At 44.5% G+C, this 144,179-nt stretch overlaps 2 protein-coding genes across 3 annotated transcripts; both read right to left on the reverse strand.

Moving 5' to 3' along the window:
• Positions 1-34,752: 34,752 nt before the first annotated feature.
• On the reverse strand, positions 34,753-47,723 carry LOC311109399 (leukocyte elastase inhibitor-like). 2 transcript variants are annotated; one of them, XR_014610593.1, is made up of 8 exons: positions 47,570-47,723; positions 46,951-47,161; positions 38,307-38,447; positions 37,861-37,978; positions 37,451-37,593; positions 36,442-36,609; positions 35,252-36,223; positions 34,753-35,151 (listed from the first exon to the last, which is right to left on the reverse strand). XR_014610593.1 is itself a non-coding variant. In XM_084152261.1 (7 exons), the coding sequence occupies exons 2-7, from the start codon at positions 47,116-47,118 to the stop codon at positions 35,819-35,821; spliced, it is 1,143 nt and encodes a 380-aa protein (XP_084008387.1). In that variant the 5' UTR covers positions 47,119-47,161; positions 47,570-47,723; the 3' UTR covers positions 34,753-35,818. The 2 variants fall into 2 exon arrangements, 1 of the variants encoding a protein (XP_084008387.1); XM_084152261.1 differs by having other exon boundaries at positions 34,753-36,223.
• Positions 47,724-50,022: 2,299 nt separating this feature from the next.
• LOC311109400 (zinc finger CCHC domain-containing protein 2-like) lies at positions 50,023-109,718 on the reverse strand. Its single transcript, XM_084152262.1, has 14 exons — positions 108,790-109,718; positions 101,086-101,221; positions 99,413-99,483; positions 79,108-79,179; positions 78,711-78,811; positions 68,186-68,304; positions 60,330-60,395; positions 57,095-57,155; positions 54,916-55,150; positions 54,013-54,071; positions 53,249-53,325; positions 52,394-52,519; positions 50,837-52,264; positions 50,023-50,288 (listed from the first exon to the last, which is right to left on the reverse strand). The coding sequence occupies exons 1-14, from the start codon at positions 109,546-109,548 to the stop codon at positions 50,227-50,229; spliced, it is 3,372 nt and encodes a 1,123-aa protein (XP_084008388.1). The 5' UTR covers positions 109,549-109,718; the 3' UTR covers positions 50,023-50,226.
• Positions 109,719-144,179: the final 34,461 nt, after the last annotated feature.

A 144,179-nucleotide genomic window follows, 5' to 3' on the forward strand; every position in this document is an offset into this window, starting at 1 on the left:
CTATATCATCTCTGGCATTCTCCCTGTATCATCTCTGGCATTCTCCCTGTATCATCTCTGGCATTCTCCCTGTATCATCTCTGGCATTCTCCCTATATCATCTCTGGCATTCTCCCTGTATCATCTCTGGTATTCTCCCTGTATCATCTCCGGCATTCTCCCTGTATCATCTCCGGCATTCTCCCTGTATCATCTCTGGCATTCTCCCTGTATCATCTCTGGCATTCTCCCTGTATCATCTCTGGCATTCTCCCTGTATCATCTCCGGCATTCTCCCTGTATCATCTCTGGCATTCTCCCTAGATCATCTCTGACATTCTCCCTGTATCATCTCTGGCATTCTCCCTGTATCATCTCTGGCATTCTCCCTATATCATCTCTGGTATTCTCCCTGTATCATCTCTGGCATTCTCCCTGTATCATCTCTGGCATTCTCCCTGTATCATCTCTGGCATTCTCCCTGTATCATCTCTGGCATTCTCCCTGTATCATCTCTGGCATTCTCCCTGTATCATCTCTGGCATTCTCCCTGTATCATCTCTGGCATTCTCCCTGTATCATTTCTGGCATTCTCCCTGTATTATCTCTGGCATTCTCCCTGTATCATCTCTGGCATTCTCCCTGTATCATCTCTGGCATTCTCCCTGTATCATCTCTGGCATTCTCCCTGTATCATCTCTGGCATTCTCCCTATATAATCTCTGACATTCTCCCTATATAATCTCTGACATTCTCCCTGTATCATCTCTGGCATTCTCCCTGTATCATCTCCGGCATTCTCCCTGTATCATCTCTGGCATTCTCCCTGTATCATCTCTGGCATTCTCCCTGTATCATCTCCGGCATTCTCCCTGTATCATCTCTGGCATTCTCCCTAGATCATCTCTGACATTCTCCCTGTATCATCTCTGGCATTCTCCCTGTATCATCTCTGGCATTCTCCCTGTATCATCTCTGGCATTCTCCCTGTATCATCTCTGGCATTCTCCCTGTATCATCTCCGGCATTCTCCCTGTATCATCTCCGGCATTCTCCCTGTATCATCTCCGGCATTCTCCCTGTATCATCTCTGGCATTCTCCCTGTATCATCTCTGGCATTCTCCCTATATTATCTCTGGCATTCTCCCTGTATCATCTCTGGCATTCTCCCTATATCATCTCTGGCATTCTCCCTGTATCATCTCTGGCATTCTCCCTGTATCATTTCTGGCATTCTCCCTGTATCATCTCTGGCATTCTCACTGTATCATCTCTGGCATTCTCCCTGTATCATCTCTGGCATTCTCCCTGTATCATCTCTGGTATTCTCCCTGTATCATCTCTGGCATTCTCCCTGTATCATCTCTGGCATTCTCCCTGTAACATCTCTGGCATTCTCCCTGTATCATCTCCGGCATTCTCCCTATATAGTATTTTTTTTTCTAGTGTTTTTGCAACACTGACCCAAATTTCAACAGGTAAATGCATGAATTTGATGAAAGAACATTGAGATATTTTTTCAGGTAATTTACACCTTCTCACCTGCCTCAGCAGACACTGCCAGTACTCAATTACAGTCACTACTGTGGGTCTCTCTACTCTGGAACACTCTCTACTCTGGAACACTGTCTACTCTGGAACACTCTCTACTCTGTAACACTCTCTACTCTGGAACACTCTCTACTCTGGAACACTCTCTACTCTGGAACACTCTCTGATCTGTAACACTCTCTACTCTGGAACACTCTCTACTCTGGAACACTCTCTACTCTGGAACACTCTCTACTCTGGAACACTCTCTACCATGGAACACTCTCTACTCTGGAACACTCTCTACTCTGGAACACTCTCTACCATGGAACACTCTCTACTCTGGAACACTCTCTACTCTGGAACACTCTCTACTCTGGAACACTCTCTACTCTGGAACACTCTCTACCATGGAACACTCTCTACTCTGGAACACTCTCTACTCTGGAACACTCTCTACTCTGGAACACTCTCTACTCTGGAACACTCTCTACTCTGGAACACTCTCTACCATGGAACACTCTCTATTCTGGAACACTCTCTACTCTGGAACACTCTCTACTCTGGAACACCCTCTACTCTGGAACACTCTCTACCCTGGAACACTCTCTACTCTGGAACACTCTCTACCATGGAACACTCTCTACTCTGGAACACTCTCTACTCTGGAACACTCTCTACTCTGGAACACCCTCTACTCTGGGACACTCTCTACTCTGGAACACTCTCTACTCTGGAACACTCTTTACTCTGGAACACTCTCTACTCTGGAACACTCTCTACTCTGGAACACCCTCTACTCTGGGACACTCTCTACTCTGGAACACTCTCTACTCTGGAACACTCTCTACTCTGGAACACTCTCTACTCTGGAACACTCTCTACCCTGGAACACTCTCTACTCTGGAACACTCTCTACCATGGAACACTCTCTACTCTGGAACACTCTCTACTCTGGAACACTCTCTACTCTGGAACACCCTCTACTCTGGGACACTGTCTACTCTGGAACACTCTCTACCATGGAACACTCTCTACTCTGGAACACTCTCTACTCTGGAACACTCTCTACTCTGGAACACTCTCTACTCAGGAACACTCTCTACTCAGGAACACTCTCTACTCTGGAACACTCTCTACTCTGGAACACTCTCTACTCTGGAACACTCTCTACTCTGAAACACTGTCTACTCTGGAACACTCTCTACTCTGGAACACTCTCTACCATGGAACACTCTCTACTCTGGAACACTCTCTACTCAGGAACACTCTCTACTCTGGAACACTCTTTACTCTGGAACGCTCTCTACTCTGGAACACTCTCTACTCTGGAACACTCTCTACTCTGGAAAACTGTCTACTCTGGAACACTCTCTACTCTGGAACACTCTCTACTCTGGAACACTCTCTACTCTGGAAAACGGTCTACTCTGGAACACTCTCTACTCTGGAACACTCTCTACTCTGGAACACTCTCTACTCTGGAACACTCTCTACTCTGGAACACTCTCTACTCAGGAACACTCTCTACTCTGGAACACTCTCTACTCTGGAACACTCTCTACTCTGGAACACTCTCTACTCTGGAACACTCTCTGATCTGTAACACTCTCTACTCTGGAACACTCTCTACTCTGGAACACTCTCTACTCTGGAACACTCTCTACTCTGGAACACCCTCTACTCTGGAACACTGTCTACTCAGGAACACTGTCTATTCTGGAACACTCTCTACTCTGGAACACTCTCTACTCTGGAACACTCTCTACTCTGGAACACTCTCTACTCTGGAACACTCTCTACTCTGGAACACTCTCTACTCTGGAACACTCTCTACTCTGGAACACTCTTTGATCTGTAACACTGTCTACTCTGGAACACTCTCTACTTTGGAACACTCTCTACTCTGGAACACTCTCTACTCTGGAACACTCTCTACTCTGGAACACTCTCTGATGTGTAACACTCTCTACTCTGGAACACTCTCTACTCTGGAACACTGTCTACTCTGGAACACTGTCTACTCTGGAACACTGTCTACTCAGGAACACTCTCTACTCTGGAACACTCTCTACTCAGGAACACTCTCTACTCTGGAACACTCTCTACTCTGGAACACTCTCTACTCTGGAACACTCTCTACTCTGGAACACTCTCTGATCTGTAACACTCTCTACTCTGTAACACTCTCTACTCTGGGACACTCTCTACTCTGGAACACTGTCTACTCTGGAACACGCTCTACTCTGGAACACTCTCTACTCTGTAACACTCTCTACTCTGGAACACTCTCTACTCTGGAACACTCTCTACTCTGGAACACTCTCTACTCTGGAACACTCTCTACTCAGGAACACTCTCTACTCTGGAACACTCTCTACTCTGGAACACTCTCTACCCTGGAACACTCTCTACTCTGGAACACTCTCTACTCTGGAACACTCTCTACTCAGGAACACTCTCTACTCTGGAACACTCTCTACTCTGGAACACTCTCTACTCAGGAACACTCTCTACCATGGAACACTCTCTACTCTGGAACACTCTCTACTCTGGAACACTCTCTACTCAGGAACACTCTCTACTCTGGAACACTCTCTACTCTGGAACACTCTCTACTCTGGAACACTCTCTACTCTGGAACACTCTCTACTCAGGAACACTCTCTACCATGGAACACTCTCTACTCTGGAACACTCTACTCTGTAACACTCTCTACTCTGGAACACTCTCTACTCTGGAACACTCTCTACTCTGGAACACTCTCTACTCTGGAACACTCTCTACTCAGGAACACTCTCTACTCTGGAACACTCTCTACTCTGTAACACTCTCTACTCTGGAACACTGTCTACTCTGGAACACTGTCTACTCTGGAACACGCTCTACTCTGGAACACTCTCTACTCTGTAACACTCTCTACTCTGGAACACTCTCTACTCTGGAACACTCTCTACTCTGGAACATTCTCTACTCAGGAACACTCTCTACTCTGGAACACTCTCTACTCTGGAACACTCTCTACTCTGGAACACTCTCTACTCAGGAACACTCTCTACCATGGAACACTCTCTACTCTGGAACACTCTCTACTCTGGAACACTCTCTTCTCTGGAACACTCTCTACTCTGGAACACTCTCTACTCTGGAACACTTTCTACTCTGGAACACTCTCTGATCTGTAACACTCTCTACTCTGGAACACTCTCTACTCTGGAACACTCTCTACTCTGGAACACTCTCTACTCTGTAACACTCTCTACTCTGGAACACTCTCTACCATGGAACACTCTCTACTCTGGAACACTCTCTACTCTGGAACACTCTCTACCATGGAACACTCTCTACTCTGGAACACTCTCTACTCTGGAACACTCTCTACTCTGGAACACTCTCTACTCTGGAACACTCTCTACTCTGGAACACTCTCTACCATGGAACACTCTCTACTCTGGAACACTCTCTACTCTGGAACACTCTCTACCATGGAACACTCTCTACTCTGGAACACTCTCTTCTCTGGAACACTCTCTACTCTGGAACACTGTCTACTCTGGAACACTCTCTACTCTGGAACACTCTCTACTCAGGAACACTCTCTACTCTGGAACACTCTATACTCTGGAACACCCTCTACTCTGGAACACTCTCTACCCTGGAACACTCTCTTCTCTGGAACACTCTCTACCATGGAACACTCTCTACTCTGGAACACTCTCTACTCTGGAACACTCTCTACTCTGGAACACCCTCTACTCTGGGACACTCTCTACTCTGGAACACTCTCTACTCTGGAACACTCTCTACTCTGAAACACTGTCTACTCTGGAACACTCTCTACTCTGGAACACTCTCTACCATGGAACACTCTCTACTCTGGAACACTCTCTACTCAGGAACACTCTCTACTCTGGAACACTCTCTACTCTGGAACACTCTCTACTCTGGAACACTCTCTACTCTGGAACACTCTCTACTCAGGAACACTCTCTACCATGGAACACTCTCTACTCTGGAACACTCTACTCTGTAACACTCTCTACTCTGGAACACTCTCTACTCTGGAACACTCTCTACTCTGGAACACTCTCTACTCTGGAACACTCTCTACTCAGGAACACTCTCTACTCTGGAACACTCTCTACTCTGTAACACTCTCTACTCTGGAACACTGTCTACTCTGGAACACTGTCTACTCTGGAACACGCTCTACTCTGGAACACTCTCTACTCTGTAACACTCTCTACTCTGGAACACTCTCTACTCTGGAACACTCTCTACTCTGGAACATTCTCTACTCAGGAACACTCTCTACTCTGGAACACTCTCTACTCTGGAACACTCTCTACTCTGGAACACTCTCTACTCAGGAACACTCTCTACCATGGAACACTCTCTACTCTGGAACACTCTCTACTCTGGAACACTCTCTTCTCTGGAACACTCTCTACTCTGGAACACTCTCTACTCTGGAACACTTTCTACTCTGGAACACTCTCTGATCTGTAACACTCTCTACTCTGGAACACTCTCTACTCTGGAACACTCTCTACTCTGGAACACTCTCTACTCTGTAACACTCTCTACTCTGGAACACTCTCTACCATGGAACACTCTCTACTCTGGAACACTCTCTACTCTGGAACACTCTCTACCATGGAACACTCTCTACTCTGGAACACTCTCTACTCTGGAACACTCTCTACTCTGGAACACTCTCTACTCTGGAACACTCTCTACTCTGGAACACTCTCTACCATGGAACACTCTCTACTCTGGAACACTCTCTACTCTGGAACACTCTCTACCATGGAACACTCTCTACTCTGGAACACTCTCTTCTCTGGAACACTCTCTACTCTGGAACACTGTCTACTCTGGAACACTCTCTACTCTGGAACACTCTCTACTCAGGAACACTCTCTACTCTGGAACACTCTATACTCTGGAACACCCTCTACTCTGGAACACTCTCTACCCTGGAACACTCTCTTCTCTGGAACACTCTCTACCATGGAACACTCTCTACTCTGGAACACTCTCTACTCTGGAACACTCTCTACTCTGGAACACCCTCTACTCTGGGACACTCTCTACTCTGGAACACTCTCTACTCTGGAACACTCTCTACTCTGAAACACTGTCTACTCTGGAACACTCTCTACTCTGGAACACTCTCTACCATGGAACACTCTCTACTCTGGAACACTCTCTACTCAGGAACACTCTCTACTCTGGAACACTCTCTACTCTGGAACACTCTCTACTCTGGAACACTCTCTACTCAGGAACACATACATCTACAGTGTATTGCCAAAAACAACTCAATAACTTCAAACATAGACTCTGACCTGTCCAATGAGCCAAATTGATTAAAGAATCCCACAGTACCCAAAACCCCTCTCTCTCTCTCACACACACACACACACACACACACACACACACACACACACACACACACACACACACACACACACACACACACACACACACACACACACACACACACACACACACACACACACACACACACCACACACACACATATTCAAATCATATTCTTCTGTTGCTGTCTCTGTGTCTTGTCTGGTGTCTTTCTCCATCATATCCTATTCTTCTTCTGTTGATGTCTCTATGTCTTGTCTGGTGTCTCTCTCCATCATATCATATTATTCTGTTGCTGTCTCTATGTCTTGTCTGGAGTCTCTCTCCATCATATCCTATTATTTTGTTGCTGTCTCTGTGTCTTGTCTGGTGTCTTTCTCCATCATATCCTATTCTTCTTCTGTTGATGTCTCTATGTCTTGTCTGGTGTCTCTCTCCATCATATCATATTATTCTGTTGCTGTCTCTATGTCTTGTCTGGAGTCTCTCTCCATCATATCCTATTATTTTGTTGCTGTCTCTGTGTCTTGTCTGGTGTGTCTCTTTAGTTTTGCAATCCAAAATGGTCAAGGGGATACTGGGGTAGCTGAACTTGTTTTGGGCCTGTGTCTGGGTCACCGATATCGTCCTCTTCCCTACCAGTTGCCCCTGGCTGCTGCTGTTCTAAGTGCTCTACTAGCCTGCTGTTGTCATCTGTCTTCCTCCTTGGCTCATCTGAAAAGTAGCATGGTAGAGGTGCAACATGTCATTAGTTCGTTTTAAAGGGTGACTGCACTTCCTGATTTGGCCTCGTTTTAGATTTGGTTCATTTAGAAATGCTGGTGGCCATGACTGAATTCGAATGTGAGTTGGTTTCGGGGTGTGGTTTGATTGTGGGTGTCTCGTGTGTGTGTTCACAGGTGGGAAGAGTTTGTCAAATTATTTTGCCAATTAGCTTCAGCCGGCTGGTGTGCGACCTGACTTTGACTTTGGATAGACTACCTTAGGGACCGTCAATAAATTACACAATGTCAATGAGACAATATTTTTATGTTGCATACCTTTTAGTTTTCTCAGTAAATTCTTTCAATATTTGTATATGAATTTCTACAACTTATAGTAGGTTTGAGGTTTTTAAGTCATTGAAATTTGCAGCTATTGGAATGTTAACATACAGTGCCTTGCAAAAGTATTCATCCCCCTTGGCGTTTTTTCCTATTTTGTTGCATTACAACCTGTAATTTAAATGGATTTTTATTTGGATTTCATGTAATGGACATACACAAAATAGTGACATACACATACTTCCAAATTGGTGAAGTGAAATGAAAAAAATAACGTGCATATGTATTCACCCCCTTTGCTATGAAGCCCCTAAATAAGATCTGGTGCAAACAATTACCTTCAGAAGTCGCATAAATAGTTAAATAAAGTCCACCTGTGTGCAATCTAAGTGTCACATGATCTGTCACATGATCTCAGTATATATACACTTGTTCTGAAAGGCCCCAGAGTCTGCAACACCACTAACCAAGGGGCACCACCAAGCAAGCGGCACCATGAAGACCAAGGAGCTCTCCAAACAGGTCAGGGACAAAGTTGTGGAGAAGTACAGATAAGGGTTGGGTTATAAAAAAAATATCTGAGACTTTGAACATCACACGGAGCACCATTAGATCCATTATTGAAAAATGGAAAGAATATGGCACTACAACAAACCTGCCAAGAGAGGGCCACCCTCCAAAACTCACGGACCAGAGAGGCAACAAAGAGACCAAAGATAACCCTGAAGGAGCTGCAAAGCTCCACAGCGGAGTTTGGAGTATCTGTCCATAGGACCACTTTAACCCGTACACTCCTCAGAGCTGGGCTTTACGGAAGAGTGGCCAGAAAAAAGCAATTGCTTAAAGAAAAAAATAAGCAAACACGTTTGGTGTTCGCCAAAAGGCATATGAGAGACTCCCCAAACATATGGAAGAAAGTACTCTGGTCAGATGAGACTAAAATGTAGCTTTTTGGCCATCAAGGAAAACACTATGTCTGGCGCAAACCCAACACCTCTCATCACCCCGAGAACACCATCCCCACAGTGAAGCATGGTGGTGGCAGCAGCATGCTGTGGGGATGTTTTTCATCGGCAGGGACTGGGAAACTGGTCAGAATTGAAGGAATGATGGATGGCGCTAAATACAGCGAAATTCTTGAGTGAAACCTGTTTCAGTCCTCCAGAGATTTGAGACTGGGACGGAGGTTCACCTTCCAGCAGGACAATGACCCTAAGCATACTGTTAAAGCAACACTTGTGTGGTTTAAGGGGAAACATTTAAATGTCTTGGAATGGCCTAGTCAAAGCCCAGACCTCAATCCAATTGAGAATCTGTGGTATGACTTAAAGATTGCTGTACACCAGCGGAACCCATCCAACTTGAACGAGCTGGAGCAGTTTTGCCTTGAAGAATGGGCAAAAATCCCAGTGGCTAGATGTGCCAAGCTTATAGAGACAAACCCCAAGAGACTTGCAGCTGTAATTAATAATATAATATAATATACTGCAAAAGGTGGCTCTACAAAGTATGGACATTGGGGGGTGAATAGTTATGCACGCTCAAGTTTTGTGTTTTTTTTTGTCTTATTTCTTGTTTGTTTCACAAAAAATATTTTGCATCTTCAAAGTGGTAGGCATGTTGTGTCAATCAAATGATACAACCCCCCACCCAAAAAATCCATTTAAATTCCAGGTTGTAAGGCAACAAAATAGGCAAAAATGCCAAGGGGAGTGAATACTTTCGCAAGCCACTGTACATATTACCTCAATTACCTGCTCTTCCCCTCTCCTTCTGGCTGCTCTTCCCCTCTATATATGGCTGCTCTTCACCTCTCTTTCTGGCTGCTCTTCCCCTCTCTTTCTGGCTGCTCTTCCCCTCTCTTTCTGGCTGCTCTTCTCCTCTTTTTCTGGCTGCTCTTCCCCTCTCTTTCTGGCTGCTCTTCCCCTCTCTTTCTGGCTGCTCTTCCCCTCCCTCTCTGGCTGCTCTTCCCCTCTCTTTCTGGCTGCTCTTCCCCTCTCTAGCTGGCTGCTCTTCCCCTCCCTCTCTGGCTGCTCTTCCCCTCTCTTTCTGGCTGCTCTTCCTCTCTCTATCTGGCTGCTCTTCCCCTCTCTATCTGGCTGCTCTTCCCCTCTCTTTCTGGCTGCTCTTCCTCTCTCTTTCTGGCTGCTCTTCCCCTCCCTCTCTGGCTGCTCTTCCCCTCTCTTTCTGGCTGCTCTTCCCCACTCTTTCTGGCTGCTCTTCCCCTCTATATCTGACTGCTCTTCCCCACTCTTTCTGGCTGCTCTTCCCCTCTCTTTCTGGCTGCTCTTTCACTCTCTTTCTGGCTGCTCTTCCCCTCTCTTTCTGGCTGCTCTTCCCCTCTCTTTCTGGCTGCTCTTCCCCTCTTTTTCTGGCTGCTCTTCCCCTCTCTTTCTGGCTGCTCTTCCCCTCTCTTTCTTGCTACTCTTCCCCTCCCTCTCTGGCTGCTCTTCCCCTCTCTTTCTGGCTGCTCTTCCCCTCTCTAGCTGGCTGCTCTTCCCCTCCCTCTCTGGCTGCTCTTCCCCTCTCTTTCTGGCTGCTCTTCCTCTCTCTATCTGGCTGCTCTTCCCCTCTCTATCTGGCTGCTCTTCCTCTCTCTATCTGGCTGCTCTTCCTCTCTTTCTGGCTGCTCTTCCCTTTCCCTTCCAAGTTTGTTTATTTATATATTTTTTGTTATATTTATATATTTATTTACGATATACACAGTGCAATGAAATGCTTACATGCAGGTTAATCTCTCGACAATGCAACAACAATATAACAAGTAAGTAGCTAAGTGAATAAAAAAAATAGGAATAAAGATAAAAGCTCAAATGAAATAATTTCACCAATTTAATAATGGACAGTTTTTTTTGTTTTGTTTTTACAAATAGTGACTTAGCCTGCATGGAAATAACAGACATGAGCATGTGTTTAGCTGTAGTATGGAATAGTTCATAAGACCTCTATGATTCATTTCATTTAGTCAGTTCTACCACTTAAACATTGCTAATTTAAACAGGGTTAAATATGTTTTACTAAAGTTCAGCTTCAGTCCTCAGAGGGGCACTGTGTCACTGTCAATAGATATGTGCTTCAGTCAGAAAAACGTTCTCTCATCTCTTCGGTCTCAGCTAGTTAGCTAGCCAGTAGCCAGCCAGTAGCTATCGAAGTGGCTAGCCAGCCAAGCTAGCTACAGAAATGAAACCCATCAAATTGAGAAAAAAACAACAATCCTAATATCATTACATTTACGTCATTTAGCAGACGCTCTTATCCAGAGCGACTTACAGTTAGTGAGTGCATACATGCTCTACCAACTGAGCTACATGGGGCCAACATCCTTAGCTTGCCCATTCACAAAATATATTGCTGCAATATGTAATTTTTGGGGCGACTCGACCAAATTCACATAGAAATGTGAGTTATAGATCTGTCATTCTCATTGAAAGCAAGTCTAAGAAGCGTTAGATCTGTTCTATGCGTGCTATTTCTATGCTTCCCGTTCTGAAGTTTTGTTTTTGCGTCTTTTACTTTCGGTTTTGTACACCAGCTTCAAACAGCTGAAAATACAATATTTTTTGGTTATGGAAAATAATTTCACTCCGGTTTAGATAGTACAATGATTTTCTACACTATACTTGGTTGTTTTGTCACATAAACTGAAATTAGGTGAACTATTAGAATTTTAGCAACCAGGAAAAGGCGGACAGGAAATACAGTCAGGGAAAAAAGTATTTGATCCCCTGCTGATTTTGTACGTTTGCCCACTGACAAAGAAATGATCAGTCTATAATTTTAATGGTAGGTTTATTTGAACAGTGAGAGACAGAATAACAAAAAAAATCCAGAAAAATGCATGTCAAAAATGTTATAAATTGATTTGCATTTTAATGAGGGAAATAAGTATTTCACCCCCTCTCAATCAGAAAGATTTCTGGCTCCCAGGTGTCTTTTATACAGGTAACGAGCTGAGATTAGGAGCACTCTCTTAAAGGGAGTGCTCCTAATCTCATTTTGTTACCTGTATAAAAGACACCTGTCCACAGAAGCAATCAATCAAGCAGATTCCAAACTCTCCACCATGGCCAAGACCAAAGAGCTCTCCAAGGATGTCAGGGACAAGATTGTAGTCCTACACAAGGCTGGAATGGGCTACAAGACCATGTGAGAAGGTGACAACAGTTGGTACGATTATTCGCAAATGGAAGAAACACAAAAGAACTGTCAATCTCCGTCGGCCTGGGGCTCCATGCAAGATCTCACCTCGTGGAGTTGCAATGATCATGAGAACGGTGAGGAATCAGCCCAGAACTACACGGGAGGATCTTGTCAATGATCTCAAGGCAGCTGGGACCATAGTCACCAAGAAAACAATTGGTAACACACTACGCGACCGCAGAAGGACTGAAATCCTGCAGCGACCGCAAGGTCCACCTGCTCAAGAAAGCACATATACAGGGCCGTCTGAAGTTTTCCAATGAACATCTGAATGATTCAGAGGAGAACTGGGTGAAAGTGTTGTGGTCAGATGAGACCAAAATCGAGCTCTTTGGCATCAACTCAACTCGCCGTGTTTGGAGGAGGAGGAATGCTGCCTATGACCCCAAGAATACCATCCCCACCGTCAAACATGGAGGTGGAAACATTATGCTTTGGGGCTGTTTTTCTGCTAAGGGGACAGGACAACTTCACCGCATCAAAGGGACGATGGACGGGGCCATGTACCGTCAAATCTTGGGTGAGAACTTCCTTCCCTCAGCCAGGCAAATGAAAATGGGTCGTGGATGGGTATTCCAGCATGACAATGACCCAAAACACACGGCCAAGGCAACAAAGGAGTGGCTCAAGAAGAAGCACATTAAGGTCCTGGAGTGGCCTAGCCAGTCTCCAGACCTTAATCCCATAGAAAATCTGTGGAGGGAGCTGAAGGTTTGAGTTGCCAAACGTCAGCCTCGAAACCTTAATGACTTGGAGAAGATCTGCAAAGAGGAGTGGAACAAAATCCCTCCTGAGATGTGTGCAAACCTGGTGGCCAACTACAAGAAACGTCTGACCTCTGTGATTGCCAACAAGGGTTTTGCCACCAAGTACTAAGTCATGTTTTGCAGAGGGGTCAAATACTTATTTCCCTCATTAAAATGCAACTCAATTTATAACATTTTTGACATGCGTTTTTCTGGATTTTTCTTTTGTTATTCTGTCTCTCACTGTTCAAATAAACATACCATTAAAATTATAGACTGATCATGTCTTTGTCAGTGGGCAAACGTACAAAATCAGCAGGGGATCAAATACTTTTTTTCCCCTCACTGTAACTTTGACTGACACCCAATAGCTTAAGGGTGCTAAGCGCTACCTCTATCTTATTAGCATTAGCCAACCCTTATGCGGAAGGAGACTTGCTAGTTAGCTACCACCAACCCTGCACAAACCTGTGGCTAACTGCTGCTGCTGCACTTTGACCTTCGGGATGTTCTGGCCTCTCCACGTCATTCCCTGCCTCAACCTGCTCGCTTTTTTTTGGAAGAAGCTCCGAATATCCATACTTGCTCTGTGCTATGCTGCAGACTCTGACTGAGTGACAGGCGTTTTGCTGTAGGGGTCAAGGGACGTGAGCGGTCCACTGCGTTGTGAAATCTCGACCAATCACAGCAGGCACCGTGTCACTCCAGGGGGCTTCTTGCAGTGCCTGCTACTGCCTAACCAGTATATTGTATCGTTTATTTTAGTCATTAATATTTGTCAGTGAACATTATTATTTTTTATACTGCAAAACGCAAGTGATGTGTGGTTATGGAAACTCATATATCTAAAAAATAAAATAAAATCAAAGCCCAGGCCGCTTTCATTCTCCCTGTATCATCTCTGACATTCTTTGCAACGAAAGGGAGAGATAATCTAGTGTTTTTGCAACACTGACCCAAAACAGTTTCCTCCAAATACTGTTTGTTTTTAGATGATCAAACACATCCCTCTAATCCCACTCACTCTCTTTCTTCCCTCTTCCTGTTGCAGAGAGAGAGAGGAGCAGTTGAGGAGGCACGCTGGCACTGCGGGGGGGATGGTCGATGGCGGGGACCCGCTGCTCCTCAACTGCACCAAACCTGGGGGTCCCCAGCAGCGCCGCCACGCCCCCTGGACGCCCCTCTCCAAAGACAGCCTCAAGTACAAGACAGAGGGTGGCTACTGTGGCCAGGACGAGCCCCTCAACTACTGCAAGACGTCCGTGGGCGGCGTCGCCCACCACAAAGGCCCAGGCCTGGATTCCCTGTGGTCCATGCGGCCTGCCTCGGGGCCCACCCGGGGGGGGCAGAGTGGCGGCTACAACTCTAATCGACTCGGGAAGGGTGGGCACTATGGCAAGCCCTACCGCATGTCCCCCAGCATGTGCCACGGAGGAGGGCGAGGTGGTGAGGTCTACGTGCCCAAGATGTACGAGAGCCTCCAGAGCCCCGACGGCTTGGACCTGTACTGCGTGGGAGAGGCGGTGAAGAGCGAGAACGGCTACGGCGAGTGCTACTACGGCCGCCTGCTGCCCGAGGAGATGCCCATCAAGGTGGAGCAGGACTCGGACTCGGAGAACGGCTGCGACGCTTATGGCCGTCCGTGGCCCTGCCGGGAGCCCTTGGACCATCGCTACCACAATGGCAACGGCTACGCCGACAGCAACGGCCTCCATATGAAGTCGGAGGCGGACTACTACGAGCAGTACTCGCCGTGCCAGCGGGGTAAGGAGGGCATCAGCCCCATCAGCCCGCCCAACAACAACAGCCACTTCCAAAACTATAATAACGTGGGGTGCGGTGGCAGCAGGCCCTTGAAGTGTGTGATCAACAAGGACCAGTCCCAGTTCAGTCCCCAGAGGCTGTCCCACTCAGACCCCCTCTGTAGCAGCCAGAGCATCAACTGCATTGACGTGTACGCAAGCTGCCCCGTGGAGCACAGCAACAAGGGCTACATGCAGCAGGACAAGTTGGGCTTTGAGTTCAAAGGTCATGGACTGCTCCACACCATCAAGCAGGAGCCCATCGACTCACCCCCGTGGTCGGACGGCAGCGGCCAAGACATGAGCCACGCCATGGGACACTCTCAGAGGAACGTTATGCCCCACCGTGTGATGAACGCTGGGCAGCACAAAGCCAACCCCTATGTCTATATGCAATAGACGTTCATCCGCCCCATGCTTCCTCATTCATCAGCATAACACATTGGCAGAAGACATTCAGGATATGGCTCAGGTTTAAAGACTAGTGTGGTGAGACAATCAAAGAAAGGCATGGGGGGGGGGGGGGGGGGGGATTCTACCTCTATTTGGTTTGTTTTGATGAATGAAGAAATTGTAGTTATTATCCGAAGCACTTTTGATATAGTGATGCAAATATTTTCTAGAGTCACATTTCTGTTTGTGTTTGTGTTGTGTGTACACCTGACCTTTCTGGTAGTTTAGACATGTGTATATATATATATATACTGTAGAAAATGTACACCGAATGGGTGATACAGGATGAGAGGGAGAGAGTGACTTTGCTGTTAATATTTGACCTCGAAGAAATGATTTTCTGTCGAGGCAGTTCACCCAAAGAGGTCTGTGACGTGACCTTTTCAGTCAGGTTTTGTAAATCAATTGAAGGATCATTTGAATACGCTTCAGTCTGAGTATGTCTATGTGGGAGAGAGTTAGCACCAGTTTTTTGCGTTGAAAGGACGTTTTTTCATGGTTGTAAAATCTTTGATTAAAACGTATTCTTCTACGTCTATATCTATCACAATCCACTCAGCATTTTTCGAGTCACTATCACAGAAAATGATACTGTATCACATGTATCCTATTTCAAGTGTGTATTATATGTATGTGTGAATTGGGAAAGTGTTTTTTTGCATATCCCACTCTCCCTGAGACACCCCTCGGAGAGTGGGGTCATGGCCAGGGATCAGCCATTATTGATGGCGTCCCCTGGAGCGATCAGGGTTAAATGCCTTGTTCAAGGGCACATCGGCAGATTTTTCACCTAGTCAGCTCGGGGATTCGAACCAGCGACCTTTCGATTAACCAACCTCTTAACTGCTAGGCTACCTGCTGCCCCTAAAACTGTATGTATCTCTATGGTCAATATTGAAGATACTTTATTACATGTTTCTATCTCTATGGTCAATATTGAAGATACTTTATTACATGTTTCTATCTCTATGGTCAATATTGACTGTTGTGTTTCATTGTTCTTACTACAAAATACTGACATCATTCTCCTCCAGTGACACTCTGACAAGACGCACAAGTTACTGAACGTTGTATAAATTGGCAGTTCATTGTCATATCATTCAAACTGCTAAATAAAGTTACAAACACGGTCAAACTCATGTAAAGTAATCCCAGAAGGAACTGTCTGTGTTCAAAATTGTTTAAGTTGCTTTCCATGCATGCTCTCATGAACAAAATGATGTTGCTCTGCTCTACATAAAATAAACATGTCAACTTCAGTCTTCACAGTACCAATTTTCCTTTGATGTTTTTTTCAATATTTAAATATTAAGTTACTGTTAGATATTGAGGCACTACGGGGACTGACTCATCATCCATTCAATACCTAACTAGACATGATGTCGAGTTGACATGCACATTGTAAATGGCTTCATTTCTGAGATTTAAAAGGACTTTTATTTTTGTGTGTTAAATTCATTAAATATCCAAAGATTCATATTTATTGTCTAGGCAGAATTGTATATTTAAATCCAGATATCTGGGGGCTTTGCGCTGTTTTCACAAAGGACAAAAACATGAACTTTTTTTTTGCTATCTTTTTTGCTAAAATATTAACAAGTAAATACATGATTAAGCTCTGTGTCTATCTTAGCTCTGTGTCTATCTTAGCTCTGTGTCTATCTTAGCTCTGTGTCTATCTTAGCTCTGTGTCTATCTTAGCTCTGTGTCTATCTTAGCTCTGTGTCTATCTTAGCTCTGTGTCTATCTTAGCTCTGTGTCTATCTTAGCTCTGTGTCTATCTTAGCTCTGTGTCTATCTTAGCTCTGTGTCTATCTTAGCTCTGTGTCTATCTTAGCTCTGTGTCTATCTTAGCTCTGTGTCTATCTTAGCTCTGTGTCTATCTTAGCTCTGTGTCTATCTTAGCTCTGTGTCTATCTTAGCTCTGTGTCTATCTTAGCTCTGTGTCTATCTTAGCTCTGTGTCTATCTTAGCTCTGTGTCTATCTTAGCTCTGTGTCTATCTTAGCTCTGTGTCTATCTTAGCTCTGTGTCTATCTTAGCTCTGTGTCTATCTTAGCTCTGTGTCTATCTTAGCTCTGTGTCTATCTTAGCTCTCTCTCTAACGTTCTAGCTGACTTATGTATTTCCAACTTGTTATTTTTTCTGTGTGTTTTTCAATGACAAGAATAATAAAATATGATTGTTAATGAAGACGGAGTACGTGCTTCTCTTGTCCTGCTGTCGGACCACAACATATTGGGTATTATAGCAATAGATTGTGCACAATGAATAAACTACATCAATCAAATCATACAGAGATGGTAAGAAGGTCTGCAAAAGCTCTCTTTAGATGACATGGTTGTCTTTTTAACTCAAAAAGGACACTACAACCTTTTGCCAGTTTATTATCATTCTATTGTTTGACATTATTAGTAGCTCTTTACTGCCTTGGGAAAGTATTCACACCCCTTTACTTTTTACACATTTTGCTACGTTACAGCCTTATTCTAAAATGGAATAAATAAAACATTTTCCTCAGCAATCTACACACAATACCCCATAATGACAAAGCGAAAACAGGTTTCTAGACATTTTCACCAATGTATTAAAAATAAAAAATAAACAGAAATACCTTATTTAAGTATTCAGAACCTTTGCTATGAGACTTGAAATTGAGCTCAGGTGCATCCTGTTTCCATTGATCATCCTTGAGATGTTTCAACAACTTGATTGGAGTCCACCTGTGGTAAATTCAATTGATTGGACATGATTTGGAAAGGCACACACTTGTCTAAATAAGGTCCCACAGTTGACAGTGCATGTCAGAGCAAAAACCAAGCCATGATGTCGAAGGAATTGTCCGTAGAGCTCCTAGACAGGATAGTGTCGAGGCACAGATCTGGGGAAAGGTACCAAAACATTTCTGCAGCATTGAAGGTCCCCAAGAACACAGTGGCCTCCATCATCCTTAAATGGAAGAAGTTTGGAACCATTAAGACTCTTCCTAGATCTGGCCGCCTGGCCATCCTGAGCAATCGGGGGAGAAGGGCCTTGCAAGGTCTGGGAGATGACCAAGAACCCGATGGTCACTCTGACAGAGCTCTAGAGTTCCTCTGTGGAGATGGGAGAACCTTCCAGAAGGACAACCATCTCTGCAGCACTCCACCAATCGGGCCTTTTTGGTAGAGTGGCCAGACGGAAGCCACTCCTCAGTAAAAGGCACATGACAGCCCGCTTGGAGTTTGCCAAAAGGCACCTAAAGACTCTCAGACCATGAGAAACAAGATTATCTGGTCTGATGAAACCAAGATTGAACTATTTGGACTGAATTCCAAGTGTCACCTCTGGAGGAAACCTGGCACCATCCCTATGGTGAAGCATAGTGGTGGCAGCATCATGCTGTGGGGATGTTTTTCAGTGGCTAGTCGGGATCGAGACAAAGATGAACGGAGCAAAGTACAGAGAGATCCTTGATGAAAACCTGCTCCAGAGTGCTAAGGACCTCAGACTGGGGCGAAGGTTCACCATCCAACAGGACAATGACCGTAAGCACACAGCCAAGACAACTCAGGAGTGGCTTCAGGACAAATCTCTGAATGTCCTTGAGTGGCCCAGCCAGAGCCTGGACTTGAACCAGATCGAACATCTCTGGAGAGACCTGAAAATAGCTGTGCAGCAACGCTCCCCATCCAACCTGACAGAGCTTGAGAGGATCTGCAGAGAAGAATGGGAGAAACTCCCAAAATACAGATGTGCCAAGCTTGTAGCGTCATACTCAAAAAGACTTGAGGCTGTAATCTCTGCCAAAGGTGCTTCAACAAAGTACTGAGTAATGGGTCTGAATACTTATGTAAATGTCATATTTCTGTTTTTTTCTGTTTTTTATAAATTTGCAAAAATGTCTAAAAACCTGTTTTTGCTTTGTCATTATGGGGTATTGTGTGTAGATTGATGAGGGGGAAAAAAACAATTTAATCAATTTTAGAATAAGCCTGTAACGTAACAAAATCTGGAAAAAGTCAAGGGGTCTGAATACTTTCGGAATGCACTGTATATCAAACGACGGTCTTATTGTCTTGTCTCCATTAGAAATGGATGAGAGAACAATAAGATATGCAGGAGCAGTACTTCATGATGAATGCTACGTGACAGTTCCTTCGCATGACTAGAGGAATGGAACACAGATCACCTACCACAGTCTGGGAAGAGCTGAAACAGGAAACACCTTCTTAAGTGAATGCCATGACACATGGCAAGTGGAGGAGGGTTATTACTGCTTGGAATGAAGCTACAACCTTGACTAACCTCATGATTCAAAAGACCAAAAAACATAAGAAAACTCAAACGTATCTTTCAACACCACGCCTAGCAGAAACAAGTAACATCATCATAAAGGATTGATGAACAGGGTTACACAGGGGACAGGGTTGGGTAGGTTACTTTCTAAATGTAATCCGTTACAGCCACTAGTTACCAAAATATTAATCAGTAACGGAACTTTTGGATTACCCATACTCAGCAACGTAATCTGATTACTTATGGAGAGGAGGTGCGTTGACCAGTGTGGTAAGAAACATTGCAGTACATATTCTGCTGTTCTATCACACATGCAATGATGTCAGAGGGGTGGGATTAAGGAGTTTATGTTCAGTAATGTATTATTGTTATGTGATTGCTGTATATAAAAGGACCATGTACAGTGAGGGGAAAAAAGTATTTGATCCCCTTCTGATTTTGTATGTTTGCCCACTGACAAAGAAATTATCAGTCTATAATTTTAATGGTAGGTTTATTTGAACAGTGAGAGACAGAATAACAACAACAAAATCCAGAAAAACACATGTGTCTTTTATACAGGTAACGAGCTGAGATTAGGAGCACACGCTTAAAGGGAGTGCTCCTAATCTCAGTTTGTTACCTGTATAAAAGACACCTGTCCACAGAAGCAATCAATCAATCAGATTCCAAACTCTCCACCATGGCCAAGACCAAAGAGCTCTCCAAGGATGTCAGGGACAAGATTGTAGACCTACACAAGGCTGGAATGGGCAACAAGAACATCGCCAAGCAACTTGGTGAGAAAGTGACAACAGTTGGTGCGATTATTCGCAAATGGAAGAAACACAAAAGACCTGTCAATCTCCCTCGGCCTGGGGCTCCATGCAAGATCTCACCTCGTGGAGTTGCAATGATCATGAGAACGGTGAGGAATCAGCCCAGAACTACACGGGAGGATCTTGTCAATGATCTCAAGGCAGCTGGGACAATAGTCACCAAGAAAACAATTGGTAACACAATACGCCGTGAAGGACTGAAATCCTGCAGCGCCCGCAAGGTCCCCCTGCTCAAGAAACTACATATACAGGCCCGTCTGAAGTTTGCCAATGAAGATCTGAATGATTCAGAGGAGAACTGGGTGAAAGTGATGTGGTCAGATGAGACCATGTTTGGAGGAGGAGGAATGCTGCCTATGACCCCAAGAACACCATCCCCACCGTCAAACATGGAGGTGGAAACATTATGCTTTGGGGCTGTTTTTCTGCTAAGGGGACAGGAAAACTTCACCGCATCAAAGGGACGATGGACGGCGCCATGTACCGTCAAATCTTGGGTGAGAACCTCCTTCCCTCAGCCAGGGCATTGAAAATGGGTCGTGATGGGTATTCCAGCATGACAATGAACCAAAACACACGGCCAAGGCAACAAAGGAGTGGCTCAAGAAGAAGCACATTAAGGTCCTGGAGTGGCCTAGCCAGTCTCCAGACCTTAATCCCATAGAAAATCTGTGGAGGGAGCTGAAGGTTCGAGTTGCCAAACGTCAGGCTCGAAACCTTAATGACTTGGAGAAGATCTGCAAAGAGGAGTGGAACAAAATCCCTCCTGAGATGTGTGCAAACCTGGTGGCCAACTACAAGAAACGTCTGACCTCTGATTGCCAACAAGGGTTTCACCACCAAGTACTAAGTCATGTTTTGCAGAGGGGGTCAAATACTTATTTCCCTCATTAAAATGCAAATCAATTTATAACATTTTTGACATGCGTTTTTCTGGATTGTTATTCTGTCTCTCACTGTTCAAATAAACCAACCATTAAAATTATAGACTAATCATGTCTTTGTCAGTGGGCAAACGTACAAAATCAGCAGGGGATCAAATACTTTTTTCCCTCACTGTATGTAAAATGTATATATATGTAGCAGAAAAGCTGTAAGAGGGTGGATGGGTTAATAATAATACAGAAATATATAATAATACAAATATATATACAGCAAAAGTTTGGACACACCTACTCTGTAGGTCCTCTGTAGCTCAATTGGTAGAGCATGGTGCGTGTAACGCCAGGGTAGTGGGTTCGATCCCAGGGACCACCCATACGTAAAAATTTATGCACGCATGACTGTAAGTCGCTTTGGATAAAAGCGTCTGCTAAATGGCATATTATATTATATTATTATTATACTCATTCAAGGTTTTTTCTTTATTTTTACTGTTTTCTACATTGTAGAATAATAGTGAAGACATCAAAACTATGAAATAACATATGGAATCATGTAGTAACCCAAGAAGTGTTAAACAAATCAAAATCTATTTTAGATTTTTCAAAGTAGCCACCCTTTGCCTTTATGACAGCTTTGCACACTTTTGGCATTCTCTCAACCAGCTTCATGAGGAATGCTTTTCCAACAGTCTTGAAGGAGTTCCCACATATGCTGAGCACTTGTTGGCTGCTTTTCCTTCACTCTGCGGTCCAACTCATCCCAAACCATCTCAATTGGATTGAGGTCGGGGGATTGTGGAGGCCAGGTCATCTGATGCAGCACTCCATCACTCTCCTTGGTCAAATAGCCCTTACACAGCCTGGATGTGTGTTTTGGGTCATTGTCCTGTTGAAAAACAAATGATAGTCCCTCTGAGCCCAAACCAGATGGGATGGCATATCGCTGCAGAATACTGTGGTAGCCATGCTGGTTAAGTGTGCCTTGAATTCTAAATAAATCACAGACAGTGTCACCAGCAAAGCACCCCCACACCATCACACCTCCTCCTCCATGCTTCATGGTGGGAACCACACATGCGGAGATAATCCGTTCACCCACTCTGCGTCTCACAAAGACACGGCGGTTGGAACCAAAAATCTCAAATCTGGACTCATCAGACCAAAGGACCGATTTCCACCGGTCATTGCTCGTGTTTCTTGGCCCAAGCAAGTCTCTTCTTCTTATTGGAGTCCTTTAGTAATGGTTTCTTTGCAGCAATTCGACCATGAAGGCCTGATTCACGCAGTCTCCAATGAACAGTTGATGTTGAGATGTGTCTGTTACTTGAACTCTGTGAAGCATTTATTTGGGCTGCAATCTGAGGCTGGTAACTCTAATGAACTTATCCTCTGCAGCAGAGGTAACTCTGGGTCTTCCTTTCCTGTGGCTGTCCTCATGAGAGCCAGTTTCATCATAGCGGTTGATGGTTTTTGTGACTGCACTTGAAGAAACTTTCAAAGTTCTTGAAATGTTCCTGATTGACTGACCTTCATGTCGTTTCTCTTTGCATATTTGAGCTGTTCTTGCCATAATATGGACTTGGTCTTTTACCAAATAGGGCTATCTTCTGTATACCCCCCTACCTAGTCACAACACAACTGATTGGCTCAAATGCATTAAGAAGGAAAGAAATTCCACAAATTAACTTTTAACAAGGCACACCTGATAATTGAAATGCATTCCAGGTGACTACTTCATGAAGCTGGTTGAGAGAATGCCAAGAGTGCAAAGCTGTCATCAAGGAAAAGGGTGGCTACTTTGAAGAATCTCAAATATAAAATATATTTTGATTTGTTTAACACTTTTTTTGGTTTCTACATGATTCCATATGTGTTATTTCATAGTTTTGATATCTTCACTGTTATTCTACAATGTAGAAAATAGTAAAAATAAAGAAAAACCCTTGAATGAGTTGGTCACCAGTAGTATACGTGTCACATGAAGGTCAGGACGGGTCGGTGCTCAGCACCTTTTGTTGTATCAAGCCTCAGATCAATGCTGAAAACAAAGCAGATATACAGGGCTGTGGTAAAGCTAATGAGCTTGGATAGTGATGAGCCTTATATGAAACTTGGTCTCATCACATGTATACAACTCATTTACCTATTTTACACCTGTGCAATACAACACATATTTTACTTGTTCACTTGTGAATTTCACCATGTGAAATATAGGACGAAGACTGGAATTTAAGATCAAATGAAAAGCTGGATATGACAGCAGGCTGGGATCTTTACACAATGATCATGTGACTGTCATTGGCCCTAAACCGACTTGTCGAATGGAGCGCTATCCTCCTCATTGGTTTAGGAGGAAAACCAAGCCTCTGAAAGGGATTCCCTTCTTCCATCATGCTACATCTTCCCCTAATTCCCCCATAACAACCTTCTGTGTGCTAACAGATCCACAACATTCCAGGTCAAATAGGTTTGGAAGGATCAGCGCCACTGGGACATTATGGCTTGCCTCTTTAACTCTACCTGGTGCCACTGGGACATTATGGCTTGCCTCTTTAACTCGACCTGGCGCCACTGGGACATTATGGCTTGCCTCTTTAACTCTACCTGGTGCCACTGGGACATTATGGCTTGCCTCTTTAACTCTACCTGGTGCCACTGGGACATTATGGCTTGCCTCTTTAACTCTACCTAATGTGGTTTTATAGTAGCTCAGCTGATAATGACATAATGTAGCCTAAATCCCTCCACCCTTTGACCCCATGTGAATTCTACAGTCTTGGACAGTGAAAAGGTTATGACCTCTACACTGTCCCCATAGGATAACCCTTTTTGGTTCCAGGTAGGAGCCTTTTTGGTTCCAGGTAGAACTATTTTGGGTTCCATGTAGAACCCTCTGTGTAAAGGGTTCTACATGGAACTCAAAAGGGTTCTACCTGGAACCAAAAAGGGTTCTTCAAAGGGTTCTCCTATGGGGACAGCCGAAGAACACTTTTAGGTTTAGCTCCTTTTTTTCTAAGAGCGTAACGAGCAATAAAATATCCCCATATGTCACAATGCTCCACCTTTCACCTGAAGTGCACTCCTCTTTAAGGCATTGGATTCCTGTAGGCAATGGTCTGCGGTGAAGTTATCCTAGGTACAGATCTATGATCAGCTTTCCATCCCCCATTCCTAACCTAAATCATTAGTGGGGGGAAAATCCTAACTGACCCAAGACTAGCGTCTAGGTCAGGGTTGCCCAACTGGTGGCCTACGGGCCGAATTTGGCCCACGGGTGGTTTTATTTGGCCCCTCAAGCTTTCTGAGCAAATATATTATATATATTATAGATATATATTATATATATATATCCACGTATGGGTGGTCCTCTGTAGCTCAATTGGTAGAGCACGGCGCTTGTAACGCCAGGGTAGTGGGTTTCGATCCCCGGGACCACCCATACGTAAAAATGAATGCACACATGACTGTAAGTCGCTTTGGATAAAAGCGTCTGCTAAATGGCATATTATTATTATTATATTTTGTTTTATTGTTGGACCTAAAAGACTGTAAAAACGCCAGGAAATCAGCTCCAAGTGATTTTGATTTAATAAATCCAAAGTATTCTCACACATAATAGAGAGACATGTTATCGTATACAAATGTAAGCAAGGTTTGAAAGGATTATGTATTAGTCAAATATTATATCTGTTTGGGATTCTTGCAGGTCAATATGCAGTCTACCAAATTTTTTTGTAATTATTTTCCTGCCCCCCCCCGACCATCCTCTCAAGATAAAATCAGACCACGACTGAATCTAGTGGATGATCCCTGGTCTAGGGGAATCGTCACCTTATGTGGGGGACACCACATATACATACTATCTCTATGGGCCACCATGACATTAATTAGCATGTAATGGTGGCAGCTACACTAGTGTAGGAGCGTCATTAGCCATCTATCAATGAGGGAACAACACCTACAGTGTTGTAGGAGCGTCATTAGCCATCTATCAATGAGGGAACAACAGAACTATGCCCCCTCAGGCCAAAATACATCACTCTATGTGATAGTAGCATCTGAGTCACTTAGCATTCAAGGTTATTAAAGGCCCCAGCCACACACACACGCACACACACACACACACACGCACACGCACACGCACCCACATGCTCACTTCCCTTTTGTGGTGATATGACTGTAAATGTGCTGTATAGAGAAGTGTAAATGTTTAATTCCTGTCAGCACGCAGGCTATCTTACAGCACGGCATCTGACAGAGGGGGCTGTGCAGTTCGGTACTAGGGATGATTCAAAGTGGAACCTTTGATGCGCCCTGACAGCTGTAAAGAAGAAGGGGAGGAGGAGGAGGATGGGGGAGGAGGAGGAGGATGGGGGAGGAGGAGGATGGGGGAGGAGGAGGATGGGGGAGGAGGGGGGGGGGGAGGAGGAGGAGGATGGGGGGAGGTTGATTCATGGAGACCAATGAACGATAATAAATTTTTTTCAGCGAGGGTTGCGTGACTCGTTCGCACCCACTAGTCATTACTCCCTACACCATTGGCTCTAATTGGTCACACCAACCACCACTACCCCGTCGTTGATATTGGTCTTGATGAGCAGGGACCTTGGAGATGATGTCACAACAACACCAGACGGAGGCTAGTCACGCAAGCGACCCAGGGCCTGCATGTTTTAAACGTGTCAGTGCTTAAATAGAGCCCTCATCGCCAGGTAAACACAATGTGTCTGTATTGTTAGATGGGGTGGGATAGGCTATTGGACTGTAACGTTAGATGGGGTGGCTGCTCTTGTGGATGTTATATAACGACACAGGATGAGACCCAGATGCAGACACAGGAGGCAGATGGTTAGAGTCTCTGATATTTATTTAAATACAAGGGTCAGGCAAGAGGCAGGTCGAGGACAGGCAGAAGTTCGGCAGGCAGGCTCAGTGTCAGGGCAGGCTGAATGGTATGGCAGGCAGGCTGGAGGTCAGGGCAGGCTGAATGGTATGGCAGGCGGGCTCAGTGTCAGGGCAGGCTGAATGGTATGGCAGGCGGGCTCAGTGTCAGGGCAGGCAGAAAAGGTTGGAACCAGGAGGACTACAAAACAGGGACTAGGAACAACATGCTGGTAGGCTTGACGAGACAAGACGAACTGGCAACAGGCAGACAGAAAACACCGGTATAAATACACAGGGGATAATGGGAACAAATGGGAGACACCTGGTGGGGGGTGGAGACAAGCACAAGACAGGTGAAACAGATCAGGGTGTGACAGTTGTGAAGCTGTAAAGAGCGGTAATCATCATCATCATCATCATCATCTAATAATAATAATAATAATAATAATTTAGACTTTTTAGCCTAAGAGACTTACAGTCATGTGTGCATACATTGGTATTTGGTATTTTGGTATTTTATTAGGATCCCCATTAGCTGTTGCAAAAGCAGCAGCTAATCTTCCTGGGGTCCACACAAAACATGAAACATGACATAATACAGAACATTAATAGACAAGAACAGCTCAAGGACAGAACTACATAAAACATTTTTTTAAGGCACACGTATCCTACATATCAATACATACACACAAACTATCTAGGTCAAATAGGGGAGAGGCGTTGTGCCGTGAGCTGTTGCTTTATCTGTTTTTTGAAACCAGATTTGCTGTTTATTTGAGCAATATGAGATGGAGTTCCATGCAGTAATGGCTCTATATAATACTGTACGCTTTCTTGAATTTGTTCTGGATTTGGGGACTGTGAAAAGACCCCTGGTGGCATGTCTGGTGGGGTTAGTGTGTGTGTCAGAGCTGTGTGTAAATTGACTATGCAAACAATTTGGGATTTTCAACACATTAATGTTTCTTATAAAAAGAAGAAGTGATGCAGTCAGTCTCTCCTCAACTCTTAGCCAAGAGAGACTGGCATGCATAATATTTATATCAGCCCTCTGATTACAATGAAGAGCAAGACGTGCCGCTCTGTTCTGGGCCAGCTGCAGCTTAACTAGGTCTCTTCTTGCAGCACTTGACCATATGACTGGACAATAATCAAGATTAGACAAAACTAGAGCCAGCAGAACTTGCTTTTTGGAGTGTGGTGTCAAAAAAGCAGAGCATCTCTTTATTACGGACAGACCTCTCCCCATCTTTATGTTTTGACCATGATAGTTTACAATCTAAGGTAACGCCAAGTAATTTAGACTCCTCAACTTGTTCAACAGCCACACCATTCATTACCAGATTCAGCTGAGGTCTAGAACTTAGGGAATGATTTGTACCAAATACAATGCTCTTAGTTTTAGAGATGTTCAGGACCAGTTTATTAGTGGCCTCCCATTCTAAAACAGACTGCAACTCTTTGTTAAGGGTTTCGGTGACTTCATTAGCTGTGGTTACTGATGCGTACAGTGCTATGAAAAAGTATTTGCCCCCTTTCTAATTTTCTCTACTTTTGCATATTTGTGATACTGAATGTTATCAGATCTTCAACCAAAACCTAATATTAGATAAAGGGAACATAAGTGAACAAATAACACAACAATTACATATTTATTTCATTTATTTCATAAACAAAGTTATGCAACACCCAATTCCCCTGTATGAAAAAGTAATTGCCCCCTTACACTCAATAACTGGTTGTGCCACCTTTAGCTGCAATGACTCCAACCAAATGCTTCCTGTAGTTGTTGATCAGCCTCTCACGTCGCTGTGGAGGAATTTTGGCCCACTCTTCCATGCAGAACTGCTTTAACTCAGTGACGTGTGGGTTGTCAAGCATGAACTGCTCATTTCAAGTCCTGCCCCAACATCTCAATTGGGATTAGGTCTGGACTTTGACTAGGCCATTCCAAAACTTCAATTTGTTGCATTTTAGCCATTTTCATGTAGACTTGATTATGTGTTTTGGATCATTGTCTTGCTGCATGACCCAGCTGCGCTTCAGCTTCAGCTCACAGACGGATGGTCTGACATTCTCCTGTAGAATTCTCTGATACAGAGCAGAATTCATGGTTCCTTCTATTAAGGCAAGTCGTCCAGGTCCTGAGGCAGCAAAGCATCCCCAAACCATCACACCACCACCACGCTTGACCTTTGGTATGACGTTCTTACTGTGGAATGCAGAGTTTGGTTTTCGCCAGGCATTACTGGAACCATGTCGTCCAGGCCCATCAGCATACATGAACACACATGCTACAGCTGACTGAGTCACACACAAGCATGAACACACACACACACACACACACACACACACACACACACACACACAGCGCTGCCAGGGGTCACTCAAGCCAACGGTCAGAACCCAAAGGACCGAGCTTTAAACACCCTAGTGCCTCTTTCATGACCTTTTTAAGTCAGTCAGGAGTATACTTCTAGGTTGAGAACACATAAACACACTTTTATGGTTTAAGACTCAAGTAATATGTAGATAACAAAAATAGAGCGGAATTATAAAGTTATAATCTCCACGATATTAAAGTTACAAATACTGTATTGCTGTTTGTTTTCAGTTGTGTTTTGTTCATGTATGAATGCCTCGTTTATAATGGGGGCGTTTTCAGGGCAGAGCCTTTCTCAGCTAAATGCTGCCACCTTCCGACTGTTTTAAAAAAAGTACCCCGTTCTATTTCTATGTACATTCACTTTAGTTTATTAATGGGTAGTGCAGTGTGGAAAGACAATAATTTTTCTTGACATGTGTAAATTACGCAAGATTGGATTGTGTGTACAGAATTTTGCAATGAGAATAGATTAAAAACTTTTTTTTTTTTTACTAGAAAAAACTTTTTTTATCAATTTGAAAGATCCAACTGCCAATATAATCTATTGAATAGACATCCATGGCAGCCACTAAGTTAGGTACCAGTAGTCAGTAGACTTTATTTGATCCATATCTCTGCTTATATTCAAGGAATGTAGAATTGAGTGTTCAGGTATTATTTGTCCAGATATCAATCTGCTTTCAGTCTCTGCAATGCGATGGTGTGCAATGGTTTGTAATGGGAAATTATCAAGAATAGCAGTCCAGCCAGCCAAATGAGCAGAAATGTGTTGTAGGTAGTACGCCGAGGGCAACCATATACCCTGAGACAAAATAAAAATACAACATTTCCTAAATACAAAAAGGTAAGTAAGTATTTAACCATTCTGTTAGATTGGAGACTGTCAGAAAATGTGGTTGTAATGTTCATAATTTGGTTGATATTCCATTGGTTACCTCAAGGCATATGCCCCAGGTGCAGTGGCCCACACTCATTGAATATGGCACTTTTACATGTTAGAGTAATCCCTAGTAAAACCTTTCTGAATGAATTACCTCATTACTGAGTGCAAAGTTGATTGCATGTTTCTCGCTGTCATCAAACTGTAGTGCCGCTCTTATTGAAGTCCCCCCGGACTACAGCTTTTCATACTCTATCAGAAAAGGGAAAAAGGGTGGGGGGACAGCCTCTATTTTTACTAATGCTCTCAGCTGTAAGGACAACACCTCCTTTGGCCGCCATTCCTTCCAATTCTCTGCTGCCAATGACTGGAACGAATTGCAAAAATCTCTGAAGCTGGAGACTCTTATCTCCCTCAATAACTTTAAGCATCAGTTGTCAGAGCACCTTACCGATCACTGCACCTGTACACAGCCCATCTGAAATTAGCCCACCCAACTACCTCATCCCTATATTGTTATTTATTTTGCTCTTTTGCACCCCAGTATCTCTATTTGCACATAATCTCTTGCACATCTAGCATTCCAGTGTTAATACTATTGTAATTATTCTGCACTATAGCCTATTTATTGCCTTACCTCCATAACTTGCTACATTTGCACACACTGTATATATATTTTCTGTTGTATTTTTGACTTTATGTTTTTTTACCCCATATGTAACTCTGTGTTGTTTTTATTGCACTGCTTTGCTTTATCTTGGCCAGGTCGCAGTTGTAAATGAGAACCTGTTCTCAACTGGTTTACCTGGTTAAATAAAGGTGAAATAAAAAAATAAAAAAAATCATTTGGTGACTGGGTCTTTTGAGCATCATGCTATTCTGTTTAAATGTCAGCCACCAGTGCTGGCCATAACCCTGTATAGGCCACCAAAGCACTGCCTCACTTTCTTTACTGATTTATCTGAACTATTGTCTATTGTCCTTGAGAACTATGATAAAATAATTGTGTTGGGCGATTTTAATATTCATGTTGACAAAGAGACTGACTCCAAGGCCATTGAATTTCTGAATCTTTTGAGCTCTGTGGCTCCCGAGTGGCTGCAGCTCAGTGCTTGAGGCGTCACTACAGAACCCCTGGTTTGATTCCAGGCTGTATCACAACCGGCTGTGATTGGGAGTCCCATAGGGCGGCGCACAATTGGCCCAGCATCGTCCGGGTTTGGCCGGTGTAGGCCGTCATTGTAAATAAGAATTTGTTCTTAACTGACTTGCCTAGTTAAATAAAAAATAAAAAATAATCCAACATGTTAATGAACCCACCCATAACCACGGCCATACTCTGGACCTGGTTATTACCAAGAGGCTTTCTATTGACATGTCCTCTATTGTTGATGTTGCTTTATCTGATCACCACTGTGGATGTTTTACTACCTTGTTGCCCATAGCAACACAGGGTAATACTGAACGCATGATTAAGAAACGCTATCTTACATCTGAAGACTTTATTGAGTGTTTGAACAATACTCCACCACCTATTCTGCCTTCCCCTTGTGATGATTTAGCTGATAACTTTAATATCAAACTAAGGGCAACCATTGATGCCATAGTTGAAAAAGGCCACATCCAAACGAAGGGCCCCTTGGATGAGTGAGGAAACTAATAAATTACATTTACATTTTCGTCATTTAGCAGACGCTCTTATCCAGAGCGACTTACAGTTAGTGCATACATTATTCTTTTTTATTTTCATACTGGCCCCCCGTGGGAATCAAACCCACAACCCTGGCGTTGCAAACGCCATGCTCTACCAACTGAGCTACCTCCCTGCCGGCCATTCCCTCCCCTACCCTGGACGACGCTGGGCCAATTGTGCGCCGCCCCATGGGTCTCCCGGTTGCGGCCCGGCTACAGCAGAGCCTGGATTCGAACCAGGATCTCTAGTGGCACAGCATTTTAGATTGATTAAAGATTGATTGCAGAAAGGCAGAGCAGAAGTGGAGAAAGTCAAAGTTGCAGGGTCCATTATGATATTCTGAAAGAGCAACTTGGCATATATAACAAGGCAATTAGAAATGCCAGACGGGCTCATTTTTATAACTTGATCACTATTAATCAGAATAATTGGAGAGTGCTCTTCTCGACCATTGATGGCCTGATAAATCCTAACCCCTCAAACCTACGTGAACTTTCCTCCACATCTAAATATGATGAGTTTGCGACATATTTCAGAGATAAGATAACCAACATTAGGCTGGGTTTCAGTCAAGCAAGACCTGATGAGAAGTTTGATCCTATCCCCACCACCTTCTTCAAAACTGTTTTAATTGCATATCTGAAGAAGTGCAAGCTATTAATAAGAATTCCCTGTTCACAGGCACTTTCCCCACTGCACTAAAAACTGCTATGGTGAAACCCCTTCTGAAGAAAAGTCATCTAGATTTTTCAGTTCTTACGACATTTTCAGCAAATCTCCAACCTTACATCCTTAAGCAAAATCCTGGAGAAATTGGTTTTCAAACAGCTAAATTATATATATTTTTAAGTACCAACTGTATTTTTGAAATATTCCAATCTGGTTTTCGTGCCCACCACAGCACAGAGACAGCCCTAGTTAAAGTGATAAATTATCTTAGAGCCAACACAGATGCCAAACCGGTCAAGAGTTTTTTGTCACCCTTGGTGAACATAACTCAGAGAAAATTCATATCACATGTGGCGTTCCACAAGGTTCGATTTTGGGTCCGGCACGGTTCAGTTGATATATGTTACCTGTTGGTAGCGTGACCAGAAAGCACAGCATTGATTTTTGCTGCTACGCAGATGATACACAACTTTACATTTCTGTGTCACCAGAGGATTTTAGCTCTGCGGATAACTTATCAGACTGTATTCCTGATTTAAATACTTGGATGGCTCACAACATCCTCCAGCTAAATCAAGACAAGACAGAGGTACTTATTGTTGGAGCCAAAGCACAGAGAGAGAATCTAACCGCACATTTTAATTCACAGGCAATAAAGATAAAACACCAGGTAATTTTAGATTCTGAACTAAATTTTGAATCACACATTAGGAATGTGACCAAAATAGCTTTTTACCACCTGAGGAACATTGTCAAGGTGCGGCCATTTCTCTCTCAGGCTGATACAGAGAGACTCATCCAACCTTTTATTACAAGCAGGCTTGACTACCGTAATGCTCTCCTGTCTGGTCTAGCCAAGAAAGCCATTGGTCAACTGCCAAACATACAGAATGCTGCAGCACGGGTACTGACCAAGACCAGACAGACAGCACAAATTACATCGGTATTAAGGTCTCTGCACTGGCTGCCTGTGAGTCTTCAATTGGTTTTTAAATCAATCCACGATTGTGCACCCTAATACATGTCAGACATGCTTTTAAGTTATGCACTCAGTAGGTCCCCCCTTTATTTTATTTATTTTTTCCTGTGAAGCACATTGCGTTGCATTCCATGTCTGAAATGTGCTGTATAAATAAAGCTTGATTTGATTATAGACTAAACCAACCAATCAATGCTGCACCTACAGCGAACCAGAGAGAAAACAGTCCTACTCCTTGTTTTGGAGACGGGGTCAGACGAGGAAGCAGACACGAGAGGAAACAGACACAGATACCACAGGCATTTTAAATCCAATGGGGGGGCACAACTAGTACTGATTCAGAGCCCTACTAACAGGGCCACTGTATTGCCAGGTCTAAATGAGGAAATTGATTATTCTTCCTTCCTGTAAGAGATATATCTTTTTTTTTTGTTCTCCATTTTTTGTTCTCCATTTTATGTTCTCAATTTTTTGTTCTCCATTCTTAAGTTTGGTAACATGAGTTCATGTGTACACAGTTTGTATTTTCCTTTTATGACATTGCATTTCTTTTGTGGTGTTGCATTCTCTGTGAAGTGTGCAACGACTCAATTTGCCCTTTGCACTCCTTCGAAACAACAAAATAAATTCCAACTTCGGCAAAGGGTCGAATTTACAAAACGTATCCACTCTGTTCGTTAACAGATTCTAGTTTTGGGAACAGAAAACTGTATTGAGGGGCTCCTGAGTGGCGCAGAGGTCAAAGGCACTGCATTGCAGTGCTAGAGGCGTCACTACAGACCCGGGTTCAATCCCAGGCTGTGTCGCAGCCGGCCGCGACCGGGAGACCCATGAGGTGGCACACAATTGGCGAGCCGGGCACATGCGCGCTGACACGTTCACCAGTTGTACAGTGTTTCCTCCGACACATTGGTGCGGCCGGCTTCCAGGTTAAGCAAGCAGTGCGGCTTGGCAGGGTCGTGTTTCGGAGGACGCATTGGCTCTCGACCTTTGTACGGGAGTTGCAGCGATGGGACAAGACTGTAACTACCAATTGGGGAGAAAAAGGGGTAAAAAAGTATCCAAAAAAAAATATAACGGTATTGAGATCAAATGTTTAATCAATGAGGAAAATCAGCATAAAGTCGGCCAAAATCCATCTCCGGCCACTGGGCTTCTTCTCATCACCATATTTGGTAGTGAGTGGAAAAGCCAACCGGACGCTTCACACTTATACATCTGGTGAAATACCTGGCTCATTGTTCCATCTGTGACTGTAGTGTATTCCCACTGCTAGGTAAGGACAGTGATAGCAAGCTACTAAATCCACAACTACATAATATTTTTCACACTTTGACTAGAAATAAAAGTTACTGCAGATCCTTCATTATTTGTAAACAAGGACATTTTTTGAAAAGTGAAAAGGAGGTGTCATCTTCCCAACCAATCAGTAACCAGTACAGGACACCAACTTCCACCCCGGTCAAGGGGAGTGGAGTTCATAGGAATTAGAATACTAGAATGGTCAACCATGGTTTGACAATGCTGCGATAAGATATAGGAGTACCACAGTATGAGTCATAATACCCATAAAACCTAGCGGTCAAACAGGAAAAGGGTTCCAATCGTTTCTCCACCATTCATTTTTCCCCATAGAGGATTTTAGAAACACTTAAAATAAGGGCTGTGTTTCGTGTAGGCTTACCCTGGCGTGGCGTTTTGATAACTGTGTAAATTTTATCAATATATTTGTCTGTATTTACCCCCAAAAAATGAATGGAAGAATATCTGGATGAACTATCGAATGTTAGCTAAATGTAGTAATGAATAAATTGGCAACATTTATTTTTATTTTTATATGTAAGTGTTTCTAAAATTGAGGTAATGGGAAAGATGAATGGTGGAAAAATGAACGGTGATTATGAGACCTCCACTGTGGGTCTCTAGTGTAAAACAATGAATGGGAAGAATGTATCTGCACTGTATGTGTATTAGCTAACTAGCCAGACACTTTTAGAGGCATGATTCCATACATTTTTCAAATTAACTGCCACTATGCAGTCAATCCACAGCCATACACTGGCACAAAACAGTTGATGATAGTACTGATATTGTATCATATAATAAAATAGCACTCAGAGCTTTTCAAGAAAACAAAATCGGATACATTTATGGTCTGTTTAGATATATTTTAGAGGCTATTTACACAGAAAATGTGTATAAAACCTATATAAACTGTATTTATAATTCCATTACACAATTGCTGATAAATCACGCCATATTTGTATTGTCATGCATCAGTAAAAGCAGGAAATGCATCCCCTCTGCCTCTACTGCCATTCATTCCAATTAGACTGGTTTCGGATTTCTCTCTGATCAAGATGGCTGCCATTTCCACCCCATTATTATTTAACCACGAGGGTTTGACATAGTAATTTAATAAGGATCTCTATGGTGAAGCTTCACTTTAACACGCTGGACTGCAGCGTTCAGCAAAATACACAGACCAAAGATTCTTATAATTTGTGCATGGTCAGTGCTATCCGGGGTCCTTGGGACATCCCTAACCCATTGAAGTTGAAATTCTAAATGGTTGGTAAGGGTTTCGGTAATGGTAAGGGTAGTGGTTAGGGTAGGGACGTCCCAAGGATCCCTGATAGCACTGACCATCTGTGCATACACAGCACAGTAAATTAGATTTTGAAGTGTAGCTTTAACAATGACACACTTTAGTTGATATATATTATTCACTATTCCTGTAGACATATAGTTGCTTAATTGAGAGAGAAAAAAACAGCAGTATTAAATCAGAAGACTAGGAGAGGGTTCGTATTCAGCACAAAAGGTTCAAATATGTTTGAGGATAATTGCACTTCAGTGTGTTGAATTAGGTGGTCAGAGAAGAGAAACATTGATCATGATAAGGCAAAATGTACTAGACACTTCATACCATCAGATCAGTAAGAAAATTCCTCAAACATAATTTTTAATGCACCAATTTGTAAGTCGCTCTGTATAAGAGCGTCTGCTAAATGATGTAAATGTAAAATAATTTCACCACAAATATACTCAACTCATCAATTCTTTGGTAAGGCATTGACATCAAAGCATATCATCACCAAGCACACAGATGGGATATTGATGTATCTGCTTCATTGTATTTCTTTAATACCCCCCCCTCCTCCTCCTCCTCCCTCCAAGTGGAATGCCCCATTTCCTATATATAGCTCTTAAGGGGAGCAGTAGCGACCGTAGAACAGAATGCTCTGGGTGGGGTTATGGCGGATGAAGAAGAGGAAGGGGTGGTCGGCGACGAATACGGGCATCCTCAAAGCACTGCGATTCACCATGATGGCGGCTGTGGCTCCCGCCGCCTCTGTGCCCTCCTCGTTGACCTCCACGAAGGCCTTGTGCATCACCTTGGACAGCACCAGGTCGTCGCTGGGCGACATGCCCGAGAAGTCGCCCTTGGAGTGGTCGAAGGCGTCCGTCATGCCCATGCTGACCAGCAAGCCCTTCAGGTCCAGGCTCTCCTCCAGCTTGAACTTGGGCAGGCCCACCTGAACCTCCACCGTGTCCATCATGTCGGGCCTGGTCCACTCCACAAAGTTCTCGTAGGTCAGCAGCTTCTCCAGCTGTGTTGGGGGGCAAGAGACTAAGTCATGACTTTGACACCTCTAAAGTATGAAAATGACAGACTGATTTGGCTGTGAGCTAACCCTCTGAGAACCTCTGTGATGACCACAATGCTGTTATGCAGACGCAAATGCAGGTATTTGACGTGCAGTTAACGGTTTATTGTGTAGGCCACAAACCCATGTTGCTGACAACTGTGAGTGCAAACGAGTCCTACCTTCTCCAGCCCAGTGGTGTTGTCCTCCATGTCGTTGGGTAGCATGATGAGCATGCTCAGTTCCTTCCCTACATAGGGCAGCTCCAGGATCTGGCAGTTGGCCTCAGGGATGAAGGTCAGGGGGAACTTGGACTTCTGGTGCATCATTTTCACTGGCTTACTCTCATTCTGGATCCAATGAAAGGAAAGGGGGGGGGGGGGGGGTCAAACTTTTTTCAAAACAGTTGCCTTCTGTTGAGTTACTTTTGTGACAACACAATCATTTCACCATGGTGGCAAAAGTTACTCATCGATTGTCATGAAAGTGAAGCAAGCTACAAATGTTCCTGACACATTGTTATTGGACTGAGAGTTTCATCAGGGGAGGGACGACCAACAGACTACAGTAACAGTTGCATAAGAAAGGTCCAGGCCTCCCGGGTGGCGCAGCGGTCTAAGGCACTGCATCGCAGTGCTTGACGCGTCACTACAGCCCCGGGTTCGATACCAGGCTGTGTCACAGCCGGCCGTGACCGGGAGACCCATGAGGCGACGCACAATTGGCCCAGCGTCGTCCCGGTTAGGGGAGGGTTTGGCCGGACAGGATGTCCTTCTCCCATCGCGCTCTAGCGACTCCTGGTGGCGGGCCGAGCACCAGCAAGCTGACTTCGGTCGCCAGTTGGACGGTGTTTCCTCTGACACATTGGTGCGGCTGGCTTCCGGGTTAAGCGAGCACTGTGTCAAGAAGCAATGCGGCTTGGCAGTGTCATGTTCCGTTGGACGCATGGCTCTCGAACTTCGCCTCTCCCGAGTCCGTAGGGGAGTTGCAGCAATGGGACAAGACTGTAAATACCAATTTGATATCCAGTAATAATTGAACAGAAAGGTTATGCAGTTCGGTGAAAGTCAGCTCTTCTGCTTTAGAAGCGCTGCTCTAAAGACTCATGATGAGTGATCACCAGTGGTGTAACTACATGTTCACTGCGCAGACATTAGAACAATCGGTTCCGTTTGCCAAGCTGGTTGGTACCTTGTTCAGTTTGAACTGGGCATCGCTGGTGCTGGTCTCCTTGAACTTCTTCTCCCAGTTGCCTTTGAAGTAGATGGCGTTCACCAACACCAGTCTGGTCAGGTGGTCGACAACCCCCTCCGCCAACAGGTCCTTGATTTTCTCTACGAAATACAGAGATAATTAGTTAAGGTGATAGTTACTTTCTTACTACGCCTTGTTACAATGTAACAAACACAGCAGATAAATCATGGACACCTAATGGATGAAATCAATTCATTCTCAATCTAGTGGTCCCTTAGATTTTAACACCGAATTTGAGAATATTTAGCATTAAACATTTCAGTGAATAATATCATGAATACATAGGCTGTTGATAAACAGAGTTAATGCTATTGTGCACATGGAGACAACGTTCGGCCTCTATTCACCAGCGGTCTGCTTCTCCACCCAGGCGTTGATGTTCTTTCTGGTAGTCTCCGCATTGGACTTGAAGTCCACAGACTCCAGCTCAGCATTGTAGTGTTTCTTGGTGTCGCCGAGGAAAGTCTGTCACATTTACCAGAGACACATCGATTAAGACAGTCAACATCCTAGCTTTATCAACCCCTTAGTACCTAAAATAAGAGTCTAGTCTACAACAGACAGTAGACGGTTTGTACAGTTATAATCATAGAATGTATAGAACATACTGGAAAATGCTAGTGTGGTGTATCTTTTTGCTGACAACTTGTCAGCATTAGGCCATTTTCCAATGAAATGCATAATGACCTTTCACCTCCTAATACACTGAGTCATTGGGGTCAATTCAGATTGAGCAAAAATATCCAATTTGAGACAAACACTTACTCCACCCACTGTACATTGTGGACGTTACCTCAACAAACTGGTAAGACTGCTCTCCGTACAGGCGATTGGCCAGGCTCAGTGCGTACGGGGCTCCCTCCTTGTTCAGTTCACTCATGAGTTTGCTGAAGCCGACATGGATGTCATCCGTAGCTTTGTGGAGGTGCAGGGACTGCAGACAGGAATAGAAAAATACATCATGTGACATTGTGGTAGCATCTTCCTATGACATCATCAATTTCTGTCGTTTTGACATTTTTGTGGGGTTGGACAAGCCCAGATTACGTTCATGTTGCTTTCAAACTGATAAGAAATTATTGGTTTGTAACCAGACTTTCCTGTTTCCGTTTTTTTGTTATTTTTATATAAACTGTTTATCAAGGGTTATAAATAACGACACGTTGAAACAGAGAAGAAGAAGAGAGAAGAAGAAACCTGATAGAAGAGAAAATAGGTACTACTACTACTAGTACTGCTACTACTACTACTACTACTACTACTACTACTACTACTACTACTACTGCTAGTACTGCTACCACTAGTACTTATACATTTACATTTTTACATTTTAGTCATTTAGCAGACACTCTCATCCAGAGCGATTTACAGGCGCAATTAGGATTAAGTGCCTTGCTCAAGGGCACCGACAGATTTTTTCACCTAGTCGGCTCGGGGATTAGAACCAGCGACCTTTCGGTTACTGGCACTACGCTCTTAACCACTAAGCTACCTTATTGTATAGGCTATACTATAGGATGATTTATGTATGGGGCTAATATCCCTTATACACATAAATAAACCACATAGAAGAAAGAAAACACCAACCCATGTGACTCATGAATACAACCCTGGTGGGAACAAGGTACTACTGTTGTTCCCACCAGGTGTGTATTCATGAGTCACACACCGTAGCAAAACGTTTGGTCTGTTGCAATGGAAACCGTTTACTCCAAACGGAAAACGCTTTGCAAAGTAAACAAGTTTCTATTGGGGCAAATTCAGGTAGGTAGGTCCCTCCCCGTTTCAGAAAGTTTCGCAACAGTCCAAACATTTTACTACAATCTGCGACTAATGAATACACCCCAGTTGACTACCTCACCAACAGCCCAACGGTATCAGGCAGCAAACACCCTTTGACCCCCCCTAGGTTACTCATTCCTTACTATATACAGGTATTAGCACCTTCATCAGAACCAGCGGAAGCTGGGGCTTTGTACTTGCTGGAGTAGTCCTGGGTTAAGGTGTCAGAATGCTTCCCGTCCGGAACAGTTTCTGCATATATTAAAATGATAACATCTTGTTCGTTTTGGTCTTTGGTAAGGTTTTTTTCCGGCTGTTCATGCACACAAAATGTTTTCTTGAGGCAAGCCGAAGTTTGGTAGTCGAAGTTTGGCCCCTTCGTCGGTGATTGGTCAACAGTAGGGATTCTTCAATGAAGTGTTTGTTGCCATTCAACGAGAGAAGACTCGTTTTCATGCAGGTTCTCATTTGAGAAAGCGTATACAAGCTACTAGAGCTGGGAATTACCAGGGACCTCACCATACCGTATTATCACCACACTGAGGGACCTCACCATACCATATTATCACCATACTGAGGGACCTCACCATACCATATTATCACCATACTGAGGGACCTCACCATACCATATTATCACCATACTGAGGGACCATACCATATTATCACCATACTGAGGGACCTCACCATACCATAATATCACCATACTGAGGGACCTCACCATATTATCACCATACTGGGGGACCTCACCATACCATATTATCACCATACTGAGGGACCTCACCATATTATCACCATACTGGGGGACCTCACCATACCATATTATCACCATACTGAGGGACCTCACCATACCATATTATCACCATACTGAGGGACCTCACCATACCATATTATCACCATACTGAGGGACCTCACCATACCATATTATCACCATACTGAGGGACCTCACCATACCATATTATCACCATACTGAGGGACCTCACCATACCATATTATCACCATACTGAGGGACCATACCATATTATCACCATACTGAGGGACCTCACCATACCATAATATCACCATACTGAGGGACCTCACCATATTATCACCATACTGGGGGACCTCACCATACCATATTATCACCATACTGAGGGACCTCACCATATTATCACCATACTGGGGGACCTCACCATACCATATTATCACCATACTGAGGGACCTCACCATACCATATTACCACCATACTGAGGGACCTCACCATACCATATTACCACCATACTGAGGGACCTCACCATACCATATTACCACCATACTGAGGGACCTCACCATACCATATTATCACCATACTGAGGGACCTCACCATACCATATTATCACCATACTGAGGGACCTCACCATACCATATTATCACCATACTGAGGGACCTCACCATACCATATTATCACCATACTGAGGGACCTCACCATACCATATTATCACCATACTGAGGGACCTCACCATACCATATTATCACCATACTGGGGGACCTCACCATACCGTATTATCACCATACTGGGGGACCTCACCATACCGTATTATCACCATACTGGGGGACCTCACCATACCGTATTATCACCATACTGAGGGACCTCACCATACCATATTATCACCATACTGAGGGACCTCACCATACCATATTATCACCATACTGAGGGACCTCACCATACCATATTATCACCATACTGAGGGACCTCACCATACCATCACCACACTGAGGGACCTCACCATACCATCACCACACTGAGGGACCTTCACCATACCATATTATCACCATACTGAGGGACCTCACCATACCATATTATCACCATACCATATTATCACCATACTGAGGGACCTCACCATACCATATTATCACCATACTGAGGGACCTCACCATACCATATTATCACCATATTGAGGGACCTCACCATACCATATTATCACCATACTGAGGGACCTCACCATACCATATTACCACCATACTGAGGGACCTCACCATACCATATTATCACCATACTGAGGGACCTCACCATACGAAATTATTACCATACTTAGGTGCCGATACAATATCTATTGTGATTCTCATGATTCTATATGTATTGCGATTCGATACTGTAATTTTATTGCGAGTCGATGTTCCAAACATATTGCTCAACATACTGTATGTCTGCTACAGAGGGACGAGAGAGAAAACAAGTTTTGATCAGTCATGGAAATAAAAGTGCTGAAAACAAAATTAGCTCCCTATTTAAAAAAGACAGAGAAACATTTACATTTACATAATTTAGCAGACACTCTTATCCAGAGCGACTTACAAATTGGTGCTTTGAACTTATGATAGCCAGTGGGACAACCACTTTTTATTTTTTATGGGGGGGTGGGGGAGGGAGGGGTAGAAGGATTACTTTTATACTATCCCAGGTATTCCTTAAAGAGGTAGGGTTTCAAGTGTCTCCGGAAGGTGGTCAGTGACTCCGCTGTCCTGGCGTCGTGGGGGAGCTTGTTCCACCATTGGGGTGCCAGAGCAGCGAATAGCTTTGACTGTGCTGAGCGAGGGAACTGTGCTTCCGCAGAGGTAGGGGGGCTAGCAGGCCAGAGGTGGATGAACGTAGTGCCCTCGTTTGGGTGTAGGGACTGATCAGAGCCTGAAGGGTAAGGAGGTGCCGTTCCCCTCACAGCTCCGTAGGCAAGCACCATGGTCTTGTAGTAGATGCAAGCCTCAACTGGAAGCCAGTGGAGTGGGCGGAGGAGCGGGGTGACATGAGAGAACTTGGGAAGGTTGAACAAGCTATGAAGGAAAAACACTGGAGTTTTGTTGCAGGCATAGCCAACTAGCGCTAAAATAATATTGCGATATTGTTGATACGATACATCGTCAAAAATAATATCCCGAAATGTAACTGTATATATTTTTTTGCCCATCACTACGGCATCTCAAGATGGACAAGCTTTTTTCTAGTTTTTCAAGCAAAGGTCTTTTTAAAAAGGGAGTGTGCGAGCACACTCGTTCGGTTGGCTTTAGCCGAGGTCAGCTAGGCGCCAGCCGAACCGAAGCACGCGGAAGCCTTTAGCCTCTTTAGGTTTGTCTGCTTGGGCAAAGCAGAGACCTAGTGGTAGTCAGTGAGACAATCATTTATGAACGGCATAGAAGTGCGGAGTGGGTGGAATATGACACTGTGTGTGTGTCTGGAGAGCTGAGTAGGCGACAGAAATAATCATTTTTTAAAATGTAGTGCGTTACACCATGAGCGTTGAGTCCTTGACAGGAAATTGAGACCACCCCTGCCATATTTGTTCTATGAACATTACTCAAAAGGAAGGCATCCCCATTAGTGTCCCACCCTCATTTACTCAAGACTCTCCCATTTTATGACCTCAACTTTACACTACTGCTCTTGCTTGCTTCACTACAGGTAGTGATTGCCTATATGTTCAGTCCATGCAAAGAAGCTTTTGTTCCGTTTGTTCGTGTCAGGGCCTCGCCCCCCTGATAACGCAACCGTTTTTCTGTCATAACTACTAGCTATAGCCTAAAACAAATAGGTGGAGCGGAGAGCCTGATAAGAGATATTACTTTACAATATAGACACCTTTATTTATACCACTCCATGTTGCCACAGTAAAAGGCTGTCCTCAAATAAAAAACCTCAGTTGAGCCAGAACATATCTGATGACTACAAGGACATCTTCTGTGAGTCACCGTGGATAGGTTACCCGTGTCAGCCACACCCATTCCTATTCATCACAGAACACCCCCTGTGAAAAACCTTTCCAGTGAAAGAACCCATTTAGAGCCTTTTTAAATTGACGAAAGTTGAGACAACATAGGGTGAGTGGAACTGTTAATTAAATTAACCTTAGTTTACATTACAGAGGATGATATGACAAAAACTAAAGGCTAGCCTCCATTATCCAATCTGTCGCTAGTGAACAGTCCATCAAACTATTTGATCAAAAACACTGAACAAAAATATAAAACGCATCATGTAAAAAATCCCAGACATTTTCCATATGGAAAAAAATATTATTTATTTATAAATGTTGTGCACAAATTTATTTTTATCCCTGTTAGTGAGCATTTCTCCTTTGCCACCTCACAGGTGTGGCATATCAAGAAGCTGATTAAACAGCATGATCATTACACAGGTGCACCTTGTGCTGGGGACAATAAAAAGGCCATTAAAATGTGCAGTTTTGTCACAGATGTCTCAAATTGAGGGAATTAGTATGCCGACTGTTGCCAGATAATTGAATGCCAACTGGCCTCACAACCACAGAACACGTGTAACCACGCCAGCCCAGGACCTCCACATCCAGCTTCTTCACTTGCGGGATCGTCTGAGACCAGCCACCCGGACAGCTGATGAAACTGTGGGTTTGCACAAGCCACCCGGACAGCTGATGAAACTGTGGGTTTGCACAAGCCACCCGGACAGCTGATGAAACTGTGGGTTTGCACAAGCCACCCGGACAGCTGATGAAACTGTGGGTTTGCACAACCAAAGCATTTCTGCACAAACTGTCAGAAACCGTCTCAGGGAAGCTCATCTGCGTGCTCGTCGTCTTCACCAGGGTCTTGACCTGACTGCAGTTCGGCATTGTAACCAACTTCAGTGTGCAAATGCTCACCTGCGATGGCAACTGGCACACTGGAAAAAGTGTGCTCTTCACGAATGAATCCCGGTTTCAACTGTACCGGGCAGATGGCGTCGTGTGGGCGAGCAGTTTGCTGATGTCAACGTTGTGAACAGAGTGCCCCATAGTGGCGGTGGGGTTATGGTATGGCAGGCATAAGCTACGGACAATGAACACAATTGCATTTCATTGATGGCAATTTGAATGCACAGGGATACTGTGACGAGATCCTGAGGCCCATTGTCGTGCCATTCATCCTCCGCAGGCATAAACTACGGACAACAAACACTATCTGTGACCAACAGACGCATATCTGTATTCCCAGATGTGAAATCCATAGATTAGGGCCTAATGAATGTATTTCAATTGACTGAATTCGTTATATGAACTGTAACTCAGTAAAATATTTGTTATTGTTGCATATATATTTTTGTTCAGTGATTATCAGGAGATATATATATATATATATATATATATATATACATATACAGTGAGGGAAAAAAGTATTTGATCCACTGCTGATTTTGTACGTTTGCCCACTGACAAAGAAATGATCAGTCTATAATTTTAATGGTAGGTTTATTTGAACAGTGAGAGACAGAATAACAACCAAACAATCCAGAAAAACGCATGTCAGAAATGTTATAAATTGATTTGCATTTTAATGAGGGAAATAAGTATTTCACCCCCTCCCAATCAGAAAGATGTCTGGCTCCCAGGTGTCTTTTATACAGGTAATGAGCTGAGATTAGGAGCACACTCTTAAAGGAAGTGCTCCTAATCTCAGTTTGTTACCTGTATAAAAGACACCTGTCCACAGAAGCAATCAATCAATCAGAAACATTATGCTTTGGGGGTGTTTTTCTGCTAAGGGGACAGGACAAATTCACCACATCAAAGGGACGATGGACGGGGCCATGTACCGTCAAATCTTGGGTGAGAACCTCCTTCCCTCAGCCAGGGCATTGAAAATGGGTCGTGGATGGGTATTCCAGCATGACAATGACCCAAAACACACGGCCAAGGCAACAAAAGAGTGGCTCAAGAAGAAGCACATTAAGGTCCTGGAGTGGCCTAGCCAGTCTCCAGACCTTAATCCCATAGAAAATCTGTGGAGGGAGCTGAAGGTTCGAGTTGCCAAACGTCAGCCTCAAAACCTTAATGACTTGGAGAAGATCTGCAAAGAGGAGTGGAACAAAATCCCTCCTGAGATGTGTGCAAACCTGGTGGCCAACTACAAGAAACGTCCGACCTCTGTGATTGCCAACAAGGGTTTTGCCACCAAGTACAGGGGTCAAATACTTATTTCCCTCATTAAAATGCAAATCAATTTATAACATTTTTGACATGCGTTTTTCTGGATTTTTTTGTTGTTATTCTGTCTCTCACGGTTCAAATAAACCTACCATTAAAATTATAGACTGATAATTTCTTTGTCAGTGGGCAAACGTACAAAATCAGCAGGGGATCAAACACTTTTTTCCCCTCACTGTATACATACATACATACATACATACATACATACATACACACACACACACACACATATACATACATATACATACATATACACACACACACACACACACACACACACACACACCCCCGTTCAAAAGTTTGGGGTCACTTAGAAATGTCCTTGTTTTCGAAAGAAAAGCAACAGTGTAGAGGCGACTCAGGGATGCTGTCCTTCTAAGGCAGAGTGTCTGTTCTTTTGCCCATCTTAATCTTTTATTTTTATTGGCCAGTCTGAGATATTTATTTTTCTTTGCAACTCTGCCTAGAAGGTGAGCATCCCGGAGTCGCCTCTTCACTGTTGACGTTGAGACTGGCGTTTTGCGGGAAAATATTTAATGAAGCTGCCAGTTGAGGACCTGTGAGGCGTCTGTTTCTCAAACTAGACACTCTAATGTATTTGTGCTCTTGCTCAGTTGTGCACCGGGGCCTCCCACTCCTCTTTCTATTCTGGTTAGAGCCAGTTTGCTCTGTTCTGTGAAGGGAGTAGTACACAGCATTGTACGAGATCTTCAGTTTCTTGGCAATTTCTCACATGGAATAGCCTTCATTTCTCAGAACAAGAATAGACTGACGAGTTTCAGAGAAAGTTATTTGTTTCTGGCCATTTTGATCCTGTAATCGAACCCACAATTGCTGATGCTCCAGATACTCAACTAGTCTCAAGAAGGCCAGTTTTATTGCTTCTTTAAATCAGCACAACAGTTTTTCAGCTGTGCTAACATAATTGCAAAAGGGTTTTCTAATGATCAATTAGCCTTTTAAAATGATAAACTTGGATTAGCAAACACAACATGCCATTGGAACACAGGACTGATGGTTGCTGATAATGGGCCTCTGTACGCCTATGTAGATATTCCATTAAAAATCAGCCGTTTCCAGCTACAATAGCCATTTACAACATTAACAATGTCTACACTGTATTTCTGATTAATTTGATGTTATTTTAATGGACAAAAAAAAAAAAGGACATTTCTAAGTGACCCCAAACTTTTGAACGGATATATATGACTAAAAAGAGAATATGTTTTACAATTACAAATGGGAGATCTACAATAGATCTCACATTGTAACACATCTTCCCCTTTTAGTTATAGATAACATACTGTATCTGCAGCCGAATCATTCCTGTACCACGATGCTGGAAATGTGCTCAGTTGGTAGAGCATGGAGCTTGCAACGCCAGGGTTGTGGGTTCGTTTCCCACGGGGGACAAGTATGAAAATGTATGCACTCACTAACTGTAAGTTGCTCTGGATAAGAGCGTGTGCTAAATGACTAAAATGTAAATAGGACAACATAAGTATAGTTGGATGATATATATATATATATATTATGCCATTTAGCAGAAGCTTTTATTCAAAGTTACTTACAGTCATGTGTGCATACATTTTATGTGTGGTTGGTCATGGTAACCGAACCCACAGTGCTGGCTCTACCAACTGAGTCAATCAGGATGATTATGTTTTATTGTGTGTCGTTTCGATGGAATTCCTGAAAATGGGTCACCTCTGACATCTGAGTGGCAGTGTTGCCCCTGGCACCCAGGAACACCATGGCCAGGGCAGAGGAGATGCTGAGAGGGGAGTAGAAAACATTGCCCGTTTTGTTGGTCTCTGTGATCATCTTGAACAGTTCCAGAGAGAAGTTTGTATTGGCTACAGACACGGATGCCATTGTAACTGGTGGGAGAGGCAGGCAGGCAGGCAGGCAGGCAGAGCTTTGGAAGAAAAGTGAAGATGCTAGTATCAGTGGGTCTGCTAATTCATTGCAACAGAACAGTCAAACGAATGGGGATGCAATTATCCATCTACTGCGGATGCCAATGAACAGAGAATGCAGCTAGCTACATCTAAATGATCAATGTCGTGTCCTCTCTGATGTTACATTGATGGTAGTCTCGTGATTTTGGATATGATATTACGTCCAGGTAGCCAAGCAAACAACAATAGTTATTATGCAAAAGTCAATCGGCAAGTAATTCACCAATACATTTTTTTTTTTTTTTTTTATCGTAGCTAATCGTAACTTCACCTGAAAGTTGTTAGGATCAACAGCATAAACATTTTAAAATATGGTCAGTGCAGTCACCAGCTGATTGGGAAAATATTATATTGCAGCTACTCACCAAATAATGGTTCTTTGTAAATGTCAGGTAGTCCTTTTCCAGACAGGTGTCTTCAGTAGGTGGCTTTCTACAGACAAGTTTCAGTGAACTTTCTATGAAACGTTTTAAACTGCAGACACGCCCTGGGGCCTGTCAAAGTGCTCTTCCGCATTATGGTCAGCTGACTACTACCGCAAGCCAACTGGATCAAACTAATGTACTATGAAGTAAAAACTACATCCAAGCAGTGTAGGGCCTAATCACACACATTTACAACAGAGTGAAATAAAATAGAATAATGTGTCCTTTTGTATTTATTGCTGTTAATTCCAGGAAAACATATCAACTATTTGCATAAAAACCCCAATTCGTTTTAGAAATATATTTGACCTTTCCAGTACAATAACATTTACATAAAGAATACAGTAAACATACACCTGAAGGTAACAGTGAGTGTACCCCCTACAGTACAGCCCTTTTAACCATAAAAGTTTAACAAGTACAACTGTCAGGTTCATACGTGGTCCTCTGTAGCTCAATTGGTAGAGCATGGCGCTTGTAACGCCAGGGTAGTGGGTTCGATCCCCGGGACCACCCATACGTAAAAATGTATGCACGCATGACTGTAAGTCGCTTTGGATAAAAGCGTCTGCTAAATGGCATATTATTATATGTACAATTGTCCTTCAAGCTCACATGGTTCCTCAGTCATCCATCCAATTCTGTAAAGTGGTCCCACATGTTTTCTTTCCCTGTGTTCATGACGTCCACACCGTGTTGAATCAAAATTCCAAGTTTGCCTCAATATTTTAAGTAAATGCAAGAAATATCTGCTTCCATCAAATCAAGCAGAAGAGATTTAGAGTACATTACCTGTTGGGGGACAAGCTTTTTAATCACGTTTGTGGAGGAAAACAGTACTAAGTGTGGCTATTAATGAAATTGGACTAAACTTCTCATATCAACAAACGACTGTGTAACATACCTGTAGCTCTTTTACAACACGTAGACCCCAAATCTTATACAGACATGAAAGAGCTCTAAATCATTGACAATTATCTCAAGTGATATGTCTGAGAAGGCAGGGATTGACATTAAAGTCTGATTGGGCAAGTCAAGAGTATTTTTTGGTTGCCCGAAGAATATGATCACTTGCCCGAAAATATAAATTAGCTGGTTACACGCAAAGTGCCATATATTGCATGCCTTTCACCTACACATTATTTGTATATCAGTGAAAAAATTCTCAGAGCAGGTTAAAGTTTCCTGCCTGCCATAAATTGTCTGTCTTTCACTTAAACAATGAGGACAGAGAAAGATCAGTTTTAGTCCGCTGGAACTCTTTGCAGTTTGGTTATTTTCACTTTTTTTTGTCAATCCCTGGAAGGCTACCAATCCTGATACCCAAACAACTTCAGTCAGAAACCGCCATTAGTGTTCACACTATTCATTTTCATACTCCACATGAAAACACCAATTTGTAGTGTATATGTGCATAATTTGAGTACATTTACCAATGTACAAACATATGCCATACAGTTAGATCTCACTGCTGCATTAAAGTTAGATCTGGGAATAAACGTATTGCGTCTCCGGGAAGGCTACACGACATCTGCCTTGGCCACCACAGTCCTGTAGAAATGGCTAAAGGAAATATAGTTATTTTCAGAGGAGAACAGTGTTAATCGATAGTATTATCCCTCCTAAATTCCACTGATGCTCCAAAAGGCGGCCAAATAGTGGCCCGACTCTGCAGGGCAGCACAACATTTCCAAGAGAATACTGGACGGAGGGACAGCAGTATAGTGTGGTCTGAGCTTCATTGTTGCAATAACATCTGGCTCTAGTTCTTTTAGGACTGTTTCAGTGCACTTGAGAAACTTCTGAATTCCTGGTAGCTATAGTGCATATTGTCAAAGAATCAAATTAAAATAAAAACCCAGCAGCATTTAACTTCGACATGACAGACATGATGATTAAGAATGTCTCGCAGTGCATTTCAAATTATATCAAGTGGCTAATGCTTTAAGAAAAATGTTTCGATACTGCCAGATTCCTTACATTAAAAAAACAAAAAAAATATGTGGTACATTCATAAACACTGCAGCAGAATATATTTAAAAAAGAATCCCAGCTTTTCTTTAAGATGAACTTTCTTGTTTGTCCTCATCTTTTGTAGCTGTACAGTAGTTAAACAATAGAAATCCTTGTCATATAACAATGAGGAGGCATAAATATAGGAAAATCTTTAATCGAGATCACGCAGGATCCCCATGTATTCAGAGAACAAAATAATTTCCCCTAGAGAGGTGGTGTCATATTCCCAAGCTCCCACACTCTAAGAGACGTGGTGTCATTTTCTATTTTTCTAATAATATAAATAATAAGTTAGTGAACATGAGCTGCTTGCTTTCTTGTGCCAGTTTTCAGTGCAAAATACCAAAAGCCACTTAGGGATCGGTGGTGGGGGGGGGGGGGGGGTGTCTCATTTGGAAATGAGACAGCTTCGCTCTCAGCTGTGACGGGGACGTAGAGAACGTCTCCGGCACAAGTACTCAGGACCCTCCTCGCACACGCTCTTTAAAAAGGTCAAACCAAAAATGACAATGACTGAGAAACATTTGAGTGAAGCCCTCTTGAAACGGAGGGGAACAAGATGGTGGAACGAGAAGATGTGTTCAGTTGGCGTTGTCTAGTGCTTCGGAAGAGTGGGCGGCGGCGTACTTCAGCCAAAAGCCACCTGAAAAACAGAGAGGGGACAGCGTCAGTGGAACAAAGAATAAAATAAGAAATGGGAGGATTAAAATAACCTCAGAGTCCGCCAGCAAAAAGACAAGGATCCACTGAGACGGATTCCCAACATGCACCTCAGCGGTTGGGAATTAGTGTTTTTCATTTTTAACTATTCTGCTGTGTTTTGTCTTTGCTAAGAGAGAGTTTTGAGAGAAAAACGTCCACAGATCTCCTGAGATGAGAGAGAGGCCTTAACAGCAGCTCCTGGCTGTAAATAAGTCCTGCCGATGGAGGTGGCCAATAGTCTGGTTTTGGGGGGTAGGGGGTGGGGGGTTGGGAAGGTTACTGCAAAGGTGTGCCTTCCCAAGCTTGGTCAAGGGTGCCCTCTGTGTGGGTGGGTGTAGGGTTCTACAGCACTAGTATGTGAGAGAGAGTGAGAGCGGGCTGAGGGGGGGGGGTCAGTCCTGAAGGCTGACCACTACTTGGGGGGGGGGGGTGCTGCAGCGGGGGGCAGAGGGGTCCATCTGAAGAGGCCCCTGGCCGTGGCGTTATTACCTTGCTGTGTCGAATCAATGGAGGGCTGTTTGCAGTCCTGTGCGTAGTGCCCAGTGACCCCACAGTTGTAGCAGGAGACGCTGCCGTTCTTCTTGTTGACGCCAACGGCTCCCGCCCCGTGCACCATACCCACGCTGGAGGGGTACATGTGCGGGTAGAAGCGGTTGAAGGGCGACACCATCTGCTGGAGGCTGTAGCCTAGCTGGTTGCCCAGTACGTGGTCAGAGTTGGGGTGGGTGTGCAGCAGGGTCTGGCCAACGTAGGGGGCCGGGGCGGGGGGAAAGAATGGCAGCTGGGCCCGGCCGTTGCTCTGTGGGGGTGGCTGGCTGAGGTAGTTGCTGGTGCACAGGGACGTAAGCTGGAAGATGGGCGGCACGCCAAACACCTGCCGTGGCGCCATCTGGTGGGGGAAGAAAAACGACGGAGCTGTATGGCAACCACCTCGGCAACCGCACGCCCCGCAGCACATGGCCTGTAGCTGGGGAGTCGTTTGTTGTTGTTGTTGTTGTTGTTGTTGTTGTTGCGCCTGTTGCTGGGCGATGGGGTTACTGGTGCAGCTGGTGCTGTTGATGTAGGAGGTGGAGTCGCTCTGGACTGTGCTGTAGGTGATGGCAGGGTTGGGCGCTGGGCCGGGGGTATGGGTGGGCACTGACGGGGGCACCACCGCCTGAACCTGACCAGCGGAAGGCCCTACCCCTGCCCCTAGCGTGGCCGTGACGGAAGTGGGGATTGGGGCCATGGTGTACAGGGAGGGCAGGCCCGAGAAAAGAGCCATGTCTGGGTGCTTGGTGTGAGGGATACTATGGTTCCCCAGGGGTACGGAGTGGGTTAGGGAGGCGGCAGGGTCTGGGTTGGGGTAGGCAGGCTGCAGGGGTGAGGCATAGGGCGGCCCGGGGGTGATGACACTGATAACAGGGAGGGCGGTGACACCGTCAGAGCTGGCAGTGGTCTGTGGAGGGGCCGTCTTGAAGTGCTGGACCAGGGGCTGCAGGGCAGGAAGGCCAGGGGAGTGTAAGCCCAGGGCTGGGGAGCCAAACCCTGGGAGTACCATGGGCACTGCAGCAGGGGTATCCCTCTTCTCTGGATCCCCTGGCACGGGAACTGGCAGGGGAGTGGGCTTGGGCTCTCGGCGGACCAGGGGCACCTGCATGATCAGCCCTCCGACCACCTTGTTGTCTACCAGGGCAGCTGCAACCTGAGGGGGGGGCAGGACTGGGAGAGGGGCATCGACATGTAGTGCCCCATTGGGCAGCATGTAGGGCAGGGGGTGCATGAAGTTGATGGGGGAACAGTCCAGGCTGGTCTCGGGGCAGGGGGGCTCCCCGACAGGCTTGGCAGAGACTAGGGCGTGGATGGTGGGCATGGCCCCACCTGCAACCTCCTGCCAGGGGAAGAAGGCGTCCGCTTGGCCCTGGCTACTGTCCGTATCTGGGTGAGGGTGAGAGCAAGAGAGAGAATGAGAGAGAGAGAGAGAGAGAGTGAGAGAAAAGTCTCAGTGATGTCCCAAAAATAAGAGAGCGAGAGAGAGAAGTCTCAGTGATGTTGTGCATGTCTCACCTTTGTCCGTCTCGTCCTCGCTGTCCAGGCTCTCTGGTTCGTGGTGCTGTGGGCTGGAGGCGGAGCTGTAGCTCTCAGACGAGGTTTCGCCGTATACCTCCTGACTGGATCCTCCGTCTAGACGGCCTTTAGGACACACACAACCCCAACATTAATTAAATAATTAGATTTAGCTAAAATATTTTTAATATTACATTTTTTTAATATGCCATTTAGCAGAAAAATATGATTGCAAAGCTTTGATTAACATCCAATAAAACCTCTGAAGGCATATGGGTGTGCTAAGGCATACAGATAAGCGGATCAAAAGTTGACTGAAAAGCCATGCCTTATAAACTTGTACAACATTGCTCTCTGTTGGTTGAATGGAGTTACTACAAGACGTAAAGGCCTAAACTCACCAATGGCGAGCGTGCAAAGTGTGTATGATTTATTTTAGAATGCATTGTTTTGAATTATAATTACCCAACCGAGGCCTCGCTCAATTTGAACGGGTCTCTATTTTAGCATTTTATCGTTGGCGCTGTAGTCACACAAAATAATACAAATGCTGTTATTATTCACTTTTTTTTCATTTTAATTGAAAGAGGTAGCTAGGGGGCTGAGGCTTCAGAATACATGCCAAATTAGACCAATTCATCCACTTATGGAAACAACACTGGAGATATGGACTATCCTGCTAGCATACAGTCCCTGCTCTGCCTTTCCACCCGCCTCGATCTGCTTGCTCTGGTGAGTCTGTCGCTTAAGCCTTTCCTCCACACAACAAGCAGTTGCTCCACAGAGCTGATGGCGTTTCAGAGCTTTAGGATAGGAAGACTGCCAGGGCAAAAAATCATCTCCATCGATACCAACCTTTCCCTGTGGACTGTCGCGCTCGCTGAGAAGCTGATGTCACCGCGCTCCCGTTCGCCAAGTACTTCCCCTTTTCTCTGAAGGAGGAAGCGACAAAAAGGATACAGGATAAATGAGGAAGGAGAAGAGGAACTGAAGCCTGTTGCTCGACAGACTAGTTGGTAGTACAGGAGACTGGATGGCTAACGCTCAGTTGTTAGCACGCTAGCATAATGCCTGGTCCTCTCTGTCAGGCCCTGTGGTGGGAGGGATTGACGCTAACGCTCTTCTGATAGCACGCTATCTAGCATAAGGCTAGGCCTTCTCTGACAGGCACCATTGTGCTGGTAGGGGTTTCCTGAACACAGTCGCACTGTAACAAACAAATATGTCTACGAAGCAACACCTATCACAATGTAGAAACTGTACTGTCACTGAGCCAGTATGTCTGTGCAGGGAAGTCTCTTCACTGTCAGTCAATGTGAGGACCCTTTTAGAAGGTGGGTGATAATGACTGTATTCACTGGGTTAGCGACTGACTGTCTTCTTGCCTCCTTCAAACGCACTTTACTGGCTTTTCTCAGTAGACACTAGGATCAGGTCCCCCTGTCAATATGATATTATGCATTTGGTATCTAAAAAGGCAAAACTGATCCTAACTCAGCACTCCTACTCTGAGACAACTGGTACATACGGCCCCCCTGATTCCCTGGTGGGTTGAACATTGATGTAGCCAGTGATTACCTGTCCCTGGTGGGTTGAACATTGATGTAGCCAGTGATTACCTGTCCGGTCCCTGTGGCTGCCTTTTGGTGGCAGGGTGGCTGCTCCTCCTGTCCTGATGCTGTGGACCAGATAGATTCTGTTAGGTACCAGGGGAAGTTCCTTCCTCCTAAACCACTGTGTGTGTGTGTGTGTGTGTGTGTGTGTGTGTGTGTATTTTGAGTTTATTAAAATTAACACTTGCAAATGGACTAAATCGATATCAGCTAACCATCTGAAGAACCGGTCCGCTACATTGTAACGTGCAGACTTTTTGCTCTAACAAACCCGATTTGAGTGTATTAATAGAATGAGGTGTGTTTTTTAAAGTAGGGCTGGAGCAAAACCCTGAACATCCATTTGCTCTCCAGGAGGAGAGTACTCGACCATGTGTGCCTTTTAGAACATATGGCTCCATTATATGACTGAAATGAAATGTAAATTATACTATATGCCAGAGCAGGAATGCCATAGTAGTGCATCTGTTTTACCGTTTAGAAATGAAAGCACTTTATGTAGGTATCTAATCCCCCCATTTTGAAGGTGTCATAAGTATTTGGACAAATTCACTTAAAAGTGTATTACATTTAGTCAAGTGTAGTACTTGGCCCCATATTCCTAATACGCAATGACTACATCAAGCTTGTGACTCTACAAACTTGATGGATGCATTTGCAGTTTGTTTTTGGTGGGGCCATTTTAAAAAGTCATAAAACAAAAACAACCAATCGAAATGCATGTTCATACACTGAACATGATACAAAACGATCTGAAAAACAAATGGTTTAATTGCTTGGCATTAACTGTAAATTCTTTTGCATTTTGTGAGAATTGGGTTCCATCTCAAATGGTACCCTATTCCCTATACAGAGCCCCTCTATTTCACCAGGAAATTGGGATGTAGCCTTGTTCTCTGTCCGTCTCACCTGCTCTGGGCCTGGCCCCCCAGAGGACTCCTGCTCTGGGCCTGGCCCCCCAGAGGACTCCTGCTCTGGGCCCGGCCCCCCAGAGGACTCCTGCTCTGGGCCCGGCCCCCCAGAGGACTCCTGGTCGGGTTGAAGGGTGCAGCGCTTCCTCCACCAGTCAGGCAGGCTGTTGTGCTTTGAGCTGTGTGCCCCCCTCCGAATGCTCTCCCCCTGGGAACTTTTGGCATCGGGAATGCTGGGGAAAAAAAGGGAGGGGAAATAAGAATAATTTTCAGGTCTTTCGTCAGAAACAAATCTATGGTGTAGATCTGATTCAAATCAAATCAAATTTTATTGGTCACATGCGCCGAATACAACAGGTGCAGACATTACAGTGAAATGCTTACTTACAGTCCTTAACCAACAGTGCATTTATTTTTTACAAAAAAAGTAAAAATAAAATAACAACAAAAAAAGTGTTGAGAGAAAAAAGAGCAGAAGTAAAATAAAGTGACAGTAGGGAGGCTATATATACAGGGGGGTACCGTTGCAGAGTCAATGTGCGGGGGCACCGGCTAGTTGAGGTAGTTGAGGTAATATGTACATGTGGATAGAGTTAAAGTGACTATGCATAAATAATTAACAGAGTAGCAGCAGCGTAAAAAGGATGGGGTGGGGGGGCAGTGCAAATAGTCCGGGTAGCCATGATTAGCTGTTCAGGAGTCTTATGGCTTGGGGGTAGAAGCTGTTGAGAAGTCTTTTGGACCTAGACTTGGCACTCCGGTACCGCTTGCCGTGCGGTAGCAGAGAGAACAGTCTATGACTAGGGTGGCTGGAGTCTTTGACAATTTTGAGGGCCTTCCTCTGACACCGCCTGGTATAGAGGTCCTGGATGGCAGGAAGCTTGGCCCCAGTGATGTACTGGGCCGTACGCACTACCCTCTGTAGTGCCTTGCGGTCGGAGGCCAAGCAGTTGCCATACCAGGCGGTGATGCAACCAGTCAGGATGCTCTCGATGGTGCAGCTGTATAATTTTTTGAGGATCTGAGGACCCATGCCAAATCTTTTCAGTCTCCTGAGTGGGAATAGGCTTTGTCGTGCCCTCTTCACGACTGTCTTGGTGTGTTTGGACCATGATAGTTCGTTGGTGATGTGGACACCAAGGAACTTGAAGCTCTCAACCTGTTCCACTACAGCCCCGTCGATGAGAATGGGGGCGTGCTCAGTCCTCTTTTTTTTCCCTGTAGTCCACAATCATCTCCTTTGTCTTGGTCACGTTGAGGGAGAGGTTGTTGTCCTGGCACCACACGGCCAGGTCTCTGACCTCCTCCCTATAGGCTGTCTCATCGTTGTCGGTGATCAGGCCTACCACTGTTGTGTCGTCGGCAAACTTAATGATGGTGTTGGAGTCGTGCCTGGCCATGCAGTCATGGATGAACAGAGAGTACAGGAGGGGACTGAGCACGCACCCCTGAGGGGCCCCCGTGTTGAGGATCAGTGTGGCAGATGTGTTGTTACCTACCCTTACCACCTGGGGGCGGCCCGTCAGGAAGTCCAGGATCCAGTTGCAGAGGGAGGTGTTTAGTCCCAGGATCCTTAGCTTAGTGATGAGCTTAGAGGGCACTATGGTGTTGAATGCTGAGCTGTAGTCAATGAATAGCATTCTCACGTAGGTGTTCCTCTTGTCCAGGTGGGAAAGGGCAGTGTGGAGTGCAATAGAGATTGCATCATCTGTGGATCTGTTGGGGCGGTATGCAAATTGGAGTGGGTCTAGGGTTTCTGGGATAATGCTGTTGATGTGAGCCATGACCAGCCTTTCAAAGCACTTCATGGCTACAGACGTCAGTGCTACGGGTCGGTAGTCATTTAGGCAGGTTATCTTAGAGTCCTTGGGCACGGGGACTATGGTGGTCTGCTTGAAACATGTTGGTTTTCACTCCTAACCACATATCTAGGATCAGGCTACTCTATCCCCATTCCAAACCATAATCATCAGGTAGTCTCTGGACTAGTGGTTAGGAGCAACTTCTGCCTTCTAGGGTTGGGTCTAGGGTTGGGTCAATTCCTTTTAAAATCCAGTCAATTCAGGAAGTACAATGGAATTCCAATTCTAATTCACTTCAATGCTTTTCCATGAGGAACATTTGGAATTTAAATGTGATTTACTTTCTGAATTGTAATTAGACAACAGGGTGCCTACCTAAGGCTGGGGCTATTGCTGCCATGTTTCTTCCGGTGCCCCTGAAAGTACGGCTCCAAATCTGAAGGGTAGAGACATTTATTAATTCACCAATTCATAGTTGACAGGAAACCAATGCACTTTATTCAACATTTATTCACATCAACACTCTTTCCATCCCTAGTGAGATCAGTGAGTAGCAACAGGCATTCCTCATTGAGAAACATTGTAATGCTTTATGACATAGCAAAGTTATTTTACTAATAGGACATTCATTGGTTTAGCTAAGCTTGCAGTGAAAGTGTATGCTGCACATCTGAATATCACAGTACTGTGCGCATACACACACACACACGCACACGCACACACACACACACACACACGCACACGCACACACACACTACAATGTATGTTTTGTTGGTGTCTCCCAGTCAGAAGATCACAACTCACCACTGTGTTCTGGCCTGCCCTTGAGTTAAGAGATTAATTATGAAGGTTGCTGCTGTCCTCAAGGGCTTCATTCCAAACTCCCTCCCTCCCTCCCTCCCTCCGTCCCTCCGTCCCTCCGTCCCTGCTGCCTAGTACATTAGTCCCATAAGATGACATTGTACTGTACTCTACCTACTGCTACCAGGTCCAAAGGCTGTTTTCTGGGAGACAGGGAGATATACCACAGCGCCACAGGGGCTAGCATTAGCATCCCTAGGCCTGTGATTAGTCTGCGAGCCCAGAGCAAGGACGACGGGCAAAATATAGCCTCAAAATGCAAGGGAGGGAAGAGAGAGAGAATCAGAGAGTCAGAGAGAGAATCAGAGAGTTAGAGAGAGAGAGAGAGAGAATCAGAGAGTCAGAATCAAAGAGTTAGAGAGAGAGAATCAGAGAGTCAGAATCAAAGAGTCAGAGAGAGAGAATCAGAGAGTCAGAATCAAAGAGTCAGAGAGAGAGAATCAGTCAGAGAGCGATAATCAGAGAGTCAGAGAGAGAATCAGAGTCAAAGAGAATCAGAGTCAGAGAGAATCAGTCAGAGAGCGATAATCAGAGAGTCAGAGAGAGAATCAGAGTCAGAGAGAGAGAATCAGAGGGCGAGAGAGAGGATCAGAGAGAGAATCAGAGAGAGAATCAGAGAGAGAGATAATCAGAGCGAGATAGAGAATCAGAGAGAGAGATAATCAGAGAGAGATAGAGAGAGAGAATCAGAGAGAACCGGAGAGAGTGAGAATCAGAGAGAGAGAGAGAATCAGAGAGAGAGAGCGAATCAGAGAGAGAAAAAGAGAGAGAGAGAGACAGAAAGAGAGACAGAGCCAATCATATAACATATTATTTGAAATGTCTATATTCTTTAAAACTTTTGTGTAATGTTTACTGTTCATTTTTGATTGTTTATTTCCCTTTTGTTTGTCTATTTCACTTGATTTGGCAATGTAAAAATATGTTTCCCATTCCAATAAAGCCCCTTAAATTGAAATTGAATTGAGAGAGAGACAGAGAGACAGAGGGAGAGAGAGATACACAGAGGGAGGGAGAGAGAGAGAGAGCGAGAGAGAGAGAGAGAGAGAGAGAGAGAGACAGAAAGACAGAGACAGAGAGACACGAGAGACACAGCCAGACAGAAAGAGAGAGAGAGAGACAGAGAGAGAGAGACAGAAAGACAGAGAGAGACAGAAAGACAGAGAGAGAGACAGAAAGACAGACAGAGACACAGAGAGAGAGACAGAAAGAGAGAGCGAGAGAGACAGCGAGAGAGAGAGAGACAGAAATAAAAGAGACACAGAGAGAGAGAGACAGAAAGAGAGAGAGAGACAGAGAGAGAGAGCAAGAGAGACAGAAAGACACACAGAGAGACATAAAGAGAGAGAGAGAGAGAGAGAGACAGAAAACTAAAATATAATTACTTGACACACTGGAAAGAATTTACAAAAAAACAAACTAGAATGCTATTTGGCCCTAAACTGAGCTGCACTTCCTAACCTCCTGCCAAATGTATGACCATATTAGAGACACATATTTCTCTCAGATTACACAGACCCACAAAGAATTCGAAAACAAATCCAATTTTGATAAACTCCCTTATCTACTGGGTGAAAAACCACAGTGTGCCATCACAGCAGCAAGATTTGTGACCTGTTGCCACAAGAAAAGGGCAACCAGTGAAGAACAAACACCATTGTAAATACAACCTATATTTATGTTTATTTATTTTCCCCTTTGTACTTTAACTATTTGCACATCATTACAACACTGTATATAGACATAATATGACATTTGAAATGTCTTTATTCTTTTGGAACTTCTGAGTGTAATGTTTACTGTTAATATTTATTGTTTATTTCACTTTTGTTTATTATCTACTTCACTTGCTTTGGCAACGTTAACATACGTTTACCATGCCAATAAAGCCCTTAAATTGAAATTGAATTGAATTGATAGAGATAGATAGAGAGAGAGACAGAGAGACAGAGAGACAGAGAGAGAGAGAGAGAGAGAGAGAGAGAGAGAGAGAGAGAGAGAGAGAGAGAGAGAGAGAGAGAGAGAGAGAGAGAGAGAGAGAGACAGAGAGACAGAGAGAGAGAGAGAGAGAGAGAGAGAGAGAGAGAGAGAGAGAGAGAGAGAGAGAGAGAGAGAGAGAGAGAGAGAGAGAGAGAGAGAGAGAGAGAGAGAGAGAGAGAGAGCTCATGCTTTCCAAAATACACAGGAGCCATAAAAGTTGGAGTTAGCGATGTAGCGCTATTTGTTAGCCTGCTGGAGTATCCCTCTCATGCACTGTGCATTTCTCCCTTCCCTTCCCCTTCCTTGGTGGAAACTAAATGAATCAACCCCTAAAATCAGGTTCACACATGGGTTAGCTGCCGAGCTACGCAACTTAGTTAAATAGGCTATTTCACTGGAGTTTAGGCAAAACCTTGCGAGGAATAGGCTAAACGTTTCTGCAACAACCCTTTTCAAATCAACAACTCTCACTACTCCTCCCACCAGCTCAGGTTTTGACCAACTGTCGAAAATTGTCAGTCTCCTAGGATACACTTCCTGTAGATTTTTCCTCCAAACTGGGGTGTATAAAGGGTTGTGGCGAGGGGAGTGACTAGGGGGGTGGGGGGTTCAGGGTGAACTGGGTTAGGGTGGGACGGAGCCCAATGGTGTTAGGGGGTAACCATGTTGGAATGAGTAGGGTGTAGGGTGGACTGGGTTGGTGGGTGGTGAGGGGTGAACCGGATTGGGTGGGTGGGTGGGTGGGGGGGGGGGGGGTACTCACACACACCTTCCTCTTGGCTGGATGCCTCAGAACCATCCTCCTTGTAGGGCTTCCCCATGGCTGCAGGGTTACCTGGAGACAGGCACAGACACAGGCCGTGTTCGTGAGCATCAAAATGTTGATGCATCATGGGTAAATTATGACAGACTGATCTACAAATAATATTGAGTAGTTATTTATATGATGCAAGGTGATTTGTAGTCTCGACTTTGAAGTCGGCTGCAATGTCGAACGTGCCCCACACGCTCAACCTAATTCCACCTCAAAATACCACATCATGACTTGCCCAGAGGAAAACTGCTATTGGTGTAAGGTGAACTAGTATAAATGACGCACCAAGTCAGACAAGCCGCCGCCACGGGTAGGGGAAGTCAAGGTAGGGGGAAACACTGCTGTTAACCACAGAGGGCACCTGATCTGACCTGTGTCCCTCTGGGAGATTTGTGTCACCCTCTTCTTCACCACCTGGCCCTTGTTGATCACTCAGCCTGTGTGTGGATCACTGACAGACACTTGATCGGGTCTCCAACAGCTCCCAGGGGACCCACAGGGGGAGGACAGGGGACAGGTGGACAGGTGGCTTTTCTGACACACAAACCCCTCGGCTGTCAACCCGTCTCTCAGGTTGAGGTGTGTCTGGTAGCGTCTCAAATGGCACCCTATTCCACATACAGTACACTACTTCTGACCAGAGCCCACAGGGAACAGATGGTTTCAGTAGGAGACACAGTAGGGAGTGTAGGTATTGGCAAGAAAGCAGCAAATCAGTCTGTCTCTGATATGAAAAAGGGACGAATGTGGAAATCAGCTTGCTTCCCCTTGCTGCTACATGATGCATCATCATGTATCCCTCATAAACAGCGTTTTGATCGTATCATGTATCCCTTATAAACAGTGGTTTCATCATAGTAAGACATCTACTACAGTAGGCAACGCTTGACTTTATAAGTGATCTTTTAAATGCTTTATGATCAGTCCCGAAGCCAAGACCTAGCTCCGGAAGCCCTAGATACATTTTTGGGGATATGGAACATTTGCTCCTAATCCATTTTTACAGCGCTGTAAAAGACTCGGCAGCTCAAAGGATGTTCCAGAAACTGCAGGGTTTATAAGCAGAGGTGGGAGGGGTACATTTACAGAATTAACCAAAAGGGGGAAATATTTAACGGTCTTCGTTCATCTTGTGTCAAACTGAGGTACATTAAAAGCTTGAACGCGTCCTCTGATCTAATGCACAGGAGGACGCTGAGGGGAGGACGGCTCATAGTAATGGCCAGAACAGAGCAAATGGAATGGAATCAAACACCATGGAAACCATGTTGTTTGATGTATTTGATGCCATTCCACTCATTCCGATCCAGCCATTACCACGAGCCTTGTCCTCCCCAAATTAAGGTGCCACCAACCTCCTGTGATCTAACGGTATGGCAAGAAAAACATGCTGACTGGCCATATGATTTCTTCCCATAAAATAAAGCAATATGCATTTCACATTTATCTAATTAATTGCATCAGAATATTCAGATTTCCTCTGACTGAGAATATTCCACAGCTTGCATCCCAAATGGCACCCTATTCCCTATATAAAGCCCTACTCTGGTCAGAAGTAGTGCACTACATAAGGAATAGGCCCTATATAAAGCCCTACTCTGGTCAGAAGTAGTGCACTACATAAGGAATAGGCCCTATATAAAGCCCTACTCTGGTCAGAAGTAGTGCACTACATAAGGAATAGGCCCTATATAAAGCCCTACTCTGGTCAGAAGTAGTGCACTACATAAGGAATAGGGTGCCATTTGGGATGCTTGCATAGAGTGTGGCCCATAGAGAGGGAGGATGGGTAAATAGAGGTGGATTGATAGCCACTGCGTTGGGAGTAGGGTTGTGACAGAGGCTGAGTTAGGGTGACGTAGCTCCACCCCTGAATGGCCCGTTGTTGTGCCTGCCAGGGCACTGCGCTCAGGACCGCTCACCTCACCTGGGTGTCAACATACATCAGCTCTGCTCTGGGGGAGGTCGTAGGGAGCTGTGGGTGACACACGGATACACTAGACCTAGAGCCCACCGCAACATTTTAGCAGACGCTCTTATCCAGAGCGACTAACAGGAGCAATTAGGGTTAAGTGCCTTGCTCAATCTTTTGGTTACTGGCCCAATGCTCTTTAACCGCTAGGCTACCTGCCGCCCCCACACATGGCATGTTATGATGAGAGTATGCATTAGGAGAGGGCATGCTCACACACACACACACACACGCTCAAACACACACACACACACACACACACACACGCTCAAACACACACACACACACACACACACACACACACACACACACGCTCAAACACACACACACACTCAAACACACACACACACACACACACACACGCTCAAACACACACACACACACACACACACACACACACACACACACACACACACGCTCAAACACACACACACACACACACACACACACACGCTCAACACACACACACACACACACACACACACACACACACACACACACACACACACACACGCTCAAACACACACACACACACATCTTCCTCCTGCTCTGTGTCCACAGGGCCTACTCAGCTCCCTCTTTCCCACAGCAGCCCCAGTCTGTTGATTTAGTAGCCTTCATTCCCGGGAGCACTTCTCCCTGAGAAGGCTACTAGTGGTAGTGGGTGTGGCCAACGGCATCGTCTCTGACCAAACATTTCAGACAACCTCCTCTTGGCTGCAGAGACAACATGTTGCCGTTTTCCTGCAATTCGACGCATTTTGCCATGGGGAGAGAGAATATTTTACAGTTTTAAAGCTAGTTTCCTGCAATTTGACACATTTTGCCATGGCTTATGCCTCTTCTTATGCTACCTGAGTGACTTAAACATTATAAGAAAATCAATGAGGGCCGCATGCCATGAAATTTTTTGAATTTTAGATTCTCCCTGACCGTCTAGTTTTCATTTTGGTGATTGTTCATTCTCAAAGATGATCTTATTTTAAAAAAATATGGTGGCATTCTCTTTTCCACATACTTTATATCTGGTTTTAGTCGTTAAGTTTAAACTGAAAACGTTTTTCCATCCCATTTTTTTGTTGCATTTTATATTACACAGTTAGCTGTTTATATAAACAGTGGGGAAAAAAGTATTTAGTCAGCCACCAATTGTGCAAGTTCTCCCACTTAAAAAGATGAGAGAGGCCTGTAATTTTCATCATAGGTACACGTCAACTATGACAGACAAAATGAGAAAAAAAATTCCAGAAAATCACATTGTAGGATTTTTTATGAATTTATTTGCAAATTATGGTGGAAAATAAGTATTTGGTCACCTACAAACAAGCAAGATTTCTGGCTCTCACAGACCTGTAACTTCTTCTTTAAGAGGCTCCTCTGTCCTCCACTCATTACCTGTATTAATGGCACCTGTTTGAACTTGTTATCAGTATAAAAGACACCTGTCCACAACCTCAAACAGTCACACTCCAAACTCCACTATGGCCAAGACCAAAGAGCTGTCAAAGGACACCAGAAACAAAATTGTAGACCTGTACCAGGCTGGGAAGACTGAATCTGCAATAGGTAAGCAGCTTGGTTTGAAGGAATCAACTGTGGGAGCAATTATTAGGAAATGGAAGACATACAAGACCACTGATAATCTCCCTCGATCTGGGGCTCCACGCAAGATCTCACCCTGTGGGGTCAAAATGATCACAAGAACAAGAAGCAAAAATCCCAGAACCACACGGGGGGACCTAGTGAATGACCTGCAGAGAGCTGGGACCAAAGTAACAAAGCCTACCATCAGGAACACACTACGCCGCCAGGGACTCAAATCCTGCAGTGCCAGACGTGTCCCCCTGCTTAAGCCAGTACATGTCCAGGCCCGTCTGAAGTTTGCTAGAGTGCATTTGGATGATCCAGAAGAGGATTGGGAGAATGTCATATGGTCAGATGAAACCAAAATAGAACTTTTTGGTACAAACTCAACTCGTCGTGTTTGGAGGACAAAGAATGCTGAGTTGCATCCAAAGAACACCGTACCTACTGTGAAGCATGGGGGTGGAAACATCATGCTTTGGGGCTGTTTTTCTGCAAAGGGACCAGGACGACTGATCCGTGTAAAGGAAAGAATGAATGGGGCCATGTATCGTGAGATTTTGAGTGAAAACCTCCTTCCATCAGCAAGGGCATTGAAGATGAAACGTGGCTGGGTCTTTCAGCATGACAATGATCCCAAACACACCGCCCGGGCAACGAAGGAGTGGCTTCGTAAGAAGCATTTCAAAGTCCTGGAGTGGCCTAGCCAGTCTCCAGATCTCAACCCCATAGAAAATCTTTGGAGGGAGTTGAAAGTCCGTGTTGCCCAGCGACAGCCCCAAAACATCACTGCTCTAGAGGACTGCATGGAGGAATGGGCCAAAATACCAGCAACAGTGTGTGAAAACCTTGTGAAGACTTACAGAAAATGTTTGACCTGTGTCATTGCCAACAAAGGGTATATAAAAGTATTGAGAAACTTTTGTTATTGACCAAATACTTATTTTCCACCATAATTTGCAAATAAATTCATTAAAAATTCTACAATGTGATTTTCTGGATGTTTTTTTCTCATTTTGTCTGTCATAGTTGACGTGTACCTATGATGAAAATTACAGGCGTCTCTCATCTTTTTAATTGGGAGAACTTGCACAATTGGTGGCTGACTAAATACTTTTTTTCCCCACTGTACATACTGAACAAAAATATTAAACACAACATGCAACAATTTCAAAGATTTTACTGAGTTACATTTTTACATTTACATTTAGCAGAAGCTCTAAAGGTCCTCACCAGACATCACCGGCAACAACGTCGCATATGGGCACAAACCCACAGTCGCTGGACCAGACAGGACTGGCAAAAAGTGCTCTTCACTGACGAGTCGCGGTTTTGTCTCACCAGGGGTGATGGTCGGATTCGCGTTTATCGTCGAAGGAATGAGCGTTACACCGAGGCCTGTAGTCTGGAGCGGGATCGATTTGGTCTGGGGCGGTGTGTCACAGCATCATCGGACTGAGCTTGTTGTCATTGCAGGCAATCTCAACGCTGTGCGCTACAGGGAAGACATCCTCCTCCCTCATGTGGTACCCTTCCTGCAGGCTCATCCTGACATGACCCTCCAGCTTGACAATGCCACCAGCCATACTGCTCGTTCTGTGCGTGATTTCCTGCAAGACAGGAATGTCAGTGTTCTGCCATGGCCAGCGAAGAGCCCGGATCTCAATCCCATTGAGCACGTCTGGGACCTGTTGGATCGGAGGGTGAGGGCTAGGGACATTCCCCCCAGAAATGTCTGGGAAATTGCAGGTGCCTTGGTGGAAGAGTGGGGTAACATCTCACAGCAAGAACTGGCAAATCTGGTGCAGTCCATGAGGAGGAGATGCAGTACTTTACTGACTGTTACTTTTGATTTTGACCCCCCCCCCCCCCCCCTTTGTTCAGGGACACATTAATCAATTTCTGTTAGTCACATGTCTGTGGAACTTGTTCAGTTTATGTCTCAGTTGATGAATCTTGTTATGTTCATACAAATATTTACACATGCTAAGTTTGCTGAAAATATACACACATATACAGTGAGGGAAAAAAGTATTTGATCCCCTGCTGATTTTGTACGTTTGCCCACTGACAAAGAAATGATCAGTCTATAATTTTTATGGTAGGTTTTTTGAACAGTGAGAGACAGAATAACAACAAAAACATCCAGAATAACGCATGTCAAAAATGTTATAAATTGATTTGCATTTTAAATGAGGGAAATAAGTATTTGACCCCTCTGCAAAACATGACTTAGTACTTGGTGGCAAAACCCTTGTTGGCAATCACAGAGGTCAGACATTTCTTGTAGTTGGCCACCAGGTTTGCACACATCTCAGGAGGGATTTTGACCCACTCCTCTTTGCAGATCTTCTCCAAGTCATTAAGGTTTCGAGGCTGACGTTTGGCAACTCGAACCTTCAGCTCCCTCCACAGATTTTATATGGGATTAAGGTCTGGAGACTGGCTAGGCCACTCCAGGACCTTAATGTGCTTCTTCTTGAGCCACTCCTTTGTTGCCTTGGCCATGTGTTTTGGGTCATTGTCATGCTGGAATACCCACCCACGACCCATTTTCAATGTCCTGGCTGAGGGAAGGAGGTTCTCACCCAAGATTTGATAGTACATGGCCCTGTCCATCGTCCCTTTGATGCGGTGAAGTTGTCCTGTCCCCTTAGCAGAAAAACACCCCCAAAGCATAAAGTTTCCACCTCCATGTTTGATGGTGGGGATGGTGTTCTTTGGGTCATAGGCAGCATTCCTCCTCCTCCTCCAAACACGGCGAGTTGAGTTGATGCCAAAGAACTCCATTTTGGTCTCATCTGACCACAACACTTTCACCCAGTTCTCCTCTGAATCATTCAGATGTTCATTGGCAAACTTCAGACGGGCCTGTATATGTGCTTTCTTGAGCAGGGGGACCTTGCTGGCGCTGCAGGATTTCAGTCCTTCACGGCGTAGTGTGTTACCAATTGTTTTTTGGTGACTATGGTCCCAGCTGCCTTGAGATCATTGACAAGATCCTCCCGTGTAGTTCTGGGCTGATTCCTCACCGTTCTCATGATCATTGCAACTCCACGAGGTGAAATCTTGCATGGAGCCCCAGGCTGAGGGAGATTGACAGTTCTTTTGTGTTTCTTCCATTTGCGACGAATAATCGCACCAACTATTGTCACCTTCTCACCAAGCTGCTTGGCGATGGTCTTGTAGCCCATTCCAGCCTTGTGTAGGTCTACAATCTTGTCCCTGACATCCTTGGAGAGCTCTTTGGTCTTGGTCATGGTGGAGAGTTAGGAATCTGATTGATTGCTTCTGTGGACAGGTGTCTTTTATACAGGTAACAAACTGAGATTAGGAGCACTCCCTTTAAGAGTGTGCTCCTAATCTCAGCTCGTTACCTGTATAAAAGACACCTGGGAGACAGAAATCTTTCTGATTGAGAGGGGGTCAAATACTTATTTCCCTCATTTAAAATGAAAATCAATGTATAACATTTTTGACATGCGTTTTTCTGGATTTTTTTGTTGTTATTCTGTCTCTCACTGTTCAAATAAACCTACCATTAAAATTATAGACTGATCATTTCTTTGTCAGTGGGCAAACGTACAAAATCAGCAGGGGATCAAATACTTTTTTCCCCTCACTGTATGTATGTATATATATATATATATATATATATATATATATATATATTCATTTTTTGGAGCGGCAACAATTTAGCAGCGGCCCACCACCATAAATATACGGGAAACACTGGTACGGTCATGGATAGTATATATCATCTACATACCTGATGCACACGTGATTATCATACCTGATGGACATGTGATTATCATAGCTGAAGGACATGTGATTATCATAGCTGAAGGACATGTGATTATCATACCTGATGGACATGTGATTATCATAGCTGAAGGACATGTGATTATCATAGCTGAAGGACATGTGATTATCTTAGCTGAAGGACATGTGATTATCATAGCTGATGGACATGTGATTATGGTTGAGGGGTTGGGTTGCTGTAGAGGATTTATGCCTGAAATAGGATACTGTATTTTATGTAAGCTTTATTGTAAACTGCCAAAGTGCTCCATTGTGGCACATGTATTTGTGTAAATAAAACCTATCCAAACCTATCTATCTAGTAATGGAAGAGATGTCTGGCTTGGCCACACACGCGCACACACACACACACACACACACACACACACACACACACACACACACACACACACACACACACACACACACACACACACACACACACACAACTTACATCTGCTGCAGCTGCAGGAGGAGGAAGAGGAGGAGGAGGAGGAGGAGGACTCACACAGGAAGAAGCCACAGACCTTCCTTGTCTGTCGGAAAGCTTGTGGAGCCGACAGAAACTTCTCCCTGGCAAGAAAAAAAAGAAGAGAAGGGTGGAAGCAAAAAGTGCCAAGGTCAGTCTATGAGCTGAACTCACTGTGTGGGGTAGAACGTGAAGTAGGCTGGAGTTTAACAGGACGCTCTGGGCCCGTATTCCTAGCTGAACTCACTGTGTGGGGTAGAACGTGAAGTAGGCTGGAGTTTAACAGGACGCTCTGGGCCCGTATTCCTAGCTGAACTCACTGTGTGGGGTAGAACGTGAAGTAGGCTGGAGTTTAACAGGACGCTCTGGGCCCGTATTCCTAGCTGAACTCACTGTGTGGGGTAGAACGTGAAGTAGGCTGGAGTTTAACAGGACGCTCTGGGCCCGTATTCCTAGCTGAACTCACTGTGTGGGGTAGAACGTGGAGTAGGCTGGAGTTTAACAGGACGCTCTGGGCCCGTATTCCTAGCTGAACTCACTGTGTGGGGTAGAACGTGGAGTAGGCTGGAGTTTAACAGGACGCTCTGGGCCCGTATTCCTAGCTGAACTCACTGTGTGGGGTAGAACGTGGAGTAGGCTGGAGTTTAACAGGACGCTCTGGGCCCGTATTCCTAGCTGAACTCACTGTGTGGGGTAGAACGTGGAGTAGGCTGGAGTTTAACAGGACGCTCTGGGCCCGTATTCCTAGCTGAACTCACTGTGTGGGGTAGAACGTGGAGTAGGCTGGAGTTTAACAGGACGCTCTGGGCCCGTATTCCTAGCTGAACTCACTGTGTGGGGTAGAACGTGGAGTAGGCTGGAGTTTAACAGGACGCTCTGGGCCCGTATTCCTAGCTGAACTCACTGTGTGGGGTAGAACGTGGAGTAGGCTGGAGTTTAACAGGACGCTCTGGGCCCGTATTCCTAGCTGAACTCACTGTGTGGGGTAGAACGTGGAGTAGGCTGGAGTTTAACAGGACGCTCTGGGCCCGTATTCCTAGCTGAACTCACTGTGTGGGGTAGAACGTGAAGTAGGCTGGAGTTTAACAGGACGCTCTGCGTATTCCTAACGAGTCTCAGAGTAGGAGTAGGCCTTTTACATCATAATGAGTATGATTACACGGGGCAGGAGGTAGCCTAGTGGTTAAGAGTGTTGGACCAGTAACCAAAAGTTAGCTCGTGTGAATCCCCTAGGTGAAAAATCTGTTGATGTGCCCTTGAGAAAGGCACTTCACCCTAAGTCGCTCTGGATAAGAACGTCTGCTAAATGACTAAAATGTGCAAGGACGTGATCCTAGATCAGCACTCTTGACTCTTTATGAATAGGGGCGCTGCTCTTTTCACCAGGATCCATGCAATTTCTGAAGATCCACTCCTTAGTTTGACTTATACCTTAATTCTCTGAAGGTAATATTTGATCTACCACCAGATTGTGAGAGATAAAACGTGCCGTGGCAACACGGCGGGATCCCAAATGTCAAACAGAAATAATCTCATCTCTTCTATTTGGTTTCACGTGGAACCTCACCAGAGAGCAAATTCTGTTAACTTTGCAATATCAGCGCAATAAGGACATTTGATCAAACAAATGCTGAATTGATGTTAGCTAGTGGCTAATCGTGGCCTAGCAGGGGCCGTGTTAGCTAGTGGCTAATCGTGGCCTAGCAGGGGCTGTGTTAGCTAGTGGCTAATCGTGGCCTAGCAGGGGCTGTGTTAGCTAGTGGCTAATCGTGGCCTAGCAGGGGCTGTGTTAGCTAGTGGCTAATCGTGGCCTAGCAGGGGCTGTGTTAGCTAGTGGCTAATCGTGGCCTAGCAGGGGCTGTGTTAGCTAGTGGCTAATCGTGGCCTAGCAGGGGCTGTGTTAGCTAGTGGCTAATCGTGGCCTAGCAGGGGCTGTGTTAGCTAGTGGCTAATCGTGGCCTAGCAGGGGCCGTGTTAGCTAGTGGCTAATCGTGGCCTAGCAGGGGCTGTGTTAGCTAGTGGCTAATCGTGGCCTAGCAGGGGCTGTGTTAGCTAGTGGCTAATCGTGGCCTAGCAGGGGCTGTGTTAGCTAGTGGCTAATCGTGGCCTAGCAGGGGCTGTGTTAGCTAGTGGCTAATCGTGGCCTAGCAGGGGCTGTGTTAGCTAGTGGCTAATCGTGGCCTAGCAGGGGCTGTGTTAGCTAGTGGCTAATCGTGGCCTAGCAGGGGCTGTGTTAGCTAGTGGCTAATCGTGGCCTAGCAGGGGCTGTGTTAGCTAGTGGCTAATCGTGGCCTAGCAGGGGCCGTGTTAGCTAGTGGCTAATCGTGGCCTAGCAGGGGCTGTGTTAGCTAGTGGCTAATCGTGGCCTAGCAGGGGCTGTGTTAGCTAGTGGCTAATCGTGGCCTAGCAGGGGCTGTGTTAGCTAGTGGCTAATCGTGGCCTAGCAGGGGCTGTGTTAGCTAGTGGCTAATCGTGGCCTAGCAGGGGCTGTGTTAGCTAGTGGCTAATCGTGGCCTAGCAGGGGCTGTGTTAGCTAGTGGCTAATCGTGGTCTAGCAGGGGCTGAGTTTCATCTGTAGCCTAGTTGTCTAGTTCCATTAATATGGTCAGATATTGGACACAAGGGGTGTGACTGCCTAGTGGCTGGAAGGAACAATGGCCTTATCCAGCTGACTGACGACAAGTGGCCGTGCCCTTTGGATGAGAAACCCAAGCTCAACCTGTGTGTGTGTGTGTGTGTGTGTGTGTGTGTGTGTGTGTGTGTGTGTGTGTGTGAACGCTTCACTGACCAGGCACACTGTGCCATTTATTTAATCCAATCATCACCTAAACATCGAATTCCTCTTGAATAGGCCCACATTGCAAAGGATAAATGCTTCAAACTTGTGTGGTTTGTTTTTTTGTTATCTATGAGCAGAGCTATTGGCCCTTGAAGCTTTCATTTTCCAGAAAAATGAAACTGACTAGAAGTGGTTTCCAGCAGGGGGCACTGTTGTCCACACAACATGAAACGGCCCCTCACAGTAACCAAGGGAGTAAGTCATGTCCATACAATACAGTCCAGAGTTCAGGTGGCCTTCAGCAAACAAAGGAAAGGAGGGATGCTCAAAAACAAGGACAAAAATCACCAGAAGGGCTTACCAAGAAACACTTCCAGAAGGGCTTACCAAGAAACACTTCCAGAAGGGCTTACCAAGAAACACTTCCAGAAGGGCTTACCAAGAAACACTTCCAGAAGGGCTTACCAAGAAACACTTCCAGAAGGGCTTACCAAGAAACACTTCCAGAAGGGCTTACCAAGAAACACTTCCAGAAGGGCTTACCAAGAAACACTTCCAGAAGGGCTTACCAAGAAACACTTCCAGAAGGGCTTACCAAGAAACACTTCCAGAAGGGCTTACCAAGAAACACTTCCAGAAGGGCTTACCAAGAAACACTTCCAGAAGGGCTTACCAAGAAATACTTCCAGAAGGGCTTACCAAGAAACACTTCCAGAAGGGCTCACTTGATGTAAAAAAGAAGATGGAGCGCTCAACAAAAAAAGATTTGTTGAGATTGATTTCTTATTGGTCACTTTAATCCACCGTACAGGACGAGGACAGGGGACTGACATTTCGATGTCAAGCTGACGTCTTCCTCAGAGTGACCTGACGTCTTCCTCAGCGTGACCTGACGTCTTCCTCAGAGTGACCTGACGTCTTCCTCAGCGTGACCTGACGTCTTCCTCAGAGTGACCTGACGTCTTCCTCAGCGTGACCTGACGTCTTCCTCAGCGTGACCTGACGTCTTCCTCAGAGTGACCTGACGTCTTCCTCAGTGACCTGACGTCTTCCTCAGAGTGACCTGACCATTGCACATAGCATCTATTTATACCCTAGTGGCCCACTGAGACACAACTATATAAAACAACTATAACGATAATATGTTTCAAGGTAAATGGCAAATTATAGCACAAAATAAAAATATAAATAGTGTGTCTGGTTAATCAATAGGCCATGTCAACATTTACATAGGTGATATTTGGGTGTCCGTGAATCTGGAGACACAGAGACCCAAAACATCAAGGCAACACCATTATAGAAATGAGGACAGTGAAACATCCACAGTGTCTAAGGAGTGCTGCCCCTTAGGATCCACAGTGTCTAAGGAGTACTGCCCCTTAGGATCCACAGTGTCTAAGGAGTACTGCCCTTTAGGATCCACAGTGTCTAAGGAGTACTGCCCCTTAGGATCCACAGTGTCTAAGGAGTACTGCCCCTTACGATCCACAGTGTCTAAGGAGTACTGCCCCTTAGGATCCACAGTGTCTAAGGAGTACTGCCCCTTAGGATCCACAGTGTCTAAGGAGTACTGCCCCTGAGGATCCACAGTGTCTAAGGAGTACTGCCCTTTAGGATCCACAGTGTCTAAGGAGTACTGCCCCTTAGGATCCACAGTGTCTAAGGAGTACTGCCCCTTAGGATCCACAGTGTCTAAGGAGTACTGCCCCTTAGGATCCACAGTGTCTAAGGAGTACTGCCCCTTAGGATCCACAGTGTCTAAGGAGTACTGCCCCTTAGGATCCACAGTGTCTAAGGAGTACTGCCAGAATGCCTCTCTTTGTTTTAGTTTACGTACGATGTCACCTCCTCTTGGTAAAATCTGGATGAGTTCTATGGCAATAAAGCGCAGGCAGGAAGGTGAGCCACGGTTGGCTTCGATGCAGTGACGCGCAATAGAATAGTCCGCGTTTATACTTCTAATAGGAATACCTGGGATAGGATTAAGTAATCCTTCAACCCCCCCCCCCCTTACCCCAACCCACCCCCACAAAAAAAAATTATACAAAAAATTGTAAAGTGGTTATCCCACTGGCTATAAGGTGAATGCACCTATTTGTAAGTCGCTCTGGATAAGAGCGTCTGCTAAATGACGTAAATGTAAATGTAATAGCAGCCTTGTGTTCCCCCAATGCAGAGTTCCAACGCTAGTTTAGTTTGACCAATAGAAGCAACCCTGCAGATGCATTTCAGCATGTATTTGATACTCGTGGTGCTACAATGAATGAAGCTTTGGGTTTTGTATTCTTTACCGGTGGTAAAAAAAAACTTTAGTATTGGTCGTGTTGTCATAATGTACACAGTGCCCACACTTGTAACTGCCTTTTGGCAGGCCTGGGAGCCAAGACGTCTTCCTCAGAGTGACCTGACGTCTTCCTCAGAGTGACCTGACGTCTTCCTCAGAGTGACCTGACGTCTTCCTCAGAGTGACCTGACGTCTTCCTCAGAGTGACCTGACGTCTTCCTCAGCGTGACCTGACGTCTTCCTCAGAGTAACCTGACGTCTTCCTCAGAGTGACCTGACGTCTTCCTCAGAGTGACCTGACGTCTTCCTCAGAGTGACCTGACGTCTTCCTCAGCGTGACCTGACGTCTTCCTCAGAGTGACCTGACGTCTTCCTCAGAGTGACCTGACGTCTTCCTCAGAGTGACCTGACGTCTTCCTCAGAGTGACCTGACGTCTTCCTCAGAGTGACCTGACGTCTTCCTCAGAGTGACCTGACGTCTTCCTCAGCGTGACCTGACGTCTTCCTCAGAGTGACCTGACGTCTTCCTCAGAGTGACCTGACGTCTTCCTCAGAGTGACCTGACGTCTTCCTCAGAGTGACCTGACGTCTTCCTCAGAGTGACCTGACCATTGCACATAGCACCTATTTATACCCTAGTGGCCCACTGAGACACAACTATATAAAACAACTATAACGATAATATGTTTCAAGGTAAATGGCAAATTATAGCACAAAATAAAAATATAAATAGTGTGTCTGGTTAATCAATAGGCCATGTCAACATATACATAGGTGATATTTGGGTGTCTGTGAATCTGGAGACACAGAGACCCAAAACATCAAGGCAACACCATTATAGAAATGAGGACAGTGAAACATCCACAGTGTCTAAGGAGTGCTGCCCCTTAGGATCCACAGTGTCTAAGGAGTACTGCCCCTTAGGATCCACAGTGTCTAAGGAGTACTGCCCCTTAGGATCCACAGTGTCTAAGGAGTACTGCCCCTTAGGATCCACAGTGTCTAAGGAGTGCTGCCCCTTAGGATCCACAGTGTCTAAGGAGTACTGCCCCTTAGGATCCACAGTGTCTAAGGAGTGCTGCCAGAATGCCTCTCTTTGTTTTAGTTTACGTACGATGTCACCTCCTCTTGGTAAAATCTGGATGAGTTCTATGGCAATAAAGTGCAGGCAGGAAGGTGAGCCACGGTTGGCTTCGATGCAGTGACGCGCAATAGAATAGTCTGCGTTTATACTTCTAATAGGAATACCTGGGATAGGATTAAGGAATACCTGGGATAGGATTAAGGAATACCTGGGATAGGATAAAGTAATCCTTCTAACCCCCCCTTACCCCAACCCACCCCAAAAAAAATAATAAAAAAAATTGTAAAGTGGTTATCCCACTGGCTGTAAGGTGAATGCACCTATTTGTAAGTCGCTCTGGATAAGAGCGTCTGCTAAATGACGTAAATGTAAATGTAAAATGTAAATGTAATAGCAGCCTTGTGTTCCGCAATGCAGAGTTCCAACGCTAGTTTAGTTTGACCAATAGAAGCAACCCTGCAGATGCATTTCAGCATGTATTTGATACTCGTGGTGCTACAATGAATGAAGCTTTGGGTTTTGTATTCTTTACCTGTGGTAAAAAAAACTTTAGTATTGGTCGTGTTGTCATAATGTACACAGTGCCCACACTTGTAACTGCCTTTTGGCAGGCCTGGGAGCCAAGTGTCACACTTCTTGGGCATGCTGTGCCGTAATGGAGTCGGCTAGATTGTGTGCACGGCGAAAAACAAATGCGAGGGGGGCAATGTTGTGAACTCTCGTAGATTTTGGATCACTTTTGAGGATGTTCCAGTGTTTCAATACAATGGATTTGACGCGACCGGCACATGGTGGAAAAAAACACAAACGTGGGGGGTGTTTTGTCCTGGTTTCTACTAGTGCCAGTGCGTAGGCTTTGACGTTCATTCTCTCTAGCACGGGTATAGGCCTGTTCAATGACACCCTTATCATACCCGCGTTGCAGGAACCTGGTGCCGCATGTCATTAGCTTTGCGCTCTAAATCCACGTCTGTACTACAGTTACGTCCGTGTGTATGTAGTAGGCATGTTCCGCTTAACATGTACCGGGTGGTTACTGTCTGCATGTTGAAGATGATACACTCCAACTTGTTTTCTTTATTTTTGTGGATTGTAAGATCCAAGAAGTCTATTTTCTCCCGACTTCTCTCTGCTGTGAATCTGAGATTTGGGGGTCAGATAAGTTAATATAAGAAATGAACTCAGAGAAGAGCGTCAGTACTGTTCCACACCAGTAGGATGTCGTCTATGTATCTTTTCCCAAAGGGCGACATTCTGGAAATATGGGGTTTTCTGGACATCATACATGAAGGTCTCCTCCCAGTGTCCCATAAATACATCTGCATAGTTAGGAGTGAATGCAGCTCCCATCGCTGTACCCTGAATCTGTTGGTAGAAACTGCCCGCATATTAGAAGTCATTTGATGAGAGAGCTTTTTCCAGTGAGAGACTGAATAAAGTCAGACGGAGGTAAGATACCCTCCGGTCTAGTGTTGAGATGGCGAGAGAGCGCTCGTAGGCCTGCGTCCTGTAGACGGAGGTAAGATACCCTCCGGTCTAGTGTTGAGATGGCGAGAGAGCGCTCGTAGGCCTGCGTCCTGTAGACGGAGGTAAGATACCCTCCCGGTCTAGTGTTGAGATGGCGAGAGAGCGCTCGTAGGCCTGCGTCCTGTAGACGGAGGTAAGATACCCTCCGGTCTAGTGTTGAGATGGCGAGAGAGCGCTCGTAGGCCGGCGTCCTGTAGACGGAGGTAAGATACCCTCCGGTCTAGTGATGAGATGGCGAGAGAGCGCTCGTAGGCCTGCGTCCTGTAGACGGAGGTAAGATACCCTCCGGTCTAGTGTTGAGATGGCGAGAGAGCGCTCGTAGGCCTGCGTCCTGTAGACGGAGGTAAGATACCCTCCCGGTCTAGTGTTGAGATGGCGAGAGAGCGCTCGTAGGCCTGCGTCCTGTAAACGGAGGTAAGATACCCTCCGGTCTAGTGTTGAGATGGCGAGAGAGCGCTCGTAGGCCGGCGTCCTGTAGACGGAGGTAAGATACCCTCCGGTCTAGTGTTGAGATGGCGAGAGAGCGCTCGTAGGCCTGCGTCCTGTAGACGGAGGTAAGATACCCTCCGGTCTAGTGTTGAGATGGCGAGAGAGCGCTCGTAGGCCGGCGTCCTGTAGACGGAGGTAAGATACCCTCCGGTCTAGTGTTGAGATGGCGAGAGAGCGCTCGTAGGCCTGCGTCCTGTAGACGGAGGTAAGATACCCTCCGGTCTAGTGTTGAGATGGCGAGAGAGCGCTCGTAGGCCTGCGTCCTGTAGACGGAGGTAAGATACCCTCCGGTCTAGTGTTGAGATGGCGAGAGAGCGCTCGTAGGCCTGCGTCCTGTAGACGGAGGTAAGATACCCTCCGGTCTAGTGTTGAGATGGCGAGAGAGCGCTCGTAGGCCTGCGTCATGCGGAATATTAGTGTAGAGAGACTGAACGTCAAATGTAAACAAGATGCTTTCGGTGTCGCATCTATAGTTAATCGATGATTGTAAGCACATCCCCTGGTATCTCCTAAAAAGGCTGGCAATGCTGGCACACATTTAGAGTTGAAGAAATCAACATACTGAGATAGGGGTTCAACAGGGCTACTGTTGCCTGACACTATGGGACGGAAAGGAGGTTTATCCATACTAAACTGGACAGGCTGGTTGTGGCGTAACGAGAAAGTCCTTCTCCTTCTCCGTTTCCGTTATCCAACCCTCTGAAAGAGCGTTATCAATGAAGCCATCTATATCCTTTTGTATTCTGGAACGGATACCTCACTACCATACTCTTCCCTGCTTCATACCACAATAGACCCTCCCTTAACAGCATTTTTTTATCACAATATCTGGATTGTCTTTCAGTTCCTTCAAAACATTTCGTTCCAACATTCCTGAGATTAGCTGCTTGTTTAGCGGTATTGCCAATTTAGCAAAATCATTTTCTATCAGCCTACTGTAGGTGAGAACAGTCAAATTTGTCTAGTCTTATCTAACGGGTTCTAGTCTGTTATCTAATGGGCTCTAGTCTGTTATCTAACGGGTTCTAGTCTGTTATCTAACGGGCTCTAGTCTGTTATCTAACGGGCTCTAGTCTGTTATCTAATGGGCTCTAGTCTGTTATCTAATGGGCTCTAGTCTGTTATCTAACGGGCTCTAGTCTGTTATCTAACGGGCTCTAGTCTGTTATCTAACGGGCTCTAGTCTGTTATCTAATGGGCTCTAGTCTGTTATCTAATGGACTCTAGTCTGTTATCTAATGGACTCTAGTCTGTTATCTAATGGACTCTAGTCTTATCTAATGGGCTCTAGTCTGTTATCTAATGGGTTCTAGTCTGTTATCTAACGGGCTCTAGTCTGTTATCTAATGGGCTCTAGTCTGTTATCTAATGGACTCTAGTCTGTTATCTAACGGGCTCTAGTCTGTTATCTAAGGGGCTCTAGTCTGTTATCTAAGGGGCTCTAGTCTGTTATCTAACGGGCTCTAGTCTGTTATCTAATGGACTCTAGTCTTATCTAATGGGCTCTAGTCTTATCTAATGGGCTCTAGTCTTATCTAATGGGCTCTAGTCTGTTATCTAACTGGCTCTAGTCTGTTATCTAATGGGTTCTAGTCTGTTATCTAACGGGCTCTAGTCTGTTATCTAACGGGCTCTAGTCTGTTATCTAACGGGCTCTAGTCTGTTATCTAATGGGCTCTAGTCTGTTATCTAACGGGCTCTAGTCTGTTATCTAATGGGCTCTAGTCTGTTATCTAATGGACTCTAGTCTTATCTAATGGGTTCTAGTCTGTTATCTAATGGGCTCTAGTCTGTTATCTAATGGGCTCTAGTCTTATCTAATGGGCTCTAGTCTTATCTAATGGGCTCTAGTCTTATCTAATGGGCTCTAGTCTGTTATCTAACTGGCTCTAGTCTGTTATCTAATGGGCTCTAGTCTGTTATCTAATGGGTTCTAGTCTGTTATCTAACGGGCTCTAGTCTGTTATCTAATGGGCTCTAGTCTGTTATCTAATGGGCTCTAGTCTGTTATCTAACGGGCTCTAGTCTGTTATCCAACGGGCTCTAGTCTGTTATCCAACGGGCTCTAGTCTGTTATCTAACGGGCTCTAGTCTGTTATCTAACGGGCTCTAGTCTGTTATCTAACGGGCTCTAGTCTGTTATCTAATGGGCTCTAGTCTGTTATCTAATGGGCTCTAGTCAAGGCCTTTGTGGACCACATTGGAAATAAATAGAATCTCTTTAACATGTTATCCCCATATCCCCAGGGTCCCTGGGATTGTACTATTTAGTGCATATTTTTTCCCAATCCATCAACCAACCAACCAACCAACCAATGAATCAGGTAGGCAGCAAAGCAGAACTCACTTGAGGTTCCTCTCCACCCCCCTGTTCTCGTACTCGTCTCCCTGGTTGAGTAGCCGGAGGATGCCCTTCTCAAACGACTCAGTGGACTGCTCCTTGGGAAGCTGCAGGACGGGGAGAGGGAAAAGTGATGTCATGTACAGCACCATTCAAACAAGTACCTTAAAAACAAGAGCTAGGAGAGATCATTAACATTTAATTGAATTAGGTTAAGTAATTATTCAATTAACTAACTAATTAAGTTAGTTAATTATCCCTGCTTATTATCAGTGGGTGAACATCCAGTCAATACAATGCAGGGAACTTGGGGTCAATTCCATTTCAATTCAGTCAATTTGGGACGATAACAGGGGTAGCTGGCAGTTTGCAGCATTTATAAAAACACAGTTAGTGAAAATACCTTCAACAAGAAGCTCTCCAGTTCAAGCTGTGTTTTCGTGACATTGCTGGATGAGGAGTCAGACCACTTCACCTGAAAGAGAAGATCAAGTATTGTTACTCTTATCATCCAAGGGATGTAAATTAATGTTACCAGATATTGAAGGGAACATTGGGTAAGGAAAAAAATACATTGGGTAAGGACACCGTAAGAAGGGGTAACAAAATCACAACATGGGAATGTTTTTCCTCAAACAAACAACATTTACAAATCTACCATCTTGGCTTTGCTGCTTACACACCATCGGCGGTAATAGAGATGATCAAGATTATCCCTAGAAGACAATAATAAAGAATTATGTCAGCCAAGCACTACGAGACGCTAGAAAAGCTCTTTAGTCTGCCCTGCTGTGAAAACTGTTTGGTTTGATCAGATCTTCAGGAAAGTCTTGTTTGTGTTTTTACAGCCCCCGCGGTTGATCTTCTGAAAAGTCTTGTTTGTGTTTGTACAGCCCCCGCGGTTGTGCTTTTCTGCTTTCCCAACCTAATGACTTGTACTTGGACGATGGTATTCTTGGGAGAGTTTCAGGGGCTTTTCCTCAACAGTTAAGTCAGTTCAACAGTTAGTTGGCCTACTACAACAGTTAGTTGGCCTACTACAACAGTTAGTTGGCCTACTACTACCGGATATGATCAAACAGTCCAAAACACAGCGTCCCGGCCAGCCATAGAGATGTCCTTTCTGACAGCAGGGGTTTAGGCTTAGAGGAAGCTACAGAGGGGTAATGACAGCAATCAATATCTAGGCTAACTGTCTGAGGGAAGAGAGTGAAACTGTTGGCCCATGTGATAATGACGAACAAATCACGTCTCCCACTGGAATCATGTAAGTGTGGATGACACATGGGTCACAGGAACAGCATCCGTTAGAAACAGGAAGTGAAGGCGGTGCAGAATCTCACAGCATCACAGTGTGGGGGGAAACATAAATCAGGTGGTGTGCTGAGCGATTTGTTCCTCAATGAAGTTAGGCCCCCCCCCCCGCCAGAGGTCCCACAATGTTCCACACTACAGTGAGAATAAACAAACACCTCTACTGTGGGATGCATTTAAACCCATGCCGGCTAAACCTATTGACAAGGCCTATAGAGAAACCATTGGACATAGGGCACCATTTTTCGGTCATATGCAATGCCTCAAATCAAATCAAGTTTATTGGTCACGTACACAGATTTACAGATGTTATTACAGGTGCAGTGATATGCTTGTCCAGTAATAGCATAATCACATCAATAAATTGGTTATAACAAACTCTGAACAACGTAACACGTGTTGACAGCAAAATGGATGCAGAGGACGTGACAAATAAACTCGAAACGTAGGAATGTTTACTGGTTGCTCAGGAGGTAAAGGGGAAGTCAGATGTGTGGACTAAATGTGACTAGTTGTGGAAAATAGAGATCAAGAAAAATAAAGGTAAGGAGCGCTGCTGGGTGATTTGGACGGAGTCAGGCGCAAGGAGGTGTGAATCACAGAATAATGGTTTATTCGGCCAATACAGCAGTTCGCAGCAATGCGTAAAAAAACAACTACAGTGCGACTTAACGGCGTACTGGGGAAAACAAAACACACAGGTGAATATCCCGGCACTAAGGTACATAATGCTCCACCGAGCTATCGACACCTCCACATGGAAACAAATCACACACAGAGACATGGGGGGGCAGAGGGAATACTTATACAGGGGACTGATGAGGGGATATGCACCAGGTGTGTGTGAAAAACAAGACAAAACAAATGGAATGATGAGATGAGGAGCGGCAGTGGCTAGAAGGCCGGTGAAGACTAACGCCGAAGCCTGCCCGAACAAGGAGAGGAGGCAGCTTCTGAGGAAGTTGTGAGAGAGAGAGAGAGAGAGAGAGAGAGACACTGCTGGGTACAAATTACATTCAGCTGCTACAGATTTGAAGGGGAAAATATACCCCGGCAATACAAAATACACGGAGCTCAACTGAGCTACACTCTCCTCACAATAAACAATCACCCACAAGGACAAGAAGGGCAGAGGGAACACATATACAAGTACTAATGAGGAGACAGCTTCTGAGGAAGTCGTGACAGCAGCCTGCATATTATGTGTGCCAAACAGGTGCTGTTAGATTACCATATAATGTGCTGACCGTTTGGGACAACACTAAATACATTATAAGCGGACCAGAGAGTCTGTTGTAAAGTTAATTTTTTTTGTAAAGCTTTTATTACAGCGAAGACTAAAAACAGTCGCATTCATGCGTGAATGCAATTTCCGAAATAGAACAGTTTAGGCCTATTTATTGTTTACGGTATTATTCAATGGTCGCTTTGTTATTTTATTTTAAAAAATAACACTTGATTGCATTTCACATCATGAATGACTCGTATGCTGTATGATGACATGAACAAATAAATTATTGATTGATACTGCGACTTGTGACGGCCGGCCGCCAAACAACCTGCCCGCTTGACCCTATCCCCTCCTCTCTTCTCCAGACCATTTCCGGAGACCTTCTCCCCTACCTCACCTCGCTGATCAACTCATCCTTGACCGCTGGCTATGTCCCTTCCGTCTTCAAGAGAGCGAGAGTTGCATCCCTCCTCAAAAAAACGGAGACACTTGAAACCTTACCTCTTTAAGGAATACCTTGAATAGTATAAAAGTAAAAGTAATCCTTCTACCCCCACAAAAAAATTAAAAATATAAAAATAAGGTGGTTGTCCCACTGGCTATCATAAGTTGAATGCACCAATTTGTAAGTCGCTCTGGATAAGAGCGTCTGCTAAATGACGTAAATGTAAATGTAATACAGTAGCTTAGATATAGAATCATGAAATTCCATTCCAGGGACGTACAAATGTATGCACACATGACTAAGTCGCTTTGGATAAAAGTGTCTGCTAAATGGCACATATTACCCAAAACCTCACTTAGAGACCCACGACAGGCCATGCTTTAAAATGCAGTCTTTTAAAAGATGGGATAGGTGTTGAAAGAGCAGTGGCGTGGAGTGAAAGGACAAGACCACTACACACGGAATAGAACTGCCCCGTTCAAAACCACTACACACGGAATAGAACTGCCCCGTTCAAAACCACTACACACGGAATAGAACTGCCCCGTTCAAAACCACTACACACGGAATAGAACTGCCCCGTTCAAAATCACTACACACGGAATAGAACTGCCCCGTTCAAAACCACTACACACGGAATAGAACTGCCCCGTTCAAAACCACTACACACGGAATAGAACTGCCCCGTTCAAAACCACTACACACGGAATAGAACTGCCCCGTTCAAAACCACTACACACGGAATAGAACTGCCCCGTTCAAAACCACTACACACGGAATAGAACTGCTCCGTTCAAAACCACTACACACGGAATAGAACAGCCCCGTTCAAAATCACTACACACGGAATAGAACTGCCCCGTTCAAAACCACTACACACGGAATAGAACTGCCCCGTTCAAAACCACTACACACGGAATAGAACTGCCCCGTTCAAAACCACTACACACGGAATAGAACTGCCCCGTTCAAAACCACTACACACGGAATAGAACTGCCCCGTTCAAAACCACTACACACGGAATAGAACTGCCCGTTCATAACCACTACACACGGAATAGAACTGCCCCGTTCAAAACCACTACACACGGAATAGAACTGCCCCGTTCAAAACCACTACACACGGAATAGAACTGCCCCGTTCAAAACCACTACACACGGAATAGAACTGCCCCGTTCAAAACCACTACACACGGAATAGAACTGCCCCGTTCAAAACCACTACACACGGAATAGAACTGCCCCGTTCAAAACCACTACACACGGAATAGAACTGCCCCGTTCAAAATCACTACACACGGAATATAACTGCCCCGTTCAAAACCACTACACACGGAATAGAACTGCCCCGTTCAAAACCACTACACACGGAATAGAACTGCCCCGTTCAAAACCACTACACACGGAATAGAACTGCCCCGTTCAAAACCACTACACACGGAATAGAACTGCCCCGTTCAAAACCACTACACACGGAATAGAACTGCCCCGTTCAAAACCACTACACACGGAATAGAACTGCCCGTTCATAACCACTACACACGGAATAGAACTGCCCCGTTCAAAACCACTACACACGGAATAGAACTGCCCCGTTCAAAACCACTACACACGGAATAGAACTGCCCCGTTCAAAACCACTACACACAGAATAGAACTGCCCCGTTCAAAACCACTACACACGGAATAGAACTGCCCCGTTCAAAACCACTACACACGGAATAGAACTGCCCCGTTCAAAACCACTACACACGGAATAGAACTGCCCCGTTCAAAATCACTACACACGGAATATAACTGCCCCGTTCAAAACCACTACACACGGAATAGAACTGCCCCGTTCAAAACCACTACACACGGAATAGAACTGCCCCGTTCAAAACCACTACACACGGAATAGAACTGCCCCGTTCAAAACCACTACACACGGAATAGAACTGCCCCGTTCAAAACCTCTACACACGGAATAGAACTGCCCCGTTCAAAACCACTACACACGGAATAGACCAGCCCCGTTCAAAACCACTACACACGGAATAGACCAGCCCCGTTCAAAACCACTACACACGGAATAGAACTGCCCCGTTCAAAACCACTACACACGGAATAGAACTGCCCCGTTCAAAACCAATACACACGGAATAGAACTGCCCCGTTCAAAACCACTACACACGGAATAGAACAGCCCCGTTCAAAACCACTACACACGGAATAGAACAGCCCCGTTCAAAACCACTACACACGGAATAGAACAGCCCCGTTCAAAACCACTACACACGGAATAGAACTGCCCCGTTCAAAACCACTACACACGGAATAGAACTGCCCCGTTCAAAACCACTACACACGGAATAGAACTGCCCCGTTCAAAACCACTACACACGGAATAGAACTGCCCCGTTCAAAACCACTACACACGGAATAGAACTGCCCCGTTCAAAACCACTACACACGGAATAGAACTGCCCCGTTCAAAACCACTACACACGGAATAGAACAGCCCCGTTCAAAACCACTACACACGGAATATAACTGCCCCGTTCAAAACCACTACACACGGAATAGACCAGCCCCGTTCAAAACCACTACACACGGAATAGAACTGCCCCGTTCAAAACCACTACACACGGAATAGAACTGCCCCGTTCAAAACCACTACACATGGAATAGAACTGCCCAGTTCAAAACCACTACACACGGAATAGAACTGCCCCGTTCAAAACCACTACACACGGAATAGAACTGCCCCGTTCAAAACCACTACACACGGAATAGAACTGCCCCGTTCAAAACCACTACACACGGAATAGAACTGCCCCGTTCAAAACCACTACACACGGAATAGAACTGCCCCGTTCAAAACCACTACACACGGAATAGAACAGCCCCGTTCAAAACCACTACACACGGAATAGAACAGCCCCGTTCAAAACCACTACACACGGAATAGACCAGCCCCGTTCAAAACCACTACACACGGAATAGAACTGCCCCGTTCAAAACCACTACACACGGAATAGAACTGCCCCGTTCAAAACCACTACACACGGAATAGAACTGCCCCGTTCAAAACCACTACACACGGAATAGAACTGCCCCGTTCAAAACCACTACACACGGAATAGACCAGCCCCGTTCAAAACCACTACACACGGAATAGACCAGCCCCGTTCAAAACCACTACACACGGAATAGAACTGCCCCGTTCAAAACCACTACACACGGAATAGAACTGCCCCGTTCAAAACCACTACACACGGAATAGAACTGCCCCGTTCAAAACCACTACACACGGAATAGAACTGCCCCGTTCAAAACCACTACACACGGAATAGAACAGCCCCGTTCAAAACCACTACACATGGAATAGAACAGCCCCGTTCAAAACCACTACACACGGAATAGAACTGCCCCGTTCAAAACCACTACACACGGAATAGAACTGCCCCGTTCAAAACCACTACACACGGAATAGAACTGCCCCGTTCAAAACCACTACACACGGAATAGAACTGCCCCGTTCAAAACCACTACACACGGAATAGAACTGCCCCGTTCAAAACCACTACACACGGAATAGAACTGCCCCGTTCAAAACCACTACACACGGAATAGAACTGCCCCGTTCAAAACCACTACACACGGAATAGAACTGCCCCGTTCAAAACCACTACACACGGAATAGAACAGCCCCGTTCAAAACCACTACACACGGAATAGAACTGCCCCGTTCAAAACCACTACACACGGAATAGACCAGCCCCGTTCAAAACCACTACACACGGAATAGAACTGCCCCGTTCAAAACCACTACACACGGAATAGAACTGCCCCGTTCAAAACCACTACACACGGAATAGAACTGCCCCGTTCAAAACCACTACACACGGAATAGAACTGCCCCGTTCAAAACCACTACACACGGAATAGAACTGCCCCTTTCAAAACCACTACACACGGAATAGAACTGCCCCGTTCAAAACCAAAGTGGCCAAACTGAGGCTTTTAGTCCGCTGTCTCCTCTTTCAATCCCTGTTGTTAACATCCCCTGTGTGTGGTATTGGCTCTGGGCTGTGCAGTCTTGCAGAGGCCTGTTGTCCCCCTCTGTCTGTCTGGCTTGGTTGCTAATGCAGAGTGGATGCCCTGTTCTCTTTGCCCAGAGGAACAGACGGCTACATCACTCCGCCCCTCACTCACTCTTAGACAAAGAAGCCTGTCAACCAGTAGGATGTTAGAGTGAGAGCAGTAGAGTGAGAGCAAAATGTGAGAGGGACGTAGTGAGAGCGAAAATGTGAGAGGGACGTAGTGAGAGCAAAATTGTGAGAGGGACAGAGTGAGAGCCAAATGTGAGAGGGACGTAGTGAGAGCCAAATGTGAGAGGGACAGAGTGAGAGCCAAATGTGAGAGACACAGAGTGAGAGCCAAATGTGAGAGACACAGAGTGAGAGCCAAATGTGAGAGACACAGAGTGAGAGCCAAATGTGAGAGGGACAGAGTGAGAGCAAAATGTGAGAGACACAGAGTGAGAGCCAAATGTGAGAGACACAGAGTGAGAGCCAAATGTGAGAGACACAGAGTGAGAGCCAAATGTGAGAGACACAGAGTGAGAGCCAAATGTGAGAGACACAGAGTGAGAGCCAAATCTGAGAGGGACGTAGTGAGAGCAAAATGTGAGAGACACAGAGTGAGAGCCAAATGTGAGAGACACAGAGTGAGAGCCAAATGTGAGAGACACAGAGTGAGAGCCAAATGTGAGAGACACAGAGTGAGAGCCAAATGTGAGAGGGACAGAGTGAGAGCCAAATGTGAGAGACACAGAGTGAGAGCCAAATGTGAGAGACACAGAGTGAGAGCCAAATCTGAGAGGGACAGAGTGAGAGCCAAATGTGAGAGGGACAGAGTGAGAGCCAAATGTGAGAGACACAGAGTGAGAGCCAAATGTGAGAGACACAGAGTGAGAGCGAAAATGTGAGAGGGACAGAGTGAGAGCCAAATGTGAGAGGGACCAGAGTGAGAGCCAAATGTGAGAGGGACCAGAGTGAGAGCCAAATGTGAGAGGGGCCAGAGTGAGAGCCACATGTGAGAGGGACAGAGTGAGAGCCAAATGTGAGAGACACAGAGTGAGAGCCAAATGTGAGAGGGACAGAGTGAGAGCCAAATGTGAGAGGGACCAGAGTGAGAGCCAAATGTGAGAGGGACCAGAGTGAGAGCCAAATGTGAGAGGGACCAGAGTGAGAGCCAAATGTGAGAGGGACCAGAGTGAGAGCCAAATGTGAGAGGGACAGAGTGAGAGCCAAATGTGAGAGGAACAGAGTGAGAGCCAAATGTGAGAGGGACCAGAGTGAGAGCCAAATGTGAGAGGGACCAGAGTGAGAGCCAAATGTGAGAGGGACCAGAGTGAGAGCCAAATGTGAGAGGGACAGAGTGAGAGCCAAATGTGAGAGGGACCAGAGTGAGAGCCAAATGTGAGAGGACCAGAGTGAGAGCCAAATGTGAGAGGGACCAGAGTGAGAGCCAAATGTGAGAGGGACAGAGTGAGAGCCAAATGTTGAGAGGGACAGAGTGAGAGCAAAATGTGAGAGGAACAGAGTTGAGAGCCAAATGTGAGAGGACCAGAGTGAGAGCCAAATGTGAGAGGAACAGAGTGAGAGCCAAATGTGAGAGGAACAAAGCAAGGGTATGTGTTTGTTTGCGTTCGTCCCTGCATGAGTGAGTGTGTGTGTGTGTGTGTGTGAGTCGGTGTGTGAGTCGGTGTGTGAGTCGGTGTGTGAGTCGGTGTATGTACACAGGGTGCCAGGTCTTCCCAGCCAGCCAGCCAGTTGTGTGTTTTTTTACTGCCTTGTTACCAGGTTGTATAGTGGGTATTCTGACTGAGTTGGCTTAGTTTACCAGCCATGTCCATGGGCCAAGTCCAGAACCAGATGTACCTCTGGGGAGAAAGGACAGTTCCAGAGCACAGGGAGCACAGGGCAGCGCTGGCCTGGCCAGGGGCTGGGTGGGTTAGATGATGAATAGATGGCTAAAACCGGCGTGACAATCTCTCTCTCCACTGGAACAGCACAGACAGTCTGTCCGGGTCGTGTCCAAACTGTCTCAAACAGCTTCCTTGCTTCCTTTGTCAGCTGAAAAGGACTTTGACCATAGATCGTATTAAAACACGAGACAGGTCCAAGCGCCGTGGTGTAAAACTATCGTCCACCTAATGATCGTAATGAAAGAATTAAAGCCATTTCATTGATGGGACATGGCCACAACTGTTTCTCCTGGTCCTGACTGTGTGTGTAACTGGGGCGACGGGGTTGATGAGGCAAGCAAACTCTCTGGCCCTCTGGGCCGTCAGCACCAGCAGGCATACCTTTCCTCGGTCTAGATTCTGTTAGCATGCTCCAGATAGCAAGCCTAAATCATCTCACACGGCAACATTTCACACTGAGCCTTTTGGTAGTTCTACTTAGGAGACCAGGATACAAGTCATTTATACTAGGCTACGGTCTGACTATTTCAGGACATTTATCCGTTTTAGTCTTCCCTTGTTTTGGTTAGCTAGCATTTAGACGCCAGACGTCACATTTGATTTCACACTAAAGAAAAGCAAAATCATCTAGATACACATTATAACTCTCAAAATGTACCCAAACATTTCATTTCGGCAACAAAATGAAACTCATAATTTCCAGTTCACTTTGGCAGGCAGACAAGTCAACACTGGAGTTAAAAAAGAAAACACTGTTGGCGGAAAACGAGACAGGTTACGCGAGACAGGTTTTTGAACATCTCTCTCGCGTAACCTTTCATCTCCAACACCACCCCAACATCAACACCTGAAAATTGTGTGTTTTCTATGTTTTGTAGTAAAAAAGATATAGAGGAAGATTGGGGTTTTCAATTACATCATCGGTGTGCATCGTGTGATTTTAACCAATTATGAGGAGGCATTGCCTACTAATTGTCTACTAATTGGTTGATGATGTCATTGGAAAACCTTACAGTGCCTTCGGAAAGTATTCAGACCCCTTGACTTTTTCCACATTTTGTTACGTTAGCGCCTTATTCTAAAATGGATTAACTAATAAAAATCCTCACAATCTACACAAAATACCCCATAATGACAAAGCGAAAACAGGTTTTTAGAATTTTTTGCAAATTTATTAAAAGTGAAAAATAGAAATACCTTATTTACATAAGTATTCAGACCCTTTGCTATGAAACTCGGGTTGCATAGCTCAGGTGCATCTTGTTTCCATTGATCATCCTTGAGATCTTTCTACAACTTGATTGGAGTCCACCTGTCGTAAAGTCAATTGATTGGACATGATTTGGAAAGGCACACTGTCTATATAAGGTCCCACAGTTGACAGTGCATGTCAGAGCAAAAACCAAGCCATGAGGTCGAAGGAATTGTCCGTAGAGCTTCGAGACAAATTTTTTTGCAGCATTGAAGGTCCCCAAGAACACAGTGGCCTCCATTATTCTTAAATGGAAGAAGTTTGGAACCACCAAGACTCTTCCTAGAGCTGGCCGCCCGGCCAAACTGAGCCACCGGGGGAGAAGGGCCTTGGTCAGGGAGGTGACCAAGAATCCGATGGTCACTCTGACAGAACTCTAGACTTCCTCTGTAGAGATGGGAGAACCTTCCAGAAGAACAACCATCTCTGCAGCACTCCACCAATCAGGCCTTTATGGTAGAGTGGCCAGACGGAAGCCACTCCTCAGTAAAAGGCACGACAGCCCGCTTGGAGTTTGCCAAAAGGCACCTAAAGACTCTCAGACCATGAGAAACAAGATTCTCTGGTCTGATGAAACCAAGATTGAACTCTTTGGCCTGAATGCCAACTGTCACGTCTGGAGGAAACCTGGCACCATCCCTACGGTGAAGCATGGTGGTGGCAGCATCATGCTGTGGGGATGTTTTTCAGCGGCAGGGACTGGGAGACTAGTCAGGATCAAGGGAAAGATGAACGGAGCAAAGTACAGAGCAACGCTCCCCAACCAACCTGACAGAGCTTGAAAGGATCTGCAAAGAAGAATGGGAGAAACTCCCCAAATACAGGTGTGCCAAGCTTGTAGCGTCATACCCAAGAAGACTCGAGGCTGTAATCGCTGCCAAAGGTGCTTCAACAAAGTACTTATTAAACGGTCTGAATACTGACATTCATTTTTTTGTTTTATATAAATTAGCAAAAATGTCTAAAAACCTGTTTTTGCTTTGTCATTATGGGGTGTTGTGTGTAGATTGATGAGGGGAAAAAACGATTTAATCAATTTTAGAATAAGGCTGTAACGTAACAAAATGTGGAAAAAGTCAAGGGGTCTGAATACTTTCAGAATGCACAGTATCATCCTCTATCTGTTTTACTACAAAATATAGAAATGCGCAATTTTCACGTGTTGATGTTGGGGTGGTGCTGGAGGTGATGAATATGAAGTTGAACATTTTTAAAAATGTCCCTTTAACAACAACACCATGGGCAGAATCATAACGTGTGTGTGTGTGTGTGCTTCCTGCTCCGAGGGAAACAGCACAGCAGCAGTTTCCTCATCCCTCATTAGAGGCTGAATCACATGAAGGATCAGAGCAGGGCGGAGTGAGGGGGGGGGGGGGGGGGTAGGGTCGTGGCTGTGTTGGGCTCAGGCAGGCAGGCTAGACAAAGGAAAATCCCCCAGCGGAGCACCTCTCTCCTGCTGTTCCCCTCTCCTCTCTCTGCCCTGCCCTGCCCTGGCACCACCTGCTGAGGTAATGGAGTTAATATTGGCAACAAAGAACTGGCTTTAAAATGGCCCCCCAAAAAACACACACACACACACACACTTGCACAACAATTTAAGTCAATAAGTAATTGTTTTAGTCAAAGTATTTTCCGTGTGAATGCCGCTACTAATACTTTTCAGTCTACGTTTCTTTTCAGGGCTGGGTTTTATTTGAACGTTACCACCCACCAGCATGGCATTGTTTATTAATCGGAAACAACTGCAAAGTTCTTCCTCTTCGCGAGTTGCGACTGAGCTGAGCCAAGCAGCTTTTCCCTGTAGCCTACACTTGGCCATCTGTGCAAATAAAATTAGGGGGTGCAAAGTTATGTTTTTGAACCTCCACTTCATTACCATAATCCATTGGATCATTTGTCAAGTTTCAATTCTGTTTTAGCTAGTCTGTATTTAAAAAATATATTACCGTTTTATAAAATGGTAAAATTGCATGTGATATGAATACATTTTGGAACCTCGCTCCCACCCCTCGCCACATGATGAATGGTTTGGACCACGCTCCACTGCTTTGATTGGTGCAGCTAGAAACCACAAGTGTCTATCCTATAATGAAAAGGCAGAAGAAAATTCCACGAATCTATTTTGTAGTGCTGATGTTACACTTGTTTCGGTGTTTTAAAAACTCAAGACAAGACAGGTTAAATGATAAAAAGGTTTAATGTGCTCTTATTTAGAAAGATAGTTCTGATCATATAGTCCTAAGCGATATCCAAAACAACTAACAATAGACTGAATTCATATACACTGAACAAAAATATAAATGCAACATGAAACAATTTCAAAGATTTGACTGAGTTACAGTTCATATAAGGAAATCAGTCAATTAAAATAAATAAATTAGGCCCTAATCTATGGATTTCACATGAATGGGAATAAAGATATGCATATGTTGGTCATTGATACCTTAAAAAAAAGGTAGAGGAGTATGGATTAGAAAACCAGTCAGTATCTGGTGTGACCACCATTTGCCTCGTGCAGCGCGACACATCTCCTTCGCGTAGAGTTGATCAGGCTGTTGATTGTGGCCTGTGGAATGTTGTCCCACTCCTCTTCAATGGCTGTGCGAAGTTGCTGGATATTGGCGGCAAACTGGAACACGCTGTCGTATACGTCGAGCCAGAGCATCCCAAACATGCTCAATGGGGTGACATGTCTGGTGAGAGTATGCAAGCCATGGAATAACTGGGACATTTTCTGCCTCCAGGAATTGTGTACAGATCCTTGCGACATGGGGCTGTGCATTATCATGCTGAAACATGAGGTGATGGCGGAGGATGAATGGCACGACAATGGGCCTCAGGATCTCGTCACAGTATCCCTGTGCATTCAAATTGCCATCAATGAAATGCAATTGTGTTCGTTGTCCGTAGCTTATGCCTGCCATACCATAACTCCACCGCCACCATGGGGCACTCTGTTCACAACGTTGACATCAGCAAATCGCTCGCCCACATGACGCCATCTGGCCGGTACAGTTGAAACCGTGATTCATCCGTGAAGAGCACATTTCTCCAGTGTGCCAGTGGCCATCGAAGGTGAGCATTTGCCCACTGAAGTCGGTTACGATGCCAAACTCCAGTCAGGTCAAGACCCTGGTGAGGACGACTAGCACGCAGATGAGCTTCCCTGAGACGGTTTCTGACAGTTTATGCAGAAATTCTTCGGTTGTGCAAACCCACAGTTTCATCAGCTGTCCGGGTGGCTGGTCTCAGACGATCCCATAGGTGAAAAAGCCACATGTGGAGGTCCTGGGCTGGCGTGGTTACACGTGGTCTGCGGTTGTGAGGCCGGTTGGACGTACTGCCAAATTCTCTAAAACGACTTATGGTCGAAAAATGTACATTCAATTCTCTGACAACAGCTATGGTGGACATTCCTGCAGTCAGCATGCCAATTGCACGCTCCTTCAAAACTTGAGACATCTGTGGCATTGTGTTGTGACAAAACTGCACATTTTAGAGTGGCCTTTTATTGTCCCCAGCACAAGGTGCACCTGTGTAATGATCATGATGTTTAATCAGTTTCTTGATATGCCACACTTGTCAGGAGGATGGATTATCTTATCAAAGGAGAACTGCTCACTAACAGGGATATAAACACATTTGTGCACAAAATCAGAGAGAAACATTTTCTCAGATCTTTTATTTCAGCTCATGAAACATGGGAACACTTTACATGATGCGTTTATATTTTTGTTCAGTGTATTTTCTGTAATTTAAATTTGAAATTTAAATTGTAAACACATATTTCTAATCTGGGAGGTAAACTCAATAAAGTATTAAATAATTTTGCTGTGTATTTTGGATTGAATCAAGGCATTAAAATGTACCAGAGGCCAACAAAATAAATAGCTTGTTCTGCAAAAAATGTCTTAACCCGCAGAGCCTGGCTGGCTACTTTTTCCTACTCCATGTGCTTGTGGAAGACATTGCCCCTTTCCCAAAACATGTGTAAAGATCGGACTATAAATTGTGCCTTCCTGTATTATATCATATTCTTATCTTATATTATTTCTTATTGTTGTTGCATTGTTGAGAAGGAACCTGCAAGTAAGCTGTGTTTTCCACAAGTAGCCAGCCAGGGTTCAAAATGTATTGCTAAAGGAGCTCTATTCACCATCTTCATCAAAATATTTTCATAATTTATCTGCAGATAATCGCCAAAAAGCCTAGGCCTACCAATAGCCTATGCAAATGATGGAGCCAAATGAACGGCTCTCTCACCGATGAGATTCGATAGGCTACGAGGGTCACTGTCTGGCAAGTCCCAACTTCCTAGGAAAGGAAACCTAGGAACTACTTTGGTTTACTTGTCCCAATGCAATACCATGGACATATAACCACGTCGCGAGATTTATGAATTACAAAAGGGATATGTGGTCCCGTGTAGCTCAGTTGGTAGAGCATGGCTCTCGCAATGCCAAGGTTGTGGGTTCGATTCCCGCGGAGGACCATTACGACAAAAGGATGAAAATGTCTGCACTCACTACTTACTGTAAGTTGCTCTGGATAAGAGCGTCTGCCAATTGACTAAAATGTAAATGTGAAAAATTGATATAGGAGATCAACTTTATTCAGTCAGTTTGACACTTTTTATAAATTAGTCAACACTTGCTGTTCAGTTGTCAATCAACGCACAGTAAATAGAGTGGCTGGCTATGTGAAACACGTGAAAGAAAATAAATGACTGTCAGAAAACAACAATTAGGCCAAGTTGTGGATTTAGACTCATCGTCACCACTTCCATTACATGGGACAGGCAAATTTACAAGCATCATGCTCTCTCCCGCCTCCGTGTAAAGAAATTTGAGTGCAACCAACCACAGCGCATACAAATTGTACCGGGAGGCGGGACAGACAGCAGACTGTGTTTCCCTGTCATCACTCGCTTTGTGACTGACAGGCACCTATCCTATCAATAGATCGATAGCAGACGCGTATCGTTCATTCTAGCGGGACGGACTAGCGAATTGAAACTTTTAAATGAAAAGTAGTCTAGTTAAAGATGCACTATGCAGAAATCCATTTCCTAGTTGATACAATTCTAATCGTTTTCTTAATTTCAGTTTGTTACAAAACAAGCAAGTACAGTGTAGAGTATCATTTTACCATCTAAACCGCTGTGAAATATATTTTTCATAACCAAAAATATTGTATTTTCAGCTGTTTAAGCTGGTGTACAAAGCCAAAAGTAAAAGACGCAAAAATGAGCACACATAGACCAGATCTACCGCTTCTTAGACTTGCTTTCAATGATGATGACAGATCTACAGTGGGGAAAAAAGGTATTTAGTCAGCCACCAATTGTGCAAGTTCTCCCACTTAAAAAGATGAGAGAGGCCTGTAATTTTCATCATAGGTACACGTCAACTATGACAGACAAATTGAGAATTTTTTTCTCCAGAAAATCACATTGTATGATTTTTAATGAATTTATTTGCAAATTATGGTGGAAAATAAGTATTTGGTCACCTACAAACAAGCAAGATTTTTGGATCTCACAGACCTGTAACTTCTTCTTTAAGAGGCTCCTCTGTCCTCCACTTGTTACCTGTATTAATGGCACCTGTTTGAACTTGTTATCAGTATAAAAGACACCTGTCCACAACCTCAAACAGTCACACTCCAAACTCCACTATGGCCAAGACCAAAGAACTGTCAAAGGACACCAGAAACAAAATTGTAGACCTGCACCAGGCTGGGAAGACTGAATCTGCAATAGGTAAGCAGCTTGGTTTGAAGAAATCAACTGTGGGAGCAATTATTAGGAAATGGAAGACATACAAGACCACTGATAATCTCCCTCGATCTGAGGCTCCACGCAAGATCTCACCCCGTGGGGTCAAAATGATCACAAGAACGGTGAGCAAAAATCCCAGAACCACACGGGGGGACCTAGTGAATGACCTGCAGAGAGCTGGGACCAAAGTAACAAAGCCTACCATCAGTAAAACACTACGCCACCAGGGACTCAAATCCTGCAGTGCCAGTTGTGTCCCCCCGCTTAAGCCAGTACATGTCCAGGCCCGTCTGAAGTTTGCCAGAGTTCATTTGGATGATCCAGAAGAGGATTGGGAGAATGTCATATGGTCAGATGAAACCAAAATAGAACTTTTTGGTAAAAACTCAACTCGTCGTGTTTGGAGGACAAAGAATGCTGAGTTGCATCCAAAGAACACCATACCTACTGTGAAGCATGGGGGTGGAAACATCATGCTTTGGGGCTGTTTTTCTGCAAAGGGACCAGGACGACTGATCCGTGTAAAGGAAAGAATGAATGGGGCCATGTATCGTGAGATTTTGAGTGAAAACCTCTTTCCATCAGCAAGGGCATTGAAGATGAAACGTGGCTGGGTCTTTCAGCATGACAATGATCCCAAACACACCGCCCGGGCAACGAAGGAGTGGCTTCGTAAGAAGCATTTCAAGGTCCTGGAGTGGCCTAGCCAGTCTCCAGATCTCAACCCCATAGAAAATCTTTGGAGGGAGTTGAAGGTCCATGTTGCCCAGCAACAGCCCCAAAACATCACTGCTCTAGAGGAGATCTGCATGGAGGAATGGGCCAAAATACCAGCAACAGTGTGTGAAAACCTTGTGAAGACTTACAGAAAACGTTTGACCTGTGTCATTGCCAACAAAGGGTATATAACAAAGTATTGAGAAACTTTTGTTATTGACCAAATACTTATTTTCCACCATAATTTGCAAATAAATTCATAAAAAATCCTATAAAGGGATTTTCTGGATTTTTTTCTCTCATTTTGTCTGTCATAGTTGACGTGTACCTATGATGGAAATTACAGGCCTCTCTCATCTTTTTAAGTGGGAGAACTTGCACAATTGGTGGCTGACTAAATACTTTTTTCCCCCCACTGTATAACACACATTCCTATGTGAATTTGGTCGGGTCGCCCACAAAGTTACATATTGCAACTTTACTATGAAGTGGAAAACGTAGCCGGTTGAAAATGAGTCTGCCACCGGCTGATTAGCAGACGGCAGGTGCTAATGGAAAACACTGAGTAAGCATGTTCGTTGGACGGCGTATACCATGTGTATCCCGTACATACGACAAATAAAGACTTGAAACTTGAGTAACCCACCCACACAAAAAAACTACAGGTATTAGGCTGTATGGTTTACACAGTGTTCAGACCGGTTTTAGGATTACAGTGTCTGACTGTTGTGGCTGTGCCAGCATTAAAGAGGATAACAAAATGAAACTGGTGGTGGTGGGAGAGCTTAAAGTGGAATTGACAGCGTTTTAGCAACATGAAATCTCATTAAAATCTGTTCATATACACCCCCTGGAAGAATGACACTTTTTTATTTTATTTACATTTTCGGACAAGCGAACACTTAAATATGGTCATTTTCACGTTTTCATCAATTCATAGAATGTTTGGGAATTATGTATACTAAGGCATTTGTGAAGATTCTATATCAATATAGAGTGGGGAAGGGGGCCGTGCGTTTGGACAATTAATAGACACTGCAGTAAATAAAACCTGATAAAAACATCTGTCTTGTCCAGGACCAGAGTCTACGCAGACCGGTGTTCCGTAGCCAATCAGAGCTACAGTAGGTCTATATGCAAATAAGCCATTTGCCACACAGGCCTGACATCATTCACTTTGAACTGGACTGTGTGTTTACAGGCAGTAGCAACAGCACGACTTTAGATCATTAGAACGCAATCGCCAAAAGCCACAAAATACACCTGAATGGATTTCTGCAAATATGTAAACACCACGGGAGTCCCCTTACATTTGCGAAGTTCACAGTCCTATTGATCAAACAACCATGAAAAGGTAGGCTCTCTCCCTCAGTTGCCTACGCACATCAACAAGATCAACAACTAATGCTAGCCAGAGCGAGATGAGCTAAAATCTAACGAGGGAACATTAGATAAACCCTCTCAAACCTTTTCAGCTAGTTGGCCGTCAACATTGCACTGATAAACGATGAGGAATAGTAGCCTGCTCGTCCTTCTGTAGCTTGCCTGGCAATGCATGCTGGTCCCAACCCACGTTTTGACAACTGAATGGGAACTTGCCTGCCCGCCCATTTGCCTGCAAATACATTTGATTGACAACTAAGAGATATGCTAACTGTGGATAATAGTTCAGCATAGCTAGCTAGCAAGCGATTCACATTTCTTGCTAGCTAACCAAATGACACCTGCATCTCTATCTGTAGCCAACGAAAAACAATATGACTGGGAAAATTCAGTCACTCACCCACTCCTCCACTGACATGACATCCTCCCAGCAGCTAGCTAGCTAGCTAGCTAGCTAGCTAGCTAGCTAACTAACATTAGACTCAGTGTTTTTAGCTTGCTAAATAAATAGGTGGCTACATAAATAGATTTGCTAGCCCAGGGGTGTCAAACGCAATCACTGCATGGGCCATATTGGAAAAAAAAGAAACGAATTTGAGGGCCAGACATAGCCTTTTAATTTTTTTACAAAAAAGTGCAATTGCGACCCAAACTGGCCATTGTTTTATTTGAAAAGATATGGCCTTTTATAATGTCCACTTATGTACATAGGATGCTGTATATACCATTTTAACATATTAAAACAAAAGAAGAGAAATCATATTTTCCAGCCTTTGCTGCTATTACATTTTACATTTTAGTAATTTAGCAGACGCTCTTATCCAGAGCGACTTACAGTTAGTGAGTGCATACATTATTTAATTTTTCATACTGGCCCCCCGTGGGAATCGAACCCACAACCCTGGCGTTGCAAACGCCATGCTCTACCAACTGAGCTACATCCCTGCCGGCCATTCCCTCCCCTACCCTGGGCCAATTGTGCGCCTCCCCATGGGTCTCCCGGTCGCGGCCGGCTACGACAGAGCCTGGATTCGAACCAGGATCTCTAGTGGCACAGCTAGTACTGCGATGCAGTGCCTTAGACCACTGCGCCACTCGGGATAATCTTGATTTGCTTGCAGAGGTGTATAATATGTTGCGACCCAAATCACAAAGTATTTAAAACTCAAAATAACAAAAACGTAGCTCTAGGTTTTTGTAACATTGAAACTTAAACATGTTTTCGCTTTTTTTTTTTTGCACTGCGTGGATCCCCGGTGCGGTTGAACGCAGCATTGCTGTATGGTGCACTCAACATGTTGCTGTAACAGGCCTACATGTTTCTCCTTTGCAGGGTGTTTCGTTGCAGGTTTTCTGTTTTTGGTTATTTCATTGTCAAGCTTTAAAAACCGAAGCCAGACTGCAACATGTTAGTAGCCTATCTAGGACTGTGGCATGTGTCTGTACTCTTTCCCTCCGCTGCACGCTGTAAACGGGACACACGAAAGCAGCGCAACTGAAGTTGAATTCACCGATTGCGAGCGCATCAGGCTGTAATTTCATATAGATGACTTAACTGTTGACTCATTTATAAAATCGCTTGTGTGTCCTGTTCGCTTGTGTTTGACACGTGTGCTAGCCTATTAGCAACGTTATGACTGACGTGTGATCATTGCCCTTTGCTAGTTTGATTGTATCAACATTCCCAGCCTTAGTTACAGTCTTCTGTTTATGTTCAAAATATTGAGCCGTTGAAACTGAAACAGTGCATCCTGAATGGAGGCAGCAAACAATGTACCAGGTCAGCTGTGATTTACAACCTGATAGCAATATTTTTTGGACTACCAAGAAATGTATTGGTGAATTATATGAATCATGCATTGAACTGCATCCATCTATTCTGCCAACAATGCCTTAGTGTACGTCATGGAACGTTGAATCAAATAGAACCTATTTAAAAATATATATATATTTTAAAGTTGGTTTTGTAGCATAAACTGGGAATTTGATAATTTTGACTGATATTATGATTGTCATTTTGTTTCATATCGGCAAAGTAGTTAAAACGCTTTCAGTTTCCACTTTCTGTGGTCTTCCAGAGGCCAGGCTGTGATGTCTGTTTAAGAGCTGCTAAACCACTCCCACCAGACCATGGAGGAAAGTGAACAAGCCGCTAGGAGATAGAAAACAGACCCACTTTACTAGGCTACACAATCACCAATTCATCCGGGTTTTGATTGGCTAGCAGTGTCTTCAATCATTTTGTTTTTGCGTAGAATATAAGAAGCAGGTTCCATTGAAATTAAATAAAGAGGGAAAAGGCATTTCTTTACACATTTCAGGAGGTGTTCGAGAGTTGGGAGACATTGATGTAACACCCCCCTCCCCTCTCCTTCCCTCCCTCCGTTCTCCTTCTTCCTGGAGTAGTGACCTCGTGCTCCTCAGCTCCCACTGCCAAATGCCACAGGCACAGGAAACGCTCACAGGAAACTCCACTGCACTGCATCGGCTGAGCAGAGGACTGGCTGTTCCACGAGCAATGACTGGCTCAACTACACTATCGTCGATGTTTATTACCATTTAATTTAAAATGGCAAGAAAAGTTAATTCCCGGGTGAAAGACTGAGAACATACCTCAAAATTGTATTCCCTGTCTGTCCTGCTCTGTGAGATCCGCTTCAGCACAATCTTCTCTATATGCACAGCTGTAAGGACAGAGGGAAGAGGTTACTACATACATTCATATTAGGGGTTTAACGGTTCACCAAACCCACGGTTCGGTACGTATTGAGGTTTTGGGGCCATGGTTCGGTTTCGGTACAAGCGGGAAAATGAAATGCCAACAGTTACTGCAGTTAATTTTTGTTTAAGAAAATACAAAAGTAAATGGTAATTCCATATACACTACATGACCAAAAGTATGTGGACACCTGCTCGTCGAACATCTCATTCCAAAATCATGGGCATTAATATGGAGTTGAACCCCCTTTTGCTGCTATAACAGCCTCCACTCTTCTGGGAAGGCTTTCCACTAGATGTTGGAACATTGTTGCGGGGACTTGCTTCCATTCAGCCACAAGAGCATTAGTGAGGTCGGGCACTGATGTTGGGCGATTAGCCTGGCTTGCAGTCGGTGTTCCAATTCATCCCAAAGGCGTTTGATTAATATTAATTATTAATATGCCATTTAGCAGACGCTTTTATCCAAAGCGACTTACAGTCATACGTGCATACATTTTTTTTGTGTACGGGTGGTCCCGGGGATCGAACCCACTACCTTGGCGTTACAAGCGCCGTGCTCTACCAGCTGAGCTACAGAGGACCACAAATTGATGGGGTTGAGATCAGGGCTCTGTGCAGGCCAGTCAAGTTCTTGCACACCAATCTCGACAAACCATTTCTGTATGGACCTCGCTTTGGGCACGGGGGCATTGTCATGCTGAAACAGGAAAGGGCCTTCCCCAAACTGTTGCCACAAAGTTGAAGCACAGAATCGTCTAGAATGTCATTGTATGCTGTAGCGTTAAGATTTCCCTTTACTGGAACTAACTGGCCTAGCCCGAACCATGAAAAATGCCCCCAGACCATTATTCCTTCTCCACCAACCGTTACAGTTGGCACTATGCATTGGGGCAGGTAGCGTTCTCCTGCCATCCGCCAAACTCTCTCTGTCCATAGGCTATTCTTGTTGAGCAGTGGCAAAAAAAAAACTCTCTCTGTCCATCGCCGTTGTAATCTACAGGGTTTGCCAAAATGTTCCCAAACTGGAGATTTAAACGATGATGGAGAATCCTCCTGGTTTGTCAACCCCACCGCTCGCCATCTTACAGAACTAGTTCCCGGCTGCGCCTCACAAAAGGAACGTTTCAAATGCGCCAGTTAAGATTAGAATTCGTGCGCGTAGGCTCTAGTTGTTTTCACGGAATAGCCTGAAACATTAGCTCAGATTTACTCAAGAGGAATACAACGCAGCGTAGGTATAACCTATAGGCCTAGGGTTTGTATATATATATATATATATATATATATATATATATATATATATATAATTAATGCATTCATTCGGGTTCAATGTGGACCGAACCGAGGTCCCCTTACCGAACAGTTCCATATGAATACGTGTACCGTTACACCCCACATTCTTATTGGACTTAGTTTACAGTAATAGTAGTGTGTGTGTGTGTGTGTGTGTGTGTGTGTTTGACTATAGTGTGTATGGGACTGTGTCGACATTCTCTTCCCAGTGGACTGTGGATGTGTGCATTTGTGACTGTATCTGTCTGTGTGTCTGTCTGTCTGTGGCTTACCTTCCCTCTGGGTTCTGCTTCCCTGCTGGGTCCTGCAGCTGGGGGGTGTCTGGCTGGCACAGTGCCCCTGAGTCCTCTCATCCAGACTGGCTTCGGTGGCGACGGCGGCTGGGCCCAGGTACTCTGCTTTCTGGGCCTTGGGAAACACAGCAGTGAGTAGAAAGCCTTCAACACTGCAGCTGCACTCAGGCAATTAAAGACATGATGACATCACACACAGGAAGAACACCAAGATGAATCAAACTATCAAGCTCCCGGATCATCTGTCAGGTGTGAGGGAGCGAACAGCTATCTGGTCTAAAATTAAACGTTGACGGCGGAGGTTTTGTCGTGGTGGTGGTGCTATCGTGGTGGTGGTGTTGTCGTGGTGGTGGGGTTGTCGTCGTGGTGCTGTCGTCGTCGTGGTGCTGTCGTGGTGGTGGTGGTGTGGTGGTGGTGTCGTGGTGGTGGTGGTGTCGTCGTGGTCGTGGTGGTGTCGTGGTGGTGTCGTCGTGGTGGTGGTGTTGTCGTGGTGGTGTCGTGGTGGTGTTGTCGTTGTGGTGGTGTCGTCGTGGTGGTGGTGTTGTCGTCGTGGTGGTGTTGTCGTGGTGGTGGTGGTGTTGTCGTTGTGGTGGTGTCGTCGTGGTGGTGTCGTGGTGGTGTTGTCGTGGTGGTGGTGTCGTGGTGGTGGTGGTGGTGTCGTGGTGGTGGTGGTGTCGTCGTGGTGTTGTCGTGGTGGTGGTGTTGTCGTTGTCGTGGTGGTGTTGTAGTCGTGGTGGTGTTGTCGTGGTGGTGGTGGTGGTGTCGTGGTGGTGGTGGTGTTGTCGTCGTGGTGGTGTTGTCGTCGTGGTGGTGGTGTAGTCGTCGTCGTGGTGGTGTTGTCGTCGTGGTGGTGGTGTTGTCGTGGTGGTGGTGGTGGTGTTGTCGTCGTGGTGGTGGTGTAGTCGTCGTGGTGGTGGTGTAGTCGTCGTGGTGGTGGTGTAGTCGTCGTGGTGGTGGTGTAGTCGTTGTGGTGGTGGTGTAGTCGTTGTGGTGGTGGTGTCTTCGTCGTGGTGGTGTAGTCGTTGTGGTGGTGTAGTCGTCGTGGTGGTGTAGTCGTTGTGGTGGTGTAGTCGTCGTGGTGGTGGTGTAGTCGTCGTGGTGGTGTAGTCGTCGTGGTGGTGGTGTAGTCGTCGTGGTGGTGTAGTCGTGGTGGTGGTGTCGTGGTGGTGGTGGTGTAGTCGTGGTGGTGGTGGTGGTGTCGTGGTGGTGGTGACGTCGTGTTGTTGGTTGTGTCGTGGTGGTGGTACTATCGTTGTGGTGGTGGTGTCGCCGTCGTGGCGCTTTTGTCCTTCAGGGACCCACGCCATTGTTGATGAGGTGGTCTTTGAACACTTATCTGGTGGCCGACAGCAGCTAGCCCCCCCCCCACACACACACACACACAGGCGGACGCATGCGCACATCACACACACACACTTTCCCTGTTTGCAGCCCATGAGAAGGGGTCAGTCAGGGCTTTGGTCCCCGGCTATCAGCTAGGAGCAGACAAACACATACTGACAGTTACCCTCCGCTGAAGGTCAGCGGAGAACAGAACACAGTTCAGCCCCAGGCTATCAACACAAGCCCCTCAGAGCCAGAGGAGTCAGAGTACAGATCCAGTTGGCCTATACACTGGCACTAGTAGGCCTATATGAAAACAGGAATAGCCCTAGTTCTATATGCTTTGAATATACCAGGGGAAAAACAACCATTGCTGGCATTCAAATGTAGAACAATATAAGCCTAGACTTGGTCCTATTTAAGTGGCAGTGGCATACTGACTGATGCCAAACAACACTGGGGCCACACCAGCTGCTGGTTGTTTGAAGGGCCTTGCTTTCATGCAGCCTCTTTCCATTTGACATGGTCCAGGTCCAGGAACAACTGGCCTGAAATTGTTCCCTCTGATTTCATTTCGCAATTAAAAACTCGACATCTGCTGCTGGGCCGGGAGGTTTCACCATGAGGTCATCAAGGGATATTTTCTGGAACGAGTCAGTCAGTGGACATCATCATTTTTTTTCAGTGGAGGCTGGAGGGAGAATGAACAGCACGTTGAACTGGAGAGGGAGTCCCTCTATGAGCCCGTTTACACTTTACACAAAAATAGCCTAAATATGTGAATCTCTTCTACATCAGATTTGCAACTTGTCCTCTATATCCTGTACATCGATTGGACACAGCAGCACAGGTTAGAGATTCAGACCATCCAAATCCAGGGTTTCCCAAACTCGGTCCTCGGGACCCCCAAGGGGTGCATGTTTTGGTTTTTGCCCTAGCCCTACACAGCTGATTCAAATAATCAACTAATCATCAAGCTTTGATCAATCAGCTGTGTAGTGTTAGGGCAAACTCAGTCCTCTGGACCAAGTTTAGGAAACACTGATCTAACCCAAGCGATTCCCACCTGTGTCCAGTACTTGAGCCATTAGTAAACTATGCACTGGAAGGTCGAATTGCGGTTACCCTCAGCTCAGATAATCAGATTCCCATGGTGAACCATGGGCTGCATGACAAAATGACCATTGTGTAGTTAGCATGGGTGACTGAACCCTTTGTTGCTGGTAAACTGTGGGGGTGGATGGCTGTGTTCGCTATAACAACACACTAAAACCTAATGCCATATCAGTTCAGCGGTAGCTCTACTTCAGATCATAATTGCTGGCTATGAGTTGTGAGGTTGCTGGCTTCAAATTCTCTTTCTTCAAGTGGCTATATGACATCAGGCAGGCACACAGAGATACAGTGAGGGGAAATAAGTATTTGATCCCCCTGCTGATTTTGTACGTTTGCCCACTGACAAAGACATGATCAGTCTATAATTTTAATGGTAGGTTTATTTGAACTTCTATTGATTACAACCTAGATCAGCTAGATTCAGGCAAGAGTGTGCAAGGCGGTATTGAATCTGTCACCTTGATTACTCAAATTTCTCTCTCGACCTGTGTCGACCTACATTCATTCGTAGGTTGTAGCAACCTCATGATGGGTATAGGGAAAATGTAGTAGCCTAAACCTATCGCTGTTACATTGAACTGGGTGAATGGAATATGAATGACAGTCATCCAATATGTTGTAATAGAAATAAGGCCATGTTCATAAAAATAAAAATAATCATCCTCCCTCATCTTAAACGCCATCGACCGGCACTGGTATGAAGATAGGGGATTTCTATTGGACAGCAGTTTTAGCCTATCACACTTGTAGGTGATGTCATGGCGATGTTGGCTAGCTAAGGTCATGCGTAGAAACACGTCATCGGGTCTAACGGTCGTCTCGAGCCGACCTGCGCATGTGCAGGCTGTCAAATCAAAGGCACTCACTCCTTCGATATGAAGTTGTTTTTGAAAATAATGAAATCGTGTCAGTTTGTCACTTTCACAAGGTTGGAGTAATAACATCTTCAGCTACTTAAGACGTTGGCTCGAATCTAGATTGCACCATTAGATTTAGAGAAAATTAAACAACTAAGGAATACTTTTTCACTTCTCATTGAGTACGGTTACATGCACACAATATTACGATTATTGTGAATAGTCCGAATAATATAATAGTTCGATTTAAACGTTTACATGCTTTGCAAGAATAAATATTTCCCTAATAATCCTGTTTACATGGACACATCTGAAATCAGGCTACCTGATGGGACTTTGATAAAAGCAGAAAATTGCCAATCAAAATAAACGTTCTACCACAGCAGCCATGTTATTTTTGTGATGCCTATTTAATTCTGAGTTTGGACATATAACGTTTATATGGGAAAACTATTTCTAAAAGATGCATACTTTTAGTTTTTCCCGAACTCGCGCAAAACAAGGAAGCTTGCGCTGCTGGTGCTAGCACATGTGCAGATCTAATACACCGCTGTAACTCTGATTAAGGCGTTTACATGTCCTAATAATTCAAAAGATTGTCAGAAAACAAGCTGTTTTAATCGCTGTATGCTTACTTCGATTATGACCTTACGCCGATTAAGATGTTTACATGACCAATGCCATACTAGGCCTACTGCCATAATCAGTTTAATAATCAAATTATTATAAACGTACTCATATAAACATACCCATTGACTTCTCATACCCCTGCCTGGTCTGTTTCGATGTTGTGCCTCTGGGTTTAGAAACTCTTGTTGTTTTAATCTGCGATTTCCCGGCCATTTTCACGCAATGTTGAACCTACGACTCTAAATCTAGTGAACACTATTGGTGTTCCACCCAAGCAAGGCATTTGATTGGTTTGACATGTTGTGAGGCATCACTGATTTACACTGGGTTCATTCCCACCCCTATTTAGCTATTCTTTACATTTTAGTCATTTAGCAGACGCTCTTATCCAGAGCGACTTACATTATTTATTTATTTTTTTCATACCCCCTGTGGGAATCGAACCCACAACCCTGGCGTTGCAAACGCCATGCTCTATCAACTGAGCTACATCCTTTCCGGCCATTCCCTCCCCTACCCTGGACGACGCTGGGCCAATTGCGCGCCGCCCCATGGGTCTCCCGGTCGCGGCCGGCTACGACAGAGCCTGGATTCGAACCCGGATCTCTAGTGGCACAGTGCCTTAGACCACTGCGCCACTCAGGAGTATTCTTCTGCCATGAACTTCCCCAGGCTGTTTTAGGGAAGCCTGGTTCGTGACGAGGCTAGTCACATCCCTAATAGCAGCTGATATGGCTAAGTTAGGGCAAAACCCCACTAAAGAGGGCTCCATCTTGAGAGAATAGTTGTTATTTCTATGAGGATGTCACATACTAAGACACAGCCATACGGGGTCATCACTGGATGGATCAATTAAAGATGCAATATGCAGAAATCGCTCCGCCATTTCCTGGTTTCTAAAATTCTAATAGTTCCCCTAATTTCAGTTCATGAAACAAGCAAGTATAGTGTAAATAATCGTTGAATCATCTAAACCACTGTGAAATATATTTTTCATAATCCTAAATATTGTATTTTCGGCTGTTTCAAGCTGGTGTTCCAAACCGAAAGTAATATACGAAACAAAACAAAAAATGAAACTTAAGAACGGGAAGCATAGAAATAACACACATAGAACAGATCTACCGCTTCTTAGACTTGCTTTCAATGAGAATGACAGATCTATAACTCACATTTCTATGTGAATTTGGTCAGGTTGCCCAAAAACGTACATATTGCGTCTTTAAAGCCACAAAAAAAATACTGTATCTGAGGTGGTGTTCTTTCAAACAGTGGCACGGGGAGTGATCCAGCTGTATGTCCATTTCAACACAGTGAATCACGATAATAATAATAAACTCAAAGTAGGCCTCAAATAAAGCCTGGACTCTGTCCTCACATGTAGTGATTTAATTATTTAATTGCCACATGAGCACAGAGCAAAAATACATTCTTACTGTTTTGAATAAGGTAGGCTCAAAGGATTCAAAGGAGGAGTGTTTGTTGTTAATCCTTGGCACAAAAGCAGATACAATTTTCACAAATACTGCATCTTCCCCCATCTGTCAAATGTCAACCGTTGAGAACTAGACATACTCTTTTAGTCTTTTGTAAGACATTGGGATAGCCTAATCTACATTGTCAAAATGAGCCAGCGGAATTTTGAAAGTCTCACAATTCGGAAAAAATCAGTGAACAGATTCAAGAGATTAACTTTCTCCCCTCAGTCTCCTCAAAACACAGGCAAGAGTTCTCATGCAACACCCCTTTTTTGCTGATTACACAACGATTTTCTTTCCCTGAGGTTATGTGGCAGATGGATTTATATTCAGGGCAATAGAGCAACTAAAACTCATCCAAGATTGTAAACAACATGTTTAATTTGAAAGGAAAGCATAAAACTGGCATGTTTGTTATTATAGCCTTCTACAACTTCTCTCATCCTCTCTACATGATGCACTTAAGAGCCTAGATTTTAGCAGCAGCCCATCTACTATTTGTCAGTTCACTATTTGTCAGTTTATCTAGTTTGCAAACCTTTACTAAAGCATATGCTCTAAGAATCCGAGAATGGTACATGTGTTTTCACGGGCAACGCTGTGTTGTCAAGGGCAACGCACATCACTAACTTTCCCTTTTGCCCCTCCCTGCTGTCAAACGCGAGAGCATGAAATGACTTCTTGCATACACGTTCGTCTCGCAACCTAGCAGAGACTTTTGGTTTTAAAACATCCGGAACATTCAGAGATGGATGAATATGGACAAAACAGTACTTAGTCACATAGCATGAAGAGATTCATAACTTGCTAACGTTAGCTAGCTAAGTTTACCTAGCTACACGCCTAGCGTTCATCACCAAGTTAACTAGCTAACATTAGCTAGCTACATTAGTCTACTGAGCTACGCTTGCTATATTTACTGAACCAAAATAAAAACGCAACATATAAAGTGTTGTTCCCATTTTTCATGAACTGAAATAAAAGATCCCAGAAATTGTCCATACGCACAAAAAGCCTATTTCTCTCAAATGTTGTGCAAACATTTGTTTACATCCCTGTTAGTGAGCATTTCTTCTTTGCCAAGATAATCAATTCACCTGACAGGTGTGGCATATCAGGAAGCTGATTAATAAACAGCATGATCATTACACAGGTACACCTTGTGCTGGGTAAAAGGTGCAGTTTTGTCACACTACACAATGTCACAGATGTCTCAAGATTTGAGGGAGCATGCAATTGGCATGCTGACTTCAGGAATGTCCAACAGAGCTGTTGCCAGAGAATTTAATGTTAATTTCTCTACCATAACCCGCCTCCAACATTATTTTAGAGAATTACAGTCTCCCGAGTGGCGCAGTGGTCTAAGGCACTGCATTGCAGTGCTAGCTGTGCCACTAGAGATCCTGGTTCAAATCCAGGCTCTGTCGTAGCCGGCCGCGACCGGGAGACCCATGGGGCGGCACACAATTGGTCCAGGGTAGGGGAGGGAATGGCCGGCAGGGATGTAGCTCAGTTGGTAGAACATGCCGTTTGAACGCCAGGATTGTGGGTTCGATTCCCACGGAGGGGCAGTATGAAAAGTTAAAAAAATTATGTATGCACTCACTAACTGTAAGTCGCTCTGGATAAGAGTGTCTAAAATGTAATTTGGCAGTACATCCAACCAGCCTCACAACCGAAGACCACCTGTAACCACGCCAGCCAAGGACCTCCACATCCGGCTTCTTCACCTGTGGGATCGTCTGAGGAGTATTTCTGTCTGTAATAAAGCCCTTTTGTGGGGAGAAATCATTCTGATTGTCTGGGCCTGGCTCCCCAGTGAGTGGACCTGGCTCTCAAGCCCAGGCCCACCCATGGCTGCGCCCCTGCCCAGTCGTGAAATCCATAGATTAGGGCCTAATTAATTGACTGATTTCCTTCCATGAACTGTAACTCAGTAAAATCTTTGAAATTGTTGCGTTTATATTTTTGTTCAGTACAGCTAACACGTTAGCTAACCTAATGTGTCCATGTTGGCAAGCTACTGTAACATTATTTGGCTAAATGGCCAAACTAGCTAGCTAATAAATGATTATATATTAGTTAGCCAACTGGCTGGCTAACTTACCGGGCTCTTTGCCAACTAACTGGTAGCAACCTAGATATAATATGCAAACGTCAACGCTAGCTAGATACCCTAACGATAGTTAGCTAGCGGCGTCAAGAGCAGGGGCTCGAAACTCTTTAAAGTTAGCCACCTAGCTAGTTAACAAAACTTGCCAACTATTAATCAATGTTACCTGGGCGTTTATTCTGTACTGATTCTGCTGTCTCTCCTCTATGGCAACTTGGATTTTGTCCAGCTGCACTAGAAGGGTTTCTCTTTGATGAAAAGGGAACGCTGGGTGCAACGAGGCCATAGTAAAAAGCAGCGCCAACTGCTCCAAGGGTCCGACCTCTGCCTCCGTTGGACGCCCGCAAATCTGTTCTGTTCTCCCGAACGCTTTCCCGTCCGCACACGAAGGATGGAACGGGTCCGTGAAGCGAGAAACAGAGTAGCCGTGATAGTTTTTGTAGAACAAGGCGGGATCCATATGGCTCAATATCCGAAATAGTATTCCCGCACACTCCCTGCTGTCAGATCCCAGAAGAGACAAGCAGACCAGCAGTTTGGAGCGCACGACAGGGTCGATAACGTCAGATAAAATGCCCAAATCTTTCGGACTGTTCGCCCTGATCTCGAAATCCCGTAGAATTTGGTAATCTTTCCGTGCCAGGTCTTCCAGACAGGAGCCCAAAAACCGGAGCTCGAGCGGCTGGCACATATGCAGCAGTCCGCACATTAACTCGATCCGCTTGGCAGGATTTAGATGCAAACCAAACCACTCGAAAACGGTCTCTTTATCCAATTGAGATGGATATCCTGGGTGTCTGGAGGAATCTTCGAGCCTGTCCGAGATCGTGGGAGAGCCCGATCTGGGAATATGGAGATCCGGCTGTTCCTCGGTCGTATCATCTCCCTCCTCCGCCGTTCTCATGGGCAGCTTCGTTTTAAGCATTATCCGCTAGACTGGAAAGGCTTCAAGGCGTAAATTACGGCTAAATACAGCTACATCCTATGATCGTCTAACTGCTGTGTAAAGCAGAATCAACAGAAGCAAATCAATTTTTCAGTAATAATCACAGACTCTCCGCGACAAGCTTTAGTTTTAATTTCTCCTCCGCTGTAGACGGCACTCTGGTGACCTGTCAATCATTAATAACCCCCTCCCCCTTTCCATAGAAGCGTTCTGGGTCCTGAATTTCAGCTGAGTGTCAGTTTCTTAGAAAAGTGTCATAACAACTTGATTTCATCGTTTAGTAAAATGTGTGGGACATTTTACATGTGTTTAATGTTGAATCTGTAGGATCTTATGAAGTGGCAGGCATATATTATGTGATGTGATAGTATTCAGTACACAATTTATGTAAGCACGCATGACTGTAAGTCGCTTTGGATAAAAGCGTCTGCTAAATGGCATATTATTATTATTATTACTGCAGTAGTATACAGTTTCATGTATCCATTCAAAATGCTTAGGCCTAATGCAGAAGTTAAAATGATGTGTGTATTAAAATATATGATCTCTTATCTCTTGATTTAGCCATCTAAGCATTTAAAGCATGTGTTGGTAACACTTTACATGACAGTGTTCTTATTACTGCGTGATAATTATTGTTCCTATGGGCCTAGCTATAGATAAGCATTCCTTTAGACAATACTGACCCTTAGTGGCTCAAAAACAACATTGCAGAAGTAGTAAAACATTTTTTTTATATTTTTTTTATATTTCACCTTTATTTAACCAGGTAAGCCAGTTGAGAACAAGTTCTCATTTACAACTGCGACCTGGCCAAGATAAAGCAAAGCAGTGCGATAAAAACAACAACACAGAGTTACATATTGGGTAAAACAAAACATAAAGTCTAAAATACAACAGAAAATATATATACATTGTGTGCAAATGTAGCAAGTTATGGAGGTAAGGCAATAAATAGGCTATAGTGCAAAATAATTACAATTAGTATTAACACTGGAATGATAGATAGTGCAAGAGATGATGTGCAAATAGAGATACTGGGGTGCAAATTAGCAAAATAAATAACAATATGGGGATGAGGTAGTTGGGTGGGCTAATTACAGATGGGCTATGTACAGGTGCAGTGATCGGTAAGGTGCTCTGACAACTGATGCTTAAAGTTAATGAGGGAGATAAGAGTCTCCAGCTTCAGAGATTTTTGCAATTCGTTCCAGTCATTGGCAGCAGAGAACTGGAAGGAATGGCGGCCAAAGGAGGTGTTGGCTTTGGGGATGACCAGTGAGATATAACTGCTGGAGTGCATACTACGGGTGGGTGTTGCTATGGTGACCAATGAGCTAAGATAAGGCGGGGATTTGCCTAGAAGCCTGTGGGTTTGGTGACGAATATGTAGTGAGGACCAGCCAACAAGAGCGTACAGGTCACAGTGGTGGGTAGTATATGGGGCTTTGGTGAGAAAACGGATGGCACCGTGATAGACTACATCCAATTTGCTGAGTAGAGTGTTGGAGGCTATTTTGTAAATGACATCGCCGAAGTCAAGGATCGGTAGGATAGTCAGTTTTATGAGGGCATGTTTGGCAGCATGAGTGAAGGAGGCTTTGTTGTGAAATAGGAAGCCGATTCTAGATTTAACTTTGGATTGGAGATGCTTAATGTGAGTCTGGAAGGAGAGTTTACATTCTAACCAGACACCTAGGTATTTGTAGTTGTCCACATACTCTAGGTCAGACCCGTCGAGAGTAGTGATCCTAGTCGGGTGGGCGGGTGCCAGCAGCATTCGATTGAAGAGCATGCATTTAGTTTTACTAGTGTTTAAGAGCAGTTGGAGGCCACGGAAGGAGTGTTGTATGGCATTGAAGCTCGTTTGGAGGTTTGTTAACACAGTGTCCAATGAAGGGCCAGATGTATACAAAATGGTGTCGTCTGCGTAGAGGTGGATCTGAGAGTCACCAGCAGCAAGAGCGACATCATTGATATACACGGAGAAAAGAGTCGGCCCAAGAATTGAACCCTGTGGCACCCCCAGAGAGACTGCCATAGGTCCAGACAACAGGCCCTCCAATTTGACACATTGAACTCCAGTGGCGGCTCCTGAAAAAATTCTCAGGAGGGGCAATTTTTCTGATGATTTAGGTGACCTACACACGTGCACGAGTCCGTGCACGCGATTCCAGATATCTTTACCTCTGAATAAACTGCCTTTATTATACCATATCCACCCTGTCCAAAGTCTCTACTTGGTCTCAGTTCTCCAGTAAACTTGTGATTATCAACAGTACACAACGGTAACAAACAATTGGGGGAACTCACGGGGCAGATAGTAACCACTTAAAAGGAAGCGATTCCCAAACCTTCCATAACAAAGCCATCACCTACAGAGAGATGAACTTGGAGAAGAGTCCCCTAAGTAAGCTTGTCCTGGGCCTCTGTTCACAAACACAAACAGACCCCACACAGCCCCAGGACAACAACAACAACAACAACAACAACACAATTAGACCCAACCAAATCATGAGAAAACAAAAAGAGAATTACTTGACACATTGGAAAGAACAAACAAAAAAACAGAGCAAACTAGAATGCTATTTGGCCCTAAACAGAGAGTACACAGTGGCAGAATACCTGACCACTGTGACTGACCCAAACTTAATGAAAGCTTTGACTATGTACAGACTCAGTGACCATAGCCTTGCTATTGAGAAAGGCCGCCGTAGGCAGACCTGGCTCTCAAGAGAAGACAGGCTATGTGCACACTGCCCACAAAATGAGGTGGAAACTGAGCTGCACTTCCTAACCTCCTGCCAAATGTATGACCATATTAGAGACACATATTTCCCTCAGATTACAGCGATCCACAAAGAATTCGAAAACAAACCCAATTTTGATAAACTCCCTTATCTACTGGGTGAAAAACCACAGTGTGCCATCACAGCTGCAAGATTTGTGACCTGTTGCCACAAGAAAAGGGCAACCAGTGAAGAACAAACACCATTGTAAATACAACCCATATTTATGTTTATTTATTTTCCCATTTGTACTTTAACTATTTGCACATTGTAACAACACTGTATATATACATAATATGACATTTGAAATGTCTTTATTCTTTTGAAACTTCTGAGTGTAATGTTTACTGTTAATATTTATTGTTTATTTCACTTTTGTTTACTATCTACTTCCCTTGCTTTGGCAATGTTAACACACGTTTCCCATGCCAATAAAGCCCTTAAATTGAATTGAATTGATAGTAAGGTCGCAATGACACAGAAAGCAGTTCAATGTCGGGGTACAGAGTCGCTCTCTTACCAGGATCGCGGTCCGCTCTGACCAGGGTGAAGGTGGCCGGCTCCACTTCTCTGTCCGGGACTCATCCAGCCAAGTCTCCCAGCTGTATTGGGATTCAGCTGCCAGCAGCGTTTTCATTATTTAGTCCGTTCGTAGCGGGTATGTACACGATCAACAAGATCAGTCCAAAACCAACCACTGGAAATCCATGGTTGGCAGAATGTTTGTAAACTAAGTCTACAAATTAAAAACATAAAATAACGCCGCACTGCAGGTCGCAACAGAGACGCTTCTAGCCGCCATTGTCTTAGTTACGTTCAACGTTACGTCACGCATGACGAAAGCGCGTAAGTGCAAGCCCACAGACACCCATAGAGAATGTATTGAAAGCTTTGAAATGTGAAAAAAATAGATTTTACATGACAGGCTATGAGAGACTTCTGGGCGATTTTCAACTTGACTGAAATCGCCCCAAAAACGGGCGGGGCCATTTGAAGCACGACTTTAGCCTGATTTGACATTTAGTGGCTGGCAGATCAGACGTGAACACTGATAACTGCTGTTGCCGTGATATAATTGATTAGAAAAAAAATCCCTTCCTTTTCCCGTTTGGCAGTGCGTCGCCCATATCGCCCTATTGAACAAGCCGTCCCTGTTGAACTCTATCTGAGAAGTAGTTGGTGAACCAGGCGAGGCAGTCATTTGAGAAACCAAGGCTATTTAGTCTGCCAATAAGAATGCGGTGGTTGACAGAGTCGAAAGCCTTGGCCAGGTCGATGAAGACGGCTGCACAGTACTGTCTATTATCGATCGCGGTTATAATATCGTTTAGGACCTTGAGCGTGGCTGAGGTGCACCCATGACCAGCTCAGAAACCGGATTGCATAGCGGAGAAGGTACGGTGGGATTCGAAATGGTCGGTGATCTGTTTGTTAACTTGGCATTACATGCATAGTACCAAGGCCAGGATATTTCAAATCAAATCAAATCAAATCAAATGTTATTTACATTTACATTTTTGTCATTTAGCAGACGCTCTTATCCAGAGCGTCTTACAGTTAGCGAGTGCATACATTTTTTTCATACTGTCCCCCCTGGGAATCTAACCCACAACCCTGGCGTTGCAAGCGCCATGCTCTACCAACTGAGCTACACGGGGCCCATCATGCAGACCGTGATAATACACAGCAACTAGCCATTGTCACCTTTCCTGCTAACAGTACAGAAATATACACATGTACTGCACATCCTGTGGACAATCATCCTTTCTCCTACTCTGTCGATTGGTGCGACTTACAAGCGGTCAACTGGGCAGGGTTAGAGTCAATGCCATTTCATTTAAGTCAATTCAGGAAGTAAACTGAAATTCTAATTCCAATCTTTCTCATGAAAAAGCTGTGAGGAAAATTTGAATTAGAATTTCAGTTACTGAAACGGACTTCATTGAAATGGAATAGACCCCAGGCCTGATCACAAGTGCTCCCTTACTAACTGGCAGCTTTCAGGAGCAACACCGCAGCAACGGCTATACTATACTCAGGTGTAACATTGCAGCACGCATTTTCAATTTATGTTGAACTTACTGAGCAATTTTGTGTATTTATATGTTTAAAAGAATATCACCATCTGCGAAGAACAGGTTTGAATGACAGCAAATAACCAGAGCTATCCCTTTTTAAACCTGATGCCAACATGTAATGACAGGAGAGGGGTTTTTGTGTGTACCTGTCTTTTCAGGTACCTTTTACATCCTCAAACTAGGCATGGACTTTTCAAAGTTAATGAAACACTTGGTAGATTTCACACTACCCAAAGTGAGCCAGTCAGTCAAAGGGCTAACACAAGTCACAGAGACAGACTGACGTTGGTGATCAACCATAATGTCAAGTACTGCTGTGTGTGAACATATAAACGACAGATCCCTTGTTGTGTAAAATCAAACTTAGAGACAGAACTACATGCCGGTAACACCAGCTTTTCTTTTTACCCGAGTTGTGGCCACACAGACTTCAGTCAAGTCATACATTTGCAAATTCAAACTACTGCCTGACTGGTGGATGATCAGTAATGGGCTGAAAGAGCGCAAAGCAGCAGACCTTGATCCTGGTCGCTTTTATCCAAAGCGACTTACAGTCATGTGTGCATAAATTTTTACGTATGGGTGGTCCCGGGGATCGAACCCACTACCCTGGCGTTACAAGCGCCACGCTCTACCAATTGAGCTACAGAGGACCTTTACATGACAGTGTTCTTAGTACTGTGTGATAATCATTGTTCCCATGGGCCTAGCTATAGCTAAGCATTCCTTTAGACAATACTGACCCCTAGTGGCTCATAAACAACATTGCAGACATAGTCCATGCATAGTACCAAGGCCAGGATATTTCAAATCAAATCTAATTGTATTTGTCACGACACACGTGTTTAGCAGATGTTATTGCTTGGTGTAGCGAAATGCTTGTGCTTCTAGCTCCGACAGTGCAGTAATATCTAACAAGTAATATCTAACAATTTCACAACATATACCCAATACACACAAATCTAAGTAAGGAATGGAATTTAAGAATATATACATATATGGACGAGCAATGACAGAGCGGCATGGACTAAGATACAGTAGAATATTATAGAATACAGTATATACATATGAGATGAGTAATGCAAGATACGTAAACATTATTAAAGTGACTAGTGTTCCATTTCTTAAAGTGGCCAGTGATTTCAATAGGCAGCAGCAGCCTCTAATGTACTAGTGATGGCTATTTAACAGTCTGATGGCCCAGCTTTAATGCACCTGTACTGACCTCGCCTTCTGGATGATAGGGGGGTGAACAGGCAGTGGCTCAGGTGGTTGATGTCCTTGATGATCTTTTTGGCCTTCCTGTGACATCGGGTTCTGTAGGTGGATATTTTTTCACTCCTACAGACTCCAGTACCCCACTGTATGTGAAATATGTCAGATTAATCACACATCCTTGATAATCCCTGTATACTTCAACATGTTGATGATAATTTAACATGGCATTTGGAGGTGGTGTCAGAGGAAGACCCTAAAAATGGTCAAAGACTCCAGACACCTTAGTCATAGACTGTTCTCTCTGCTACCGCACGGCAAGCGGTACCAGAGCGCCAAGTCTAGGTCCAAAAGGCTCCTTAACAGCTTCTACCCCCAAGCCATAAGACTGCTGAACAGTTAATCAAATGGCTACCCGGACTATTTGCCTTGACCCCCTTTTTTTAAGCTGCTGCTACTCGCTGTTTATTATCTATACATAATCACTTTACCCCTACCTACATGTACATATTACCTAAATTACCTCGACTAACCTGTTCCCCCGCACATTGACTCGGTACCGGTACCCCCTGTATATAGCCTCCCTACTGTTATTTTATGTTACTGCTGCACTTTAATTATTATTATTTTTTTTTTTTTTGGTATATAACCTCCTTATTGTTATTATATTGTGTAACTTTTTTTAAACTTTAGTTTATTTAGCAAATATTTTCTCACTCTGCACTGTTGGTTAATGGCTTGTAAGTAAGCATTTCACGGTAAGGTCTACACCTGTTGTATTCGGCACATGACAAATAACATTTGATTTGATTTGATGACATTCAACATAGCTTTTGTAGCTTGATGTTCTTCAAAACGGCTTGAAGCCTTGAATTATGTTGGGACAATAATCAAACCCAAGCAACAGGGGGCAACATTAGATCAGGGTTCATCATCTAAATAAGAATGTGTTCTTAACTGACTTTGCCAAGTTAATTAAAGGTTCAATCCCAAAAAATAATAATTTGGTAGTCATAGAGGTAAACTGCTGAAATGTGCATGGCATGTCAATGTATAGTTGTCATGTCACTTGAATAACTGTAAATGCTGTCATATCATATGCAGAGGAATTTTAAAAGGACAGGCTCATTGTAATGGCTGGAATGGAATTAGTGGATGGAGTCAAAGGTGATTTCCAGATGTTTGATGTGTTCCATTTTTTCCATTCCGGCCATTACAATGAGCCTGTCCCCCTATAGCTCCTCCCACCAGCCTCCTACGATTTTAAGAGCTTTCTATGTAGCGTTTATATAAAGACAGGTGGAAGGCCTTCATTGATTTCCCTTCATAGCAGCAACAGCCCATTGCAGAATGGATCCAGTGACATTTACTTTGGTTTATGTATTGATAAAATGAGCTGGTTAAGTCCTTTCAACTGACATAAAGAGGCTAGATATGACCACGGAACCCAATCCCCCAAGGATATGTGTAGCGTAACATTTAACTTAATCAAATTTACATAAAAAAGTCTAGGTGTATCCGAAATGCTCAAGAGATTACATTTTTAGAAACTAAATCAAATTTGATTTGATGGCTATCGTTGTGGTAAAACATAACCTACGCTGAACAAAAAACATAAACGCTACATGTAAAGTGTTGGTCCCATGTTTCATGAGCTGAAATAAAACATCCCAGAAATGTTCCATACGCACAAAAAGCTTATCTCTCTCAAATTTGTTTACATCCCTGTTAGTGAGCATTTCTCCTTTGTCAAGATAATCCATCCACCTGACAGGTGTGGCATATCAAGAAGCTGATTAAACAGCATGATCATTACACAGGTGCACCTTGTTCTGGACACAATAAAAGGCCACTTTAAAATGTGCCGTTTTGTCACACAACACAATACCACAGATGACTTAAGTTTTGAGGGAGTGTGCAATTGGCATGCTGACTGCAGGAATGTCCACCAGAGCTGTTGCCAGAGAATTGAATGTTCATTTCTCTACCATAAGCCGCCTCCAACGTTGTTTTAGAGAATTTGACAGTACGTCCAACCGGCCTCACAACCGAAGACCACGTGTATAGCGTCAAGTGGGCGAGCGGTTTGCTGATGTCAACGTTGTGAACAGAGTGCCCCATGGTGGCTGTAGGGTTATGGTATGGGCAGGCATAAGCTACGGACAACGAACACAATTGCATTTTATCGATGGCAATGTGAATGCACAGAGATACCGTGATGAGCTCCTGAGGCCCAATGTGAGGCCCATTATTTTATAAGGTATGTGTGACCAACAGATGCATATCTGTATTCCCAGTCATGTGAAATCCATAGATTAATGCTTAATGAATTTATTACAATTGACTAATTTCCTTATATGAACTGTAACTCAGTAAAAACGTTAAAATTGTTTCATGTTGCGTTTATATTTTTGTTCAGAATACATTAAAACTCTAAAAAGGCTGTTCATGCACGGTGTAGTTATATATATATATATAGTTATATATATATATATATATATATATATATAAATAAACTGGGTGCTTCAAGCACTGAATGCTGATTGGCTGAAAGCCGTGGTATACCACGGGTATGACAAAACATTTATTTTTACTGCTCTAATTTAGTTGATAACCAGTTTATAATAGCAATAAGGCACCTCGGGGGTTAGTGGTGTATGGTCAATATACCACAGCCCCTTGGGCCTTGTTGTTTAAATACATTGCAGGAGGCTGCTGGATGGCTCATAGTAATGGCTGGAATAGATTGAATGGAATGGTGTCAAACACATGGAAACCATGTATTTGACGTGTTCGATACCATTCCATCGATTCCATTCCAGCCATTACTATGAGCCCATCCTTCCCAATTTAAGTGCCACTGGCCGCCTGTGATATATATATATATATATATATATATATATATATAATGTGAGATACATTTTGGTTATAAAGAAAATGTGTTTAACCAAACACAGTGGGGTAGGAAATGTAAATGCAGCCTGTTCTGTATCCAGCCATTATATAGTAGATTACACAGATATTCTCAATCAACCATGTCATAAACTGAAATAAAAGGTGTTGCTACAATTCCACTAATTTCACAAAGTCGGGAGTTCCAGCAACAACATGTGGAGCGTTGGATGAGACGTCACAGGCTCTCGGGGCAACAACATGTGGAGCGTTGGATGAGACGTCACAGGCTCTCGGGGCAACAACATGTGGAGCGTTGGATGAGACGTCACAGGCTCTCAGGGCAACAACATGTGGAGCGTTGGATGAGACATCACAGGCTCTCGGGGCAACAACATGTGGAGCGTTGGATGAGACGTCACAGGCTCTCAGGGCAACAACATGTGGAGCGTTGGGTAAGACGTCACAGGCTCTCAGGGCAACAACATGTGGAGCGTTGGGTAAGACGTCACAGGCTCTCAGGGCAACAACATGTGGAGCGTTGGATGAGACGTCACAGGCTCTCGGGGCAACAACATGTGGAGCGTTGTATGAGACGTCACAGGCTCTCGGGGCAACAACATGTGGAGCGTTGGGTAAGACGTCACAGGCTCTCAGGGCAACAACATGTGGAGCGTTGGATGAGACGTCACAGGCTCTCAGGGCAACAACATGTGGAGTGTTGGATGAGACGTCACAGGCTCTCAGGGCAACAACATGTGGAGCGTTGGGTAAGACGTCACAGGCTCTCAGGGCAACAACATGTGGAGTGTTGGATGAGACGTCACAGGCTCTCAGGGCAACAACATGTGGAGCGTTGGGTAAGACGTCACAGGCTCTCGGGGCAACAACATGTGGAGCGTTGGATGAGACGTCACAGGCTCTCAGGGCAACAACATGTGGAGTGTTGGATGAGACGTCACAGGGCTCTCGGGGCAACAACATGTGGAGCGTTGGGTAAGACGTCACAGGCTCTCGGGGTATAAAGACCTGTGGAGCGTTGGGTAAGACGTCACAGGCTCTCGGGGTATAAAGACCTGTGGAGCGTTGGGTAAGACGTCACAGGCTCTCGGGGTATAAAGACCTGTGGAGCGTTGGGTAAGACGTCACAGGCTCTCGGGGTACAAAGACCTGTGGAGCGTTGGGTAAGACGTCACAGGCTCTCGGGGTATAAAAACCTGTGGAGCTTTGGGTAAGACGTCACAGGCTCTCAGGGCAACAACATGTGGAGCGTTGGGTAAGACGTCACAGGCTCTCGGGGTATAAAGACCTGTGGAGCGTTGGGTAAGACGTCACAGGCTCTCGGGGTATAAAGACCTGTGGAGCGTTGGGTAAGACGTCACAGGCTCTCGGGGTATAAAGACCTGTGGAGCGTTGGGTAAGACGTCACAGGCTCTCGGGGTATAAAGACCTGTGCGTGCGACACTTTCACTTGTGGGCCTGCATGCTGCATCTCCCTCTAGTGGCCATATGGATAATTTATATTTCTACAATAAATACATTTTGTTCCAAGTTTGTCCCTGGACACTTTTTACTGTACTGGTTTATTGGGATTGAAAAGGTAAGATTTTCTCTTGAGAACTTTTTTCCCAGAATGTATTAATGGCTATTCCCAAAACCACTTTGATTACTTTACTTTGTTAGTAATTAACCGTTTTACTGTTATTTGACAGTTAAATTGCATGTGACATTTTGTGATTAACAGCTGGCATGAACTATTGATTCGAATTGTTTGTAAACGTGATGTACAGGTATTGATCTATCGCGCGCACCTGCAGAGCTTTTATACAACTTCAGGAATGTTCGTTGCTGTGATTGCATTCAGATGACAAGGCATGGTCGATCGACGATATATTTGCGTTTTCAGTTATTCGAACTCATGTAGCCTATTAAAGGTGCATGTTTTTGAGGTATGTGGTGCTGGGAATATATACCCTAATATCTCACGGGCAAGTTTTCGTTCTGTGTCGTGTCTTATCTAATGCAAGGTGCATGTGTAGCCTATGATGTATCATCTAACTCAGGTGACAGGTAATAATAGAGCACATTTATAGTATTTATAGTATTTTATAAAGGGATAAGACGGTATTACAAGAAAAGATAACAAGCAAAATAATACATCTTCAAATACAACTAAATTAGAACACAAGTACTCAATCAACATAGTGGAGATAAAAACGTAGCGAACAGAAGACATAGAAGGCACAGTATGTGGGTATGTGTGGATGTATTGTGGTGGAAGGTGTGGTGTGTGTTTTTGTGTTTGAAAAAGTGTGGCGTTAAGTGAGTGAGAAAGAAAGGAAATGGTTGCATATCCCAGAACCAACGTGTGTCTGTGAGCAGGGGTTGTGAGAGAGAGCTTTCAGTTTTGTGCAGATGAGGGATATACATTTTAAAGTATACATCTAATCTATTATTTTATTGTCCTATCATGATGGAACGATCCCCAACCCTATATCCTAGACACCCACCCAAGCGACCCATACACCAAAGAGAAGTCCCCATCTGTTTTATGGACCTGCTGTGAGTTGCCTATATGCAGCCAAAACAGAAAAATAAATGCGGTCAGAGACCTACTTGAGCAGCACCGCCCCCTCAAGATTCTGAGCCTGCCTGGCAGGGTTGGTCCTACAAAGCCAGAGCCCCCTGATGGGAGAGCATAATATACAAGGAAATTCTCAGCTGCTAATGAGAACCTTGACGACCTTGTACCTAGCCGGTGGGGATTCCGGTGGGGTACCCCCACCCAGGCAGTGGCAGTGCTGGCAACACTGGCTGCAGTAACCCATAGGGAGGGGGTCACACTCGGACAATCAGAGAGGGGGAATATTATTGTGGCCCTGGTGGCACAAAATAATCAAAGGTCTGACTGCACAGAGATGCTTGGGGGAAATGGTTATAACGGGGGACCAGAGTGTTTGTGTCTCAGGGGAAGAGGGTGGATCTGATCTCCATCACCTAGGACTTGACATAGATTAATCAAATCTCACATTGTTGTCAATTTTTGCTCAATCTTGCATGCTTTCTCAAACACCTCAAATATACTTATTCCATGGGCAAAGAAACTCAAAAGGGGTGATGATATTAATTAACAGTAATTTCGATCTGAATGTACAAATTGTCCAAACAGATCTGCAAGGTAGATGGATTATTCTAAATATGTTATTGGACCGTAAACAGATATGGCTCATTAACCTTTACGGACCAAATAATGATGATCCACACTTCTTTAACAATATATATAATAAATTATCAACTCTGCAAGCAATACAAGACTCTATTATTATGGTGGGAGATTATAATACCGTTTTAAATAGCTCAATGGACCGTAAAGGAAATCACACTACAAACTATCACCCTCATGCTCTTAAGGAAATTGTGAATGTCATGGATACATTAGAACTAGTAGATATATGGAGGCTTAAATATCCTGATCTAGTGAGATATACATGGCGGAGACTCAATCAAGCTAGTCGTCTTTACTTCTTTCTTATGTCATTCTCTATGGCACCAAAAGTTTAAAAAGTGTTGATAGGGGACAGAATGCGGTCGGACCATCATATAATTAGCATATACATTACTCTTACTGAATTTCCATGTGGGCGAGGATGTTGGAAATTTAATCAAAGCCTATTGGATGATAACTTGTTTTTAACTAGGACAGAGGAATTTATAACTGATTTTTTTCCAACATAACATAGGTACAGCAAATCCCCTTATTGTATGGGGCACTTTTAAATGTGCCTTTAGAGGCCATGCAATTCAGTACTCATCTCGAAAACAAAAGCAATTTAGGTCAAAAGAGTCCATACTAACAAAGGAAATAGAAGGTCTAACAGAACAGATAGATAGCAATAAAACTGTAAAATAGAGGCTCAGAATAAATTAGAGGAAAAACAAAAATAAATGGAGAAACTTATTCAAGAAGATCAAGTGTAATATATTATAAAAATAAAGCAAATTGATGGAATATGGGGGAAAATGCACCACATTCATTTTTAATCTTCAACATAGAAATGCTACCAAAAATAATTTACTGAAACTTGTCACAAATGACGGAGTCACCCATGATTCACCAAATTATATTTTGAAGGAGGAAACAAAGTACATTAAGCATATGTTTTCATTTCAGTCGCCTCCATCTCCTCTAACTGAAGCTAATTGTACAGATAGTTGTTCTATTGATAATGTAAAATTAACAGCCATACAGAAATACTAATGTGAAGGTGAAATTACAGAGGAGGAACTTCTGGATGCAATTAAAGACTTTAAGTCTGGGAAAACTCCAGGGTTGGATGGTGGTCCTCTGTAGCTCAGCTGGTAGAGCACGGCGCTTGTAACGCCAAGGTAGTGGGTTCGATCCCCGGGACCACCCATACACAAAAATGTATGCATGCATGACTGTAAGTCGCTTTGGATAAAAGCATCTGCTAAATGGCATATTATTATTATTATTATTATGGTATACCAGTCGAGGTATACCAAACCTTTTTTGATATACTCAGAGGACCGTTAATAGCATGTTTAAACCACTCCTATTTAATGGTAGATTATCAGACACTCAAGAAGAAGGTCTCATTTCATTATTACTGAAACAGGATACAAGTGGAAAATATAAAGACAACAAACAAAAAATTGGAGGCCCCTTACACTTCAGTGTTGTAATGCAAAAATTCTAGCACAATATATAGCGCATATAATCAAAAAGGTATTGTCGGATATTATTAATTCTAATCAGACAGGTTTTTTACATGGACGATACATTGGAGATAATATAAGGCAACTACTGGAAACAATAGAACACTATGAAAAATCTGGGAAACCAGACCTGCTATTCATAGCAGACTTCGAAAAGGCATTTGATAAAGTACGACTGGGGTATATATATAAATGCCTGGAGCATTTCAATTTTGGAGAATCTCTTATAAAATGGGTAAAAATCATGTGTAGTAACCCTAGGTATAAAATAGTAAATAATGGATATTTCTCAGAAAGTTTTAAACTGTCAAGAGGAGTGAAACAAGGTTGTCGACTATCGGCATATCTATTTATTGTGGCCATCGAGATGTTAGCTATTAAAATCAGATCCAACAATAATATATAGGGATTAGAAATCCAGGGCTTAAAAACAAAGGTGTCATTGTATGCTGATGATTCATGTTTTCTTTTAAATCCACAACTTGAATCCCTCCACAGCCTCATAGAGGTTTTAGAAAAATGTTCTAACCTCTCTGGATTGCAACCAAATTATGATAAATGTACTATATTACGTATTGGATCATTAAAAAATAAAAATTTTACATTACCATGTAGTTTACCAATAAAATGGTCTGATGGTGTTGTGGATATACTCAGAAAATATATCCCAAATGAAATAAATGATCTCACTCCAATACATTTTAATAGAATGTTAGCAAAAATAGATAAGATCTTGCAACCACGGAAAGGTAAATACCTGTCAATTTGTGGAAAAATCACCCTGATTAACTCTTTAGTATTATCCCAGTTTACCTATTTGCTTATGGTCTTGCCTACGCCTAGTTAACAGTTTTTTAAATTATATGAGAAAATAATATTCCATTTTATTTGGAACGGCAAGCCTGACAAAATTAAACAGTCCTATTTATATAATGAATATGAATTCGGAGGACAGAAATTATTAAATATTAAAGCATTAGACCTATCACTAAATGCTTCAGTCATACAAAAGTTATACTTAAATCCGAACTGGTTCTCTAGCAAATTAGTTATTGAACACCCAATATTCAAGAATGGTCTTTTTTCCCTTTATTCAGATTACAACCTCTCACTTTCAGTTATTTGAAAAGGAAATCATCTCCCAAATATCACTATTTCGAAAACAAGCCATAGAAAGTTGGTTGCAATTTCAATTTAATCTTCCAGAAACTACAGAACAGATAATGCAACATATATTGTGGTTAAACTAATATATACTAATTGATAAAAAAAACATTATTTTTTGAAAAAATGTTTAAAAAAGGTATAATCTTCGTAAATGATATCATCGGTAGGACTGGTGGAGTTATGTCGCACATGCAGCTAACAAAAACATATGGAAATGTCTGCTCTACCTAAAATTACAACCAAATAATTGCAGCATTACCGCAAAAATGGAAGAGGAAAGTGGAAGGGGGAAAAAGTAAGGAACTTGTCTGTCGGCCCTGCATTAAAGAACATAATTGGTTAAAGAAAATTGTGATAAATAAAAAAGTATACCAGTTTCATTTAAGAACCAAAGGATTGACAGCCGTCCCATATAGATTGCAAAATATTTGGGAAGAGATTTTTGACGTACTGATTCCATGGCATAGTGTTTATGAACTGACATGCAAAACGACGCCGGATTCAAAACTTTGAATTTTTCCATTTAAATTATTATATAAAATTCTTGCTACCAATAGAATGTTATTTATATGGGGGATACAATCTTCCCAGCTCTGCAGATTTTGCTGCGAAGAGACAGAATTATTAGATCATTTGTTTTGGTACTGTCCATTTGTAGCTTGTTTTTGGACACAGGTCCAGGAATGGCTAAAGGATTGCAATATTTACCTGGAGCTAACCCTGCAGATAGCACTACCGGGTGATCTGAAAAGTCATAGTCAATCGATCAATAATATAATAATACTTTTAGCAAAAATGTTTATTTTCTATTTACAATCTGTAGAAACAATGAGAATAGAAGGGTTCAGAACTTTTGTAATACATCACAGTACAGTTGAAAAATATATGGCAAATAGAAATCCAATATGGATGGTGTTAAGAGATAGACGGGTGGTGTTGAATGGAGTTGAAGGATGGGACTAATAACAACTAACAACAACTAATAACAACAAGATAACTAATGTAAAGCATACTGTGTCCATAGTAAGTATATAGGTTATAGGTTGAGAGATTTGTGAAAGAGCACAGTTAGAAATATATGACATATAGAAGCAAACCGGATGGACATCATGAAAATGATCGGAGAGGTTGAGGGTAGAGGAAGTTCATGAGTAAAAACAAACAAAATAGAATTATTATAAAATTGACTGTGTCCATAAAATGTATATAGTATGTACAGTGGGGAGAACAAGTGTCACACCCTGGCTCTGGGGACTCTATATGTTGAGCCAGGGTGTGTATATTCTATGTATTGTATTTCTGTGTTGGCCAGAGTGGTTCCCAATCAGAGGCAACGAGTGTCAGCTGTTGCTGGTTGTCTCTGATTGGGAGCCATATTTATAGAGGCTGTTTTCCCACAAGAGTTGTGGGATCTTGTTTCCGTTTGGTTTTGTTTCCGTGTTGGTTGTGTAAACCGTAGGACTGCACGTTTCGTTTGTTGTTTTGTTGTTTATATTATCACTAAAGATAATAAAGTTTAAGTATGTTTGCAACTAATGCTGCGCATTGGTCTACTCCGTATAACGATCGTGACAGAAGATCCCACCATACCAGGACCAAGCAGCGTGTCCAGGAGCAGGCGGCCTGGACATGGGAGGAAGCGCCGGGAAAGGAGCTGGAAAGGTTGGCGATGGCCCAGGTGGGCAAATCGTGGTCCTGGGAGGACATGCTCGGGGGCAAGGGGCCATGGGCTAAGATTAAGGCCCTGGCGAGAGAGGAGCAACGGCGTCAACAGTGTCGTCGTCGGACGGATGAGAGGCAACCCCAGAATTTTTTTAGGGGGGGGCACACGGCATGGGCGACTGGGCAGCAGGAGGCTGCCACAGGGCGAAATGGGAGACGAGGAGAGAAGGCCACCGGGTTACGGGAGCCATTGGTGAGAGGAGGGAAGGAAGTTGTAGAGGCACGGCGAGAGGTACTGAGGTGTATTGCCAGTCCGGTCCGGCCCGTTCCTGATCCCTGTTTAAGGCCAGTGGTGTGTGTTCCCAGTACGGTCCGGCCTGTTCCTGTTCCTCGCACCAAGCCTACGGTGTGCGTCGCCAGCCCGGCCCGGCCTGTTCCTGCCACTCGCACCAAGCCTACGGTGCGCGTCGCCAGCCCGGTCCGGCCTGTTCCTGCCACTCGCACCAAGCCTACGGTGCACGTCGCCAGCCCGGCCCGGCCTGTTCCTGCTCCACGCACCAAGCCAAAGGTGCGCGTCGCCAGCCCGGCCCGGCCTGTTCCTGCTCTTCGCGCCAAGCCTACGGTGCGCGTCGCCGGCCCGGCCCGGCCTGTTCCTGCCACTCGCACCAAGCCAGGGGTGCGAGTCGTCAGCCCGGTAAGGCCCGTTCCTGCTCCACGTACCAAGCCAGGGGTGCGAGTCGTCAGCCCGGTCCAGCCCGTTCCTGCTCCACGCACCAAGCCAGGGGTGCGAGTCGTCAGCCCGGTCCGGCCCGTTCCTGTTCCACGCACCAAGCCAGGGGTGCGCATCATCAGCCCGGTCCGGCCCATTCCTGCTCCACGCACCAAGCCAGGGGTGCGCATCGTCAGCCCGGTCCGGCCCGTCCCTGCTCCACGCACCAGGCCAGGGGTGTGCGTCGTCAGTCCGGCACAACCCGTGCCTGGGTCACTGGTGCCTGGTCAGGTACCGGTCAGCTGCTCCACACCGGAGCTGAAGCAATCCGCTTCTACGATGTCCAGTCCAGCTCCGGTCAGCGGGGCCAGACCGGACCAGGTGCGCCACGGGGGGATGGTTGAAGGGTGGTGGTCTAGCCCGGAGCCGGAACCGCCTCCGAGGAGGAATGCCCACCCAGCCCTCCCCTGGGTTGTTGATGTTTAGGCAAGGTCGCAGTCCGCGCCTTTAGGGGGGGGTACTGTCACACCCTGGCTCTGGGGACTCTATATGTTGAGCCAGGGTGTGTATATTCTATGTATTGTATTTCTGTGTTGGCCAGAGTGGTTCCCAATCAGAGGCAACGAGTGTCAGCTGTTGCTGGTTGTCTCTGATTGGGAGCCATATTTATAGAGGCTGTTTTCCCACAAGAGTTGTGGGATCTTGTTTCCGTTTGGTTTGTTTCCGTGTTGGTTGTGTAAACCGTAGGACTGCACTTTTCGGTTGTTGTTTTGTTGTTTATATTATCACTAAAGATAATAAAGTTTAAGTATGTTTGCAACTAACGCTGCGCATTGGTCTACTCCGTATAACAATCGTGACAACAAGTATTTGATACCCTGCCGATTTTGCAGGTTTTCCTACTTACTAAGCATGTAGAGGTCTGTCATTTTTATCATAGGTACACTTCAACTGTGAGAGATGGAATCTAAAACAAAAATCCAGAAAATCACATTGTATGATTTTTAAGTAATTAATTTGCATTTTACCGTAGGAGGGCAACAACCCAGCAGCAGGACTGTTACCTCTGCCTTTGTGCAAAGAGGAGCAGGAGGAGCACTGCCAGATCCCTGCAAAATGACCTCCAGCAGGCCACAAATGTGCATGTGTCTGCTCAAACGGTCAGAAACAGACTCCATGAGGGTGGTATGAGGGCCCGACGTCCACAGGTGGGGGTTGTGCTTACAGCCCAACACCGTGCAGGACGTTTGGCGTTTGCCAGAGAACACCAAGATTGGCAAATTCGCCACTGGCGCCCTGTGCTCTTCACAGATGAAAGCAGGTTCACACTGAGCACATGTGATAGACGTAACAGAGTCTGGAGACGCCGTGGAGAACGTTCTGCTGCCTGCAACATCCTCCAGCATGACCGGTTTGGCGGTGGGTCAGTCATGGTGTGGGGTGGCATTTCTTTGGGGGGCCGCACAGCCCTCCATGTGCTCGCCAGAGGTAGCCTGACTGCCATTAGGTACCGAGATGAGATCCTCAGACCCCTTGTGAGACCATATGCTGGTGCGGTTGGCCCTGGGTTCCTCCTAATGCAAGACAATGCTAGACCTCATGTGGCTGGAGTGTGTCAGCAGTTCCTGCAAGAGGAAGGCATTGATGCTATGGACTGGCCCGCCCGTTCCCCAGACCTGAATCCAATTGAGCACATCTGGGACATCATGTCTCGCTCCATCCACCAACGCCACGTTGCACCACAGACTGTCCAGGAGTTGGCGGATGCTTTAGTCCAGGTCTGGGAGGAGATCCCTCAGGAGACCACCCGCCACCTCATCAGGAGCATGTCCAGGCGTTGTAGGGAGGTCATACAGGCACGTGGAGGCCACACACACTACTGAGCCTCATTTTGACTTGTTTTAAGGACATTACATCAAAGTTGGATCAGCCTGTAGTGTGGTTTTCCACTTTAATTTTGAGGGTGACTCCAAATCCAGACCTCCATGGGTTGATCAATTTGATTTCCATTGATAATTTTTGTGTGATTTTGTTGTCAGCACATTCAACTATGTAAAGAAAAAAGTATTTAATAAGATTATTTCATTCATTCAGATCTAGGATGTGTTATTTTAGTGTTCCCTTTATTTTTTTGAGCAGTGTACTTATGTATGTGTATATGTATGTGTGTGTATGTACAGTATGTATATGTATATATATATATATATATATATATATATATATATATATATATATATATATATATATATTTGCGATAGAAAAAATATATGGGGGATTGGAAGAGATGCAGACAATTACATTGATGGAAGTTAGAATCTAAACCTCAGGTGTCAGGTTGAATTGCAACGGTACTGGGGTAGTAGGCTATCTGAGTAGCTGATGATTGTATCCCTTTACTTTTTTTATGTTCTGGAGCAATTAGTCAGTGAAGTACGTGATCCCCTGTCGGGTGCTGGAAATTATATGTAACCAAAGCCTGTTCTTGACTTTGAGTAAAGATATCCAGTAGCCTAATACTGACAGTGTTGCATCATGGCTTGCCTCAAGGTGCTTCGTGGCGTTGAGTGGGAAACCTATGCTTGCCCATTGACAATGATGACCTGACCTCATGTCTGGGCAACGACAGTGAGACAGCTAAGAGACAGCTAAGCTAAGGTACATATACGTTTGGTTTATTGGTGTATCGGTCATCATGTACAGTACTTTGGCTCTCATGGTACTGGTATTATGTTGTCCTAGCCTTTCTGAATAAGCATGTCTTTTACCCCCAGAATAGTGGATGCTGCAGCTGTTGGCGTGGCAACAAATTCATCTGTCGCTGAGCAGAAAAGGGCAGACATGCTAAAATTACAAATGCCACCTGATTATGCCTGTGTGGCTGTGCATCAAAACAGTGGTTTTGTTTAAGAAACACATCACACATATGTAAGAAAAAATATATTATGCCTTTCCTCCAACCATAGCCAATGCGTCTTGCAGCTGAAATGACCCAAAATCTAAATAATGCTGCTCTGTAAACTGAAGAAGCCACGCTTACTGGTGGTGGAGGGACTAAGTATGACTTTACAAAGTAGTCAAGTGGATACAGATGGACAAACAGGACCCCTAAATACAAGATATCCCTGCGTGATATGCTTCAGGGACCAACTGAACATGGATGACTGACGGATTTGTTCACAAAAGTTGACAAGTTTAATCTACTTGATTTTATAAAGTTTATTGTCATTCCTAGTGAATTCACTCCACAATAATGAAGAGTGCCTCAGGAGAATATGTATGAAGTCATGGGGAAAATCGGTTTGAATTAAACACTGCATTCACTGTTTATATCTCTGTTTTTAAAGTAGGTCCATCATGTATCCCATTGTACTGTGCCAAGTCCCAGAGGAATTGCAGCGATCTGCAATCATTTTAGTAGGACTAAAAGCCAGCTCTCCAAGCCAGCTCTCCAAGCCAGCTCTCAAAGTCAGCTCTCAAAGCCAGCTCTCAAAGCCAGCTCTCCAAGCCAGCTCTCAAAGTCAGCTCTCAAAGCCAGCTCTCCAAGCCAGCTCTCAAAGTCAGCTCTCAAAGCCAGCTCTCCAAGCCAGCTCTCAAAGTCAGCTCTCAAAGCCAGCTCTCCAAGCCAGCTCTCAAAGTCAGCTCTCAAAGCCAGCTCTCCAAGCCAGCTCTCAAAGTCAGCTCTCAAAGCCAGCTCTCCAAGCCAGCTCTCCAAGCCAGCTCTCAAAGTCAGCTCTCAAAGCCAGCTCTCCAAGCCAGCTCTCAAAGTCAGCTCTCAAAGCCAGCTCTCCAAGCCAGCTCTCAAAGTCAGCTCTCAAAGCCAGCTCTCCAAGCCAGCTCTCAAAGTCAGCTCTCAAAGCCAGCTCTCCAAGCCAGCTCTCCAAGCCAGCTCTCAAAGTCAGCTCTCAAAGCCAGCTCCCCTAGAGCTCCCGTTCAACTGACAGTGGGTTTTTCTGTGTCAATTCCCAGAGATCTCTGCACCATACACACACATCATTAATGTAGCTAATTTTATCCTTGATAGACTCAATTAGCATTTACTTATTCACCACAGTGCCCCAGTGCAGTTTAGTTACCTCCATGTTGTTTATCCATCCAGATTGAGATGCGTGAGATGAATAAAGACGTCTATGTGGTAATATGACGTGATTGACTGTAATGGAAATGGTTGCGCTGACTTGATTCCCAAATGTTCCGTAGGCCTCAAAGGGAATTCAGGTTCAAGGCTTGCCGCTATGCCAATGCATGTGTTAATGATCTGTGTAATAACTGATCCGTTTCACTAGGAGAGGCCCTGGGGACTCTACAGCTGCCGATGTTGTTTAGCCTGCCTGGATGGACACAGCAAGGAGAGTGGCTTATGAATAGCTCATAACAAGGTGTTATAAATGTAGCTTAAAATGCATCGCGAAGAAGGTTACTTATAAGAAATGTTTTTGTTAGTTCTCGTTAAATGGTGAGCATCTCTGGGAGTATCTCAATAGTCTAAAGTGGCTTCCTCTCCTCATTTCCTCTCCATTAGATAGTAAAGGGTGCCTACAAGGAATGGGATGTCACCATTTCAGTCCTTTCACATCAGTATAGATTATGGGAAAGACAAGGAGAGCTCGTCCTCTGTAGTTCAGTTAATAGAGCACGGTCCTCTGTAGTTCAGTTAGTAGAGCATGGTCCTCTGTAGTTCAGTTAGTAGAGCATGGTCCTCTGTAGTTCAGTTAGTAGAGCATGGTCCTCTGTAGTTCAGTTAGTAGAACATGGTCCTCTGTAGTTCAGTTACAGCATGGTCCTCTGTAGTTCAGTTAGTAGAACATGGTCCTCTGTAGTTCAGTTAGTAGAACATGGTCCTCTGTAGTTCAGTTAGTAGAACATGGTCCTCTGTAGTTCAGTTAGTAGAACATGGTCCTCTGTAGTTCAGTTAGTAGAACATGGTCCTCTGTAGTTCAGTTAGTAGAACATGGTCCTCTGTAGTTCAGTTAGTAGAACATGGTCCTCTGTAGTTCAGTTAGTAGAGCATGGTCCTCTGTAGTTCAGTTGGTAGAACATGGTCCTCTGTAGTTCAGTTAGTAGAGCAAGGTCCTCTGTAGTTCAGTTGGTAGAGCAAGGTCCTCTGTAGTTCAGTTGGTAGAACATGGTCCTCTGTAGTTCAGTTAGTAGAGCATGGTCCTCTGTAGTTCAGTTAGTAGAACATGGTCCTCTGTAGTTCAGTTAGTAGAGCACGGCCTTCTGTAGTTCAGTTAGTAGAGCATGATCCTCTGTAGTTCAGTTAGTAGAGCATGGTCCTCTGTAGTTCAGTTAGTAGAGCATGGTCCTCTGTAGTTCAGTTAGTAGAACATGGTCCTCTGTAGTTCAGTTAGTAGAACATGGTCCTCTGTAGTTCAGTTAGTAGAACATGGTCCTCTGTAGCTCAGTTAGTAGAACATGGTCCTCTGTAGTTCAGTTAGTAGAACATGGTCCTCTGTAGTTCAGTTAGTAGAGCATGGTCCTCTTTAGTTCAGTTGGTAGAACATGGTCCTCTGTAGTTCAGTTGGTAGAACATAGTCCTCTGTAGTTCAGTTAGTAGAACATGGTCCTCTGTAGTTCAGTTAGTAGAGCATGGTCCTCTGTAGTTCAGTTAGCAGAACATGGTCCTCTGTAGTTCAGTTAGTAGAGCATGGTCCTCTGTAGTTCAGTTAGTAGAGCATGGTCCTCTGTAGTTCAGTTAGTAGAGCATGGTCCTCTGTAGTTCAGTTAGTAGAACATGGTCCTCTGTAGTTCAGTTAGTATAACATGGTCCTCTGTAGTTCAGTTAGTAGAACATGGTCCTCTGTAGTTCAGTTAGTAGAACATGGTCCTCTGTAGTTCAGTTGGTAGAGCATGGTCCTCTGTAGTTCAGTTAGTAGAGCATGGTCCTCTGTAGTTCAGTTAGTAGAACATGGTCCTCTGTAGTTCAGTTAGTAGAGCATGGTCCTCTGTAGTTCAGTTAGTAGAACATGGTCCTCTGTAGTTCAGTTAGTAGAGCATGGTCCTCTGTAGTTCAGTTAGTAGAACATGGTCCTCTGTAGTTCTGTTAGTAGAGCATGGTCCTCTATAGTTCAGTTAGTAGAGCATGGTCCTCTGTAGTTCAGTTAGTAGAGCATGGTCCTCTGTAGTTCAGTTAGTAGAGCATGGTCCTCTGTAATTCAGTTAGTAGAACAAGGTCCTCTGTAGTTCAGTTAGTAGAACATGGTCCTCTGTAGTTCAGTTAGTAGAGCATGGTCCTCTGTAGTTCAGTTAGTAGAACATGGTCCTCTGTAGTTCAGTTAGTAGAACATGGTCCTCTGTAGTTCAGTTAGTAGACCATGGTCCTCTGTAGTTCAGTTAGTAGAACATGGTCCTCTGTAGTTCAGTTAGTAGAGCATGGTCCTCTGTAGTTCAGTTAGTAGAGCATGGTCCTCTGTAGTTCAGTTAGTAGAACATGGTCCTCTGTAGTTCAGTTAGTAGAGCATGGTCCTCTGTAGTTCAGTTAGTAGAACATGGTCCTCTGTAGTTCAGTTAGTAGAGCATGGTCCTCTGTAGTTCAGTTAGTAGAACATGGTCCTCTGTAGTTCAGTTAGTAGAGCATGGTCCTCTGTAGTTCAGTTAGTAGAACATGGTCCTCTGTAGTTCAGTTAGTAGAGCATGGTCCTCTGTAGTTCAGTTAGTAGAGCATGGTCCTCTGTAGTTCAGTTAGTAGAGCATGGTCCTCTGTAGTTCAGTTAGTAGAGCATGGTCCTCTGTAGTTCAGTTAGTAGAGCATGGTCCTCTGTAGTTCAGTTAGTAGAGCATGGTCCTCTGTAGTTCAGTTAGTAGAGCATGGTCCTCTGTAGTTCAGTTAGTAGAACATCGTCCTCTGTAGTTCAGTTAGTAGAACATCGTCCTCTGTAGTTCAGTTAGTAGAACATGGTCCTCTGTAGTTCAGTTAGTAGAGCATGGTCCTCTGTAGTTCAGTTAGTAGAGCATGGTCCTCTGTAGTTCAGTTAGTAGAGCATGATCCTCTGTAGTTCAGTTAGTAGAACATGGTCCTCTGTAGTTCAGTTAGTAGAGCATGGTCCTCTGTAGTTCAGTTAGTAGAACATGGTCCTCTGTAGTTCAGTTAGTAGAGCATGGTCCTCTGTAGTTCAGTTAGTAGAGCATGGTCCTCTGTAGTTCAGTTAGTAGAGCATGGTCCTCTGTAGTTCAGTTAGTAGAGCATGGTCCTCTGTAGTTCAGTTAGTAGAACATCGTCCTCTGTAGTTCAGTTAGTAGAACATCGTCCTCTGTAGTTCAGTTAGTAGAACATGGTCCTCTGTAGTTCAGTTAGTAGAGCATGGTCCTCTGTAGTTCAGTTAGTAGAACATGGTCCTCTGTAGTTCAGTTAGTAGAGCATGGTCCTCTGTAGTTCAGTTAGTAGAACATGGTCCTCTGTAGTTCAGTTAGTAGAGCATGGTCCTCTGTAGTTCAGTTAGTAGAACATGGTCCTCTGTAGTTCAGTTAGTAGAGCATGGTCCTCTGTAGTTCAGTTAGTAGAGCATGGTCCTCTGTAGTTCAGTTAGTAGAACATGGTCCTCTGTAGTTAAGTTAGTAGAACATCGTCCTCTGTAGTTCAGTTAGTAGAACATCGTCCTCTGTAGTTCAGTTAGTAGAACATCGTCCTCTGTAGTTCAGTTAGTAGAACATGGTCCTCTGTAGTTCAGTTAGTAGAGCATGGTCCTCTGTAGTTCAGTTAGTAGAGCATGGTCCTCTGTAGTTCAGTTGGTAGAGCATGGTCCTCTGTAGTTCAGTTAGTAGAACATGGTCCTCTGTAGTTCAGTTAGTAGAGCATGGTCCTCTGTAGTTCAGTTAGTAGAGCATGGTCCTCTGTAGTTCAGTTAGTAGAACATCGTCCTCTGTAGTTCAGTTAGTAGAACATCGTCCTCTGTAGTTCAGTTAGTAGAACATGGTCCTCTGTAGTTCAGTCAGTAGAGGATGGTCCTCTGTAGTTCAGTTAGTAGAGCATGGTCCTCTGTAGTTCAGTTAGTAGAACATGGTCCTCTGTAGTTCAGTTAGTAGAGCATGGTCCTCTGTAGTTCAGTTAGTAGAACATGGTCCTCTGTAGTTCAGTTAGTAGAGCATGGTCCTCTGTAGTTCAGTTGGTAGAACATGGTCCTCTGTAGTTCAGTTAGTAGAACATGATCCTCTGTAGTTCAGTTAGTAGAACATGGTCCTCTGTAGTTCAGTTAGTAGAACATGGTCCTCTGTAGTTTAGTTAGCAGAGCATGATCATCTGTAGCTCAGTTAGTAGAGCAAGGTGTTTGCAACGCCAGGATAGTGTGTTTGATTCCCGGGACCACCCGTACCTAAAATGTATGCACACATGACCGTAAGTCGCTTTGGATAAAAGTTTTTGCTAAATTGCATTTATTATTATTATTATTATTATTATTATGATTATTATTATTATATTAGCTATCGTTTGAGTATAATACGGTTACAACATCACTCAAACACAACATTATTTCTTAGACCATAATATGGACCCATGCATAACTGTGACCATCTTGAGGCCATCTTTCCGCTAATGTTATGGAGCCTGAACAAAATGCATCTTGGTTCACAACAGATGCACACAGAGATGTGAACGTTTCGTTGACCTGTGTAGATTCCTTTTACTGATGGCCTTTGGCACAAGATGTGTGAGCTCAGAGAAAACAGGAAACCTCAGAGTCAATGGACAAAGTCGTACATTTCCATGTGTGATGAGGAACTTCCACAAGCCATGGTAGGGAACATGTGGATTTGGTGCATAGGAAAACACACAGATGGCGAACAGCTGAAGAGCCTCATTATACAATACTACAATAACACAATTCTACAATACTACAATACTACAATACTACAATACTACAATACTACAATACTACACTACTACAATACTACAATACTACAATACTACAATAACACAATTCTACAATACTACAATACCACAATACTACAATACTACAATACTACAATACTACACTACTACAATACTACAATACTACAATACTACAATACTACAATACTACAATACCTGGCACCAAAAGGGTTCTACCTGGAACCAAAAAGGGTTATTCAAAGGGTTTTCCTATAGGGACAGCTGAATAAACCTTTTTGTTCTAGATAGCACCTTTTTTTCTAAGAGTGTACGTCACGTGCACCGGGCCAGTGAAGTGAGGGTTGATTAGCAGTGAGTGGGGATAAACAAACATTATTCATTGTCCTTGCAAAACGGGACTAATGTGAAAAGCCTTGTAATAGATTAGGATGTCAGTCAGAAGATGATGGGTCAAGACAGGCCATTTGGAAAGTGTTCTTGGAGGTGGATATGGCTACTCAAAATGACTCAAACAGGCCACAATTCATTAATATGTTTTATTTTAATGCCTGATTTACAGTTATGATGCTATGATTATCACTGATGGAGGATTTGCAGGTTTAGTGGCACCATCACTGTAGTAAGATGAAGGAAAACACTGCAAAGGGCTGATTTACGAGGGAGTTAATGTCCCTGGGAATGTCCTGAGTGCCCTTTCCCTCTCCTAGGACCTGCAGTGAAAGCCAGGCTGTAGTATTTTACTCCCTCTACTACCATTTTACAAGAGCGCTGGAGAAGTGAATAGAGGCCAGCATTGGACACGCTGCAATAGTGAATAGAGGCCAGCATTGGACACGCTGCAATAGTGAATAGAGGCCAGCATTGGACACGCTGCAATAGTGAATAGAGGCCAGCATTGGACACGCTGCAATAGTGAATAGTGGCCAGCATTTGACACGCTGGGTAGTGAACGGAGGCCAGCCATTGGACATGCTGGGTAGTGAACGGAGGCCAGCCATTGGACATGCTGGGTAGTGAACGGAGGCCAGCCATTGGACATGCTTGAGTAGTGAACGGAGCCCAGCCATTGGACATGCTGGGTAGTGAACGGAGGCCAGCCATTGGACATGCTTGAGTAGTGAACGGAGCCCAGCCATTGGACACGCTGGAGTAGTGAATGGAGTCCAGCCATTGGACATGCTGGGTAGTGAACGGAGGCCAGCCATTGGACATGCTGGAGTAGTGAACGGAGTCCAGCCATTGGACACATTTGTCCCGTTTCTCCTCCACTCGGCTTTACCTCTGTGCCTGATGCTTGAACTCAGTCCAATCCTTCACCTTAAAGAACTCAATCAGCTTGAGAGCCTGAGAGCTGCATATCCCTGTGACTCAGAACATACTTGTTAACAAACATATTTTTCACTCTGTGCCGTTTCTAGGCATAAAGTTACATAAGTGACCGCTAGGGGGCCCCCAACCAAATCTTTATTTTTTATATATTTTTTGGAAAGTCGGTCAGTGTCTAGTTAGTTAGAATAGTAGAATACACAACGGGCAATTTCGAAATTTGGTAGTGCATTAGAAGTTTTCCTCTTGTTAGTCACTGGCAGTCACTCAATTATCCCATGTCAGCTAAGATTTTAAAGATTGCTGGATAAATTAGCCTAGCCACCTATCTAAGGCACGTGCCCAGGGACCCTAACTTCCAGGGGTCCCCCTTTGATTTGGCTAGTCACTCTAAATCAGTTATCATATAAACATGGCAAAAGTCATGGCAAAATGTGTAGAACTGCAGGAAATTACCTTTAAAACTGCAAATATTTCTGACCCCGACAAGAGGGGGGCCACTAAAATGTTTTGCCCGCGAGGTGGGGGGCCTTCAAAAAAAATCTCACTTAGGGCCCCCAAAACTCTACAAATGGCCCTGTATTCACCTGTTCTCAAGGCTGTAAAGCAGTTTGGCTCATTGCTGAAATAAATTGCTCAAAACCAGTTTGAAGCAGACTTAAAAGAAGAGAATGTTTATTGACAGTCAAAGTGGAGAAGCGGGTGTTGTGTTCTCCAGCGTTCTGTCTATATTGTTATTTACTTTGGCCGAGGGCTGTGGTCGGTGGGGCAGACCGTACGTCTTATAGAAGGACCCCACAAAACAGACCACACGTCTTATAGAAGGACCCCACAAAACTGACCGTACGTCTTATAGAGGGACCCCACAAAACAGACCGCACGTCTTATAGAGGGACCCCACAAAACAGACCGTACGTCTTATAGAAGTACAACACAAAACAGACCATACGTCTTATAGAGGGACCCCACAAAACAGACCACGTCTTATAGAGGGACCCCACAAACCAGACCACACGTCTTATGACAGGACCCCACAAAACAGAACGCACGTCTTATGGCAGGACCCCACAAAACAGACCGCACGTCTTATAAAGGGACACCACAAAACAGATCGTACGTCTTATAGAAGGATCCCACAAAACAGACCGTAAGTCTTATAGAAGGACCCCACAAAACAGACCGTAAGTCTTATAGAAGGATCCCACAAAACAGACCGTAAGTCTTATAGAAGGACCCCATAAAACAGACCGTAAGTCTTATAGAAGGATCCCACAAAACAGACCGTAAGTCTTATAGAAGGACCCCACAAAACAGACCGTAAGTCTTATAGAAGGATCCCACAAAACAGACCGTAAGTCTTATAGAAGGACCCCACAAAACAGACCGTACGTCTTATAGAAGGACCCCACAAAACAGACAATACATCTTATAGAAGGACCACACAAAACAGACAATACGTCTTATAGAGGGACCCCACAAAACAGACCGTAAGTCTTATAGAAGGACCCCACAAAACAGACCGTACGTCTTATAGAAGAACCCCACAAAATAGACCACAGGTCTTATAGCAGGACCCCACAAAACAGAATGCACGTCTCATGGCAGGACCCCACAAAACAGACCACACGTCTCATGGCAGGACCGCACAAAACAGACCACACGTCTTATGACAGGACCCCACAAAACAGACCACGTCTTATGGCAGGACCCCACAAAACAGACCACACTTCTTATGGCAGGACCCCACAAAACAGACCACACGTCTTATGATTGGACCCCACATAACAGACCACATGTCTTATGACAGGACCCCACAAAACAGACCACACGTCTTATGACAGGACCCCACAAAACAGACCACGTCTTATGGCAGGACCCCACAAAACAGAACACGTCTTATGGCAGGACTCCACAAAACAGACCACAAGTCTTATGACAGGACCCCACAAAATAGACCACAGGTCTTATAGAGGGACCCCACAAAACAGACAATACGTCTTAAAGAGGGACCCACAAAACAGACTGTAAGTCTTATAGAAGGATCCCACAAAACAGACCGTAAGTCTTATAGAAGGACCCCACAAAACAGACCGTAAGTCTTATAGAAGGATCCCACAAAACAGACCGTAAGTCTTATAGAAGGACCCCACAAAACAGACCGTACGTCTTATAGAAGGATCCCACAAAACAGACCGTAAGTCTTATAGAAGGACCCCACAAAACAGACTGTACGTCTTATAGAAGGACCCCACAAAACAGACAATACATCTTATAGAAGGACCACACAAAACAGACAATACGTCTTATAGAGGGACCCCACAAAACAGACCGTAAGTCTTATAGAAGGACCCCACAAAACAGACCGTACGTCTTATAGAAGGACCCCACAAAATAGACCACAGATCTTATAGCAGGACCCCACAAAAAAGAATGCACGTCTCATGGCAGGACCCCACGTAACAGACCACACGTCTCATGGCAGGACCGCACAAAACAGACCACACGTCTTATGACAGGACCCCACAAAACAGACCACGTCTTATGGCAGGACCCCACAAAACAGACCACACTTCTTATGGCAGGACCCCACAAAACAGACCACACGTCTTATGATTGGACCCCACATAACAGACCACATGTCTTATGACAGGACCCCACAAAACAGACCACACGTCTTATGACAGGACCCCACAAAACAGACCACGTCTTATGGCAGGACCCCACAAAACAGAACACGTTTTATGGCAGGACTCCACAAAACAGACCACAAGTCTTATGACAGGACCTCACAAAATAGACCACAGGTCTTATAGAGGGACCCCCAAAACAGACAATACGTCTTAAAGAGGGACCCACAAAACAGACCACACGTCTTATGACAGGACCCCACAAAATAGACCACAGGTCTTATAGAAGGACCCCACAAAACAGACTGCATGTCTTATAGAAGGACCCCACAAAACAGACCGTATGTCTTATAGAAGGACCCACAAAACAGACTGCACGTCTTATGGCAGGACCCCACAAACCAGACCTCACGTCTTATAGAAGGACCCCACAAAACAGACCGCACGTCTCATGGCAGGACCGCACAAAACAGACCACACGTCTTATGAAAGGACCCCACAAAACAGACCACACTTCTTATGGCAGGACCCCACAAAACAGACCACACGTCTTATGACAGGACCCCACAAAACAGACCACGTCTTATGGCAGGACCCCACAAAACAGAACACGTCTTATGGCAGGACTCCACAAAACAGACCACAAGTCTCATGGCAGGACCCCACAACACAGACCTCGTCTTATGACAGGACCCCACAAAACAGACCGCACATCTTATGGCATAACGAAAAAAATTCTCCCTTACCAAGAATATTTTCAGAAGGGTCCGGGAAGAAACAAAGTGAGATTTTGGGTTTTGACAAGGGAGAGAGTTTTGGTTTTCAACCCATGGCTCGTACAAGTCCAATTTCCTGACATGCTGTTTAATTTATGTCCTTTTTATGTACATGATTTAGACTTTGCCTGTTTGCTCCTCTGATGCATGTGTCCCACACGTTGCATGCAACATAACAGAGATGAAAGCAAGTGGAGTTGAGAAATAAAACATGCTCTCTTGTAAAAAGAGACAGCAGACAGTAGAAAAGTCGTACGACCGTGTGGGAGTACCACAGGCCCGTTAGAGACAGCAATAGTGTTAGGCATTTTAGTGACAGTTAAATTCACAGGCCACTGTAGGTTAAGAATGCTCTTTTGTGTTTTGACAGCGTATAGCAGGTTTCTACATAGGATTTCGGTTGGAAAATGCAGCATATTCAGGTCTGAAATGACAGCGTTGATATTCAAAAACAGCATCTTAGTTAGAGCTTACTTCAACTCATTGATATACTGTATCACTCCATATACTGTATCACTCCATATACTGTATCACTCCATATACTGTATCACTCCATATACTATATCACTCCATATACTGTATCACTCCATATACTGTATCACTGCATATACTGTATCACTCCATATACTGTATCACTCCATATACTGTATCACTCCATATACTGTATCACTGCATATACTGTATCACTCCATATACTGTATCACTCCATATACTGTATCACTCCATATACTGTATCACTCCATATACTGTATCACTCCATATACTGTATCACTCCATATACTGTATCACTCCATATAATGTATCACTCCATATACTGTATCACTCCATATACTATATCACTCCATATACTGTATCACTCCATATACTGTATCACTCCATATACTATATCACTCCATATACTGTATCACTCCATATAATGTATCACTCCATATACTGTATCACTCCATATACTATATCACTCCATATACTGTATCACTCCATATAATGTATCACTGCATATACTGTATCACTCCATATACTGTATCACTCCATATACTGTATCACTCCATATACTATATCACTCCATATACTGTATCACTCCATATAATGTATCACTCCATATACTGTATCACTCCATATACTATATCACTGCATATACTGTATCACTGCTGTTTGTTCTTGACGTTTTACATCGACATTCTCTGATCCGAAATCCAATCTGTTGATTTACTACATTACTGTAAATTATAAACACGGATGCATTTCTTAACTGTGAAAGTATTCATTTTAGACTGTGAAGACTGAACCGGGACACCTGTTAAAGAACAATGGTGTTGACATAGAGGTCACTGACGACGCTGCTGTTCCTGGCATCCTCTGTAGCTCAGCTGGTAGAGCACGGCGCTTGTAACGCCAGGGTAGTGGGTTCGATCCCCGGGACCACCCATACGTAAAAATTTATGCACGCATGACTGTAAGTCGCTTTGGATAAAAGCGTCTGCTAAATGGCATATTATATATTATATATTATACAGGAGGATGATATCCCAGCTGGTATGTACCATATGTCTACATGTGGTATGTCTAATATGTTGTGCATGCAGGTTATCCTTGCATTTCAAATTAGGAATGACATGTTTGAAGCTAAATATGGAAGGGTTTGACATTGTACCATGATCATATCTTGTTTGTGTGTGTGTGTGTGTGTGTGTGTGTGTCTGTGTGTGCCCTCTGTGACCTCCCCCTCCCCCCAGGCTGCAGCACGGCAGTGAATGACCTGGTCTACATCACAGATCGCTCCTGGTGCGTGGGCCACAGCGACTTCCAAAAGGCCAAAGAACTGGCTCGTCAACATCACCAGCGGCTTCGACGTCAGTTCCCACTACTCCCAGGTCAGACATACAGTATAGCCGATTTATACAACGGGTGGGTCTAATCCTGAATGCTGATTGGTTAAAACCGCATTCCAGCCGGTGTCTATTCCATAAGTTACCACCTGCTAAATCTATGACGCTAAAATGCCTATTTACTCTGTTCCATCTGACTGCGCAATCCACTGTCTCATCAGCCCAGCCAGGCAATTTATAGACTAGATCTACACTGTAAAAAGCATCTAGCCATTATCTCACATTTCTTTTAGACTAACATTTAGTTTTGTATAAACCTTGCTGTCAGTCTCTCCGACATTTGCAACATTGTTTCAATATTCAAATTAGATCTACAGCTGTCCCATAGTAATGAACGTGTCGGGAGTCGGGACGAGACAGGCAGGCAGGCAGGCAGGCAGGCAGGCAGGCAGGCAGGCAGCGTTTCTCAGCCAGTTGAAATCATGAATCAGCTGGCATCATTTTTATGGATATATACAAAGAAATGTCAATGGAAAAAAAAGGTATAATGAAACGAAGTGCAGCTAGTTTGCATCTTTCCAGCTTCAGTTTGAAGTGATTGTGTTAGCTGTGCCAGGCGAAATCGCGCCTCATTAGCTCATTGTTATGGATGTAAAACAGCTTAAACAAATGCAAATGCATCTACTTTGCTATTATTCTGGCTGCACTTTTTTGACGTGACTGTAAGTTAGCCGTAGTTGGCTAGCTAGCAAGCAAGGGATAAGAACGTTGCCAGCCAGTATGGCAATGGAACATTTAGAACGAACAACTGGGTCGCGTCCATAGATACAGAACAAAAAGACTGAATGACTTTTTGACTCTAGCAACCCAACGGATAGAACAAACGACCAGCTGGCTTGGGTAGCAACCCTAGATTTGTGTCGGGACTATATCTTGTGGAAGGATGAAATAATATAAATAAATTAATCGAAATAAAGTTTTTAATGAAATTATGTCAATAATTATTTGAATATGTTGGTAACCCGTTGTATAAAGGTGACAATGTCCTTGAAGCCGGTGTTGGGAGGATATATTGGCACGGTTTGCCTACCCTCGACTTCGTCTCGGGCCTAACAACACCTGTACCAACATATCCTCCAAACACCGGCTTCGAGGGCATTATCACTTAAATATCACCGCAAGTGACATACTGCATAACTAGTATATCAGCAGCGGTTGTAGGGATATTTTCATAGTCATTTTGAGAACAGGCTAACTAATAAATCCGTTTTGATTTACGCTAACTTCGTCATCAGTCATCACTCAATACGGTGGTGACATGTAACTGCAATGGTTAAATGTAACTTCTTTTACATTGTAATGAGAACATGTTGAACCAGGTGGCAGTGGAGCAGCGCAGCAACACCCCTTACCTGGAGGTATCCCTGGGGAAGCACCGGGGTGGTCCGGACCTCATCCAGGCCATCGAGGGATTCAGCTATCTAGGCGGGAACACCCAGACGGGCCAAGCGATCAAGTTCGCCGTGGATCACGTGTTCCCATCCTCGCAGCGTGCCAGTGCCGTCAAGATCCGCATCGCGGTGGTCGTGACAGATGCGAAGTCCCAGGACGATGTGATGGATGCCAGCGTGGAGGCGCGGGCGCAAGGGCGTCATCGTGTTCGCCGTGGGCGTGGGCAGCGGGATCACCACCTCGGAGCTGGTGTCCATCGCCAACAAGCCGGCGAGTACCTACGTTCTGTACGCCGACGACTACGCTAACATAGGCCGCATCCGAGTCTCTATGGAGCAGAGGTTGTGTGAGGGTGAGTTAATGTAGAGGCGGGGTGAGGGTGAGTTAGTGTAGAGACTGGGTGTGTTAGTGTAGAGGCTGGGTGAGGGTGAGTTAGTGTAGAGGCTGGGTGAGGGTGAGTTAGTGTAGAGGCTGGGTGAGTTAGTATAGAGGCTGGGTGAGGGTGAGTTAGTGTAGAGGCTGGGTGAGTT

Source organism: Coregonus lavaretus, assembly GCF_964263955.1.
Source record: "Coregonus lavaretus genome assembly, chromosome: 34".
Lineage (NCBI taxonomy): Eukaryota > Metazoa > Chordata > Actinopteri > Salmoniformes > Salmonidae > Coregonus > Coregonus lavaretus.

Coding starts and splice junctions, on each gene's coding strand:
- LOC311109399 (XM_084152261.1), bottom strand. CDS start 47,118: ATGGCATCCGTGTCTGTAGCCAATACAAACTTCTCTCTGGAACTGTTC. Junction 37,979..38,306: donor AGTCTTACCAGTTTGTTGAG/GTAACGTCCACA, acceptor TAAATGTGACAG/ACTTTCCTCGGCGACACCAA. Junction 37,594..37,860: donor GGTGGAGAAGCAGACCGCTG/GTGAATAGAGGC, acceptor TGTATTTCGTAG/AGAAAATCAAGGACCTGTTG.
- LOC311109400 (XM_084152262.1), bottom strand. CDS start 109,548: ATGCTTAAAACGAAGCTGCCCATGAGAACGGCGGAGGAGGGAGATGAT. Junction 99,484..101,085: donor AAGCAGAACCCAGAGGGAAG/GTAAGCCACAGA, acceptor CTGTCCTTACAG/CTGTGCATATAGAGAAGATT. Junction 55,151..57,094: donor AGCAATAGCCCCAGCCTTAG/GTAGGCACCCTG, acceptor TTTTTTCCCCAG/CATTCCCGATGCCAAAAGTT.